Genomic DNA, 144,179 nt, shown 5'->3' with positions numbered 1-144,179 from the left:
TGTCAAAAATGAGTTGGCCATACGTTTGTGGGTCTAGTTCTGGGGTTTCTATTCGATTCCATTGGTCTATGTGTCTGTTTTTATGCCAATACCATGCTGTCTTGATGATGACAGCTTTGTAGTAGAGGGTAAAGTCTGGGATTGTGATGCCTCCTGCTTTGGTCTTCTTCTTCAAAATTACTTTGGCTATTCGGGGCCTTTTGTGGTTCCATATGAATTTTAGGATTGCTTGTTCTAGTTTCAAGAAGAATGCTGGTGCAATTTTGATTGGGATTGCATTGAATGTGTAGATAGCTTTGGGTAGTATTGACATTTTGACAATATTTATTCTTCCAATCCATGAGCAGGGAATGTCTTTCCATTTCTTTATATCTTCTTCAATTACCTGCATAAGCTTTCTATAGTTTTCAGCATACAGATCTTTTACATCTTTGGTTAGATTTATTCCTAGGTATTTTATGCTTCTTGGTGCAATTGTGAATGGGATCAGCTTCTTTATTTGTCTTTCTGTTGCTTCATTATTAGTGTATAAGAATGCAACTGATTTCTGTACATTGATTTTGTATCCTGCAACTTTGCTGAATTCATGTATCAGTTCTAGCAGACTTTTGGTGGAGTCTATCGGATTTTCCATGTATAATATCATGTCATCTGCAAAAAGCGAAAGCTTGACTTCATCTTTGCCAATTTTGATGCCTTTGATTTCCTTTTGTTGTCTGATTGCTGATGCTAGAACTTCCAGCACTATATTAAACAATAGTGGTGAGAGTGGGCATCCCTGTCGTGTTCCTGATCTCAGGGAAAAAGCTCTCAGTTTTTCCCCATTGAGGATGATGTTAGCTGTGGGCTTTTCATAAATGGCTTTTATGATCTTTAAGTATGTTCCTTCTATCCCGACTTTCTCAAGGGTTTTTATTAAGAAAGGGTGCTGGATTTTGTCAAAGGCCTTTTCTGCATCGATTGACAGGATCATATGGTTCTTCTCTTTCTTTTTGTTAATGTGATGTATCACGTTGATCGATTTGCGAATGTTGAACCAGCCCTGCATCCCAGGAATGAATCCCACTTGATCATGGTGAATAATTCTTTTTATATGCCGTTGAATTCGATTTGCTAGTATCTTATTGAGAATTTTTGCATCCATATTCATCAGAGATATTGGCCTGTAGTTCTCTTTTTTTACTGGGTCTCTGTCTGGTTTAGGAATCAAAGTAACACTGGCTTCATAGAATGAGTCTGGAAGTTTTCCTTCCCTTTCTATTTCTTGGAATAGCTTGAGAAGGATAGGTATTATCTCTGCTTTAAACGTCTGGTAGAACTCCCCTGGGAAGCCATCTGGTCCTGGACTCTTATTTGTTGGGAGATTTTTGATAACCGATTCAATTTCTTCGCTGGTTATGGGTCTGTTCAAGCTTTCTATTTCCTCCTGATTGAGTTTTGGAAGAGTGTGGGTGTTTAGGAATTTGTCCATTTCTTCCAGGTTGTCCAATTTGTTGGCATATAATTTTTCATAGTATTCCCTGATAATTGTTTGTATCTCTGAGGGATTGGTTGTAATAATTCCATTTTCATTCATGATTTTATCTATTTGGGTCATCTCCCTTTTCTTTTTGAGAAGCCTGGCTAGAGGTTTGTCAATTTTGTTTATTTTTTCAAAAAACCAACTCTTGGTTTCATTGATCTGCTGTACAGTTTTTTTAGATTCTATATTGTTTATTTCTACTCTGATCTTTATTATTTCTCTTCTTCTGCTGGGTTTAGGCTGCCTTTGCTGTTCTGCTTCTAGTTCCTTTAGGTGTGCTGTTAGATTTTGTATTTGGGATTTTTCTTGTTTCTTGAGATAGGCCTGGATTGCAATGTATTTTCCTCTCAGGACTGCCTTCGCTGCGTCCCAAAGCGTTTGGATTGTTGTATTTTCATTTTCGTTTGTTTCCATATATTTTTTAATTTCTTCTCTAATTGCCTGGTTGACCCACTCATTTGTTAGTAGGGTGTTCTTTAACCTCCATGCTTTTGGAGGTTTTCCAGACTTTTTCCTGTGGTTGATTTCAAGCTTCATAGCATTGTGGTCTGAAAGTATGCATGGTATAATTTCAATTCTTGTAAACTTATGAAGGGCTGTTTTGTGACCCAGTATATGATCTATCTTGGAGAATGTTCCATGTGCACTCGAGAAGAAAGTATATTCTGTTGCTTTGGGATGCAGAGTTCTAAATATATCTGTCAAGTCCATCTGATCCAATGTATCATTCAGGGCCCTTGTTTCTTTATTGACCGTGTGTCTAGATGATCTATCCATTTCTGTAAGTGGGGTGTTAAAGTCCCCTGCAATGACCACATTCTTATCAATAAGGTTGCTTATGTTTATGAGTAACTGTTTTATATATCTGGGGGCTCCGGTATTTGGCGCATAGACATTTATAATTGTTAGCTCTTCCTGATGGATAGACCCTGTAATTATTATATAATGCCCTTCTTCATCTCTTGTTACAGCCTTTAATTTAAAGTCTAGTTTGTCTGATATAAGTATGGCTACTCCAGCTTTCTTTTGGCTTCCAGTAGCATGATACATAGTTCTCCATCCCCTCACTCTCAATCTAAAGGTGTCCTCAGATCTCAAATGAGTCTCTTGTAGACAGCAAATAGATGGGTCTTGTTTTTTTATCCATTCTGATACCCTATGTCTTTTGGTTGGCGCATTTAATCCATTTACATTCAGTGTTATTATAGAAAGATACGGGTTTAGAGTCATTGTGATGTCTGTATGTTTTATGCTTGTAGTGATGTCTCTGGTACTTTGTCTCACAGGATTCCCCCTTAGGATCTCTTGTAGGGCTGGTTTGGTGGTGGCAAATTCCTTTAGTTTTTGTTTGTTTGGGAAGACCTTTATCTCTCCTTCTAATCTAAATGACAGACTTGCTGGATAAAGGATTCTCGGCTGCATATTTTTTCTGTTTAGCACACTGAAGATATCGTGCCAAGCCTTTCTGGCCTGCCAAGTTTCAAAGGAGAGATCAGTCACGAGTCTTATAGATCTCCCTTTATATGTGAGAGCACTTTTATCCCTTGCTGCTTTCAGAATTTTCTCTTTATCCTTGTATTTTGCCAGTTTCACTATGATATGTCGTGCAGAAGATCGATTCAAGTTACGTCTGAAGGGAGTTCTCTGTGCCTCTTGGATTTCAATGCCTTTTTCCTTCCCCAGTTCAGGGAAGTTCTCAGCTATAATTTCTTCAAGTACCCCTTCAGCACCTTTCCCTCTCTCTTCCTCCTCTGGGATACCAATTATGCGTATATTATTTCTTTTTAGTGTATCACGTAGTTCTCTAATTTTCCCCTCATACTCCTGGATTTTTTTATCTCTCTTTCTTTCAGCTTCCTCTTTCTCCATAACTTTATCTTCTAGTTCACCTATTCTCTCCTCTGCCTCTTCAATCCGAGCCATCGTGGTTTCCATTTTGTTTTGCATTTCATTTAAAGCGTTTTTCAGCTCCTCATGACTGTTCCTTAGTCCCTTGATCTCTGTGGCAAGAGATTCTCTGCTGTCCTGTATACTGTTTTCAAGCCCAGCGATTAATTTTATGACTATTATTCTAAATTCACTTTCTGTTATATTATTTAAATCCTTTTTGATCAGTTCATTAGCTGTTGTTATTTCCTGGAGATTCTTCTGAGGGGAATTCTTCCGTTTGGTCATTTTGGATAGTCCCTGGAGTGGTGAGGACCTGCAGGGCACTTCCCCCGTGCTGTGGTGTATAACTGGAGTTGGTGGGCGGGGCCGCAGTCCGACCTGCTGTCTGCCCCCAGCCCACTGCTGGGGCCACAGTCAGACTGGTGTGTGCCTTCTCTTCCCCTCTCCTAGGGGCGGGATTCACTGTGGGGTGGTGTGGCCCGTCTGGTCTACTTGCACACTGCCAGGCTTGTGGTGCTGGGGAGCTGGCGTATTAGCTGGGGTGGGTAGGCAAGGTGCACGGGGGCGGGAGGGGCAGGCTTAGCTCGCTTCTCCTTAGGTGATCCACTTCAGGAGGGGCCCTGTGGCAGCGGGAGGGAGTCAGATCCGCTGCCGGAGGTTTGGCTCCGCAGAAGCACAGAGTTGGGTGTTTGCGCGGAGCGAGCAAGTTCCCTGGCAGGAACTGGTTCTCTTTGGGATTTTGGCTGGGGGATGGGCGGGGGAGATGGCGCTGGCAAGCGCCTTTGTTCCCCGCCAAGCTGAGCTCTGCCGTCCGGGGGCTCAGCAGCTCTCCCTCCCTTTGTCCTCCAGCCTTCCCGCTTTCTGAGCAGAGCTGTTAACTTATGACCTCCCAGACGCTAAGTTGCGCTTGCTGTCGGAACACAATCCGTCCGGCCCCTCCGCTTTTGCCAGCCAGCCTTGGGGGCTCTGCTTGGCCGGCGAGCCGCCCCTCCGCCCCGGCTGCCTCCCGCCAGTCCGTGGAGCGCGCACCGCCTCGCCGCCCTTCCTACCCTCTTCCGTGGGCCTCTCGTCTGCGCTTGGCTCCGGAGACTCCGTTCTGCTAATCCTCTGGCGGTTTTCTGGGTTCTTTAGGCAGGTGTAGGTGGAATCTAAGTGATCAGCAGCACGCGCGGTGAGCCCAGCGTCCTCCTACGCCGCCATCTTCCGGAACCTTGACTCACTAAGTATTAATTTCTTAATATTTTAGCTTAGGTTACTATTCTTTTTCATGAGGAAATGCTTGGAATCTTTTCATTATTTGTCATTTAATAATAAAATAATAAAAAGTAGAATTTTTCAAACTTATGGATTATTTTCTTTTCCTTTCTCTGTTCTGTGTTTTGTCCTATTTATTCAAAGAGTTTAGTAAACTTTTCCTACCAGTCCCTGTCTCTAATCCTTGTTCCTACCTCTAAGGACACGATTTGGAATTTTTAATCCAGATATTATTACATTATTTTGCTATTGGAGAGCTTCTCCTCTGAAAATTTTAACTTTAAAACTATGTTTTATAACAAGATTTAAGACAAATTCTCTCTCTCTTTTGTTGTTGTTGTCATAAACACTGGTTTTAGGAGTTTTTACTGAGCTTTCTAAGCCATAAATTTCTTATTCATAAAGAGATGCAACTACTTTCACATGGGAAGGTGACACATGGAAAGAGGCAGGGAAGAATGAGAACCTTGGTAGGGTACTCATCCTGGGTTCTTGTTTTTGAGTCACACTGTGCCCTTGCCCTTTCAGAAGTTGGGTTTATCAACAGAATTCTGAGAACCAAAAAATGTCATTATTTCTAATTTATGTAGTGTTTTTGACAGTTGCAATAAAAAAAAGCCTGAGAAATGCCATTAACACATTTTCTGAATGTATACATATCTTAGAATGTCTTTCTGTCCCCTCACAAGCAACAACTTAACCATGTATAATATTGTCACCACCTAATTTCTTTAACATCCCATGTGTTGTGCTTATCTTGGACATAGTTTTGTAAAGGAGAAGTTAATATCAATTCTTTTTTTATTCATTTAAGTAAGCTATATGTTTTTTACCTGGATGTACATAACATTTTTCTCTTTTATCAATGAATTTAAATTTTTTTCCTCAAGTACTGATTAGTGAGCATTTCCATAAATTGATTTTATCTAGAACAGAATGAATCTTTTAAACTTACATGCATATCCATTTCTTTTTTCTGGAAATGTCCCATTATATACTTGTCTATTTTTCCTATTGAAGTTACTCTAAATCTTCCTTCCAGAGTTAATGTTTATTTTTGTTTGACTTTACTGTGCTTTAAAAAATGGCCCCTAGCCTCAGTAATTTATTTACAAAACAAGCATTTATATCTTGTTTACGTTTTATGTCACTTATGTTACAATTTATATATTTTTTATTCTGTGATCTAGGTTGATCAAAAAGGAGTAGCTCCTTTTTGGAGTTTGCCATTCCTGTGGCAGAAGGAATAGTAAGGGAGATGGCAGAAACATGGAGTATTGTCCAGAAGTTCATCTTGGAAGTTACATACTATTATTTCCACCATGTTTTCTTAGCCCAAGCAACCCATGACCAAATTTGAAAATACAGAAGCATACTCCACTCCAGGAAGGCACTGTAAGCCATGTTGATTTGGGTAGAAATATATTATCTTCTTACAGGGCAGGGAGCACCTTATTGTAAACAGTAGTAAAATCAATGACAACATCTATGCTACTGTTGTCTATCCCCCAATTTTATTAGCTTTTTTTTAAGTCACATACATTATTTTGCTTTTTTCCTCCACATACATGAAAACTGGTCAATTGTATCCTTTAGTTTACTGATCCAGAGTTCTATGGCACTAATTTTCCTTTTACCATCATTAACAGGGGTCCGGTTGTTTTAATTTCCTTGTAAACTATCTTCTCATTTACTTCAATTACTATTTTTCTTCTTCATCATATTCTATTCTTCTTTTATAGAGGCCATATACTCTTAAAATCTGCTTTAGATAAAAATAGTCACAATTTTTTTTTCTCTTTCCTTTGTATTTTCTCACTGTTAAACAGGGTGAGATTTGTCCATACTCAATAATTGCCAACACACAGAATATAACTCTTTCTTCTCCTTGTTTTAACCTCTGGGTTATGTGCCAAAACCTCTTCATAAATCAGTTGGAGAGGACATTGATATAAACATTTTAATACTAAATTTCTGTGATGTATTCACCTGTTTTGTAGTTATTTTTGCTTCTTGTCTTCTCTTAATGGTCATCTACTCTTTGGGCTCCTAAGATTCAGGGTTCTCATGAATTATATTCCTTTTTCCACCTATAGAATACTGCTTTGGGGGACGACAGCTGTCAGATTACACATTGCCATTTTAAAGTTCTCATTGATTATTCTTGATCATTTATTCTGTAAATATGAAGTATCCCCTTGGTTTCAAGAAGATAGTATGGGAGGAGTAAAAGAAAAGAGGAAAGATTGGTGATATTTATAGGGCAAGAAGATCAGCATTTCTTCTCAGAGTAGTTTCTTATGAGTAGGAGGAAGCCCCAGAACCTCCACACACGATTGTGCCCTGCATAAGGATGGCCAGTGATGAACATTGGCAGGAACTGAAATTCATCCCTCTCCATCAACCAAGCCATATGCTCTTCATCAGCCTGAAGAAGGGGTGCCTTTTGGCTGCTTGCACAACAATGTTACATGTGCTAAAAGCAGCCCAGGTTTTTTTTTTTTTTCTGTTTATGCACTTAATACAAATAGGGTCCTAAATATATAGTCTTTTGTGTCTGGCTTCTTTCAATATTATTTTTTTAATCTTCATTCATATTGTATGTAGTTTTGGTTTATTCTTTCTCAGTGCCAAGTGGTATTTATGCAATTTATCTATTCTATTATTGTTCATTTGAATAGTTTTCAGTTTGGAACATATAAGTATTTTTGCTATGACAATTAGAGTAGATGTTTCAAGGGAATATATTTTGTTATTGTTAAATATATTCTTAGGGGTACAATTGCTATATTATTATGTATGTGTTATATTGTTATATAGTCTTATGTATATATAGTTTTAGTAGTATGAGCATCTAATTTTCTAAATTGTTGGGGCACCTGGATAACTCAGTTGGTTAAATGTCAAGCTCTTGATTTTAGCTCAGGTCATGATCTGAGGGTTCTGTTGGTGAGATCTAGCCTCTGGTCCAGCACTGCATTGACAGTGCTTGAGATTCTCCCTTTCTGTTTTCCTCTGCCCCTCCCCACCTCCAGCTCACTTGTGCGCATGTGCTTACTCGCTTTCTCAAAAATGAATAAATAAACTTAAAAAAAAAGTGTTTTACTAGCTGACACTCCCACCATCTGTGCATTGGGGTTCTGGTTATTTCGTATTTTTGCCATTGCCTAATACTTCTATGTTCTTCTTTTTTCCTTCTGATGGGTATGCAGTGGGTTTTTATTAGGATTTAATTATCAAATCCCTAATACTTACCATATGTATTAACATGTTGAGCACCTTTTAACATATATATTAAACTTTTGGATATGCTCTTTTATTAAGTGTTAATCTCTGCCCATTTTTCTATTGAATTATCTTGTTTTCTTATTGGTAGGGGTTCTTAATACAGGCTTTTGTTGAATATTTGTTTTATGAAAATGTTTCATGATTTGCAGATTTTTTTATCACTCTCTGAAAGGTGGTTTTTGATAACAGAAATTCTTAATTTTAATCTAATACAGCTTATTAAGTTTTTCTTTTGTGATTACTACCTTGGAGTCCTATTTAAAAAATATTTGCATTACCAAGTTCACAAAGATTCCTTTTTAATAAAAACTTTATTATTTTACCTTTCACTTTTAGATATGAATTTTGAACTGGTTATTTTTATATGGTAAGCGTCCAGACACATTTTTCTTACAGATGCCCAATTTGATCCTAGGTCCTCTATTGAAAAGTTCATCTTTTGCTCACTGTAATATAGTATCACCTTTCTCATAAGTTCTAGGCAAATTGTAAAGTTGAAAAGCATTTTTTAAAATGACATAATGTGTAATAAGTGCTCAGTATGAACCACATTTTAAATGGCTTTTCTTTTTCTGGAGTTAAAGTATTTTACAAACTTCTTACTTATTCTTATTCAACTTAGTAAGAAGCAGTCCTGATACTTCCTTGGGTGATCTGCTGATTTTTATTAAGCTTTCTTGCCATGTGCAAATGACAAACATTAAAAAAAATGAAGTAAAAGATATTCTTCTGCTCATCACGACCTCTACTCACTACAGTGGTAATGCACTCATTAATAGACCTTTTATACAGTCAGAGAAATTTCTATCTCCAAGTAACCTTAGAAATGTATTGATTTTAATATAAGAAAAGTTTAGTCCCAGAAAAATGAAGTGGCTTGTCACAGTACTGGTTAGAGAAGGAGACTGGAGTTTAAACCCAAAAAATTCTGGGGCACCTGGGTAGCTCAGGTGGTTAAGCATCCAACTCTTGATTTCTGCTCAGGTCATGACCTCAGGCTTGTGAATTCAAGCCCTGCCTCATGCTCTGTGCTGGCAGCATTGTTCTTGCTTGGTATTCTCTCTCCCCCTCTCACTGCCTCTCCCCTGCTCCTGCTCTCTCTCTCTCCCTCTCTAAAAAAACAAACATACTCTAAAAATCCAGAAATCTTGGGTCTTTTCTAGAGACTCATATTTTTTAAAAAAACAAATAAAAGAAAAACCTGACTTACCTAATAATTTTTGAAAACCTCACAACTCAACAAAAACATAATTTCACTAGCTTCTTTGCTCTCCATATGACTGGAGATCACTGTGTCTCTGAATTTTGAGCTTAAGACAATGGAAGGCCTATTGCCAGGTTCCTGAGGATACTTGTTATGGGCTGAATGTTTGTGTCCCCCCCCCAATTCACAAGTTAAAATCCTAATCCCCAAAGATGATGGTATTAAGAGGTGTGGGACCTTTGGGAGGTTCTTAAATCATGGGAGCAGAGCCCTCTTGAGTGCTATTAGAGAGGGGCAGTAGGGGGATGGATTAAATGGGTGATGGGGATTAAGGAGTTCACTTGCTGTGATGAACACCAGGTGTTGTTTGGAACTGTTGAATCACTATAGTGAACACCTGAAACTAATATTATACTATATGTTAGGTAACTGGAATTTACATTAAGGAAGGAAGGAGGGAGGGAAGGAAGGAGGGAGGGAAGGAAGGAGGGAGGGAAGGAAGGAGGGAGGGAAGGAAGGAAGGAGGGAAGGAAGGGAGGGAGGGAGGGAGGAAGGAAGGAAGGAAGGAAGGAAGGAAGGAAGGAAGGAAGGAAGGAAGGAAGGAAGAAAGAAAGAAAAGTGCTGAAAGACCTTTGGCTGTGTGAGAACTGAGAGAAGGCACTGGCTGTGAACCAGAAAGAGAGCCTTTACTGAAACGTGACTATGCCAATGCATTGATCTCAGACTTCCACCCTCCAGAACTGTGAGAAATAAGGTTTCGTTGTTTGTAAGTTACTCAGTCTGTGGAATCTTGTTATAGCAGCCTGAACAGACTAAGACAATACTTAACCTCTTGGTGACATATCAAGGAAGCAACAGAGAGTGGAAACGAGAGGCCCCGCCTGTGTGAATTCTTGCTGATATTTAGACTAATGACTCTAAGCTAGCATTCACTGTGTAGACTTTGGAAAATTATAAAACAATTTTTGAAGAAAACCAAATTTCGTTCTCAATGTATCTGTATCTGTATATATGTGTGATAGGGTATTTCTAGTTTCTGTACATTGTATAATCTTTCATGTATTTTTCTTGATCTTTTTAGTTGGACTTTATATAAATTTTTAAAAAAATACAAAATAAGTCTAATTGAGAGCCATTCCATTTTTTTTTTTTATCCAGAGGTCAATATATAATGTAGCCACACATTTCCTTTTTTTGAAAATTGAGTCATTTGCTTCTTTCTGGTTGTCCTGCATTTTTCTCTTCCTGCATAATTAAAATATTTATGGCAGTGACTCTGAGATCATATTTGTACATTTCTACGGCTCCCTAGTGTATAAATCTTCTGTTTCGAGACTTGGGTTAATTTAAAGTAACTAGGGAGTGTCTCAGACCATTTACATATTACCTCAAGCAGTAATATCTTTTTTCATATTGTTCTAGATTTTTAGCTTGAAAGTCATTTTCTTTCCTACAAAAGATGGAATTCAAGGAATGTTTGAATATTCTTCCTTCTTTTATTTGTTATAATTTTCACTAAGCAGTATGTCCAGTTTTTCTTCTCATCTCTACAAGTAACTTTAGAAGTGTATAGATTTTTTTTTTTATTTTAAAATTGGTGTCGTAATGGACTCAAGAACACATGGATGTGAATCTTAATTCTGTTTTGTTTATTGGTTTGAGTGACTTTCTTAGCTTTTAGAAGTTTTCTTCATCTGTAATTCTGAAAAAAAATAAATATAACCATTTAAGGTTTGTTAAGCACTTAAGGAACATACAATGTAAATAGAAAACATTTAGCATAGTGTCTGGCATATAGTATATAAAACACATTGTTAATTTCATTAAGTCACAAATTCATTTTTTTCAGTGTTTTCTTGGAGTCATCATCACAGAGTAATTGAGAGTGACTGTGTCTGAGTTGTGTCTCTGGGAAACACAGACCGTGAACTGGATTTAGGAATGCAGAAGTTTAATTAGGGAGGGAGGGGGTGTGCAGGAAGAGGCTTCAGAATGCAATCCAGATCTGTCTTCTGTGAAAAGAGAAGAAAGTCTTAAACTGATATAGAATTCTGTCACATTCTCATCTGGCCAGAGGAGTTTTGGAGCAAAATTACCCATAGAGCAGACTCACAATAGGTAGAAATGCCAGACTCCAGCATCTCTGCCATGCTCCTCATTGGCTGGGGAAAGCCTGGGAAGAGTGTAACATTGGTTCAAAAATTTAGATATGGTAATGAGGCACTGTCAGCCAACTGTGTTTCTTGCGGCCAAACAGCCAACTTTCTTGGAGGGAAATCTAAGCGATGCCTCTCAAGCTGCCCCATAGGTTTCTGGAACATGCTACCTGTGTTCATTCAAATATGTCCCCTTCACTTACTAAATGGGGGGTTGTAAGGTACTTAACCATTCTGCTCTTGGTTTCTTTATCTGTAAAAAGAAGAAAGTGATGGTAGCTATCATAACATTATTGTGAAGGTTAAATTAAATAACATATAGAGTATTTTAAATAGCATCTGAAGTGCTCAATAAATACTTGCCATTATTACCGTCATATTCTTACATATTTTGCTACTTTGATTTACTCTTGCCTACATACTTCCTTCTTGCATTTTGTGTGCATATTGTTTTTAAAAAACAGGTTTTGGGCACCTGGGGGGCTCAGCTGATTAAGCATGCGACTTCAGCTCAGGTCATGATCTCATGGTTCTGGGGTTCAAGCCCCTCATCAGGCTCTGTGCTGACAGCTCAGAGCCTAGAACCTGCTTCAGAGTCCGTGTCCCCCTCTCTCTGCCCCACCCCTGCTTGTGTTCTGTCTCTCTCTGTCTTTCAAAAATGAATAAACATTTAAAAATAACATTTAAAAAAACCAGGTTTTGCTGTGAACTTAAAATTGCTCTTAAAATCATCATAAAATAACTTTTCAGAGAGTCCCCTGAGTGAATATTCATTGTTTATATGCTTTTCCTTCTCTGATTTCTTCTTGTTCATTGTTATCAGTCCAGGTAATTGCACATATTAATATTTCATTTAATAATCCCATTTGGTATAGGTAAGAAGAGAGTCTACATGAGATTTTCATGTCAAAAGCTTGCAGAGTCGATGTACTAGTTCCACAGTATGAACAAAATAAGTTTCTTTGAGAGAAAATCATAAGCACTATGTGCTATATCCTTCCCAGATAAAAAGGAGCTATTTTATATCCATCAAAGTTGAAATAAGGTTTAGTTTAGTGGACCAGAAAAATATTACCTGTTTTGACACAAATACAATAGAACAATTCCAAAGAAATCCAATTTTGAACAGCATTGCACGCAAGGATTAGAAAGTTTCAGAAGATTTGGATTTTCTGAATGCTTTTTGTTGTTTGAGGTGCTCTCCTAAGATTAACTGAGCATATTATGTAAGGATGAACCAGCTTTATCGTTGTGCTTTTTCAATCTCTTCGAAAATGAAAATTTAATCACAAGCCATCATATTCACAGATTCTCATCCATTCCAAGGATCTAAGGCTTTTTTTTTTAAGTTGTAGTATATTTTATTTCTTAAATCATTATAAAAAATGTCTACGTTGTGAGATTTAAAACTATTCTGAAGGTTTTTTTTATTTTTATTTTTATTTTTTTATGTAGTTGATACTAGTAAAGTGATATGCCATTGTGAGCCCTGGATTGACAAGGCAGCCCCATAAAAAGCTTTGGTTCCCGATTAAATTGTCTTTTAAATAATAACACATAAAATCTCAACAAAGGTCTAAGGTTTTAGATGTATCATCCTCTTAAGAAGATATTCCTTGACAGCTGTCCCAAGGCCACTACTAGTATTCTTACATAATGATATAAACTAAAAACTATAAACCATGGGTGCAGAAAAGAAATTGGATTATTTCGGCTGGCTTAAATGATCATGTCTTTTTTAATGATGTTTTTAAAAATCATGTAATAGTGATAGCATGACATATAGAGAATGTAAGTAATGGATCTGAGTTCTCTTTTCATATTTTAATCACCACTTTTCAAACATTGCCTTAGCAATCATGTATTCACTGTAAATACTTATTGAGTAACTACTTTGTGGCTGGCCTACTTCTAGGTACAGTGATATAGAAGTGAACAATTGACCTAAGATTTATTCCCCAGCTTAAGATTCTCCATTATAATTAAGAATTCTTACATTACCTGCAAGGCTAAATCAATACACAAGTCTTTACATCTATGAGCTTAAGTCATACAAGATCCCCTGAGCTTATTCCCCTGTAAACCCACACTGTTCTACTGCCCTTCTCTTTGTCTTTGAACCTGTCAAACTTTTTCCTGCCTCAGGCCATTTGCACTAGTAGTTATTGTTATCTGGTATGCCCTTCCTTAAGATCCTATGGTTTCTTCTCATTATTCAGATCTCTGTCAAAAGTGCAACTTCATAGGCCTAAATAAAATGGCTCTCAACCCCACTCTCCAATCACTATCCTTTAATACTGTTTTTTTAATCTAAAATAAGAATTATTGGAAGTTATCTTACTTATTTTTAAAAATATGCTGATTTTTACAAATCGTTCATGCCCTTTCTGATATTGTGACTCCATTTGACAGCCATTTCCCAATCTTTTGCCGTTTCTCCGAGAACCTACCATGTGTTGTTCCTGGATGACTTTGCTCTTTGTTCTATTATAGCACTGAGTACTCTCTGTGTTATAGTGCTCTTTGTACTTGACTGCCCCTAGCACTAATATGTGCTTCACGTCCATATATACAGCTCCTGCAGCAATGCAGTAAACTGTGATTTCTGGGGAAAAGAAAAAACTTATTGAGCAAATTAATGAATTAATTTTTACATTTGTACAATATTTACCACTTAATTACTACATGCTGTTTCAACCGTTTCACATAAATAAGGGGAAAAGGGCGTAAACTTAATATCTCTTCTTTATTAAATGTTGCAGTGTTACATTCTTTTATTTTTTTAAGTATTTATTTTTGAAAGAAGGAGAAAATGTGAGTGGGGGAGGGGGATAGAGAGAGAGAAAGAGAAAGAGAGGGAGAGAGGGAGAGAGAGGTGGGAGGTTAGAGACAGAATCCCAGGCAGGCTCCACACTATCAGCACAGAGCCTGAGGCAGGGCTTGAACCCATGAACCATGAAGTTGGATGCTTAACTGACTGAGCCACCCAGGTGCCCCAAAACAGTGTGACATTCTCACCCTAAAATTCTCAGAGTCATGTATTCTTACAAGCCACTTGTGAGTTCTAAAGTATTGAATCTTTTTCTCATTAGAGGTCTATAACATAGAAAGCAAGTACCAAGAACTATGAATGTTTGGGGTACTACCATTTGAAATTTCTGTTCTAGGTCACATAATTCCCTTAAGCTAATTATGGAGAAAATCTCTGATATTTCATAGGAAGGAACTCATTTGCATATATGTATGAGAGGATAGGAGAAGCTTTATGTACTAATATTTTAATTATTCTTTGGATGTTTTATTTCTATAACCATTTTAATATATATCCCTTCTGTAGCAAAGAGCATATTGAATTTCTTCCAACAGTGACAACATCATTGGAATTTCTTCCACCAATGATTATAGTTCTTCAGTATCCTGAAACTCAATTATTTATTAATTTCTCAAGGAGAAGTATGCTTGTTACTTATTAACATCATAATAGGTAATTCCTCCTATTCAGATAGATTTATGGAGTAAATCTTAGATAAGAAAAAACGCAACACTTAATGGCCTGATTATATGCAGAGAACAAAATATATATCTATTTGATTATGCTTATTTTCACAAGAATTCTGTTTCAGGGTACCTGGGTGGCTCAGTTACTTAAACGTCTGACTCCTGATTTCAGCTTGGGTCATGATCTCACAGTTTGTGAGACTGAGCCCTGCATCAGGCTCTGCGCTGACAGCCTGGATCCTGCTTGGGATTCTCTCCCCCCCACCTCTCTCCCTCAAAATAAACATAAAAAAAATAATTCTGTTTCAAAATGGAATTTAAGTCCCCAAATACTCATAAGAAAACAAAATAAAATAGATCACCAATTAATGTAGCTATAATGTGTGCCACTGAGGTAACTTCCTCATATATCACTAGAATCAACCAGAATAAAGACACTCTTGCTAGACTCATACAAAGAGAAATAATTCAGCTTTTATATTCAAATATTATTCTTCCATATGTGGTTAATATACATATCAATGACAGGAACATCAGAAACTTTATTGGATAACTAAACTGGGTCAAGTATTAATTTAAAGGCATTACTTAATTCTCCAATAACCTTAGATCTAGAATCAAGTTTTTAAAAAATATTAAACTAATTCCTCATAAAATGATACCTTTCATTACTTTATTTCAGAATGTTGTTTTATATAACATATAACATATTTCTCTAGAGTTATGTTCTCAAGAGTATAGTAATTTTTATGATCTGGAAAAAGGTATGGGTTGGCATTGCTTTTGCTTTCTATTTTATTGAAGCATTCCAGTCAACTTGAACTGAAATTAATGCGAGAGAGAAATAAGCATAGTTCAATGTAAATTTCCATGCCCCACGGTCTGTGGTGTTCTTTGTAGAAATCTAGGGTGAAATGGCAGTGATTTCCACTCTAAAATTTTTTTCCAACATTCTTTTCAATGCCTTTGATAGTGCGTGCAAAGAGGTATTGCAGTCGCTGGCAGCCACACTTGCCCAAATACTCACGATGATTACACTTTATGTATATTTATATGTTGAGGATTTTACACACTGAGATAGTCAGGAATTCATGTCCACATTCTTCCAGTGCAAAAAAAAAATGTGCAAACCACATGCCAATTGACTATGTGTAATACCTCAACTTGGTCAGCACTGCTTTAAAAGAAAGATGAACTCAGGAGCATACTGGAAAAAGAGAAAGTGTGGCCTAGAAGAAAGGAATAAAAGAGAAAAATGGTAGATGGGCTAGATTTTTATCTTGGAGTCCTACAACAAATTTAGGTTGATTTTCTTATTACCTTCTCCATTTCCCCACACATGTATCATACTCAGTCCATATTGTTTTCCAAATCATTTTATTTTTATTAATCTTTTACAACCAGTACAGTAATTAATTCCAGAAACAGGCTTTTTGGCTTCCTGACTTCACATTAGCAAAGATAGTCCTTTAGGACTGAAAGTAATGATCTCTGGCATGCCATGTGTACAGTTTTAATTTTAAATTAGTAAAATGTTTGGCAGAAATATAAATTTAGGGACAAGTGAGGGTGTACAATGAATGAGATAACAGTTCCATTTTTCCCACACACAAGTGAAACTAGTTGCCATGAGGACAGGTAGGATGTGGCCATGCTTCCCTACCATGGTGAGGGAATTTCTCTCCCACAGTGCATCCTGGGAAGTGATCTTGTTTTATAAACCCTCCAAAGGCTTATGATTATGACAAGAGCCATGTTGGAAAAAAATAAGCAACTGACCATGCTGTAACCATAATGCTTTTCCTATTCCATGTCTATATACTGAAGATGATCCCTCTGTAACACGTGCATTTTCCCCATAGTGAGCTCCACTCAGCTGATGTGTCAACTTATGGTCTAAAATGCAAGTATATCTGTTGGGTAAACTATGGCCCTAATTACAGAAGCATGAGGGATGAAACTGATTTGTGTTAACAGTTATTATGTTCACCCTTCTACAACCCTATGCCCTAGATTTTAATGTAATTTTTAATAAATAAGGACTCCCAAACTTGGACCTTTGCTGTTACTCCCATTAGAACTTTTAACCCATTAACCTTTAACCTTTCCCATTAACCTGTTTTTTTTAGAACATGGACCTTTAAAGTGAGCAATAAAATGGCTTTTTCTAGAATAATTCATGTGCTTTATACTCATGAGAATATGCCATACAAATGTAGGGGATTGAAAGTTCCCCACATTTTTTGGGATGAATACTTGATTCAAAATGAGACTTTCTCATGAGGAATCAAAATGGAGGCTTTATTTCTCTTCCTTTCTGGAGGCCAAGAAGTAATAATTGTATTATATATTTTTCAAGTTTTTATTTAAATTCTAGTTAGTTAACATATAGTGTGATATTGGTTTCAGGAGTAGATTCAGTGATTCATCATTTACATACAACATCCAGTGCTCAACACAACAAGTGCTGTCCTTAGAACTAACTCATCACTCATTAACCCATGCCCTGCTTACCTCCCCTCTATCAACCCTCAGTTTGTTCTCTATAGTTGGGAGGTTTGCTCTCTTATGGTTTGCTTCCCTCTCTCTTTTTCTTTTTCCCTTCCCCTATGTTCATTCATCTGTTTTGTTTCTTAAATTCCACATATAAGTGAAATGATATGGTATTTGCCTTTCTCTGACTGACTTATGGAAATAATAATTTTAAAACATTGTGTTGTATTCAAAACAAAAGAGGATGATAGGTTGATTTAAGTAACTAAACAAACTTAAGGACAGCAACAACAGAACAAGAGCAATCATTGTGCTCTTTTGTGATTAGAACAGAGATTATTTAATATACCTCCTCCCTTCAAAGATCTGCATTTGAAAGTAATCATCAGTTTAGCCAGAATGATATTTTGCTTTTCTACTTGTATTACTGACATTTTAATATTCTCCCCCCCATTTCTCCTTTAGAAACTGTCATCTCAAAAGAATGATTTAAACACTGATGCATTTAGATAATACAATGTACATGATTGAGAAAATTTTAAATACTATAATTTAAGACACTTAAGGCCACAGTTATTTTCATATTAGTTACACCCTCATGCTAGTATAATTCTAATCTAAATTTCTGGCTCGACATGTTTGATTCTGTGGGCATAATCTCAGGTGTCCAAAGCCTTAGGTACTTTTCCATTTCATTTTATTTTTAGCCTTTGTTTGATTTCAATAATGTAATTATTGAAACAATTAGGAAAAAAGCACAGTGAGCAAACTTTCAAAACCTAAAATTCTATGAATCTGTAAAAATCACCATGCCACTGACCAAATTTAGAAGCTATCAAATAAGCTTAAATCAGGTCATTTTGATCTAGACTATTTTTATCCTCAGAGAAATAAAGAGGCAACTTTTCTGCCAATGAGCAGTTTTTAAAATATTTTTAAAGAGATTTTATTTTTAAGTAATCTGTGCATCCAACGTAGAGCTCAAACTCACAACCCCAAGATCAAGAGTTGCATGCTCTACTGACTGAACCAGCCAGGTGCCTCTTTAAAAAAATGAATAAATAAGATTTTATTTTTAATTCATGCCATTAAGTAGTTTAAAAAAATGTAAAAACTCCTTTTTCACAGATTGATTATCCCCTTCCCATCTCACCTGTTGGTCACCTGTCACATTAGTGAGAGCATGCATACCTTCTCTTAGGAACATAGCAAAAGTTACAGCTTTTCTTCCCAGCACAGGTGAAGCAATGAAAGTGAGGAAATTTGGAAGCCTTGTAAAGATCAATGAGAAATAAACGCGAAGTTACTTTGCAAAGTATAAATTACTATTTACATATAAATACGGCCATTCTTTGCCCCATTACTATTATTATTGGTGCCGTTACTGCTGCTACTACTACGACTATAGTTAATAGTTGGATTTTACAAAGGCTGAAAGAATCTCAAAGATCCTATTCATCCATGAGAGGAGGTGAACTGCCATCAGTTGATAATAGGCCTTGTCACAGAGATCCATATCTGAATTGTGGCTCAAGATTCAACATCTATGTTATCTGAGCCAAATTACCTTAATTATCTGTGCCTCAGTTTCCTTCTCTGTAAAGTGGGAATACAAATTGTATCTGACCTTCAATTAAAAAAAATGTATCTGAGTAATTCCACTTCGGGTCATGATGGAGTAAATGGTACTAGACTTTTCTTCTGTGTAAATTACCAGATAAATATGTACAAATAACCTGTATGTCTGTTTCCAGACATTAGGCTATACCCAGAGCCGACTGCCCTTAAAGAGAAGAAAAAACATGCTAAGACCTACAATTGTTTCAGCTTTCTGCCTGGATGTGTATTCCAGACTGGGGAGCAGGGAGAGAGAATTTATATAAGGGTAGCATTTTTGCTCAGTTGAGGAGTTAGCAAGCAGAAATCAGTGAAGCCTAAGCAGCTGGAAGTTTTAGGGTGGAACTGTAAGGGGAGGAAGCAACACAAGAAAAGGCACTAAAATTTACAGAGGGGTTCCGTTGGTCTTTAACTATGGAACTGTCACATGTGATCAGACTCCATGAGGCCATCACAGAATAATCACTGGAACAGGACAACTTCTGGGAGCTATTTGCTGAAAGATCACCAAATGAAATTTTTAAAGGAGCTGAATATATTCGAGGTCTGACCAGCCAGAGCAGAGTATCTTACAGAACATTCAGTAGAGAATCTACTATACAGTTAAAAAAAAAAAAAAAAAAAACCTTTAAGCAATTTAGTCTGTATTGGTTATCTTCACTGAGTCCTTCTTGTTCCCGTTTCATTTTCTAAACTTTGAGGTGAGGATGAGGGTAAATTTTACTAAAAGAGAGGTGGAGATGTGACCCTCTTCTTACAAAAGGAAAAAGGAATAAGAGAGAGATAAAAAAAAAAATAAACATGAGACACATACACATGAATCCAAAGGAAAAGGGACAAATGTCATAAAAATAAGAGTTCTGAATCACTTTAATACTCATGACAAAAACTCTTACCTCTCAATGCCATGACCTAATAATATTCTTCACTATGACCTCCATCAGCGCTGCTTTTTCTTGGGGGTAGAATACAGAGGGCTTCAATTCAGCTAGAGAGGCTGAAGTTTTCCATTAGTATCATGACCTGAACTCCAGTGATAGCAACATGGAAAAGGAAATAAATTGAGAGATGCTGCAGAGGGATAAATACAGGATTTTCAGTGATTAAAATGAGAGAAAACGGTGGCACCATAAATAGGATATGGGCCATGTATATAATAGACAAGGATACAAGAAGTATGCAATGCCTTGAACATATGGAGACAAGTCTAATTTTGTGTATACAGAATTGGGCTGGTGTATCACTGAGGTGAAGCTGTGCAGCTGATAACAGAACAAGGAGACATATTTTATATGAGCTGTTGGAAATAAATATATAGATTTCAAAGTGATCTGTTTGGAGGTGACTATAGACTTTTAGAAAATAATTAAGGAAGAAGTTGACATTAAGGGAAATAAAATAAGTTTAGATAAAATGTGAAATAAATGGAAGATGAGCCAGCCAACATAGATGAAGGGTGAGAACACAGATGAAGTGAGAAGTGAGATTACCAGTGTTCAATGGGTAAATTAGCTTGCTAGGGCTGTATGATATTGCGATTATAGGAAGAAATATATGTTTACTTTTTGACATCCTTCCAGCACAGAGCTCCTAAAACCATTAGGATTTCCTAAGGAATGGAAACAATAAACATGTTTCTGTTGTCAATGAAGTGACTTTTGCAACAAACCTAAGGATGAGGGCTGGTTTCCAGGAGAGCCAACCTGTGATTATAGACTGTTGAAACTTTCAGTTCCATTCCACCCTTAAACAAACATACTGGGAAGAGAGGGGCTGGAGATTGAGTCCAGTCACTAACAGCTGATGATTTAATCAAGCATGCCTATATAATAAAACCTCCATAAGAACCTAAAAGGGTGGGATTTGGAGGGTTTCTGGTGGGTGAACATGAGATCAGAGGAGAGTGGCAAAGCATGGGAGCTCCACATCCTTTTCCCAAGCCTTGCTCTATGCATCTCTTCCATCTGTCTGTTCCTGAGATCTATTGCTTTATAATAATCTGGTGATCTAGTAAGTAAAGTCTTTCTCTAAGTTCTGTGAGCTTGCCTAGCAAATTAACCTGAGGAGAGGGTCTTGGAAATCTCTAATCTGTAGTCAGAAACCCAGATGATAACATGGGCTTACAATTGGCATCTGAGAGGAGCATGGGGGAGGAGGGCAGTCTTGCAGAACTGAGCCCTTACCCTGTGGAATATGATGCTAGCTTTAGGTAGATAGTTGTCAGAACTGAGTTGAATAGGGCACCCAGCTGTTGTCAGAAAATTATTGGTGGTATGGGGAATCAACACACACACACACACACACACACACACACACACACACGCACACACACACACACGTGCACACACACAATAACTGAGTGTAGAACCCTTTTGCTGCCATAACAAAATACCATAGACTGTGCAGCTTAAACAAAAGAAATATATTTTCTTACCATTCCGGAGGCTAATTGTCCAAGATCAGGATGTCAACAAGTTCGAATTCTTATGAGACTGCTCTCCTTGGTTTGCAGGTAGCTGCCATTAACTGTGCCATGCAGGGTTTTTTCTCTGTAAAGAAAGATCCCCAGTGTGTCTCTGTAGGTCATAAGAGCCCTCTATTATAAGATCACCAGTCAGGTTGGATTAGGGTCAACCCTAACAGCCTCATTTTTACTTAATTACCTCTTTAAAGGACCTATCTTCAAAGATAGCTACATTCTGAGGTGCTGGGGGCTAGGACTCAACATATAAACTTTGAGGAAATACAATTAGCCCATAACAATGAGAGAGAAAGAAAAGGATTTCAAGATATCTACAATAAACTGGAAACTGTCTAAAACTAAACTATCTACTGAAAGATATCTATGATAAACTATAGAGTGAGGATAGAGAGATTACAAAATATAAGCTGTGGAATTCATAAACAAAATAGTATGAAAGGGATAGAAGACAGAATGTAAAGGATTAGGATTGAGTGTTTGAATGGGCATTGAAGACAGATATTGCAATTTGAGGGTATAACAAGAATGGAAGGACCATTTTTTCAAGTGCAAAGATCTGTGCACTTTCAGTTGAATGGAAAAAGTTGACGATACATGATGTAATAGATATGGTTGATGGAAAAAAAATTGTGAAGGACGTTGGAAGGAAATAGATTAGAAGGAAAAGGTGTTAGGGGGATTTAATTTGCAAGATTTTTTTTAAGTCATGGAGAGAGAAGTTGAATATGCCCATTGGTTTCAACCTTCATTAAAGTAGGTAGCTAGGCCATCTTGAAAAAATGGAAAGTGTTTGTCCTTCTCTGACTGACTGATTTTACTTAGCAACTTGTGTGATGTATCTAAAATGGTCAAACACAAGGAAGCAGAGAGTAGAATACTGGTCATGAGGGGTTAGGGGAGTAGGAAATGGGAAGTTTCTATTCAAATGGTATAGAGTTGCCATTATATGAGATGATTATATTCTAGAGATCTGCTATCCAACATTGTTCCTATAGTTACAATACTGTATTGTACATTTAAAAATTTAAGAGGGGGGATTTCATGTTAAGTGCTCTCACCACAATAGAAAAAATAAAAGTGATGCAGCTCCAGCTTACTAGTAATGCAAACACATAGGAAATGATGGAGAAAAAAGAAGTTAATGTAATAGTGGCATTGAGTAGGTTTAAGAGGAAGCAACAAATGAGAGGTTGAAGATAGGTAATTGTATTTAAAGATGTGTTTGGTGGAATGCTGGAGAGATAATAGGAATGGAACGTTCTTGTGCTTCAAGAAGAAACAATGCTAACACTAGGTTTCAAGGATTTGTCAAATAAAGAAAAGTAGTTTAATTTCACTGAAGAATGGGTGGGAGATGAGCTAATATCAGGCAGCTGACATTAACAAAAGTAATCTTTTTTTCCCCCTGTCACTCTTAGTGGCCCTGCTCACATAATAAACCACATTAAGAGCTAAGGGGTTATTTTAATTCTGTAACAATGCCTCATCTTTGAATTATCTGGGTGGTTTTCATTATAAACTTTTGTTGCAAATTTTAATAGGCTGAATATACACAGCCTTAGGAAAGCTAATTTGTTTCGAAGGAATTCTTTAATAGCTATTACAAAAACTAAGAAAAAAATAGACCTTAAAAAAAGGATTAAAGTTGATTTATCTATGTCTCAGAAAATGCAAGCTAACTGAAAATACAACATGCCTCAATGCATGGAAATTGTTGTCATAAAAATAAATTATCTCAGTGGATATGCATTCAGAAAGTGGTAAATAATGCTGTTCACTCATAAGAACACATTTTAAACTGGAAAAAATTATAGACATCTCCCATTAAGAAAGATAGCCTCTTATGTTCTTGTAATATAGACACACTAAATGGTATAAAATCACAGCACAGTCAGCAAGTCTGAAAACTCATGAGGTCATGTCTACATAATGATAGTAGTAGGATCCAGGTTCAAAAATTATATCGTGCCCATGTTGCCTGTTCTCATTCCACTACAAGATAATGTAACTAAAATAGATAAGCGGATTTTTTATCTATGGTTTCATAGGATTCAGAAAAAGTTGGTACATAATCACACTCACAAGGAGATAAATTTGGCAGAGTAACATATTCACTTCCATTGCAGTTCAAAGGAATAAAAAGAGTGCATTGACCTCTTATTCTTTCTATTTGATCTGCTCTTCCTGAAAAGCCTCCAACCCCAGTGGACTACTGAAGGAAGGAAAACTAAATTTACCTAATCCAGTAATCTTAGTTTGAGTCGATAATGTCAAACGATCCTTTTTTTTTTGGGGGGGGGGAAGGGAAGGGGGGGAGTAAAAGCTGGGGAGGGGCAGAGAGAGGGGAACATAGGATATGAGGCAGGCTCTGCATTGACAGGTTGACAGCAGCAAGCCCAATGTGGGGCTCAAACTCCAGAACTGCGAGATCATGACCTGAGCCAAAGTCAGACGCTCAATTGACTGAGCCACTCAGGTGGCCCACAAATGACTCTTTAATTCCATTTCTTTGGAATAAAAGGTTTTCTTTCAGATGTCTATCTCTTACCTTTTGAGAGAAGGTGACCATTTATGAATTCTCATGTCAGGCAGAAGAGACTCAGGTTGTAAACCCACATGTGGTATGTAGGAGTGCTGACAATACTGACTCCATCTTGTTCATATCCCAGCAATGACCTCCTTTTGGGCTAAGTGTTCCAGACCCCTTGGAGGTTAATGTATGCCTGACCAGAATGCAGGTAGGCTTGTTCTGATTTTCCCTAAAGTTTAGATAACTAAGAGATAACAGATTCTTTCTCTTTGGCACACAGATGATACCACGTTAGATAACTACCCTTTGACCTTATCATAATGCCCCTTGCTCTATAAAATCTGGGCATTTTTTTCTTCTTCCAGATTTTTATTTAAAGTTAGTTAATATATATTGTAATATCAGTTTCAGGAGTAGAATTTAATGATTCATCACTTGTATATAATACCCAGTGCTCATCGTAACAAGTGCCCTCCTTAATACCCATCACCAATTTAGCCCACCCCCTTCTCCATCAACCCTCAGTTTGTTCTCTATCAATAAGAGCCTCTTATGGCTTGCTTCTTTCTTTTTTTTCCCTTCCCATAAATTCCTAAATTCCACATTTGGGTATTAAGGTACAAACGTTGTGTTGCATAGTTGTGTTTTGCCTGGATTATTGTCCACCCAACTCCCCCATTAGTAAGTTACTCTGAACAAAACTCTGTAAATGGCATGGTGTGGCTTGATTCATTTTTTGGTCCCAGAGTGACTTTGCAGTCTGGAGGATACTTTACTGTCCCTCCTCCACCTTCTAAGAATGCTCCATGCCTCTTCTATGATCTTGGCTGTGGGGAGTATTGAACTGGTCAGCTCTCTGTTCTGGTTAAGTATGACTAATCATATGTTACTCTATTTGTGTTGTTCTGGCAGCCACTTCTTGACTATGGCTACAGATACTTGTCCTATGTCTCAAATTTCCAATCTATTAATAGCTCTGTCATGAAACTGCAAGTTTGACAGGATGCCTACTGTCCCACTTTGCACATCTACTTTTCCTCTCAGGGTGTATCTGTAGGCCCAGAGCCATAGCACAACAAATAAAGGCTTAGAGGAACATATTCATGCACATCTTCAAGCCTATCCACATGCCTCTGGACATCACCATTGGCACATTGGATCCAGAGCATTTTACTAGGGATTTGCAAATGCCATCACAATTTCCATAGAATTATGCCACTTGCCACTACATTTCCAAATTCTAACCTACAAATATGGATGTTTCTCAAAACCCTCACCTTAAAGCTTTGGTACTCAGTGATAAAGAAGAAAGGAGTTTTGACATTGAAACTACCTTATTTACCTTAGGAGAGCAAGACTTATGACCTAATCATCATAAACAGATGGGAGTGTCTTCTCTGCAATATGAAAGAAAATATATGACTAGAGTCTGTTAGGCTTATCTCTTCATATACTAAAAAGATTTAGAAAATCCTATCTCTGGAAAAGCTTAGATATCTAGGTAATTGTATTTCATGAAAATACTATTTCTAGCATTATAAACCGAGTACAGCATTAACTCTTAAGCTCCCTTTTCATTCCTGCTCCATCAACTGTCACTCTCCACATACACACTGAAAAGGATGCCTTACTTCTGATGGACTAGTGAGACCATCACAAACCCATTAAATAAAAAAAAGGTGCCTTAATATATTTCAAAATATCATATTCCTTATATTTAAAAAGGAAACTGTAGAATAATGCTAGAATTTATTTGAATTTGGAATCTATTATCTACCAGTTTCCTCCAGGCTTTCCACTAACTTCCTTTGAAATGAGAGAACCAAGAGAGCAGGGCTTATATTTTATTATTTCCCTATTATCCACACATTCCTCAGGCCAAATCAGAAATGGATTCCCTTATGTAAACATGAGTTATCCTTGAGAACCCATAACTCTGAGATGATCCAGTATCTGATGAAAAAACAAAATTATAATACTCCATTTTTCGATGTGTGGTAGGATTCTATTAATGTCTGCTTATTGATTGTCTACCTGGTTACTGTAAGAAGTATTAGTTTCTTGCTGGCTGTTAGAGGCCTCCATTCCTCACCATATGGGCCATAGGAAAGCTTTAGTGTTCTCCTGACATGGAGATAGCTGCATACCTTTTATGATCTGGTCTTGGAACTGTGAGACTGGCTGTGCTTTTCACTTTCACCATATTCTATTTGTCAGAAGCAAGTTATTAAATCCAGCCCACTTTTAATATGGGGGGAATTAAGCTTTACCTCTTGAAAGGACTGTAAGATAAATCGTAGATGTATTTTAAAATCACAACATCCTCCTACAGAGAACTTCTTTTCTACCATAATAATACATCTGACTTTCCTGGACCCAGAGGTCTGTAACCAGATCAGGCCAATAACTTCCATCCACTGGACAATTATGGTACAGAGTCTATTATCTTTTACTCTCCAACCCAAAAGCTATAGATACACTTACCTGTCATAATCCCCTCACCAACATACTCTCTGCTCTCCAGATCTGTATATTTGTCCACCAGATTCCTGAAATACATTTCTACATAATTTCCTCATCTTACTATATGTTCTTAGTCTTTGCATATAAAAATCATAATATATCTCTGAATTCTAGCTCAAATGCTACCTCATGTTAAAGTTTTCTTTATTAAGAATATCTTGCTCCCCTTCCCATCCTCTTACATTCTTTCAGTTCATCTTTTGATTTAATCATTGCTGAGGCAAGCAGCTTTGTACAGATGTGACCAGACAGCACCTCCCATTAGCTGTACCAGTGATCTTTTTGCTTTCTGTCCCGAGCTTCTCTGTAACAGGACACGTGTGGGAACCATATGGGCACTTATATGCAACCTGGGAGTGTGGGAGAGTTAATGTCCCAGTGGGCGACTATTTATAGAGTAGAAAGAGAATTGCTGTTATTAAGTTCTGACCTCTTTTGTCCTTAGGCAGTTCTGGAACACACCTCCATGGTTCCATAGAAGGTCCAGGGAGAATCAAGCCAAGATGCTGTTAGTAGTGACCTATTGAAGAATATACCCTGGAGTTGTTTTTTTTTCTCCTCCCCTATATCCCTCAGCCTCATCTGCCACTCCTTTTCCCTGCAGCTATTTCTAAAAATAATCTACCTGCCTACTAGCAATATTCTCTGTCTCTGATTCCAGGTCAATAGCTTGAGGAAGACATTCTCCCTAATCATGATTAAAAGCAATCACTTCTTTCTTGTTTATCACAGTAGGTCTTCTATGTTGTCTTTATTATGCCTCCTTGTACTTGGCTGTACAATTTTTTAAAGTGAAAACTGTGCTATTTATCTTCTTGGCCATGATGCCTACCCCAGAGTTTTTCACATCATGGGTTTTCAATCATTTCTTTTTTTTTAATGTTTATTTATTTTTGAAGGAGAGAGAGACAGAGTAAGTGGGGGAGGGGCAGAGAGAGAGAGAGAGAGAGAGAGAGAGAGAGAGACAGACATAGAATCTGAAGCAGGCTCCAGGCTGTGTCAGCACAGAGCCTGATGCAGGGCTTGAGCTCACGAACCTCAGTATCATGACCTGAGTTGAGGTCGGATGATTAACCTATTGAGCCACCCAGATGCCCCTTTCAATCATTTCTTGAATACAAACATAACTTTTAAGCTCCTAAAAAGTAGATGACATAGTGATTACATATGCATGTTGTCTGCAAAACCAGATAAGTAACATCTCTGTGAAATGTGGACTATAACATTTGGTCAATGAGACAAATCAATTTCAACTGGTTTAAATTTTCAAAACAGATGCAAACTCTGCCAATTTGGATTTTGTGAGGCATCTCTTTTAGCAAATTATAGCTATAGATTTATGGGGAACTTTCATCAATTTTAAGGACTGAATAAAGCCCAAGCATCTTGAGAGGATCATCTGAGGCTATGTTGTATGATATCAGGAAAAAGAAAATAACTTACAGAATAGTCAGATTAATATAAGACAAAAAGCATTACATTAACATAAAAAACAGCCCTAACATTTCCCTTTGCCTTTATTTCATAATGTTCTGCAGCATTGAGGGAGACTAGCAAAACATCCTTCTTATCTATTTGGTTGGTAAGTTTCCCAAATCTTCACAAAGTCAACATATTTCATTTTAAAGAGTTACAAAGTATAACTGTTGTCCCCATTCCTACTTGACTTTCTTAAAATTAATTTCCCACACACAACAGCCAAAATATTTTTGAAAATCCCTATCAGATCATGTCATCACCCTGCTTAAAATATGAGATGTTAGGATTAATCTGCCTTCTTACCCTGAATTACATAGCCCTGTATCTTATGACTCTTACCCGCTTCTCCAACTTTTCTTACCACTTTCACTCTTGATTACAGTGCTCAGTACACAGTCCAACACTCAACATTCAAATTTTTTTTTCATGTTGAGGTCTTCACCCTACTTCCCTCTATCTGAAATGTTTTTTTTTTTTAATGTGAGTCCTTATTACCCTTCAGTATCAGTTCAATGTTACCTTCTTAAGATAATTCTCCCCTAATAATCCTATCTAATGAAACCATATGTGAACATTTCTTTCATAGCACCTTTTATAATTCAACATTAAATTATATGTTTGCTTGTTTATTATTATTTTTTTCTTATCTCGCTCTTCCCCCATTAGGTCCATGAAAACAGGGACCTTGTCTTTTGCATGCATTATTATATCTCTAGTGATCTGTCCATAGCAGGTGGTATTCAATAGATCTCTATTGAATAAATGAGTGAGAACATTATATAGCATGGTGGGAAGAGCATAGGGCCTTAGAGTCAGATTGACTGGTTTTGGATATCAACCCCACTGCCCACTAGCTATATACCATGAGCAATTTAGTTGATCTCATTTTGCCTCAGTAAAATAGAAATGATGAAAAGCCAATCTCTACATTATTGTGGAGATTAAATGCCTAGAACACAGTTAAGCATAAAACATACTCAATATTGACATTAGCTTTATCAGGGTGGGAAGCAACATGGTCTTATTTAAAGAGAAGGAAACTGCCTGTATGTCCACCACTCATTTTCAAAATTAGGAACCCTAATATTTAGGGGAAAGGAGACTGGTAGCGGACTTTGTTCCCTTCATGTAGAAAGGGAAAATTTAAAACTTTTCCATTAGCATATCCCTGAAAAAACAGGCCACAAGCATGGGGTGACTTAGCCACAGCTAGGAAAATTGTCTAGGGGGCAGTGATTGTTTTTCATAGAGTACTACACATAATGACATGAAAGATTCTCAGAATGGGCAAAGTGGGTAAATGCTAGAATTTCCTGTGATTAACTTATGAAAAGATTGAATAATTTTCCAAAAGAGGCTTTATACAGATGAAAAACACTATTTTGAACTAGGAGAAATGGATAAGCTAAACTTAAGGTCTATTTTTTGTTCTTTATTCCAGTCTTTTGAAACTAGGGTTAGATAGTAAGATGAAATCAGTAATAGGGAATAAAATTACAAATTCTGTGAATTTGACTTATAGTGTATACCTTTTGAAATTCCAGACACACACATACACACTCATTTAAAATGGTTTTGAATAATATTTTAAAACATACTATGAAAAAAATTTCATCAATTATGCCATGTCTGACGCCAGGGAAAAAGTCCTTGAACTTGAGTGTGCAAAAGAATTGGCATGGTGATGTTATACATTACAGATATTCAGTCTTTAACTCCAAAGAGTCTGATTCAGTAGGGTTGGGCAGGCCTAGAGATATGCATTTAAAAAACTCTTAGATGACCAGTCATGTGGCAGTCTGCATGAGGAATAAACTTAAATAAAGTTTGGTGCCATATATATATATATATATATATATATATATATATATATATAATATAAAATACTTTAGGGAATGCAAACTCTATATAATTAAAAAGGTTAGGGGAAAAAAAGTCTTACACAGAAATGAAGACAAAATTTCATATATTCTTCTACTCTTCCTAATTATTTCATTTCCAAATAGCTTAAATTATACCTGAAGTCAAATACAAGGTGTGCCAACTGCTGACAAGTACCCTTAATTTTATACCCTTAAATGCTGATAATCAAGGGCAAATGCATTCCCATTGGAGTCTCAAGTGGCTTGAGCCAATATGTCATTTAAAAAAGAATTTTCTTCCCACTGTCTGGTTCCATCTATGTATTACATTCAGTGACAGGCAAAACTAATCCATGCTGTTAAAGGTCATGATTGTAGTTGCCATTGGGGGAAGAGGAGTGGTAGGGACTGGGGATAGAGGACTGGGGGAAAATGAGAAGGTTTTGATGGTGCTGGTGATATTCTATTTCATGATCTGGGAGGTAGATATACAAGAGTTTAAACAACAGTGAGCTATATACATAGGACATGTACCTTTTGAAATAACTTTTTGTAAAAAAAAATTAAGTTAAAAAAATAAAATGTTTTTGTTGTTGTTTTCGAATACTTTTAGATTTACAGAAACATTGTAAAGATAGTCCTGAGAATTTCCATATACCTCACACTCAGTTTCCCTTATTATTAACATCTTAAATTTGCCACAGTTTATTCAGATTTTCTGTTCCAGGATTCTAATCCAGGATTCCACACTGCATTTAGACATCATGTCTCCTTAGCTGTGATGGTGTATCATCAATTTTTGATGACCCTGACAGTTTTGAGAATATAGTCAGGTATTTTGCAGACTATCCCTCAATTAGGATTTGTCTGATATTTTTCTCATTATTAGACTGGAGTTATGGGTTTGTGGCATTCTCATCACATCATATCTGGAGTACATACTATCAACATGACTTAACACCATTGATGTTAACGTTCATCACCTGTCTAAGGTAGTTATTGTCAGATCTCTTCACTGTAAAGTTACTGTTTTTTCTTCTTCCTTTCTGCACTTTGCTCTATGGATGGAAATCACTTATGCAGCCCACACTCAATGTGTAGGAAGTTATGCTCTACCTACTTGAGGTTAGGATACCTACATAAATTATTTGGAATTCTTCAACACAGGAGAATTTTTCTGTTTCCTCCTCTTTATTTGTTTATTCTTGTAGTTATATTAATATGATCTAATAAATATTTATATTTTACTTTGGATTGAACTAATACTGCTTCATTATTTGTTCAAATTTTACCAGCCTTGGTCACTGGGAACCATTTTAATTCCTGAGTTCCTGAGTCCTTTTGATGTATGCACACACAGTGCCTTTTTGTTTTGTTTTTGTTGTATTTGTTCGTTTTGGCAAACATTCCCTTCCTTTCAGGCACTACAAAATGCTCCAGGCTCCTCCTACACATTTCCTACTTCAGGCCTAGAATCAGCCATTTCTTCAAGGAGCAACTGGCTCTTTTTATTTTTTTATTTTTATTTTATTTTATTTTTTTTAATTTTTTTTTTTCAACATTTATTTTTGGGACAGAGAGAGACAGAGCATGAACGGGGGAAGGGGCAGAGAGAGAGGGAGACACAGAATCGGAAACAGGCTCCAGGCTCTGAGCCGTCAGCCCAGAGCCTGACGCGGGGCTCGAACTCACGGACCGCGAGATGGTGACCTGGCTGAAGTCGGACACTTAACCGACTGCGCCACCCAGGCGCCCCACTGGCTCTTTTTATTGGAGAATGATAAAACCAAGATCTGAGTACTGAGTGTGATCACTGCCACTAGAATGTTGTTGATTCTATGCCCTCTCAGCTGACAGATCAAGAAAATATGTGTGTATATACTAGCTCATGTATGTTTAAATATCTATACATATCTCTATATGTCATCACCTGCTTCTATATTAAGCTGAATATAAATTTACACAAACTCTACTCCATCACCCCATGAATCCTTCTAGTTCTTCTTCTCTGTAGCCCCCCACTCCAACAACAAGAAACCTGGCATGCAACCCATTAATTTAATTGTTCAGTTGCAGTAGACATGTAAAACATTAGCAAAATTGTCAACCAGTTATTCTGTGCAAAACAGTTTTATCAACCAGGGTATAGTACTTACAAGCAGTTTCTTCTGCGTTTAGTCTTACAGACTCCACACATCTTCCAAATTACTTCAGTCAGCACCTTTCACTCCCTCCCCTTTAGTGAAGTTGTTTCACATTCATTTACTCTTGTATTCTGTCCTGTGGTATATTTTTAAATATTTGAATTGGCTTTTTAAAAGTTTACATACCTAAAGGTTCATTCTTTGTGCTGGAAAGTTCTATGGGTTCTGACAAATACATAGTTGCATATAACCATCATTACAGTATCATACTGAACAGTTTTGCCTGCTCCTAACATTCCCATTCCCTCTAAGCCATCCTTCCCCCACAACCACTGAACTCCTGGAAGCCACTGATCTGCTAGTAGTCCTGACGGTTTTGCCCTTTCTAGAATGTTATATAATTGAAAGTATATGTATGTAGCCTTTCAGACTGGCTTCTTTTCTTTAGTAATATGCATTTTAGATCCATCCCTGTGTTTGTGTGGCTTGATACTTTGTTTCTTTTTATTGAGTAGTATTCTGTTGTATGGATGTAAATGAGCTCGTTTATCAACTTACCTATTAGAGGACATCTTGGTTGCTTCCAGCCTTTGGTGATTATGAATGAAGCTGCTATAAAAAACTTGTGTGTGGGTTTTGCGTGGATGTATGTTTTTAAATTATTTGGGCAAATATCTAAGAGTTGTATTGCCGAATCCCAAGTGAAGATTAAGTTTGGCTTTGAAAGAAACTGCCAGTGTCTTCCAAAGTAGATGTACCACTTTGCATTCCTTCCAGAAATGAATGAGTTTCTGTTGCTTTATATCCTCACCAACATTTGGAAATGTCAGTTGTTTGGATTTTAGCCATTCTAATATGTGTATAGCAGTATCTCCTTATGGTTTTAATTTGTATGTCCCTAATGACCTGTGATATTGAGTATCTTTTCAAGTGCTTATTTGTTATCATTATATCTTCTTTGATGAGGTATTTATTCAGTTCTTGTGCTCATTATTTACTGATTTAATTTATTTTTGTGCTTGAAGAGTTCTTCGTATATTTTTGGTAGGTTCTTTATCCTATATATGTTTTGCATATATTTTCTCCTAGTCTGTAACTTGTCTTTCATTCTCTTAATAGTATGCTTTGCAAAAGTTTTTAATTGCATTAAAGACTAACTTACCACGTTTTTGTCTTTTATAGATCACGCTTTAAGTGTTACATCAAAAACTGATCACCAAATTTAAGGTCACCTAGGTTTTCTCATATATTCTGGCAGTTTTAAATTGTTTCATTTTACATTTGGTATATGCATTTTATATGTAAGACATACATCAGTGAAGAACTCTTTTTGTTTTTGTTATTATTTTTGTCAAGATGAATCTTCTATTCCAAGATATTTTTGCCAAGTGTTCACCCACTGGCCTGAGCTCGATTAAAGAAAAGTTGTCTCCTGAAGTGGCCTGGCCTCAGTTAGATAGGCCAACACTTTGGTAACCACTCCCCCACATGCCATAGCTCTAGTGGCTACCAAGATCAAGCTCTACCTTGGTGCTATGGTATGTAGTGTTCTAGTGTGTTCCTCACTTTCCATGCTTCCAGGTGTAGATAGCTCTGGATCTTGGGTGAACTTGAAGTCTCCTGAAATTTGAATTGGTTGAATTCAAAAGGTTGAATTTTTGAGAACGTATTATGGAGAGGAAGGGCAGAAGGTAGTGGTGGGTTGTACCTGGCATCCTCTTATATCCTTAGTTGCCATGTTTGATGTTGGATCCTGTAATGTGTTTTATGCTAAAGAAAAGACACAGTAACCCGACTTGATTATATAAACTAAAATTACTTTGTTCTTGTGCAAGTCTTATTTCAGTAACTGATACCGGGAGGTCAGATTGATAGCTCTTTGCAAACCATAGCACAGTTATCAGAAATGCAGGCGGGTGGGCATGGCTGACATTTTAAGAACTAGATTCATTATACAGCTAATTCTAAGGTTGAAGTACTCTCCCTTGGGTTGGAATTCAGTTTTTGTTAATTAAAAATCCATTTATCTAAATTGTGTTAGGTCTCCCACAAATCTAAAATGTGAACACCTGCAAGAGATATTGACATTCTAAAGCCCCGACTGCATAAGGATGGGGCGGTTATTTTTCATTGTCAGAAATGCCCTTTTTTCCAGATCTCTCTATGAGGAAAATAAGTATATGGTAGAGAAAAAAAATGAAGACCAGCATTATCCTCTGAGAAGATGGATACTTTTTTAGAGGAAGGGAATGTCACTATATTGATCAATCCTTATTCTGAATTATTTTGCAGTAGATATTTAGAAGCAGTAGAACATTATGATAAATGAAAGCTCTGATACCAGACTACATGGTCTTGTATCCCAGCTCCAAAAATGATTGAATAGGGGAGACTGGGCGCTCAGTCACTTAATCCTCCAACTTTGGCTCAGGTCATGATCTCATGGCTCCTGAGTTCAAGCCCCCATAGGACTGGGCTCTGTGCTGACAGCTCAGAGCCTGGTGTCTGTTTCAGATTCTGTGTTTCCATTTCTCTCTCATCTCTCCCCCATTCACATTCTGTCACACACATGCTCTCAAAAATAAATAAACAGGGGTGCCTGGGTGGCGCAGTGGGTTAAGCGTCCGACTTCAGCCAGGTCACGATCTCGCGGTCCGTGAGTTCGAGCCCCGCGTCAGGCTCTGGGCTGATGGCTCGGAGCCTGGAGCCTGTTTCCGCTTCTGTGTCTCCCTCTCTCTCTGCCCCTCCCCGTTCATGCTCTGTCTCTCTCTGTCCCAAAAATAAATAAAAAACATTGAAAAAAAAATAAATAAATAAACATTAAAAAATTTTAATGACTGAATAGTTGATCTTGCACAAGTTTCTTAATCTCAGTTTCCTAATGTATGCAGTACATAATGATAGTGACTCTATACTCGCAGGGATATATTCTGGTTTAATTTAGTGCTGTTTTGGTCAGGGATGAAGTTCTTTCCTCAGCCCTATTTCCATTAGAATCTTCAAATTTCCTACCATTTTTTCAAGAAGGAGCTTACAAGCATCCAAACTGTGGAAAATCAGATTCTTTGCCCTTGATAGATTGGTGAGGGTAGGGGAAATTCATGACCCATCACAGTTTCATCTTAGAAGTGTCTCCAAACCATCCAGTCTCTCCTTTACATTTTACATGTAACATCATTTTTTCCTCTCATTTCCACAGGCTATTTCGTCTACGAAAAAGTCTTTTTCTGGAAAGAAAACATGTTTTCCCTATATATTGGCAATTTCTTTCAATCTTTCTTTTCCCTTTAGTATAAGATACACAGAAGGAAAATAGCCCCTGGGTTACAAATGCCAGAGAAGAGGTTAGAGAAGTCGGGAAGATAGCTATATTAATTAATACTTCAGGATATAATTCCACCATACATAGAACACCCAAAGCCTCATGCCTGATACTAGTAAGGGACTAATAACAGACTTGTTATTATCTAATCATAATCAACACTATAATGATGACTGTCTTAGTTCAGGCTGCTATAACAAAATGCCACAGATTGAGTAGCTTATAAACAATAGAAATTTAGTGTCAGGTGGGGGCCCTCTTCCAGAGCACAGACTTTTTGTTGTGTCATCACTTGGTGGAAGGGGCAAAGGAGCTCTCTGAGGACTCTTGTATAAGAACACTATCCCATTCAGGAAGGTTCCACCCACATGATCTAAGCAACTCCCAGTGTCCCCACTTCCTAATACCATCATTTGGGGGCTTTAGATTTTTAATACACACACACACACACACACACACACACACACACACACACACAGAAATGACCCAGAAAGTTTTCCTGATGTGTTTGGAAAAGTTTGGAAAAGATTATAAATAAGAATGGCTGACGAGAGAGTTAAAAAAAAGAAAGAAAGAAAGAAACTGTCCTGACCACTTCAAATAGCAACCAAACCAACAATAGAGAACAAAAAGAGAGTGATCCAAGGGATGAAAGGAATCAGAATTGCCCTAAATGCTTTCTTGGACTAACTTGTACTTCACTCTAAATAGCAGCACCTTGATCTCAGATCCAGGGAAAACAGAGTCAGTCCTGTGTGGGGACCCACATATGTATTGGCAAGTGCCAATTGAACATTGTTCAGTAAACAGCAAGATGGGCAACACATTGCTCTCGTATCAGTCTGGACTTGGGTACTGGTCTCTCCAGAGCCTCAGGTGGTGCTAAAGCAGGACTCCCTGCAGGGCCCAGTCTGGGTGACCCCCTAATATTTTCCTTTTCTTTTCAGTACAAATGGTTTCCAAGTCACTTGGAATAAAAAAAAATTAATAAATAGGAAACTTGCCATTAGCAAGAAATAATGATGTAATTAGAAGATTGATCCCAATATAAAGACTTAATCAATTTGAGAAGTCATTTTTTATTTCTTAAGCTGTACTTGGGTCAGTTTTACATGTTGTGTTCAGAAGCTAGAATTACTCCTGTTCCTAAAATCATCAAGCATATTTATTTTCTTTCCATTTCTATGATCCTCTAGGATATTCTCTGAAGCTACTCTGTGGCTAAAGTGACTTAATCATTACTTTTTATTTGTTTTCACTAAACATTCAGATTTTTAGCACTGAACCTCAGCTTGACTTTTACATAATAATAGCCTATTTGCATATGCTTTACATGTTAATTGTTGTGCTGCTAATCTCTTTGCTATAATTAAAGTTAGCACTTCATTATAAAATCCTATTTTCTAAGTTTTATAGCATGACAGTAAATATTTCCTGAAGCTAATATTAACCTACCCACTTATTTGCAGCTTCTTTTTATGTATTGAGATATGTGTGTGTGTATGTGAGTGTGTATGTGTGTGTGTTTTCCCAAGTGTGGGAATGGTAAAAGCTTGGAAAGTTTCGCATTTTTGTTTTATTTTCATTTCTTAGCCTGAAGTTAAAGTTTACTCGAGTTTCATGATTGAACATTTCCATTAATAGTCGTTTTATCATTGCTACATTAGTTTGGGTTGCATATATATGATGCAACATTTCCTATATCAAAACATTTTGTATTAAATCAATCCTACCATCTTATGATTCGTGGGGGTTCTGAATAATCTAAGTATACGAGTGTCTTCTTGTAATGGAAATAGATTCTACCAGAACTTTGCTAAGCGCTAACACCACTATTGAGTCAGCTGGTCTTATTAAGTTTAGACACTTGAGGAAAACCTCAAAGTACAGATATCATTTACTTTTCATCTACATTCCAAAACATGCAGCCACATCTATTTCCTCCTCTAAATCCATCTTTAAGTAACTGTGAAGAAATACTCTGAAAAGAACGTGTGACAATATGGATTGGTTGTCAGGCAGTCAAAGCTTTATCTGGAAGTTTGACCAGGGACATGTCTCTTAACTTCTCTGGTATTTGGTTCAAAATATGAGGGTTTTGTTGAGATAATTTCTAGGCTCTACATGCTTTAAAATTCTGAGATTCTGAGAACTGAAAATTATAGAAGGCTTATGTTCAAATCTCAAATCTACTGTGATAAACTTTATTGTTCAGTTAATCTCCCTAGAGTTAAGCTTCTCATCTATGAAACAAGACAAAGAAAGTATCTGATATCTGTAGGCCTTTTCAAGTATAACCTTAAGGATCACAGATTACTAGTGCAGCAAAATAAAGAATGAAACCACAAATAAGGGCATGTTGAATGTATGTATTATGTTCTACTTCTTGCTAAAATCCCATTAAATGACACCAAAAGAATGTTTATAAGTTTTGGAGATTTGAAGATTGGGAGAGAAAATTTTATAAGAAAATGACAAGTACAGTGAGAATGGGAGGAGACCCAATAGCAACCAAATTTGGGAGCTGGAAAGTTGAAGCAAAAAGAGGAACAGACTTGGTGCACCCAAGAAAACAGGAGCCAATGGTAGGGAAAGCAGAACAACAACCCTTCAAAAGGCTCCAGAATTCACTTTACTAGTTACTTCTGGAAACAGGGCAGAAACTAGGGTTATACAAGGCTGACTGAAGATCCCTTTAAGGTATTGGTAGACCTCCACATATCCATCTCAGTTTTGCAACTGAGCAATGGCTCTTATTGGCACTCTTTCTGGATTAAGTCAAACTGAGGATTCTTGAACTAGGAGAGAGCAGACCAAATTGAAAGAGTCCATACAGAAAAGAAGGAGTAAATTGAAGTGTACATACTACATAAGTCTTCAAACCTTCTCCTTCACTTATCCCATAGAATGCCAGCAGCCAGGTCAGGAGACAGAAAAAAAAAATCTCCAAGTATTCTGAATCAATCAGTCAAGAGGAAAGACCCAATGACATTGACAGAAAATGCTTCAATAAAGAAATAGTCCAGATGAACAACCCACATTAAAACTACACTCAATACAACTTTACCTAGATGTTCCTATCACTGTTTTATTGTCTACACTAAAATGTAAATGGACAGCCAAAGGTAATTGTGCATTTTAGACATGCATTTAATATGAAAGACAAGGCCAAAGGTGCAAAAAAACAGTATAGGAGGGTAACGTGGGAGAACCATTTTTTAAGTGTTTTTTTTTTTAAATGTTTTCTTTATTTTTGAGAGAGAGAGAGAGAGAGGGAGAGAGAGAGAGAGAGAGAGCTTGAGTAGGGGAGGGGCAGAGAGCAAGGAAAACACAGAATCAGAAGCAGACTCCAGGCTCTGAGCTGTCAGCACAGAGCCCTCTGTGGGGCTCAAACTCACAAACCGTGAGATCATGACCTGAGCTGAGGTCAGACGCTTAACCCACTGAACCACCCAGGCAGGGGGAGCCATTTTTTTTAAAGCAAGGTGACAAAGAATTACCAAAAAGATTTGGAAAGATGAGGAGGAAGTGTAGGGATGGAGGGATGAAGAGTAGGAGGAGAAGAAGGAAGAGCCACTCTGTGGATAACTGATGCAGTAAACTGAGCCAAATTTCAACCAACCAATTTTGACCCAGAAAGAAAACTTTGTAAGTTATTCATCAATTAACTTCTTTCTTTAATATGAAGAAATCAAGAGGCAAATTCAGGCTTTATTCAAAGAAACTCCTAAAATGAGAACTTAACAATGACCTCTTATCTAAAAGTCTCTTTTAGCCGTGTTTGTTTGCATTCATTGCCTCAATTTTCTACTCAGTTTTCCTAGCTGAATTCTGACTGTAGTGACAGAAACATGCTGAATGTTTTCTTCTTGCTTGTTTTAGAACTGATTCAGAGGGAAGTCCCGAACAACCCTTTCACATCTCTAGAGGTCCTCTGGGGGACCTACAAGGGCAATCCCAGAGGCTAGAGCCACAGGTACACTGGGGGAACCACTGATTTGCTCCTGTCATTCTCAGCACATTGCAGTAGAGGTCTGTGTTAGAGTATGAAGTGGAAGGGATTGAGGCAGATCTATCTGAAACAGTCACCAGGTAGAAAGGAGGAACTCTCAATGGTCTGGGACCCCTGTGGAGAGCTCATGGCTGTGCTCATGAAAGGAAATCCACATGTACATTGATCCATATGTTTGATCTTCTTTCCTCTGGCATTATCCAAGGAAAACCAGGAGCCCCAGCTCAGTTCAGCACTTTCTGTGCTTAATCCATCATAGGAGCCCACTTGGTATGTGCAATTCACAAGCTGAATTGCCTACTTTTCTCTCAACTTTGTCTGTGTCCAGTTTCCATGTTTTAAGCCAGTGCTTGGCCAGGCCCAGGAGCTCCCAGCTAAGAGAAGAGGCTATGCTGTGTGAAGTAGATTTGAGAGCAGTGCAAGAGGCAGAACACAGCTCTTCTAACATATTTTGTAGAGAAAGAAACCAATATGCTTCCTGTGTTTGTTTCTCTGTTACCCCTTCTTTATTAGAATGCAGGAAGATAATTATTCTGAAAACACCAATTTTTAATTTGAGAGGTATTTACTTTGTATCTTTAGGTGTGGAAATAATATTTAACTATATAGTATGCCCATGGTATCTCTTCTTGTTACAATATTCCCTACCTACTTCACAGAGGTGAAAGACATTGTCACACTTCAGTGAAGGATCCTTCATAAACTGCAAGTGTTAGTTTGAGAAAGCTGACATTTGAGAAGTCATGCTGTGTTTCCATGGAAACTACTTGCAGTTTTAAGAAAAACTCTTAGAGCCAGATTTTAATCTCAAATGCAAGAAGCACAGAACCACATATTCTAAATGGAGAAGAGGAATGGAGTGATAGAAGAAATGCTAATTTGAAGGCACAGAGTGACAGGGTTTTTGTTTGTATGTTTGATTGTTTTCAAATTTAAAACCTCATCCAAAAGTCATATTTGTTGTATGTACATAGTTTACTAATAGTGCATCCGTGTTTATTTTTGTCAGAGGTCCAAGTGCATTGAAATGAAGCATTTTTAGTATGAGACTCTCCTCTTCAATTTTGGAGGGAATTTGAGAAAGCTGTTTAAACGGAAGAACTCTATGGACGAATACTTTTGCAGTCATGCACGATGAGGCTATGAAAGTTTGGCACAGACTCATCTCTGGAAATATAGCATCATTCTTAGGCACTAAATGACAAATTGGCTATGTGTTAAAAATTTATTATGAGGATGGGCAGGTGTGTGAGAAGCATGTTGAATAAAGACTCAGAAGAAAGGAGTAGGATTCTTTTATAATACTTATAATGAAAAAGATGGGAAAAAGGAAAAGCTTTGTGATGGTCTCAAAAACATACAGAGGTATGTTGGCACATTTAAAAAGTAAGTTGGAAGGAGATATGAGGCATTGCTAGCTAAGACAAAATGTCTTTCAAAAGTTTTGAACGCTCTTTTGAATGTTTTTGCCATCTGTGAAAGATCAAAGCTAACTAGAGGATTACTGATTAGGTAATGAATGTTATAAAATGTCCTAAATAATTCTTTTTTTCTCAGTGAAATTTGCAGAAAAGATTCAGTTAATGAGAATTTCTTAAAAGCCTAGACAATAAAGACTGCTATGAGAGTTGAACAAGGAAAATGGAGACAAGATCCCCTATTTCCCAGAAAGAAGAAAAATGAATCTATCACAAATGTGATAAGATCATCAAAACCACATAAATAGCTACAAATAAATTGTAGCACTATGCAATGAATCTATGGCATGACAGAAAATTCTTCATCACGATATAAAAATTTTAATGAAAGACAGACTTTTCTATAATTTAACAAATGGTGATATTTTGATACCTTAATTTTTACGATTTGCTGCTCTGTTCACGCTTCACCTTCGCCTCAGGAACTTGTGTGCACTGCAATACAGCAGCGAGTAAACAAAGAGGACGTACCAGGACATGGAGCCTGAATTCCAGAAAGGATCACAGACTGTAAAAACAGCTGTATAATATTGTCTTTTGGTAAAAGATCCTTGAAGAAAAGTGACATAGTACAAGGGAATAGAGAGTGATATGCCTGCTATTTTAAATAGTATAGTCAGGGAAAAATTTGAGACTTTTGGACAGAAGCAAAAATGAAATGACGGTTGCAGGGAGCCTTACAAATATCTTGGGGAGGATCATTCTGAAGAGGAAACAGAGGGACAAAAGAAAGGAGGAGCCTGAGGAACACACCTGGATAGAGTGCTGTAGAGAAGGCAAAAAAGTCTTTGTGGCTGGGGTGGAGTGAGCAAAGAATAACGAAGGAAAGATGATCAGGACTGAAGCAGGGGCTAGATCATGCAGGCTTGGGCACCTCCTGCAAATACTTCGGATTTTATTCCTACTGTTGAGGAGAGTCATTGGATAGTTTTATGAAATATCATAATGTATAATTTAACATATTAAAAAGAATCACTCATGGGCATCTGGGTGGCTCAGTCAGTTAAGTGTCCAACTCTTGACTTCGGCTCAGGACAATGGGGAGCCTGCTTAGGATTCTCTGTCTCCCCCTTTCTCTGTCCCTCTCCCACTTATATGCTCGCCCTCCCCCCTATTTCTCTCTCAAAAATAAACTTAAAAAAAATCACTTAGCTACTAAGAAGGAGATAGACTATATGTTTCCAAAAATAGAAACACGATGAGAAGTTACAGTCAGGGAAGAAAAGGTGGTGGCTACAACCAAACTAGTCCTAGTTAGTGAATGGAGTGAGAAACTTTCATATTTGGGACACATTTTAAAAGCAGAACTGGCATATGCTCCACAAAGTAATGGATGTAGGATGTGAAGTAAAGATTGATTCTAAGCATTTTGGTATGAGGAACAGAAAGTATGCTGATGCCACTTGCTGGGAAAGCAAATGTTGGTGGGATGTAGGAAATCAAATTCAGTTTTTTAAAAGTTAAATTTAAATTACTTATTAGAAACCCAAGTTCAGATTAGCTATATAAGCCTAGACATTTGGATGAAAAGTCAGGGCTTATACACACACTTTTGGAAGTTATATCCTATAGATATAGTTTTGGAAGTTACTTGCATATCCGTGGCACTAGACAAAGTTGCCTAGAAAGAGAATGTCGATAAAAAAGAGAAGATAAGCAAGGACAGAGCCCAGAGCCTTGTAACCTTCAGTGGTTACAAAAGGCAGGAGCATGCAGCAATGTTGACTGAAAAAGAACTTCGAATGTTAATTTTTTTTAATGTTTATTTTTGAAAGAGAGAGGGAGACAGAGCGTGAGCAGACAAGGGGCAGAGAGAGAGGGAGACATAGAATCCGAAGCGGGCTCCAGGCTCTGAGCTGTCAGCACAGACACAAACACAGAGCAGTGAACGTTAGAAGGAAAACCTAAAGTGGGTGATGTCACCAAACTAAGGGAAGAAAGTTCTTCAAGGAGGATGAAATGATGAACTGAACTCACTGCTGGGAGTTTGAATAAGATGGAGACTGAGAATTACCTTCTAAATTTGGCAATTTGGAGGTCATTAGAGACCCTAATAAGAGCACTTTTAGTGGAGCGATAGGAAAGAAAGATTTAACTGGATCCGAAAGAGAAAAGCAGGAGAAGTAGAGAGTATAAACAACTCTCCAGAGATATTTGCTGTATAAAGGAATAGAGAGCTGTAACTGGTGGGAGATAAAGTCAAGGGAAGATTTTGTTGTTGTTTTATGATGGGGATATTACACATTCTTGTATACAAATGAGAACTCTCCAATAGACAAAAATTGATGATGAAGAGGGAGGAAATAATTCTAGAAACAGAGTCTTTGATGTGAAGAGAGGTAATTGTATTAAATGCACAATTCAAAAGATGGCATTAGGAACACAGAAAGTCTATACATTATAATAGAAGAGACAGTTGAATAATGAAGAACAAACTGTAGATATATTGGAATACTTGATGGATGTAGAAATTCTCTTCTGATGGCCTCTATTTCCTCAGTGAGTTCTAGAGATCATAGATAAAGAGTTTGGGGGATTCAGGGGTGTGTTAGTTGCATATTTCTGTGTAACAATAATATCACAAACGTAACAGCTGAAAACATTGCAGATTTATCATCTTCCAATTTCTGTGAGTCAAAAGTCTAAGCATGGTTTGTCTGGTCCTCTGAAAGGCTGCAGTGAAGGTGTCAGCCAAAGCTATGTTCTCAACACTTGACTAGGGATGGATTCACTTCCAAACTCATGTCGTTGTTGGCAGGATTCAGATACTTGCAGACTGATGGATTAAGGGTCTTAGTTTCTTGCTGCTGTCAGCTGATTACTCTCAGTTTTTTGTCATGAGACCTTTCAAGTAAAACTACTTGCTTCATCAAAACCAGCAAGCGATAGATTCTTCTAGCAAAGCAGAAATTTCAATCTCAGATCATAACCACGGATGTGACATCTAGTCACTTTTGCATATTTTATTAGTTAGAAGCAAGTCCCAGCACCCCCCACCCCCAACCCACACACAAAAGGAAGAAATTACACAAATACTTGAGCACCAGAAAGGTGGGATAACTGAGGTTGTCTTAGAGTCTGTAGGCCACAGGAAAGAATGGGAGCTTGAGTCAGATTAAAATAATGTTTAGTGCCATGTGAAGGTAAATTGATAAAGGATATGAAGTTTGGACTTTTTGTCAGGGAACTAAGATAAACAAGAATATAGGACACAATAGCTATTTGTATTGATGGTATCTTATGGGGATATGAATGATTAAGTCTAATTACAGACCCATCTTGGAACTGGTTCAAGATAAGTTTGAGATGATTGGAGGATGGGAAGTCACAGTCAGACTGAAAGTAAAGCCTAACTCTGTCATTTCCCCGCCCCTCACCACTTCCCAATCCAATGGAGAGCAGTGCAGGAGCTAGTGGAAGGGGTTCTTTCCAGGAGCAGTTAGCCTTCAGTATGTCATTATAGCACAATTAGGCACATAAACTATAGAGTTGAACAGGAAAGGTTTAATCCTGGTCCTAATCTGTTAGCTCTGCAACCCTGTGTAGGTTACTGTGCAACATTTTCCTCAACTAATGGCACATAACTCCAGGAGTTGTGTGCTATTATTATTTGCATTTTACGGATGAGGAAACTAAAACTGGAGCTAAAGTTATAGCTCCTTCGCCCTACAAGGATGTTTTGAAGGTTAATGAAACCACCAACCTAAAACATAGTAGATATTCAAAAACTATTAGTCGTAAATATCATCCTCATCTATGACGAATCAATGCGCTCTAATCAAAATATATGTAGGGAGTGATGCAAGTTCAACTATTATATAATTGAGGGTTTGTAATTTATGAAAAACGTGATGACCATCTCCACTAAAACTTACTTTGAAGTCTACACAGTTCAAGACAGATTATAACATGTAAACATCACTTTGGAATTTAGATTTAAAAAGTGAAGAGAGAATTTTAAAATGTATATCATCATATACTTTGTATCCCAATAGTTCTACCTGTTAAAAAACCTGGTCTGAAGAAATGTTATTTGGAGCAGTTAGATTTTTTGTAGAAAGGAAGTAAAGAAACTGGCAAGGAAATAAAGAAGGAAGGGAGGGGGAAGGAAGGGGGAAATATAGAAAGCAAGGAAGAAATGAAGATAAAAGGAAAAAAACAAAAACAAAAAAAAGAAAGAAAAAGAAAAAGATACCCTAGAGAAATTTTTAAAAATATGAAAATGAAAGATTTAAGCTTATTTCCAAGTTGATTATCAAGTTTTTCGTGAAAGTATCACTATAAATTGTTGGCTCACTTGAAGCTAGTTAGGTAAAATAGGTTTCTCAAGTTCATAGTTGGAAATATTTTATTTCTTAGAGCATAGTAATTACCATTAAGAAAGCATGATGCTTAATGATGCTTATAAATGGTGAATAAAAATACATTTCTCTGGAGCTGTTGGAAATCAGTGCACAGTAAAGAAGATATATTTCAGTTTAGGATCCTTGGATTAATGCCTACAAAAGTTAAAAAGTCAAAAGGACTGAAATGTTGCAAGGCAACATTAAAGAAAATCAATATTTTCTCAGCTATCTTAATAATATACGATGCCATAATGCTGAGCAACAAAAGAACAGTTGTCAGTTAGTGAAAGATACCTTATTTAAAGAAAAGTTTTGTGTGCTTCACCAATGATAGATTACTGAGATCAATCTGCATGGTGTTACAATCACATCTGTAGAATGACAGATATTATTTGAATAAAGTGAATATTTGAAAATGTGGATAAAAGGAAACCATTGTGCATTGATGATAGGGATGTAAATTGCTGCAGCAACTATGCAAAATAGCATGGAGGTTTCTCAAAAAATTGAAAATAGAACTACCATACTATCCAGCAATTCCACTTCTGGCTATTGATTTGAAGAAAACAAAAATACTAATTCAGAAAGATATATGTACCCTATGTTCATTGCAGTATAATTTACAATAGACAAGATATGGATATATCTATAGTCCATATAGATAACGATAGAAAGAAAATGTAATACACACACACACACACACACACACACACACGAATATTACTCAGCCATAAAAAACAATGACATCTTGCCATTTGTTATGATATGAACCTAGAGGGTATTATGCTAAATGAAATAAGTCAGAAAAAGACAAATACTATATGATTTCACTTTCATGTGGAATCTAAAAAAGCGAAATGAACAAATGAAATAAAACAAAACCAGGCCACATAGATATAGGAAATAAACTGATGTTTGGAGAGGATGAAGAATGGGTGGAAGAGCTGAAAGGGATTAAAATGTACAAACTTCCAGTTATAAAATAAATATCTAAAGCATAGAGAATATGGTCAATAATATTATAATAATTTTATATGATAACAGATGGTAACTAGACCTAAGCTCCATAATTTTCTAAAGTATTTAAATTACCTCCATTAAACCAAAGTAAGAACACTTGAAACTAATGTCATATTGTATATCAGCTATATGTCAATAAAAGTAAAATTAAAATGAAATAAAATAGAATAAAGCCATGTTTAAGTGAATCCAGGTCTTAATCATAACAGTATGGAATTTTAAGTTTATGAACACTTAGGTAATGTAATAAGTACAGATAAAGAAAATTTAGTAAATATATCTGAAAATAAGTTATTCAATGTGATTTCATACAATTTTCAAATACTGTAATAACCATGAAAATTTCCAAATATGAGTCTGTGGCAGCTGGCATTGAGAAAAAAATAGAAAATAATGTGTTCTCATTTATTAGGCATCTCTGCACAAATATATTTTATTTTTTAATGTTCTCAATTTTATAAATTATGGAATGAAACTTTACAGAAACAGCTAATTTCGTGTGGACTTTAATGATAAAACAACACAAACTTAAGCAAATTATCTGCGGTATGGTTTTGTTATTCAGTCCTCCTTACTAGCAAATTAATTTAATATTCATCAATACAGTCCCCTTTTAATATAGGCAGAAAATATTGGGTTATATTGTAAATGTAGTGTATTAAGAAAGAATGTCCCTATTGAAGCTAAACAAGACATGCTTACTTGAGGCAGCAAAATCAACATACTTAATTTAAATAATATGTTTTTTCTTCTATGTAAAAATATATAATGGTTATATAAATATATCATGCATAATTTACATATTAAGCTTAAAGTGGTTTTATAAGAGAAATATTCATAAGAAAAAGTTCAAGAGGCTGCAGCATATAGAAAATTCTATATCAATTGGTGTTGGATGGTATTAGATTTTGTTAGCAAATAAAATAAATCTGAAGTTCTCTCAAAACTGTCAGTTTTTATAGGGCTATTTATGCATTCTCAAAAATATTTGTCACTCTTCCTCATACAAATTAACATGTTTTTTGTAAAAAATATTTTGCTACCACTCGGAGCTAAAGCATTTTAAAAGTATCACATTTACATGTCTCAACTGTTTTTGTTTGCTTGACTAAGTTGCACTCCTGGAGAGAACACCCACTAACTCATCCAAGCAGTTGTCTCCAGCTCTACTTGACTCAGTGGTTCAGCCACACTAGGGGAAATACTTGATTCCCATAAGAAGTTGTTCATAATTGTATATGCTTAGAAATAACCGCTCCACTCAGGGGTTAGTAGCTAACAGGTAATAAACCACTGGTCTGTTTTACCCATTGGTCCTTAGTATCTTGTTCACCTTAATTAAACCAAAGTTAGATGATTTTAGGACTCAAATTATACCCTTTATAGAAAATCCAGTCCACAACAAATAAGGTTTATTTATGTATTTATTTATTTTGGAGAGAGAGCATGTACATGTGTGTGCAAGCTAGCACAGTGTGGGAGGGGCAGAGACAGAGAGAGAATTCCAAGCAGGCTCCATGCTGTCAGCGCAGAGCCTAATGTGGGGCTGGATCTCAAAACAGTGAGATCATGACCTGCGCCAAAATCAAGAGTCAGACATTCAACTGAATGAGCCATCCAGGTGCCCCCATCGCAAATAAAGTTTTTATGTATTCGTTAGTGATTTCTTAGAACATATGGGAAACATTTCAAAAATTATATATCATAAAACCCATTTCCCCAAAAAGATCATACAATGGAATTTGGCTGCTGCTGGTTCAATTACCAGGTGTAAACTTGGCCAAATTAGTAATTGCTTTCTCCCTTCATTAAAAAATTGGAGACAATAACAGAATCGATTTCACAATATATGTGATATGCTTAAGACCATGCTTATCTCATAGTAAGAACTCAGAAAATCATTAACATATTTTCTTGGTTTGCCCAAATGTTGGGTTCTTAGACTTTAAAATTTAAGAGTGACTCCTCTGTGAATGTTTCCTTAGCCTTTCAGAGAGGATGGACTCACTCTTTGTAATGTCTTTTCCATATCTACCTCTACATTGAGATTTACAATACTATATGCAATTGTATCGATCATGACTCTTTCAGTTCCATGAATTAAATCTAACTAAAATTAGCTTAATCCAAAAGAAAGGTTTACTGGCTAATGGAATGGAGCCAAAAGGCAGATGTAGTTTAGGGTAGAATTTGAGGGGTCCAGATATGTTATCAAGACTCTTTTTCTCCACCTCTTGCTTTTTGCTTCCTCCTGTATATTCGATTTTTCTCAGACAGATTTCCATGTGGGGGGAAAAAAATGTATCTAGGGAGTGCTCCAAGCCTATAATATTAGAGATCAACTGAGCTTGGTTCACATGTCTAGCCCTGGAGCAATCACTGTTGCAAATGGAGTAGATTCATTTGGTAGTTTCTACCATATGTCCAATCTAAAGGTTCTGGGATTAATAATCCCACCAGGACCACATAGAATAGGGAAAGGTTGTTCCTCAAATACAGACTTTTTATCATAAAAACTTAAGGGACACTGGGCAAGCAGAAACAATGATTACCTTGTGAAGAAATTATTCTTTTGTTTCTAGCCTGTGAACTACTTGTGCATGGAGATATTACCTTCATTTTAATTCCTTATTATCTAAAAGTAAGTATGCTATAAACTTGTGTTACATGAAAATAGTAGGTGTAATCTAAAATAAAATAGAATCGTCAAAGAAGGACTCACTGGAAAGTCCTCACTGATATTTCAGCAAAGACCTAAAGAAGGTGAGGGACCACCATGGTATACTTGTCAAGCCTAAGAAACTAACACAGACTGCTTCAGACTTTGTTCAGAGTTCAACAGTTGTTCCCTTCATGTCCTTTTACTGTTGCAGGGTCCAGTCCCAGAAACCACTGAATTTAGTTGCCATGTTGCCTTTGTTTCTGCTGGCCTATGACAGTCAGCCTTTCCTTGTTGCATGATCTTGACAGTTTTGTGGAATTCTGGTTAGGTATTTTGCAGAAGGTCCCTCAATTTGCGTGTGTCTGATTTTTTTTTCTCATGACTAGACTGGGGCTATTGTTTCTTGGAGATGATACCACAGAGGTGGTATGTTTTGTGAAGCCAGACGAAACTAGATCCTGTTTGACGATGAAATGAGTCAGTAGAGAAGGGGGAGATTTAATGATTTCTGAGTAAGAGAGTACCACTGTCAGTTTTGTGCCTTTGATCACAAAGGGGAAGTAAGGTTTAGAACCCAGAGGGAGAAAATGGACTTAGATGAAATAAGGATGGTTTATTCATAATTAAGAGAAAGGCTGACAGAGTTTATGAGCCCAGATGTGTGCAGGAGAATGCATGTGGTGGTGGCGGCTTATGCACATTTTCTTTTGACTGTGTATTTATTTTCTATTTCTATGTAACAAATTATTAAAAATTTAGCAGTTTAAAACAACAAATATTTTATTATCTCACAGTTTCCTTGAGTCAGCATACCTGGCACGGCTTACCTGGATTCTCAGCTTAGGGTCTTATAAGGTGTCAGCTGGTGCTGAGGAAAATGTAATGCTGAGTCGTCTTCTCAGCTCATGCAGTTATTGGGGGGCTTCATTTCTTTGAAGCTGGAGATTCATGGTGGTTTGCTTCTTGTCAGTAAGACAGTGTCTCTAATGTATTGTCTCTAACCTCTGGCCTTTTTTAAAAAGCATTCAACTGATTAGGCAGCCAAACAAGAATTATATACCTTTTGATTAACTTAAGGTCAACTGATTAGTTATCCCAATTACATCTTCAAAATCATTTCACCTTTGCCATATAATTGCAGAAATGCTAACATGTTAACTTTGATGTAGTCTGTTGGAAATAAATGAGTATAGATTATAGATCCTACTCACACTTATGGGGAGGGGATTATATAAAGGAATGGCTCATTGGGCATCATCTTCAATTTCTTCTACTTTCTTAGTTAAGTAGGAAGCAAGATCACAAATTGGACAGAGAAGGTAGTGGAGGTTTCAGGAAGTGGGAAAAGGGCTGACCTATATCTAAGAATGTGTACCTTTTGACTAAACAACCTCCTCAAGATTTTTCCAGCATGTGGCTTCCTAGGATAACTGTTTATCCAACCCAATCATCATACTTTATCAATTGCTAAATATACTGTATGGTATCTGTGGGACTTTGTCACAGTAAGAAAGAATTCACTCTACTGTCTTACTTAAAATTGAAAGATCTATGAGGAATTATGATTAATGGATAGATGAGGTTAATATTCAACACATGGTTTTCTAAATCATAATATTGATTGAAAAGCATGTCAATATTTACTTTTTAAAAATTTCTGGTGCATGTTATGTTTTAATAGCTGTGTTAAATTTAGCAAAACATTTAGTGAGAAGAGCACAGGGATTATGCAAATACCTCAGAAGCTATGACTATCTCAAACATTATACTGTTAGAGTAAATGACTGATTATAAATCTGTTTAATTGGGACACTTATAGAATTTCTGCCACTAATGTGTTTAATCAACAAAATAGCTTTACTTTTATGTAAGCAATGGAGTTTTTTGTTTATTGTTTTTGTTTGCATTACAGAGCTTTCCTGAAATTGACTTTGTATGAAAGGGTCAGAAAAAACAACAAAATAAAATTTGTGAGATACAACTACAATTTTATTTATTTATTTCTTAAATGTTTATTTATCTTGAGAGAGAGAATGTGTGAGCATGAGCAGTGGAGGAAGAGAGAGAGAGAGAGGGAGAGAGAGAATCCTAAGCACGGTCCACACCAGACACAGAGCCTGATGTGGGGGCTCAGTCCCATGAACCATAAGATCATGACATGAGCCAAAATCAAGAGTCGGACATTTAACTGACTAAGCCAGCCAGGTAGCCCGCAACTACAATTTTATTTTTAAAGTTTTAATTAGTGATTATAAAAATAAATTATATATACCAATATTATTTGGTTTAACCATCAATTCATGGAACACATCTACAATTTTCTTGCCAGTAACTAAGAGGACAAGAATAATAATAAGGAATGTTCATGAGAAGAAACCTTTGTGTAACACATTGTTTTGTATATGCAAAGCTTCATATAAATCTGTCTTCAGTTCAACAAGTATTTAATTTGCACCTAATCTGTGTCACACTGGGAGTGTAAAGATGGAAAAGACACACTCCCTGAGGTTTCAGATTTATGAGGAATGCTACATTTCATTAAATTTAGTGCTGGGTCCATGACAGCCTTTTAAAAAAACTAAATATCTATTATGTTCTTTTTCTGTGTATGACATATTTATATTCTTAAAAAAAAGTGAAACCAAAGATATTCCCCACCCCCAATGTGCTTATTTTAGAAAGATATCACCCATGAAGCTTATCTCAATACAAAGTAGTAAGTGCTAGGATAGAAGTGTAGTTGGAATATCTAACCTATGTGAGTAGGGAAAGTGTTGGCAAATAGTTCTAGGTAAGTTGGCCCTATAGTAGAATGACATAGTTTGTTCAGACCCATCTCTACTCAAGTGGCTGTAGGACATTGACAAATTTTGTAATATAGTATCAATTATAAAATAAAGCTACCTCAGAATGTTAGATGATTATCACATGAAATAAAATGTACAAAACTTTAATACAGTGTTTGACACACATTAGATACTTGTTAGAAATGTCTATTTCCTTTCTACCTATGCTTTCCTGTTCCATTCTTTTTTTTTTTTAATATTTTTTTTAACGTTTATTTATTTTTGAGACAGAGAGAGAGACAGAGCATGAATGGGGGAGGGGCAGAGAGAGAGGGAGACACAGCATCCGAAACAGGCTCCAGGCTCTGCGCGGTCAACACAGAGCCCGACGCGGGGCTCGAACTCACGGACAGCGAGATCATGACCTGAGCCGAAGTCAGCCGCCCAACCGACTGAGCCACCCAGGCGCCCCTCCTGTTCCATTCTTAACCTCTTTCAAGTAGGAGTAAATAATTGAGGAACAATGAAAAAGACATCATACACACACACACACACACGCACACACACACATATCTTCATGGGATTATGAAATAGCAAGTTGTGTTTGACAATCCCTCTAAAAGTAAAATATTGTAGCAAAAAGTTTGAGGGAAAAAATGACCCAGGAGGATGAGACTCTTCCTATAAACATTGAAGAGTAATGAGACATCTTACATACCTTCTGAAGTTTGTGCTTTATTCTGTAGGAAATTGGCAGTCACTTAAAAGATTCGAAGCAAGAGAATGACCTAGACTCTGGGTCTATAGAGTGATTTGAATTAGATACTGCTCCAAGTATATAAACTAGTTGAGAAGATCTAATAGGCTAAGCGAAAACATGATGATGTCTTAGGTATGATCAGAGATTATACAGATGGAGAATAGCATAAATATTTAGGAAATATCTAGGGGAAAAAGGTAGCAGTACTTAATGGCTGATGTGGTTTAGGGCACTGAGAGAGTGTGGTAAGGCGCAGAAGGACCACATTTCTGGTTGTGTGGTATGAATGACAATGGCATGATTTGAGATTGGGAAAAGAAATTGAGGATCGAAGATGAGAAATTCTGCTAGTGGAAGTGACATTGTTGGTCATAGTGTAAAGATATGTCTAGCTATATAAGAAATTGCCAAACGGTTTTTGAAAATTGGTGAAGTATTTTACACTGGCACCACAAAAGGATGATTGCTTTAGCATTCTAAGTCTTCTTAAATTTTTGTCATTTGTATGAATGTGTAGTAGTACCACATCATAGGCTTCAAAATACTAATATACAGAAAATTAACCTGTTTCTTTTGTGTGTATGTGTTTGTTGAGTGGAAAGCAGTTGTATAGCCCCGTGAATTTTGACAAATGTATAGCGTTGAGCAATCAACAATTATTTTGTGCTCCTCCTTTGTAATCAAGTCCCTGTCCCCAACACCTAAACCATGGTGACCACCAATGTATTCTGCCTGTAGAATTTTGCCTTTTCGAGAATATCATATAAGTAGAATCATAATGTATACAAATGCTTCTCTTGCTATCAAAAGTTTGCTTTATGCCATTTTTGTTTCAGGAAAGAGCTACGATAGCATCTCTTTTTGCTAACTGAAAGAAATCCGAAGAGGATTTTCGCTTTTGTGAAACGGCAATCGTTTCTTTGCTTTACATGATTTTAGCTCATAAAAGATTTCATAGGAATGTTTTGCTTTCAGGTAAATGGGGAAAGCCTGTAAGTGGCAGCTGACGTCTTTCACTTAGCATAATGCATTTCAGATTTATCCACATGGTTGCATGTATCAGTGTTTTGTTGTTTTTTAATGCTTAGTAAAAATGAATGTACCAGAGTTCATTTATCCTTTCGCTCACTGACAGACATTTGAATTGTTCTTGAGTATAAAAATTACAGGAATGTCCAGCATTTATGAATATTACCATGTTTCAGTACTATTTTAGCACTTTATTTGTATTAACACATTTAATATCTACAACAATATTATTTGAAAGGCAGACATGAGAGTAATAAAATCCAGAGTGGATGACAGATATTAATTTTAAGGTTTGTATGATTTTATCAAATTGTTTTTTTTTCCAGCTACCATTTATGTCTTTATTATAGATATGCAGACCTTGTTTCTCTCTCTCTCTCTCTCTTCTTTTTTTTTTTTTTTTTGATTTTGATGCTATTGATAACATAAAAATAATTTTAGTTCCAGATAGCGGTCTTAGTTTTTCTTCAGCCCAATGCCTCCATTTTAAAGATATAGAAACCGGGCAGATGAGTTATCAGTAACCATTTTGGTCTCCTTTTTTGTAAATGAATGGTGATCTATGGCTAATGTACAACCAATTCAGCAAATGTCAATTTTTTTCTGTATAAAATCCTATATAATTTCATTTTCCCTTCTGGAACTAATATATATTTGACTCAGCCTTTTATTTTGATTATTTATCAGAAAGTTTCTGTTATGAATATAGCTGATTAGGCATGAGGAATCAAAAAACATAAACTGCATCACCTAAAACATAATGCTTTGTTAAAAATTTTAAGTATCTTGAAAGCAGGTAGCTACTGTTTTATTCATGTATAGTCCCCTTCACCAGTTTCTGGCAAAACTTCAAGAAATTTTAATTAACAAATAACTCAAAAAATTATGGGAAGAATTGCTTGAAGGATACATGGACTATCCACTTTTTGAGATAAATGGATGGATAGGTATTAAATGCTTTCAGTGACTGTGCTTTAGCATGATACTGAAATCACATATGTAAAGACATTTATAAGAAAAAGCCCTATGAAATTTGGTCTTGACATATTATAAGGAGAGTGTTGATAAAAATATTGCTCATTAGGGGTGCCTGGGTGGCTCAGTTGGTTGAGCATCTGACTTCGGCTCAGGTCATGATCTCCTGGTCTGTGAGTTTGAGCCCTGTGTTGGGCTCTGTGCTGACAGCTTAGAGCCTGGAGCCTGCTTCCGATTCTGTGTCTCCCCCTCTCTCTGCCCCTCCACCACTCGTGCTCTGTATCTCTCAAAAAGTAAACAAACATAAAAAATTTTAAAAAAGTATATTGTTCATATTATAGTATCCTCTTTATAAGAACCCTCCAAAAGAAATTCCTCTTTCAATACTAAGCTCTCTCTCTCTCTCTATATATATACTTTATATATATACACACACATATATGTGTACATATATGTATATGTACACATATGTATGTATACATATACATATATGTATATACATACACATACACACAATTATATATATGCAATTGAAATATAGTTGACATACAATTTATGTTAGTTTCAGGTGTACAACATAGTGATTTGACAAATCTATACATTATGCTATATTTACCATGAGTGTAACTATCATCTTTTCACTATACAACACTATTATATCATTGATATACTCCCTGTGCTGTACCTTTCATCCCTGTGCCTTCTCTATTCCATAACTGGAAGTCTATATCTCCAACCCATTCTCATTTAGCCATTTTGCTCATTCCCCCACTCCTCTCCCTTCTGGCAACCATCAATTCGTTCTATTTATGGATCTGTTTCTGCTTTATTTATTCATTTTTGTTTTTTAAATTCCACATTTGAGTGAAATTAAGGTATTTGTCTTTGTCTGACTTCACTTAGCATAATACCCTCTAGGTCCAGCCATGTTGTTGCAAATGGTAAGATTTTATTCTCTTTATGGGTAATACTCCATTATATATATTTACCACATCTTCTTTACTCATTCATCTATAGATGGACACTTTGCTTCCTTATTTGGTGACTGCTGAATAAACATAGGGGTGCATATATCTTTTCAAAATAGTATTTTCATTTTCTGTGGGTAAATAGGTAGGGAAATGACTGGAACATATGTATTTCAACTTGTAATTTTTCAAGGAACTTCCACAGTGGCCGCACTCATTTACATTGCCACCAACAGTGCATGAGCGTTCCTTTTTCTCTGCATCCTTGCCAACACTTCCTGTTTTTTTTCAATTTTAGTCCTTTGGTTAGGTGTAAGATGGTATCTCATTGTGGTTTTGATTTGTATCTCCTAATGGTTAGTGATGTTGATGGGTCTACTGGTCATCTGTAGATCTTCTTTGGGAGAACATATACAGGTCTTTTGCCCATGTTTTTATCAGATTTTTCTGATGTTGAGTTATAGAGGTTTTTTATATATTTTGGATGTTAACCGCTTATTGGATTTTTTTTGCAAATAGCTTCTGCCACTCAGTAGGCTGCCTTTTCATTTTGCTGATGGTTTCCTGTGTTGTGCAGAAGCTTTGTATTTTGGTGTAGTCCAATAGTTTGTTAATTTAGTTTAATAGTTTAATTTTCAGGCAATAGTCCTTTCCTAAGGAGACATACCTACAATTACATTTCTAGAGTTGAGGTCAAAGAGATTACTTCCTATTTTCTTCTAGTTTTATGGTTTTAGGTCTCACAGTTAGGTCTTTCCTTAATCCATTTTATTTTTTGTATTGTGTAAGATAGTGATCCAGTTTCATTCTTTTGCATGTAGCTGTCCAGTTTTTCCAGCACCTTTATTGAGGAGACTTTTTTTCCCATTGTATTCTTGCCTCCTTTGTCATAATTGACCATATAAGCATGGGTTTATTTCTAATCTCTCTATTCTATTTATCAATGTTTCAAGTTTTGTGCCAGTGACATAGTGTTTTGATTACTACAGCTTTGTGTAGTATATCTTGAAATCTGGGAAAGTTTTGTTCTTCTTTTCCACGATTGATTTTGCTACTTGGGGCTTTATGTGGTCCCATATATATCTTAGTGTCATTCTGGTTCTATGAAAAATACTCTAGGTATTTTGATAGAGATTGCAGCAAACCTATAGATTCCTTTGGATAGTAAGAACATTTTAGCAATATTAATCCAATCCATGAGCATGGTATATCTTTCCACTTGTTTGTGTCATCTTCAATTTTTTCATTGGTGTTTTAGAGTTTTCAGAGTACAGATCTTTCACCACTTGGGTTAAGTTTACTCCTAGGTATTTTTCTGATGCAATTTAAATGGGATTGTTTTCTGAATGTCTCTTTCTTTTGTCATTTGCATATACAAAGACAACAGATTTTCTATATATTAGGTTTGTATCCTGCACCTTTAGTGAATTCACTTTTTATTTCTAATAGTTTTTTGGTGGAGTTTATGGTTTTGTCCTATATCATGTCATCTGCAAATAGTTTTATTTCTTTCTTACCAGTTTAGATGCCTTTTCTTTTTTATTGTCTCATTGTTGTGGTTAGAACTTACAGTACTAATTTGAGTAAATGTGGTGAGAGTGGACATCTTTTTTTTTTAATGTTTATTTATTAAAAAAATTTAATGTTTATTTTTGAAACAGAGAGAGACAGCATGAATGGGGAGGGTCAGAGAGAGAGGGAGACACAGAATCTTAAATAGGCTCAGGCTCTGAGCTGCCAGCACAGAGCCCGACACGGGCTCAAACTCATGAACCGTGAGATCATGACCTGAGCCAAAGTCAGACGCTTAACCGACTGAGCCGCCCAGGGGCCCCTGTTTATTTATTTTTTGAGAGAGAGAGTGTGAGCAGGGGAGGGGCAGAGAGAGAGGAAGACACAGAATCCAAAGCAGGCTCCAGGCTCTGAGCTGTCAGCACACAGCCTGACATGGGGCTTGAACTCACAAACCATGAGATCAAGACCTGAGCTGAAGTTGGAGGCTTAACTGAGTAAGCCAGCCAGGCGCCCTGAGATTGGACATCCTTAAGATAGCTCTACTTTTCCTGAGAAATTTATTTGTATTTTATGCTACGGACATTACCCAATATGTGGATGATTAGATGCTTTACCATATTGGGTACTCAAAAGCTTAAAGTTAAATTTGTAACCACCAGTATAGCAGTGTATTTACATTAATACTGTTTTCCTTTCAATGCTAGCTTCATGTATATTCCTATTCTTGCTCCATTTCAATGGAGACTTTTTGTCACATGTTACATATTCTAACAAATCACTAGTGTCCTTTTTGAAACAAAACAGGAAATAACGAAACTAAAAGGCAAACTTTGGAATGGGAGAAGATATTTGCAAATGACAAATGATGATGAAGGGTTAGTATCCAAAATCTATTTAAAAAAAAAAAAAAACTTAACAAACTCAACACCCAAAAACCAAATAATCCACTTAAGAAATGGGCACAAAACCTGAATAGACATTTTTTCAAAGTAGACACACAGATGACCAAAAGACATGTGAAAAAATGCTCAACATCATTCATCAGTTTTTTCATTTTTTAAAAAAAAATTTTTTTTTGAGAGAGAGTGTGAGCAAGGGAGGAGCAGACAGAGAGGGAGACACAGAATCTGCTGTCAGCACAGAGCCCGACGCAGGGCTCAAACTCACGAACTGCGAGATCGTGACCTGAGCCAAAGTCTGACGCTCAACTGACTGAGCCACCCAGGTGCCCCACTGATACAAATCAAAACCTCAAAAGATGTCACCTCACACCTATAAGAATGGTTAAAATTAACAACACAAGAAACAACGGGTGTTGGTGAGGATGAAGAAAAAGGAGAATCCTCTTGCACTGTTGGGTGGTTGATGGGAAAGCAAACTGGTACAGTCACGAAAAAAGTATGGAGCTTCCACAAAAAGTTAAAAAATAAAACTACCCTATGATCCAACAATAGTACTATTAGATATTTACCTAAAAGATACAAAAATACTAATTTGAAGGGACACATGCACCTTGATGTTTTGAGCAGTATTATCAACATTAGTCAAATTTTGGAAGGAGCCTAAATGTCCATTAACTGATGGATGAATAAAGAAGTTGAATACACATGTGCACACACACACACGGAATATTACTCAGCCATCAAAATAATGAAATCTTGCCAGTTGCAATGACATGGATGGAACTAGAATATTTTATGCCAAGCAAAATAAGTCTGAGAAAGGCAAATCCCATATGATTTCACTCATGTGGAATTTAAGAAAACAGATGAACATGGGGGGGGGGGCAGTTGGAAAGAGAGGCAAACCATAAAACAAGACTTTAAGTATAAAGAACAAACAGGGTTGCTGGAGGGGAGAAAGGAGGGGGTTGAACTAAATCAGTGATGGGTGTTAAGGAGGGCACTTGTGAGAAGCACTGTATTATATGTAAGTGATAAATCACTAAATTCTCCTGAAAGTAATATTACATTATATGTAAACTAGAATTTAAATAAAAACTTAAAACGAACAGGAAGTTGAGAATAAGAAATGTTGAATGGCAGGCATCAAAAAGTCAGAAGTGGGGGCTATAATTAAATGCAATTACTTATAGTGGTTTTTTTTTTTTTCTATTTATTTTTGAAGTTTCATACATAGATCCATACCTAACAAACAATAGAATAAAGCCTTCCAGGACCCTTCTCAGTAAATAAAATTCACATCAGCTATTCAAAAATCAAGTTAGGTTAAATAGAGAAGACTGGCAAAGAGATACACATCTAACTCATTTTGAGGTGCTTTATTTCTGATCTTGCACTAGATAAGATCTGGGAAAAGCTATCATATAATCAGAACCCTCAAGGATTCACTTTCCCTGAGTTTTGTTGTATACCTGGAATTTATCCAATAATCATCACAATAATTTGACAGATGAAATCCTCTTAAGTGTAATAAAACATTATGACAAATATTCTCAATAGTTTTACATTCTTTATATCAGAGGTCACATATTAGTGACCCCCAACCAATATTTTTAAAATCATCTGTGATATTTGCCAACGTTATAATTAGAAAAACTTAAACACACATGGACATAGTACCTAATTCTTCATTTTAGTGATGCCTAACTACAAAATGAACACTGACAGAGCTGATTAGCAGCTATTCCTTTTAGGAGTGGTCCACAGTTCCTAGGATTCTCTCTCCAGGGTCTTAGACCTGATGCATTTTATTTATATTACCTGACAGGTTCCTGTAGGTTTTTACACTTTTGACACGAGGTATAATGGCCATTTGAGAAATTTATTTTTCTGAAATTTTTTGCATGGTTGATATACATTAGTTTCAGGTATACAACATAGTGATTCAACAACTCTATGCATTATGCTGTGCTCCCCATAAATGTAGTTACTACCTGTCACATGCAACACTATTATAGTACTATTGACTATATTCCTTATAACTTTTATTTTAAATTGTGTTGACAAGGTGAACTTTACCTTGGAGAGGAAAGGAGGTGCTTCTTTTCTGGCAGTAAGAAACATATAATATTTTATATTAACTACTCAAGCTCAATACCAAATATGTAGTCAACCACGTATGCTAGCACTGTATATGTATATTCTTTTTAAAATCTCATGTTTCATTGTTCAGATTAAAAAAACGTTAATGTTTATTTTTGAGAGAGAGAGCAAGTGGGGGAGGGTCAGAGAGAAAGGGAGAATCCAAAGCAGGCTCCAGGCTCTGAGCTGTCAGCACAGAACCCAATGCAGGGCTCGAACTCATGAACTGTGAGATCATGACCTGAGCCAAAGTTGGACACTTAACTGACTGAGCCACTCAGGCCCCCCCTTTTTGCAGAAAAAAATGTTATGTTTTTCAAAGAGTACACATATTTTAAAAAAAGGAAATATTACCTACACCCTATATAAGAATGACTCAAGTGAAAATAGTGAAATACTATACATTAAAAGAATATTTGGAGATTAAGTCTTTAGCTGAAAATACATAATACTCATGACAAATAAAACAGAATTTGAGCTCACTTATTCATAAAGTGATTATCATTCAACATTTTTACAAGATGGCTAAAAAGTCGAGTATTTTCAAGACACATGTACTTTAATTAAAATGAATATAACACCAATTTCCAAGAATTTAGCAGATTTACAGTTAACTTTTTACATGAAACCAAAGATTAGATTGCTCTACTTTAATATTAATGGCTTAATAGTGTGCCACATGGCTAATGAATCTAAGTAAAAAACAATATATAGAATGGCAGTCTTCAAAATAAACTTACTACATACAAAAAAGTTCTGGTACACTACATTTAAACATATAAATTTCTAAACTTTATTGCATTTATTACAATTGAATTTCTTCTAAATTTTTTTGTATTTTCAAAATCAGGGTAAAGATTGCATTACATTAGATATTATCAAAAGAGTGAGTGTCTTCATAATGGCTTTTATAAAACTGATTCAAACATACTTTTATGCATGAATATAATTGTAATGTATTTTAAATGTGATTGAATAGCTAAAGAGTGTCACTTTATGTTGTTTACAATCTTTTCTTGGATTTTTAACCAATTCTTTCAAGTCAAAAACACAGAGCATGAGGATACAATCATATACCATAAGTTGAATTGTGTATAGAATTATAGTACACTATTGTTTTATGTCATGAGATATGTATTTCATGGGTATTTTCTGAAAGTCTCTTTATGGTTAAATTCATGGTTAAATTTTTTTACAATTTAATATATAAGATGCTTTTAAATGGGATCTAGAACACTAAGAATAAAAAGTGCTACTCTTTTAATTTCAGTAAATTTTAGATGTATGATCATTTGCTTACTAGTTTTTAAATTCTTTTGATATCCTAAATTATGTAAAACCAACAAAAACTAATTGCATTGAAAAATGTTCCTCTCTCCACGGATAATTGAAATGTAACAGCACTACTACTAAGTTCTTTAGACTAAGGATAAGTGAGTATTTGTAATTAAGCCAATGTAGTACCTGAATTCTCAATGATAATTTTACAGTAAGCATACAATAACATTTAGATTTTACGTGGACATGTAACAAAGTCAGTATAAAATTCAATTTGGAGTTTATTTTTAAACAGAGAACATGTGAGCCAAAAAAACGTTTCTGCCTGTGGCTAGGTCCATTTTTCATTTTGAACTTGTAGATATTTATGAAAGTAACTGGACTTTTTCTGGTAATAAATAAAGTATTGCTTCTACACTATGGGACATGAGGGTGTTTGACCTTAATCCAAAATTTAGGTACAGAGTTTTAAGAGCTGTTTCTGTAGGGACCATAGAGTTCACACATGTCATCGTGTTTAAACTAACTGATTAGTTTGAAAAAGTGCATGGTTATAAACTTGGTAGACTTTCTGGTAGCTTGTTAGGGTAAGACCAATTTCATAAGAGTTAGAACATGAGTATGCCCAAAGAATAAAAAAAAAATAAAACATCTGCCAAATAAAAAAAACATGTTTAGCAAATTTACATTTAAAATGTATATGCAGTTAAAGATAGACTTTGTGAGTGTTGCATATTTCAAACAGAAAATAAAGAGTGCTGAATGAATACTACTTTCATCTGTTAATCATCAGAAACTAAATATTTCATTAAGTAGAAATATTTTTATATATATTATTTCATGTACGCTTTTATTAAATGAAAGTTAATATAACAAAATAGTCTTTTTAATTTCAAAACAAAAAAGTTAACGTACAACTTAAACACTAATAACAGCAGTTTTTGACAATATTAGTCCTTAAGGGGACAATAAAACAAAGATTTTCTATACAGTCAAAACAGACTGATTAAACCATAAAAGAATTATGATTCATGCATTGCATATATTACACTGTTTATTGAATATACACCTATATAGTTTAGGCAATCAGTTCTTTGCTCTCATTTACTTGTGATTTTAATGATATAAACTGTGTTGTAAGTCAAATGATGAAGGCAGCTGTAATGAATACCTGAGGAAGGGTTTTGAGAGCATTTTTGAGAATTATTGGAGATGATTCCTCCTAATTTTTTTTAACAGGTGAAAAGACACACGATGTTCATATAAATTCTTAAACCATTATATCAGATTCCAAACATTGTTCCCTTGAGAATAACTTTCCGCACTGAAGACAGAATCTGTTTTATCTTACTTTGGAGTCTGATTGTTACTGGCTGGATGGGGTCAAGTTCAGAGGTAAAGCATGCTGTTGATTATCTAGGTCTGCAATGAGAGCAAAATAGGAAGTGATGGTATTTGTGTTGAGGATTTGCTGACCTTGTTTTTATCCACTTTCCCTTAATCAGAACCATTTCACAAAACTTTTCTGTCACAGTAGGTTCAAATATATAGTACAAGCAATGTCAAAAACTCCTCTGTAGTATTCTTCAAAATTTAATACAGTGTGATTATTAGGCATGATGTATTTAGAATTCATCCCTAGGATAGCATACAGTGGCTAACTGGATAGAAGAAAAAAAAATCCACAGGTTCTATCTGTATGAGTGGTTCTATGAAGATGCTTGCTTACATCATTATAGTGATTTATTCTTGTCATTTTTTGAGAAAGTGGATTACTATTATTGTACTAATTTCCCATCATCTGATCATTCTGAGAAATGGCAAATTAAGTTATAAGTTTAACACGAATCTTGCCTCTTTTCAAAGAAATTTTACTTCAAAATCACTGATTGAAAATAAATTTCATCACCTAATGGACTATTTTATGATAAATTGTTAATTTATTGTTAATTCTACTGTTAATTCTACTGTTGTTAATTTATTTCTGTATGAGTATCTCTAAACCCTGAAGATTTATATGTATTTTTGATTATACTGCCCAGTTGCTTCTCTTTAATAAATAATATTCATGTAAGCATATATTTTTTTACTATATTTCTAATTACAAATATTAACTATAAGAACTGGAGAATGACATATACTCTATTATTAAAGAGATTCATTGTTGGGGCACCTGGGTGGCTCAGTTGGTTAAGTGTTCGACTTTGGCTCAGGTCATGATCTCATGGTTTGTGAGTTTGAGCCCTGTGTCAGGCTCTGTGCCAATAGCTCAGAGCCTGGAGCCTGCTTCAGATTCTGTAGTCTCCTCCTCTCTCTGCCCCTCCCCTGCTCATGCTCTCTCAATAATAAATAAACATTAAAAAAAAATATTCATTATTAGCATACAGGTAGATTAATTTGTCACAATATGACAAACAACTGATCACAAGCATTAAACGTGATAGGTACCATGAATGTATGATGTTTTTACACATGGGGATATTATTACATACAATAAAGTATTTTAAATGAGATTATTTCAATCATTAAATTGGTAAAAGTAAAATGTAGGAATGGATTTAAGATATAAAAATATTTTCACTTCCATGGCCTTAAAATGCTAAGTAAATTTTCTCTATTTTGGTAAAAATAGCTAAAAACAAGAAGGAAATCCGATGACAGGTAAGAAAAAAAAATTGATACTAACAGTTGGTCTCTGATTAACATTGAATTTTAAAAACATGAATAACAATTGTGAACTATGTTTTCTTAATAACTGATAAGCAATTGTTAACTTTTATGAAACAACTTTCCACAGCTTCTAAAATCTGTAATTCATCGATGTGAAGCAGACACATTAGACGGACAAAACACCAAGCGTGCTATGGTTTATCAAAATTCCTCAAAGGATGATGCAGGCTTTCCTCACACAATAGGATTCACAGTAAGACTGATGTTATGATTACATTCCCTTAAGTATTTTTATTGGAGACTTTAGTGTTCAAACTCTGGATGACTGAATCACTGAAAAAATTCTACATGAAACATGTACACTATTGTTTAAGCCTTATTTTCCTCAGTAGACATACCAAATATGCACACAATCTATTTCTTTGGGCCCAGAATACAAGTTTGATGTAACTGTGCACTAATTATGTAACACGAGCACAAAGTAGGATTTTAACTGCAAATTCAGAACATTGTGCACCTTTCTCATTTTTTCAGTGCAGCATTGTGAAGGGTGGCAATGATGACATTACCATTTTTAAAAAAGAACAAATTCTTTTTATTAAGTGTATCAGTGTATACTGATCGACAGTTATTCCTAAAACAAAAAAAAATATTTATTGATTTCTAGAATTATAAATGCATTAAGAAAGAGGCAGCTCATGATCGAATGCATAAGCAGCTCTTTCCTTACTGTATTTTTCAGACCACTTGCGAGTTAGTTCTAGATAAAGACTTGGTTTATGAGGCCGGTAATCTAGGTATACCGTATTACTGGTTCTTTTGGGAACAGCTTTTTCAATCTGAGTTCCTTCGTGCCACTCATTAAAAGAGGTGATGGAAATTACACTGGGGTGGGCATGGAGTGCGGCACCCAGGGCAGTTTCATAGTACTTCCCACTGATTCGGTTCCGAGTATTTTGAGCGTTCCACGGACGGATGCTGGTGTCTATGTATCCTGGGCCCACACTTGGGATAAACAGTAGGTTGAACTGATCACAAAAAAATTTTAGCCCTGCCCAGTTCTCATAGGATGAGCCGTAAGTAAAGCCGTTTGTGGCAAAATATGTGTAAATTCCATCAAAACCACCTTGTAGAATATCATACCTATGTTTGCTTTCTACTAGAAGTGCAATGAACAGTCCATCATAAGGAGAATTGCGAATGCTTTGAGACCCTGTGGTGGTTAACAGATTGGCCCATTTTTCAGGCTTTGTGATATAGGAATCATAGATATAAAACATAGGAAGGGCATTGCCAGTCTTAGTCTTGTACCTATAAAAGGCTGGATGATTTCCATACCTAAAATACAAAAATATGTAAAAATGAAATGAATATCTGCAACTCATTTTCCATAGACCATAACTGTTTCTATATTGAAAATGAAGGTAATGCATGCAGTTTAATAAGCACATTGTTCACTTTCTTTGAGGGGGAATCAGTTGTATTGTGGGTAATGATTAAAAAAGTATTTTCAATTTTGCAGATTAGAAAAATGAGATACTGGATACATCAAGACATTACCTAACAACAAATTATATTGAGGTTTACAAATAATGACCAATACCATAAAAAGCCCATTTTCTATATGAATATGTCAACTGCTTCCTACTAATCAATGTCTCCCTGTTGCTGACGAGTTTCTTTTTAAGAGTATATAGTATCTGTCACAGTTCTCATCAGTAAAATCCTTGAACAAAATTAATAAATGTTTCCTTATAATCAGATTAAATATAAATATTAGATGTGAGTCCACTGATAGAGAAGCAGTTCATGTTTCATAATTAGACAAAACTTAATATTTGTGGTTTAATAACATCAATTTAAAATATTTTATATCACTTATATGAGAAATCATAAACAGCTTAATAAACACAAACAGTAAAGTGAACAATCTATTTACACAGAAAGTGAATTATAAGGAATTTCATAAATATTCCTCAAAATGATTAGTTTTAATGTATCAGATCATAACTCATTCAAATCTCTCAAATACATTTAAATTTACTCTTCTTATAACTGTAATTATCACTGGCTCATAAAAAATAAACACAGAAGAAACTCACTTGTCTATAATATATTTGACATTTTTGTACATGTTTTGATCATCCCGATTGCTATATGGCTCGATGTGAAAAGTGACCTAAAACAAAAAATTGATTAGAGAAATTACTTATAATGTAAAAAAGGTTATTAAAACGTGGAATATACTTTCATTAAGATAACGTTTATGTTCAATAAGTAGTCAACAGAGAATTCTAATGGAGAAAGCTCTTAGTCAATGTTGTTACTGTGAAATAATATGCTCAACAGTTTATACTTTGTACCTCCATTCTCATGACTCTCTAAAGTAGTTACTAAGTGAGTCAGACACTTGGAGTCAAAATGGGCAATCTGAATTCAGAACCCAAATGTTCGACCAAATCCAATACTTCTTCCTATATTTCTTATAAAGAATAGGGATAGGGGCGCCTGGGTGGCGCAGTCGGTTAAGCATCCGACTTCAGCCAGGTCACGATCTCGCGGTCTGTGAGTTCGAGCCCCGCGTCAGGCTCTGGGCTGATGGCTCGGAACCTGGAGCCTGTTTCCGATTCTGTGTCTCCCTCTCTCTCTGCCCCTCCCCCGTTTGTGCTCTGTCTCTCTCTGTCCCCAAAATAAATAAAAAACGTTGAAAAAAAATTAAAAAAAAAAAATAAAGAATAGGGATATATTCTACATCCAGACATAGGTTTCTTTAAAAGAACATGGTCCAGAAAAATCTGGATGGATTCTGTTCCCAGGTATGACCAACTAAGTTTACATTTAAATGGAGTCAATAGCAAATATCTTTTTTTTTTAAAATTTTTTGTAACGTTTATTTTTTTGAGAGAGCAAGAGACAGAGTGTGAGTGGGGGAGGGGCAGAGAGAGAGGGAGACACAGAATCCGAAGCAGGCTCCAGGCTCTGAGCTGTCAGTACAGAGCCCAACATGGGGCTCGAACTCACAAGCTGTGAGATCATGACCTGAGCCGAAGTCACATGCTTAACTGACTGAGCCACCCAGGCGCCCCAATAGCAAATATCTTTTTAAAGTTTATTTATTTTGAGAGACAGAGTGGGAGAGAGAATCCCAGGCAGTCTCCACGCCGTCAGTGCAGAGCCCCACAAGGGTGTCAAACTCATAAACCATGAGATCATGACTTGAGCAGAGATCAAGGGTCGGATGCTTAACTGACTGAGTCACCCAAGCATCCTAATAGCAGGTATCTTTAAATGACAACGTCTTCTGTCATTAAAACAATATTTCACAAAATAATCTACATATGTGTACTATTACTCAAAGGATTTATTCCAAAATTACTGGAAAAATAATATGTGCTAGTACTATGAATGCTTGTTGATAATGCTTTATAGATAGATCTCAACCATAATTGTAGAAAGCAGTAACCAAAAGTATTTTTTAAATACTGTGCACAGAACAATCATTTTGTAAACTGAAAAACATTACTTATATACAAATTTAAAAAAACTAATTATGGCGAGCAAAACGATTTTGAATGCTACTTCCAACTAGTACTTAAGATGTGACTATCAAATAATGTGAAAATTTTCACTTTCATTACTGATTTTACTGACTTATCAGTAGTCATTAAACATCTTTATGACAATCGAATAACATCAAAATGTTTATCTTAACTTTAGGGTTTGGTCTCTATGAAGCATGCATGTAATTAGAAACTTCTAGGGGGTGTCTGGGTGGGTTGGCCAGTTGAGCATCCAACTCTTGATTTTGGCTCAGGCTATGATCCCAGGGTGATGGGGTCAAGCCACACATTGGGCTCCATGCTGAGTGAGCATGGGGTCTGCTTGAGCTTCTCGCTCTCTATGTAAAAATAAAAATAAATTTCTATGCTACTGCAATATAAAGTGCCTTTGTTTTCAATTACCCAATTAAAGTAAACTGAATTTTACATAAATCAGTGCTAACAGTTGTCACAGAAGTTTAAAATCAGATAGCATTTAAGGAAAATATTCCCTACATTGTATAATATTATCGAGACTTCATTTTATTAATAGGAAGTTTTATCATTAAGATCAAATTCAATTCTGTGTGTTGTAAGTATTGCTAGGATAGTCATAGTTTTCAGTAGCTCTGGTGTTTGCTTTTTAACTTCAATGAAAGCAGATTGGTAAGGATATAGGTATTCTCATGTAATGTTACCTTGGGTAATTCTCCCTTTAGATGGAATGTTGTATTTTCTAAGTTTTCATTTTATAAATAAAGGGTACCATATTAAGCAAACAGCCTATGTCAGATACAAATGACATCCTTCCTTCTTTTGTAAAGTATAGCTCAATATATTTACAGTAATTAAAAAGGCCATTATTGATAAATATATAATATTTTCATTTTCCCTCATATATTTCAAACTTTTTAATTATAATATCACTTTGTAGGTTTAATGATGTAACCTAGTTACTATTTCTCATTCAATGGAAAAATCCTATTAGACCAATGCTAAAATAACCTTATAAATGATAGAATACTATAAATAAAATCAAATGCAATGCTTTAGATTATGGAGTAAGAATCATGAATGTTTCTTCATTTCAGGCTTCTACTTCTGACCTCTCCAGCTCTTCTCCACCCTGCAGCCAAAGTGAACATTCTAAAGTGAACATCTGACAGTCCTGGTGAGGTCAGCAACATGCTGGCATAAAATGTTTCTCCTACTTATCCCCCTTTTTAATCAAAAGATTTGACATTCATACATAAACCAAAGCACCCTCATGGGTGTTTTCAGACCTATTACCTTACTCCAAAGAACCTGGCAGGAGTCTCACCCACCAGTGCAGCCAGTAAGAGACAAACCAACCTCTGTAAGAGCTGGGGAACCAGAGAAGGTAGCCAAACTGCCTAGACCCCTCTTGCCACTATGGGACAAAAATCGGGTGAGTGCAGATCTGAACAGGCACTCACACATCAGAGAGAGAACATGCTCCTGAGTCTAGACTTCCCTAAGGCAGACTCTAGCACACTACCCTAAAGGGAAAAATATAGGAGTTTGGTTGCAGAAGAAGCAGTAAGAGAAACGTTCCAGGCTAAGAAAACACTGAAGGGTGCTGATTTATCTGGTGGCAGTGACCTCTCCTGCAAGGGAAAAGAAATCAGTGACTGCCTACTTATGGCAACTAGAGAAATCCATTTTCTGCCTCAGCACATGGAGTACTAAGGTGGGAGCTCTATAACTGGAAGTTGGGAGGATACTGGAAAAGAAGCAGGTAAGAATTTCAAATGGTGTGAGAAGGACTGTGCTTAACAAGAAGTACCACTCCTGGGATCATCCTACTGGGTCTGTGGGAGCACCCAGTGCTAAACCCACACCTCCCCTCGAGGTCTGTTAGTTCCTTGTGCAGGATTCTCAAGTGCCACCGTGAGAGTAGTCTCTAGTAGACAGAGAGCACAAACTTGAGCTATAGTGCCACCTTCTAGAAAACAAAAGAAACGCTTGTAGTCTGGTAAATTATAAGAACCAGAGAAAACCTAAAAGCTTTAGAAAACTGCCCCAAAGGAGGAACAAGATGACAAGAAGGTTTCTTCAAAAACACAGAGGAAAAATACAGTAACAATACTATAGAACATAATACCCCATCTGAAGACAGTAAGCAGAATTAAGGAGGTATCTTCTACTTCAAATGTGAAAGCACCAATAAATATCTACAAAGGTTATGAAAATTCAACAAAATAGGGCATTACTAAGAGAAAATTATATTCTTCAGCAATCAAGCTTGCAGGCACAGCATATTCTGATATAACCAATAAAGAATTTAAGATAGCTATAATGAAGAAACTCAACAAGTTCTAAGAAAATTCAGAAAGACAATTCAATGAAGTCAGGAATTAAAAATACAAACAAAATGAGTTTTCTTTTCTTTTTTTTTTTTTTTTACCAAAGAGAATGAAATTATAGAAACAGAACGAATTCTGGAACTGATAATTCAATAAAACAGAGAGCATATATAACAAGGCCCATCACATGGAAGAAAGAATAATTGACACGGAGAATAAGAATTTTGAAATAACACAAAAGAGAGAAATTAGAGTTAAAAAAAAGTGAAGAAAGCCTATGTGAGTGGTGATTATCCATAAAGAAGGCAAATATCAGAATAAATCAGGATTTCAGAAGAAGAGATAGAGAAGGGGGCAGAGGTTATAAATAAATTTTTAAAAAGCTGAGAACTTCCCAAACCTGAGGAAAGTTATGTATGTCCAAGTCTACCAACTAATAGATCACCCTTTTATCTCAATACCCAATGACCTTCTATAAGACATAACTTTCACAAATAATAAAGAATATTAAAGACATCCAATTAAAAAAAAAATGTAACTTATGTAGGAATTCCCATTAGGCTATCAGTGTATTTCTCTGCAGAACATCTACTGGCCAGGAGAGAGCATGCGACACATTTGAAGTGTTGAAAGACAAAAAATTGTCAGCCAAGAATATTTAATCTGGCAAAGTTCCCCTTCAGATATGAAGAGGAAATAAAGGCTTTCCCAGACCAACGAAATAAAGTTCACCACCACTAAATCTGCCTTGCAAGCAACCTGATAAAGAGTTCTTCAAGCTAAAACGAAGACATGCTAATAAGCCACATAAAAACATTCAAAAGTACACAACACACTAGGTAAAAGTAAAAATATACCTTAGAAAACTGTAAGTCTATATTAGGATGGTGTGTCAACTCTTCAACTACAGTATAAAAGTCAGAGGAAAAGTAGGAAAAATAAATACAGCAACAATAAATTGTTAAAAAAATAGGAGGTCAATTGGAACATCAATAATAAGACAAAACCCACAGCAAATTGACAAAGGAGGAAACAGAACATACCACCATGAAAAATAACCAATTTACAAAGGTAGGCAGAAAGAGAGGTAAAAAGAAATAATGGAAATATAAAAGCTATTAATGGTTAAGAACTTACTAAAAAATCACTCTAAACATAAGTGGTTTGAATTCACCAATCAAAAGGCACTCTGGCAGGCTGGATAAAAACTAAGACCCAAGTATTTGGTACCAACAATGGATACATTTCAGCTTTAAGGATGCATGTAAAACTTGAAGAGATGGAAAAGATACTCCATGCAAGTGGAATTGCAGTAGAACATCAAATTTCAGAATATAAATTCAAAGAGGGCTGAAAAATTAAGCAAAAATCGTTAATTTTTTTATAGCAATGTTTCCATGTGCTGTGGCAATAATGCTGTATTTTAAAAGTATTTTTGTGTTTCTTCTGGTAATACTTTCCCCTAAAATATCAACAGATATAATTTATTGTACTTATGCTAATTATGGTTAACTTTCCTCCTTACAAAATTGTCTCTGTGAGTGTTAAATATTTTTGTTTCTTTGTAGTTTTACTTGATAATTTATTTGATATAAATGTTAACTCTAGTAGGGAAAGAAAATAAAAAACGGTTCCAATTCAAGATAGTGACATAGAAAGAAGATCCTACACTCACCTAACATGGACACACTATATCTATAGGTATATCTATGGAATAATTTCCTCTGGGGGGAAAAAAAAACAACCCTAAAACCTGGCAGCATGAGCTCTTCACATCTGGCAAACATGGGAAAAACCATATCAAAGTGTATAGGAAAGACTGAGACAATCTTACGATAAACCCACCCCCGATCCATAATCAGAAGGGGATTCAAAAGTTGGAGCTTCTCCCAGAGAAGCAAAGTGTTTGATCCCACATTGAGTATCCCACTTTTAAGACTGCCACCTGACAGAGGAGTCCCCAAAATATCTGGCTTTGAAGACCAACAGGGTTCATACCCACCAGACTGATGGTTCTTAAAAGGTTCATGTGTCGACTCACCTGCCCCAGGGCCCAGCACAGAAACAGTTCTTTGAAAGGTGCCCAGACTTTATGTCAAAGAGACTCATTTGCTAATGTTAAAGCATTGATCTGAGAGGCAGGGGCCTACGGGAATACTCTCAGGGGAAGAAGGCCGGTGGGTGAATTCTTCCTGATCTCTCTCTCTGTTGTGCTCTAGAACACCAGTATCTCCTAAAGGAGAGCTTTTACCCATGTCTGGTATCCCGGTTTTTATGTCTGGTGACCCAGTTTTTGTGTCTGCCACTCAGGAAACACCCCTTGATCACCTGGCTCTCAAGAACAAGGAGCTTATCATCTTAAGGGACCCAGGAACACAACAATCAGAGAGGCAGTTCTTGGCAGACTGGCACTCCCCTGGGAGAGTATTGATAGCAGACTAAAACCCAGTCCCAAATGGAGACAGAGGGCTATGTGCTCGTCCAGGAGCTCTAACCAGAGGGTTTGACCTAAGGCTTCTGATTTGGCACATTTATAGATATCCAGAGAATTGCTTAGTGGATGCAGTATTTATGTTCTCCATCTGCCTTGCTTAAACTTGCCCTTATCTTCAAGAAAGGAACTTAAGTTCTTGGCTGGTGCCTTGATTTGTACAGCTGCTTCCAGGGGACACCTCTACATCACCTGGCTCTGCTGGCCAGTGGAGTTAATGCTCACAAATCCCACAGGACTGCAACCCACAGAAAAATAATTCTTAAACAGATATCACCTCTTTGGCATAGCAACAGGTAACAACTAGGAGCTCAGTCTTTTTGTAAAAGGGGCCTAATAGTTTGTCATCATTGCAATCTGAGAGGCAGGCTTCTAATTAAACACATTTACGGGCTGACTGTAAACCTTTCCTGGGCCCTCAGAGGGCCAGGCACCATCTCTGCTTCTTCCTCTGCTGCACTTCAGAGCATCAGCATCTCTTAGAGGGGGCCTCTTACATGTGTCTGGTGCAGCTGCAAACAAGAGGATAACTCTTGAATGCCTGGCTCTGGTAGCAGCAGTGCTGGAGTTCTGGAGTCTCCCAGAAATGCACTAACCAGAGACTTGGTGGCACAGCACACAGCAGACTGAAACACAGCCCCATTCTGTCAAAAAAAAAAAAAAGGGACTTGCTTGTCCTGGAGCTTCGGCCTTAGGGAAAGATTTCAGGTTTGGCACACATCTGGAGCATACAGAAGTGCTTTCAGGGAATGTAGGCCAGAGGATGTGGTCTTTGCGCTCTCCCTCTGCTTCACAGCTTGTGGAGTCTCCCAGAAAGGAGCTAATAAACTTGTCTGGTGCTACAATTTTCACAACTGCCATGCAGGCAACACATCCAGATTGCCTGGCTCTGGTGGGTCTCACGTCTGTGGTCCCACTGGACTGTATTTATTTGTATTCTTTAAAAAGCTACTGCCTGGGGCGCCTGGGTGGCTCAGTCGGTTAAGCGGCTGACTTCGGTTCAGGTCATGATCTCGCCATCCCTGAGTTCAGGCCTTGCATCGGCCCTGTGCTGACAACTCAGAGCCTGGAGCCTGTTTCAGATTCTGTGTCTCCCTCTCTCTGACCCTCCCCCGTTCATGCTCTGTCTCAAAAAAAAATAAACGTTTAAAAAATTTTTTTTTTTTTTTTTAAATTTTTTTTTCAACGTTTTTTATTTATTTTTGGGACAGAGAGAGACAGAGCATGAACGGGGGAGGGGCAGAGAGAGAGGGAGACACAGAATCGGAAACAGGCTCCAGGCTCCGAGCCATCAGCCCAGAGCCTGACGCGGGGCTCGAACTCACGGACCGCGAGATCGTGACCTGGCTGAAGTCGGACGCTTAACCGACTGCGCCACCCAGGCGCCCCAAAAAAAATTTTTTTTAAAAGCTACTGCCTAACTAAGGCTCTGGTTTATCAGCCTGAATCTAGGTGCTGATGGAGGCTCTCCCTTGCTTTGTGTAACTATTTGGAATACCCCAACTACAGGGATCTATTAAAAATAAAATACAGGGTGCCTGAGTGGCTCAGTTGGTTGAGCATCCGACTTTGGCTCAGGTCATGATCTCACGGTTTGTTAAGTTTGAATCCCACATTGGGCTTGGGCTCACTGCTGTCAGTGTAGAGCCTGCTTCAGATCATCTGTCCCTCTCTCCCTCTCTCTCTAAAAAATAAACATTAAAAATAATCTTTTGTGTTTGTCCAAGCATCTTAACAGACAGCCAAAAGCTAGGGCAGGGTTGAGTTTTAAGGTTCGGCTCCTGTATAAGGCCAACCATTCAAGATGGGAGAGATGGTTGTTTCATCTAACGCATAGAAACCAACAGAGAGTCAAATAAAATGGAGATAGTAACTTACCTGATAAAGAGCTGAAATTAATAATCTTAAATATGGTCACAAAACTCAGAAGAATGGATAAAAAAGTGAAAACTTCAACAAAGGGATAATATTAGAAAGTACCAAATGAAAGTCAGTGCTAAAGAATTAAATAGCTGAACTGAAAAATACACAAGAGGGATTAAATAGCATGAAACAGAAGAAAGGTTCAGTGAACTCGAACACAGGGCATAGGAACTCACCAACCAGAACAGCAAAAAATAAGTAAGTAAATAAGTAAATAAATTAATTAATTAAAAAGAATGGAAAAATAGTGAACCTAAATTAAGGGATTTTTATAGGATAACATCAAGTAAACATTTGCATGACAAGGGGTCCCAGAAGGAGAAGAGAGTGAGAGAAATGGAGATGTAATGTAGAACATAGTGACTACAGTTCCTAATACTGCACTGCATATTTGAAATTTACTAAGAGATTAGACCTTAAAATTTTTATCACAAGAAAATTTTATAATCATGTGTGGTGGTAGATGTTAACTGGACTTAGTGTGGTGATTATTCCACAATATATATAATATAAAATCTTTACACTGTACACCTGAAACTAATATAATGTTACATGTCAATTATACCCCATTAAAAAACAAAAGGAAATCAAAGAATGTCTCAACACAAATGAAAATGGAAACACAACACACCCAAACCAACGGAATGCTCAAAACTAGTTCAGAGACAAGTTTATAGATGATAGATGCACATATTAAAAAATGAAAATGAGAAAGGTCGTATATAAACAGCCTAACTTTATACCTCAAGAAACTGGAAAAAGAACAAATTAAGCTTAAAGTTAGCAGAAGGAAGGAAATAATAAAGATCAAATAATAAAGATCAAATGGAAACCAGAAAAGCAATAGAAAAGAGTAACAAAACTAAGGGCTGTTTTTTTGTGAAGATTAACAAAATTTACAACTCTTAAGTGAGAATGAGAGAGAAGACTCAAAAAAGAAATTACAACAGACACTATGAAAATAAATAGGTTAAGAGACTACTATGAATAATTATATGCCAACAAATTAGATAACCTAGAAGAACTGGATAATTTCCTAAAGACACAGAAAAAGAAAATCTAAGCACACATAAAGAGATTGAATCAGTTATCAAAAGCTTCCTGATTCATGAAACCCCATGACCAGATGTCTTACTTAACTGGGAATTCTACCAAATATTTAAAGAGTTAATGCTAATACTTTTCACTTTTTTCCAAAAAATAGAAGAGCAGGAAACACTTCTAAACTGATTGTATGAGGCCAGCATTACCCTGATGCCAAAGCTAGATAATGATGCTACTACATGGGTAGAAAACTATAGACCTTCTGAAAAGACAGGCACAAGTTCTCAACAAATATTAGCAAACTGAATTCAAGAACTCATTAAAAAAATTATATACCATGACCAAGTAGAAATTATCACTGGGAATCAAGATGGTTCAACATACTTAAATCAATGAGATACATCACATTAACAGAATGAAAGATAAAGATCATATGATGATCATCTCAATAGATGCAGAAAAAGCACTTAAAAAAATACAACATCCTTTCATCATAAAACCCTCAACAAATTTGATATAGAAGGATCATACCTAACAATGCTCTAGACTGTGGATCAGGTTCAGGTCTGCTCTGTGTGCCTTACCATTCAGGGTCCTAGGCACAAAGAGCACCTGGTGCATGCTGTTCTCATTGAAGAGAAAAGAACACGACCATGGACAATGCTTATGCTCAGATATGGTATACATTATGTTTCTTCACATCTCATCAGCCATCAGCCAACGTAAGCCATGAGGCCAAGCCCAACATCAGTGGGGCAAGAGGTACCCTTACTCTTTTCCACGGAGGGGAAAGGAAACAGGAATATTGGCCAAACAATGACACAAATCTACCAAAACATGTCTTACTCAAGTACCGTTTCACTGCTATGTTCATGAAGATATAGGAGGGCATGGGCCACCTGGGTGGCTCAGTCAGTTAAGTGACTTTAGCTCAGGTCATGACCTCACGGTTCATGAATTTTAACCCTGAATCAGGCTCTGTGCTGACAGCTCAGAGCCTGGAGCCTGCTTTGGATTCTGTGTCTTCCTCTCTCTCTGCCCCTCCCCCTTTCACCTTCCCTCCTTCTCTCTCTAAAATAAATAAACATTAAAGACAATTTAAAAAACTAAAGATCAGAGCTGGATTTTTTTCTACCCTGTCTTTGCTCTCCTATACCTTAAAAAAAAATTTTTTAACGTTTATTTTTGAGAGAGAGACAGAGCATGAGCGGGGGAGGGAGGGGGGGGGCAGAGAGAGAGAGAGAGAGAGAGAGAGAGAGAGAGAGAGAGAGAGAGAGAGAGAGAGAGAGAGAGAGAAAGACAGAATCCAAAGCAGGCTTCAGGCTCTGAGCTGTCAGCACAGAGCTCAATGTGGGGTTCAAACATGAACCATGAGGTCATGACCTGAGCTAAAGTCAGAGGCTTAACTGACTGAGCTACCCAGGCACCCCTGATTTTTACAGTTTTTACAAAACCAACCTACTCAGTGACAGTTAAAAGTGATATAGCTCTTATTCCACTGAATACGCTGACAAATATATGAGAGAGCAGATATCTCTCTTTGAAAACTCATGATTTATATTTTAGTTTTACTCATTTACTTTGCCCCCCCCTTGAAGAAATTAATCCACATTTGCCAAAGATAATGCAAAACAAGTAACTACAGTGTCAAACATTTTTATTATTCTTGCTTGTTTGACTTAAAACTCATTAACCTAAAATGACTCTTGGTTGAAGTTAATAAAAATTGCAATTACTAAGTACTTAGTGACTAATACTAGTTATACTATTATGTAATGAAAACTAATGAGCTATGACAAAAGCTTAACTATGAGACAAACTCATTTTTGAGCACTCTTTCCTAAACCAAAAAAAAAAAAAAAAAAAAGAGAGAATAAAGGAAAAACATTTTCAGCTCAGAAAGTAGCAAAAGAGGAGTAAAATAAACCCAAGCAAAGAATGAGAAAAATATCAATCAAGGTTGAATACAATTAATACATTAAAATTACTGGAATATTTTAGGAATGCCTGGGTGGCTCAGTCAGTTAAGTGACTAACTCTTGATTTCAGCTTGGGTCATGATCTGGTTCTTAGGATTAAACCCCACATAGGACTTTGCACTGATAGTGCAGAGCCTGGATGGGATTCTGTCCCTCTCGCTCTTTCTACTCCTCCCCCACTTACGTGTTCTCTCTCTAAATAAACACTAAAAAAAATTGAATATTTTAAAAATAAAATTGATAAATTGAAGAGCTGCTTTCTTAGGGGTAAGGGACTAATACTAACTCTATACTAATCAAATTGGAGAAAAGGGGAGATTACTTCCTGGGGCTGAAAATTAGCAAGCAAAAAAAGTTTTTACTAATAAACCCATTTATTTTACCCTTAAAGCTTCAGGTGTGGTGACAAATGTGCATTGTGGGCCCCAGTTTATTAGAACAGAACTCAGAGAATTACTCCTCCTTTGTATCATATTGCCTTAAAATTTTAATTTTAGTAAATTACTGTCATTATTTAAGCATTAACTTTTGTTTGAACTAGAAAGCAAAGTATCCATTCTTTATAAGAACAGGATATATTACACTTTATCTATTTACAAAAATATCCTTTCAACAATACTACAGAAATCACACAAAAATCCAATAAATCAAACCATCTTATGGTTTCATGTCATTTCATGACATCTTATGATGTCATTTTAAAATGAGGAAGATAAGCCAAGAAGATGAAGTAAGTAACATAAAACTCCAGAGCTAAGAACCGCAGTCTCATGGTTCCTGGTCTACTTTTTTAAAGCACTGCATTAATTGCTCCCCACATACAAGTCAAAAAAATTGTCCTAAAAAGTTTGTAAAATATTAGACTCTCTGGTTCCAAATTTTTCTGATCATCAGATATAAAATTTGAGACACATATTTGCAAACAACATGATATTCTATTAAAAAACATGAAAGACCACCAAAAAAATTGCTAGAATACATGAACTCAGCAAAGTTGCAAGACATAAAATCAATGTACAGAAATCTCTTGCATTTCTATATGCCAACAACGAAGCAGCAGAAAAAGAAATCAAGAAATCATTCCCGGGGCGCCTGGGTGGCGCAGTCGGTTAAGCGTCCGACTTCAGCCAGGTCACGATCTCGCGGTCCGTGAGTTCGAGCCCCGCGTCAGGCTCTGGGCTGATGGCTCGGAGCCTGGAGCCTGTTTCCGATTCTGTGTCTCCCTCTCTCTCTGCCCCTCCCCCGTTCATGCTCTGTCTCTCTCTGTCCCAAAAATAAATAAAAAACGTTGAAAAAAAAATTAAAAAAAAAAAAAAAGAAATCATTCCCATTTGCAATTGCACAAAAAAACATAAGATAACTAGGAATAAACCTAACCAAAGAGGTAAAAGATTTATACTCTGAAAACTATAGAAGACTTATGAAAGAAATTAAAGAGGACACAAAGGAATGGAAAAACTTTCTACGCTCATGGATTAGAACATTGTTAAAATGTCTACACTACTCAAAGCAATCTAAACATTTAATACAATCCCTGTCAAAATACCACCAGCATATTTTGCAGAGCTAGAACAAACAATCCTAAAATTTGTATGGAACCACAAAAGACCTTGAATAGCCAAAGCAATCCTGAAAAATAAAAATAAAACTGGAGGCATCATCATTCTGGATTTCTAGCTGTATTACAAATCTGTAGTCCTTGAGACAGTATGGTACTGGCACAAAAACAGACACACAGATCAATGGAACAGAACAGAACCTCCAAAATGGACCCACAACTATATGGTCAACTATACCCAACGGAAAAAAATGGTACTGGGAAAGCTGGATACTAACATACACAAGAATGAAACAGGACTACTTTCTTACACAATACACAAAAATAAATTCAAATGGATGAAAGACTTAAATGTGAGACAGGAAACAATCAAAATCCTCGAGGAAAACCCAGATAGGAACCTCTTTGACCTCCACTGCAACAAATTCTTACTGGACACGTTGCTGAAGGCAAGGGAAACAAAAGCAAACATGAACTATGGAGACTTCATCAAGATAAAAAGCTTCTGCACAGTGAGGGAAACAATCAACAAAACTAAAAGGCAGGCTACAAAATGGGAGAAAAGAGGGGAAGGGCCGACATGGTAGGGAAACAGGGGGATCCGAAGTTCCCTTATCTCACAAACAAACCAGTGCTGAAGCTAAAGGACTTTGAACTCTGAGAGTCTGGGAGGAAGAGACAGTTGTGCTTCCAGGCACCCACTGGGACAATCGGATGGGCCATAGGTGCATGACTGCAAACCCGGAGAGAGAAAACGAAGGAGGGGAGGGATCCCCTTCTGCGGAGAGACAAAGGGAAGAGCAAGAGTGGCTGAGGAAGCTTAGGGCTGTATCTGGACAAGAAAAAAACAAAACCAAACAAAACAAAAACATGGATCAGGAAGGAGAAAGAGCCAATCTCTACCTGAGAGGCTTTCTCCAGACAGGGGACTGGGGCTGGTGCACCTGGGGAAGAGGGGAGCCAGCCCCAGGCTCAGTGGCTAGGTCAGGGGTGCAGTCCTCAGTAGGAGAAAGCAATCCTCTCCCTGGAGTGCTGTGGGACAGGGCAGGTCCCCCTGCACCCGCAGCTGGGGACCACATATTGGGTGGCGCACAGCTGTGCTTCCCCAGTAACAGGGCACACGGACAGGAGTTTGAATCCCAGCCAAGCACTGGGGCTTGAGAGTCGGTGGAGCAGGACAAACTGACTCGTTTTTGCCTGTGGCACTGTGAGGACGGCTCGAACAAAGTGGTTTGGCTCACTGGGTCCATGGAGGAGAGACAGGGGTGTCACTATTTTTCTCCCCATCACCAACAAGGGGGGACTTCAGCAAAGGGCCAGTGGGGCCCACAGAGGAGGCGGGACCCGCCTACACCAAACCACACCCCTCTGCGCCTGCTAACTGCGTATCTACTGGAGCAGGATTGATACTGATGAACCAGACGGCCTCTTCTCCAGACCAGTGCTGTTGCATTGCCTGATTTAATTCTCGGACATTTATTATATAGATATATTCTTCCTTCCTTTTCTCCTTCTTATCTCTTCCCTCCTCTACTCTGGTTACTCTAAATATGTCTTTAAACAAACCAAAACCAATCTATTCTCTTGATACATGTTCTATACCTCCTTCTTTATTCTCCTTTCTCTCTCTCTGGATTAAACCATATAGTTTCTCTGTCTGGGTAACTATTTTCTTTTTCTTTTTCCAAGTGTCGTCTTTATTTTCCTTTCTCTCTCTCTCTGGATTAAGCCATATAGTTTCTCTGGTCAATTCTTATTCTTTCTTTTTCCCTACCCCTGTCATTTCTCTCTTTGTATGGGATAAGGCCTCTTCCATCAGCACCACCTCCACCCTGTTTACTGGTAGCTGGTGTTTCTGGTTTTTTGTTTTTGGGTTGTGTGTTCAAGTGTTTTTGTTTTCTGTTTGTTTTTGTTTGTTTTCCTTTCCAGGGCTACTTCAAGGAACAAATCAAAGCACATCTAGTGAAGGGTTCAAAATATCACTAAGAGCAGGGAGACAAAGTAGCCAAACTCACAACAATAGAGAGCAAGTAGCACTCTCCAAAAAAACACCTCCTATAGGGCCAGGCCCTGGACAATGTATGAACCCCCTTTAATATAGCAGTGCTTGCAGGTATAGGACACATACAAAGCTTAAAACACATAAGGGACAGAAAACTAGCCAAAATGACAAAATGGAAGAATTCTCCTCAAAAGAAATTCCAGGAAGAAATGGCAGCTAAAGAATTGCTCAAAACAGATATAAACAATATGACTGAACAAGAATTTAGAATAATAGTCATAAGATTAATTGCTGGTACTTGAAAAAAACCTAGAAGACAGCAGAGAATCTATTGCTGCAGAGATCAAAGAACTAAAAAATAGTCATGATGTATTAAAAAAAATCTGTAATGAGGTGCAAAATAAACTAGAGACGGCAAAAACCAGAATTGAAGAGGCAGAGGGGAGAACAGTAAAATTATGGAAAAAGATGAAGCTGAGAAAAAGATGAAAAAAATTCTGGATCACAAGGGGAGAATTAGAGAACTAAGTGACTCAATGAAACAGAACAACATCCATATCGCAGGAGTTCCAGAAGAAGAAGAAGAAGAAGAAGAGAGAGAGAAGGGGGCCTAAGATGTGCTTAAACAAATCATAGCTGAGAACTTCCCCAATCTGGGGAAGCAAACAGATGTTGAAATCCAAGAGGCACAGAGAACTCCCTTCAGACGTAATTTGAATTGATCTTTTGCAAGACATATCAGAGTGAAACTGGCAAAATACAAAGATAAAGAGAGAACTCTGAAAGCAGCTGGGGATAAATGGGCCTTAACCTGTAAGGATAGACAGACACATAAGGGTAGTAGCAGATCTATCTACTGAAAATTGACAGAAAGGAGTGGCAGGAAATTTTCAAAGTGATGAATAAGAAAAATATGCAGCCAAGAATCCTTTACCCAGCAAGCCTGTCATTCAGAATAGAAGGACAGATAAAGGTTTTCCCAAACAAACAAAAACTGAAGGAATTCATCAGGACTAAACCAGCCATACAAGAGATCCTAAGGGAGACTCTGTGAGTACTGCAAAGACCACAAAGGACCAGAGACACCACTACAAGCATGAAACCTACAGATAACATGATGACTCTAAACACATATTTTTCATTAATAACACTGAATGTAAATGGACTAAATGTTCCAATCAAAAGACATAGGGTATCAGAATGCATAAAAAAACAAGACCCATTCTATTCTCTGTCTATAAGAGACTTATTTTAGACCTGAGGGCACCTTCAGATTGAAAGTGAGGCGATGTAGAACTATCAAGAAAGCTGGAGTAGCCAAACTTATATCAGACAAACTGGACTTTAAATTGAAGGCTGTAACAAGAGATGAAGAAAGGCACAGTCTATCCATCAAGAAGAGCTAACAATTAGAAATGTTTATGCACCGAATTCAGTAACACTCAAATATATAAAACAATGAATCACAAACCTAAGCAATCTTATTGGTAATAATGTGGGAATGTGGTAATTGCAGGGGACTTTAATACTCCACTTACAACAATGGACAGATCATCTAGACAGAAAATCAATAAGAAACCATGGTCGTGAATGATACACTGGAGCAGATGGACTTGACAGATAAATTTAGAACTTTTCATCCAACAGCAGCAGAATAAACATTCTCCTTGAGTGCACATGGAACATTCTCCAAGATAGATCACATACTGGTTCACAAAACAGCCCTCAATAAATACAAAAGAACTGATATCATACCATGCACTTTCAGATCACAATGCTATGAAACCTGAAATCAACCACGGGAAAAAGTTTGGAAAACCTCCAAACGCATGGAGGTTAAAGGACATCCTACTAAAGAATGAATGGGTCAACCAGGCAATTAAAGAAGGAATTAAAAAAATATATGGAAACAAATGAAAATGAAAACACAACAATCCAAACCCTTTGGGATGCAGCAAAAGTAGTCCTAAGAGGAAAATACATTGCAATCCAGGCCTACCTCAAGAAACAAGAAAAATCCCAAATATAAAATCTAACAGCACACCAGAAGGAACTAGAAGCAGGACAACAAAAAAACCCCAAACCCAGCAGAAGAAGGGAAATAATAAAGGTCAGAGCAGAAATAAACAATATAGAATCCAAAAATAAAAATAAAAATAAAAATAAAACAGTAGAACAGATCAATGAAACTGAGAGTTGGTTTTTTGAAGAAATAAACAAAATTGATAACCCCTAGCCAGACTTCTCAAAAAGAGAAGACCCAAATAGATAAAATCACAAATGAAAATGGATTTATCACAGCCAATCCCTCAGAAATACAAGAAATTATCAGAGAATACTTTGAAAAATTATATGCCAACAAACAGGACAACCTGGAAGAAATGGACAAATTCCAAGACACCCACACACTACCAAAACTCAAACAGGAAGAAAGAGAAAATTTGAACAGACCCCAAACTAATGAAGAAATTGAATCAGTTATCAAAAATCTCCCAACAAATAAGGGCCCTGGATCAGATGGCTTCCCTGGAAAATTCTACCAGACATTTAAAGCAGAGTTAGTACCCATCCATCTCAAATTGTTCCACAAAATAAAAATGGAAGAAAAACAGCATTACCTTGATGCCTAAACCAGACAGAGACACCACGAAAAAGGAGAACTCCAGGCCAATATCCCTGATGAATATAGATACAAAAATTCTCAACAAGATACTAGCGAATCAAATTCAACAGCATATAAAAAGAATTATTCACCATGACCAAGTGGGATTCATTCCTGAGCTGCAGGGCTGGTTCAATATTTGCAAATCAATCAATGTGATACATCAGATTAAGAAAGGATAAGAACCATATGATGCTGTCAATAGATGCAGAAAAAGCATTTGACAAAATACAACATCCTTTCTTAATAAAAACCATCAAGAAAGGAACATACTTAACATCATAAAAGCCATGTATGAAAAGCCCACAGCTAATATCATCCTCAATGGGGAAAAACAGAGCTTTCCCCCTGAGATCAGGAACATAACAGTGATGTCCACTCTCACCACTGTTGTTTAACATAGTGTTGGAAGTTCTAGCATCAGCAATCAGACAACAAAAGGAAATAAAAGGCATCAAAATTGGCAAAGAAGTCAAATTTTCACTTTTTGCAGACAACACAATACTCTACATGGAAAACCCCAAAGACTCCACCAAAAGACTCCTAGAACTGATACATGAATTCAGTAAAGTTGCAGGGTACAAAATCAATGTACAGAAATCGGTTGCATTTTTATACACCAATAATGAAGCAACGGAAAGAGAAATAAACAATCCCATTTACAACTGAGCCAAGAACCATAAAATACTTAGGAATAAACCTAACCAAAGATGTAAAAGACCTGTATGCTGAAAACTATAGGAAGTTCATGAACATGAAGGAAACTGAAGAAGACACAAAGAAATGGAAAAACATTCCATGCTCCTGGATTGGAAGAATAAATATTGTAAGTATTTGTTAATAATATATTTGTATATTAATATTTGTTATTATATTTGTATATTAATATGTGTTAATATTGTTAATATTTGTCAACACTACCCAAAGCAATCGACACATTCAATGCAATCCCAATCAAAATTGCACAGGCATTCTTCTCAAAGCTAGAATGAACAATCCTAAAATTTGTATAGAACCAGAAAAGACCCCAAATAGCCAAAGTAGTATTGAAGAAGAAAACCAAAGTAGGAGGCATCACAATCCCAGACTTTAGCCTCTACTACAAAGCTGTAATCATCAACACAGTATGGTATTGGCACAAAAATAGACATATAGACCAATGTAACAGAACCCAGAATTGGACCCACAAATGTATGGCCAACTAATCTCTGACAAAGCAGGAAAGAGCATCCGATGGAAAAAAGACAGTGTCTTTAGCAAATGGTGCTGGGAGAACTGGACAGCAACATTCAGAAAAATGAAACTAGCCCACCTTCTTACACCATGCACAAAAATAAACTCAAAATGGATGAAAGACCTAAATGTGAGTTAGGAAACCATGAAAACCCTAGAGGAGAAAGCAGGCTACCTCTTTGATGTCAGCCGCAGCAATTTCTTGTTCGATATATCTCCAAAGGCAAGAGAATTAAATGAAAAAATGAACTACTGGGACCTCATCAAAGTTTCTGCACTGCAAAGGAAATCATCAACAAAACTAAAAGGTAACAAACAGAATGGGAAATGATATTTTCAAATGACATATCAGATAAAGGGCTAGTATCCAAAATCTATAAAGAACTTAACCAAACTCCACACCTGAAAAACAAATAATCCAGCAAAGAAATGGGCAGAATTCTAAAGACATCCAGACGGCCAACAGACACATGAAAAGATGCTCAATGTCACTCATCATCGGGAAACACAAATGAAAGCCATACTGATATACCACCTCACACCAGTCAGAGTGGCTAAAATGAACAAATCAGGTAACTATAGATGCTGGCGAGGATGTGCAAAAACAGGAACCCTCTTGCACTGTTGGTGGGAATGTAAACTGGTGCAGCCGTTCTGGAAAATAGTGTGGAGGTTCCTCAAAAGATTAAAAATAGAGCCACCCTATAACCCAGCAATAGCAATACTAGGAATTTACCCAAGGGATACAGGAGTGATGATGCATAAGGGCCTGTGTACCCCAATGTTTACAGCAGCACTTTGAACAACAGCCAAATTATGGAAAGAGCCTAAATGTCCATCAACTGATGAATGGATAAAGAAGATGTGGTTTATATATTCAATGGAATACTATTTGGCAATGAGAAAGAATGAAATCTGGCCATTTGCAGCAACGTGGATGGAACTGGAAGGTTTTATGCTGAGTGAAATAAGTCAGTCAGAGGATAGATATATTTTCACTCATATGTGGGTCTTGAGAAACTGAACAGAAGACTATGGGGGAAGGGAAGGGGGAAAAAAAAAGATACAAACAGAGAGGGAGGGAGGCAAACCACAAGAGACTATTAAATACAGAGAACAAACTACGGGTGAATGCGGAATGGGGGAGAGGGAAAATGGGTGATGGGCACTGAGGAGGGCACTTGTTGGGATGAGCACTGGGTGCTGTATGTAAGCCAATTTGACAATAAATTATATTCATTAAAAAATAGAAGATATTTGCAAATGACATATCTAATAAAGGGTTAGTATCCAAAATATATAAAGAACTTATCAAACTCAAAATAACGTAGAAGACATGAACAGACACTTTTCCAAAGAAGACATCCAGATGGCTAACAGACACATGAAAAGATACTCAATATCAGTCATCATCAGGGAAATACATATCAAAACCATGGTAAGATACCACCTGGCACATGTCAGAATAGCTAAAATTAACAACACAAGAAACAACTGGTGTTGGTGAGGATGCAAAGAAAGGAGAACCCTCTTGCACTGTTGGCAGGAATGCAAACTGGTGAGGCCACTCTGAGGAAGAGCATGGAGGTTCCTCAAGAAACTAAAAACAGAACTACCCTACAATCCAGCAATGGCACTATAGGTATTTATGCAAAAGATACAAAAGTACAGATTCAAAGGGGTACATGCACCCCAATGTTCATATAGCAGCATTATCAACAATAGCCAACAACAGAGAAAGCCCAAATGTCCATCAACTTATGAATGGATAAAAAAGATGTGGTATACATACACAATGGAATATCACTCATTCATCAAAAAGAATGAAATCTTGCCATTTTCAATAATGTAGATCGAGCTAGAGTGTATTATGCCAAATGAAATATGTCAATCAGAGAAAGTCAAATACCATATGATTTCACTCATATGTGGAATTTAAGTAATGAAACAGGTGAGCATATGGGAAAGGGGGGAAGAGGAGGGAGGGAAACAAACCACAAGAGACTCTTAATGATAGAGAACAAACTATGGCTTGACAGAGGGAAAAGGTTGGTAGTTGGGCTAGATGGGTGATAGGTACTAAGGGCACCTGTTGTGATGAGCACTGGGTGTTGTGTGTAAGTGATGAATCACTGAATTCTACTCCTGAAACCAATATTGCACAGTATGTTAACTAAAATTTAAATTAAAAAAAAAAACTGTAAAATAATAAAAAAAATCTGATGCAGAAAGACTAAGTATGTTGGCAATTAGACATCTTTGCCACATTCACCTAAACAATAAGCTTTAAACAGGAGAAATCCAAACCTATCCCCATTCATCAGAACACCCTCAGTGTACCTTTAAACTCTGAAAGTACAATCTAAAAAGCCAGCTTTCTTGGGTTGTGAAGTCCCCTTCCCTCTCGTGTCCCAGGATTATAATATCTATAGTTATAGGGAAAGAACAGTGGCCCTTGGACCTGTTTTGTAGAAGATAAATCATATCACTTATCCAGTTTCAGACTTGGTGCCAGAATTTGCAAGGTCTGTATATTTGCAGATTTCAAGTGCCAATGAAAGCTAACTGAATGGTACAGGGGACATGGCAAATGCAGCTCTTCCCAGTCACCTAATTTAGGAGATGCTGCCTTAAGAGCTTTAGGGTTATAAAGTAGGAGAAGGCTTTATGGACAGGAATTAAAAACAAACAAAAAAAGACAGAAAAAAGAATTTGCCTATCTAGTTGCTCCTGCCTGTTTCCCTAGAGTTCCAGTTCTACTCCACAATAAACTACTAAATCCTTAAGCTGTGAAAGAAGTATTAAAACTAAGTTTCCTCTTTTTATTTGGAAATAATTTACCTGTACCAGACAAACCAGCTGCATTTAATTAGGATATATAAACTGGAAGAAGTTTCAGAGCAAATAAAAACCCTCAGTGATTTTTAAGAGTGGTAACAACCTGAAAATTCAGAGTAACTAGTCTCTAGTGAAAAGATACTGATTCACATTTTCATCAAGATTTGCTACCACACTGCCTTAGAAAAACAAGAATAAATCTGAAGAAAAATGAACAACCTGAGAAGAATTATTAGACATGAAAATTACTGCTTAAGGACAACAGTGGAGTGAATAATGCAAAAAACTAAACCAGTATCAGGAAGACAAGATTATTAAAAACATTCCTTTTATACTTCATTCTAAATGATTCTTCAATTATATACTAGAATTCCACATAAAGTGCTTTGTTTTTGGACTGTTTCATTTCATTGATCTCTTTCTGTATAGTAATGCTAATGCCATACTTCTAATATCTTTCATTTTATAGTACATTTTGTTATGTGGAAAAACAAGTTTTTCCCTTCGTTAATAAACATTTTTTTAAGTCTTACTTTTTTCTAACATAGTTATAAACTTTAGGATTAGGTGGTTAAGTTCTATAAAATCTCATCAAAATTTTTCATTTGGATTGCACTAAATTTACAAATTAATTATATTAATATATAAAATACAAATGTTTGAAAGAATGGCCACTTGGCAATTTTGACTCTTCACAATAAATTCATGTTCTCCAGGGGTGCCTGGGTAGCTCAGTCAGTTAGGGGTCTGACTTCGGCCCGGGTCATGATCCCACACTTCGTGGGTTCAAGCCTTGCATCAGGCTCTGTGCCAATAGCTCAGAGCCTGGAGCCTGCTTCAGATTTTGTGTCTCCCTCTCTCTCTGTCCCTTCCATGCTTGCACTCTGTCTCTCTGTCTCCCATGAAATAAATACTAAAAAAAAAAAAAAATTAATTCATGTTTCTCCATTTATTCAAGTCTTTTATATCCTTTCATAAAATGCCAAAGATTTCTTTGTATATTTACTGCTATGCTATTTTCAATGTACATTTTTTCCATTCTTTTCCCTATAATACAAGAATCCTCTTGACTTGTATATTCTTTGGGTTTGGCCACCTTATTGAACTCTTTACACATAATAGTTTTTAGATAGTTTTCATGAGTTTTACAGGTATTTTCCACTTGTAAAGAATGGTAATTTTATTTGGAACACTTTTAGTTAATTAAAATGATTTGTTCAGAATTCAATCACTATTAAATAATACTGACGATAGAAGGCATTCTTGATTGATCTTGGCTTAATGAACATGTTTTACCATTGTTTTTCCATTAAATGTTTGATACAGGTTAGTAGAAGACCTCATTTATCAAGTTAAAAAACTTGCATTAGAAGATTTATTACTGAGTTTTTATGTAGTCAAAATTTCAGTATCTGTTATGACATATTTTATCTCCAGTAAACTTTATTTACTTAACATTCATATAGCGCTTACTCTGTGCCAGACACTGAGCACTTTTCATATATTACTTCATGTAATCTTTCCAACCACTCTGCAGATTTTTTTTTTTTTTAACGTTTATTTATTTTTGAGACAGAGAGAGACAGGGCATGAACGGGGGAGGGTCAGAGAAGAGAGAGGGAGACACAGGATCTGAAGCAGGCTCCAGGCTCTGAGCTGTCAGCACAGAGCCCGACGCGGGGCTCGAACTCACGAACCGCAAGATCATGACCTGAGCCGAAGTCGGACGCTTAACCGACTGAGCCACCCAGGCGCCCCCAGATTTTCTTTTTCCATTTGAAAGATGAGAGAACTCAGGCATAAGTGTTACATAGTTCTTATGTGGTTGAGTCAGGATTGAATGCAGAGATTTGAATTCAGATTTCATACTCTTGAAACCATTCTTTAGCTTCTTGCTAATGAACACTTCTTATCTGCATTTTTGCTTTAGGAATTTTGCATATATTTTCATTAGCGAGATCAGTCTATAAATCTTTCTCAAGCTGTACTTGTTTAGTTGGTCTACCAGTAGATAAATCCATAGAAGAAGTCAAAGTGATAGTCACTTCTAAGATTAGGTCAAGAAAACACTGGACTCTGTCTCAGATCATTCACTAAGGGGAAACTAGCTGCCATGTGTTAAGGGGACTCAGGTAACTCTGTGGGAAGGCTTACGTGATGAAGAACCAAAACTCCCATTCCAATAGCTGAAAGGAACTGAGGCCTGTCAACCTTTACATAAGAAGCTTGGAAGTGGACCATACAGCCTTCAGATAACTGCAGCACCAGCAAAGAAACTGACTACAACCTCTTGGGAGACCCTGAACCAGAGACCCACCAGGTTCAGCCACTTCCAGATTCTCAACTTTTAGAAAATGTGTGAGATAATACATGTTTGTTCCTTTAAACTGCAGAATTTTACGGCAATTTGTTATGTAGCAATAGATAATGGGTTAACTCTCCACTGTATTTTAGTATCATAAGAATCAGCTGTTTCTCAAAGGTTGACTAGAAGTAATGGGTGAAATCTGATGCTATGTAAAGATATGCTCAATAAACTTTTAGATTTTTTTCAATGATACAAGTTAATTCAGAATGAACTATCACAAAGAGAAATTAAGAAAATCCCATTTACAACTGCATCAAAAATAATAAAATACCTAAAAATAAATTTAACCAAGAAGGTAAAAGATCTGGACACTGAATAGAAGACATTGAGAGAAACTGAGGAAGACACAAATGGAGAGATACTCCATGTTTATAAACTGAAAGAACTAATATTGTTAAAACATGCATACTATACAAAGCAATTTATAGATTAAATCCCATCCCTAGGAATATTCCAATGGCATTTTCAACAGAAATGGAACAAATAGTCCTAAAATTTGTATGGAACCACAAGAGAACCAAAACAGAGGACGAAAAAGGAACCTCGAAGTATCAAGGTCCCTAATTTCAAATTGTATTACAAAGCTACAATAATCAAAACAATGTGGTTGGTACTGGCAAGATCAAAACCAGAGATATAAATCAATGGAACAAACAGAACAGAAAGCTTCCTCCCCCCAAACCCACACAGATATGGCCAATTAACCTTCAACAAAGGAGACAAGAACACACAATGGAGAAAGGCCAGTCTCTTCAATAAATGGTGTTGGAAACACTAGACAGCTACATGCAAAAAACTGAAACTGAACCCCTACTTTACACTATACAAAAAATTAACCAAAAACGGATTAAAATCTTATAAATTTAGAAACTGGAAGGTAACATAGGTGGCAAGGTCCTTGACACAGAGCTTAGCGATGATTTTTTTTTGGATTTGACACCAAAAGCAAAGGCAACAAAAGCAAAAACAAACAAGTGGGACTACAGCAAACTAAAAAGGTTCTGCACAGCAAAGTGAAAGGCAACCTAGCAACTGGGAGAAAATATTTGCATATCATGTATCTGATAGGGAGTTAATATCCAATATAAATTTTAAAAACACACAATCCAATTAAAGTTATTAAGATTTTTTCTAAGATATCCAGACAGCCAATAGGTACATGAAAAGGTGCTCATCACCACTACTTAACGGGGAAATGCAAATGAAACCACAAAGAGGTATATCTTTTACCTGTTAGAATGGCTATTATCAAAAAGATAGGAAATAACAAGTAATGTAGAGGATGTGGAGAAAAGGGAACCCTTGTGCACTGTTGGTGGGAATATAAATTGATTCAGCTGCTATGGAAAACACTATGGAAGTTCTTTAAAAAAATTAAACATAAAACTACCATATGACCCAGCAATTTCCTTTCTGGTATTTATCCAAAGGAAACAAAAACAAGTTTGAAAAAATACTTATGCTTATTTCATCATTACAAGCATATCAGAGACATTATAGGTTTGGTTCCAGACTAGTTCAATAAAGTGAATATTGCAAAAAAGTGACTCAAATGAATTTTTTGGCTTCCCAGTGCATAAAAAAGTTATGCTTACACTACATACAGTGTAGTCTGTTACATTTGCAACAGCATTATGTCTAAAAAAGACAATGTGTCTTAATTAAAAAATACTTTACTGCTAAAAAGTGCTAGCCATCATTTCATCTTCCAGCAAGTCATAACCACTCATCACAGATTACCTTAATAAATATAATGCAAAAGTTTGAAATATTGCAAGAATTACCAAAATGTGGCAAAGAACATGAAGTAAGCAAATACTGTTGGAAAATGGTGCTGATATTCAGCACCAAAAAGTTGGTTGAATATTATTCAGCCACAAAAAGAAGGAAATCTTGCCATCTGCTACAACATGGATGGACCTTGAGGACATTATGCTATGTGAATTAAGTCTATCAGAGAAAGACAAATACCCTATGATCGCACTTAAATGTGGAATCTTAAAAACAAAACAAAACAACCTCATCGATACAGAGAACAAATGTGTGGTTGGCCTGAGGTGGCTGTGAGGAGGGGTGAAATGGGTGAAGATGGTTAAAAGGTACAAACTTCTAGTCACAAAATAAAAAAGACCTAGGTATATAATGTACAGCACGGTGACTATAATTAATGTTGTATTACATATTTGAAAGCTGCTAAGAGAAAAGATCTTAAAAATTCTTATCACAAGAAAAAATAATTTCTAATTGTGTGGTAATAAATGTTAACTAGACTTATTTTGATGATCACTTCACAAAATAAACACATCAAATCATTATATGCTGAACACCTGAAATTAATATGTCAATTTTATCTCAATAACAAATAAATTAAATACCTTCAGATTATATTTATGAGCTTTATCCAAAATAGTTGGTACCAAATCATCAGTATTTTCTCCATTTTCATCATTTGTACCAGGTGGGTACCAAGATAGGGCTAGTACACCTAATAGAAAAAACCAAAAAGAAAAATAAATACAGGAACAGGACTGACTGGAGGTATTCCAAACAGATTTTTCTTAAAAGGCAGAACAAAGACCAAATTGTCAACAATAAAAAAGAAACATATTCCCATATAAGTTATTATTTTGTTACTTAAATATTACCTATGGCTATTTAATTACTTTGTATAGTCATATTTATGAACTCTATCAGGTATGGATATATTTAATAAGTTTTACTTTACAGAATGTAGGTTTACAGAAAAATTGCACTGAAAGTACAGTTTTCATACATTCTCCTCCACACCCCCACTCCAACCCACATATGGTTCCTGTTATTAATACCTTGCATTACTGTGGTATGTTTGTTACACATAATGAACCAATATTGATACCTCATTATTAATCAAAGTCTACCTTTTGTGTTGTACAGTTCTATGGCTTCTGACAAAAGCATATTTGCCCACTGTTACAGTGTCATACAGAATAGTTTTACTGACCTCAGAATCCTCTGACATCCCTCTATTCATCCCTCCTCTCTCAATCCCCTGAACAATAACTGATCTTTTTAGTATCTCTATTGCTGTCTTTTCCAGGATGTTACATAGGTAGAATCATACAGTAACTTCTTCAGACTGGCTTTTGAAATTTAGTCATACATACATAACTAAGGTTCATTCATGTCTTTTTGTGGATTTATAAATCATTCTTTTTTAAAAAAAAATTTTTTTAACGTTTATTTATTTTTGAGACAGAGAGAGACAGAGCATGAATGGGGGAGGGTCACAGAGAGAGGGAGACACAGAATCTGAAACAGGCTCCAGGCTCTGAGTGGTCAGCACAGAGCCCGACGCGGGGCTTGAACTCACAGACCGCGAGATCATGACCTGAGCCGAAGTCGGACACTTAACCGACCGAGCCACCCAGGCGCCCCTAAATCATTCTTTTTTATTGCCACATACTATCTCATTGTATGAATGTGCCAGTTTATCCATTCAACTACTAGAGGATACCATGGATGCTTATTTGCAGAAATTACGAACATTCAAGAAAAAAATTACAGTTTCTTCCTGTAGTACTTACTTTTGAAATGATAAGTTACAAAATAAGTTTTAGAAACATAAGCCTGCAAAAAAAAAAAATCACTCACTTTGATGGAATAGTTGAAGTAATTCAAACCCACATTAATATATAAAGCTATAACAGGCCATTAGAAAAATGCTACTAATTTCTAAATTAATCAACATACTCTTTAAGGCATGAAGAGAAATACAATGGTACCAAAAGAGAAGCATGTGGAAATGCAGAAACTGCAAGGTTAGAAACCGGCAGAGAACTAAATTATAAGATTTAAACTTTATAGCAGACATGCCATGTACAGAGCAGCCCCATCTAGGGAAACAAAACAGAACTTTCATTAACATTTCCAAAAGAAGAAGAAGAAAAAGAAGAAGTCGTCGTCTATGTCCTCTATCCACTCTGAAAACAAGAATAGCTATAGAACACAAGAGGTAGAAAAAAGAACCTATAATAGGCTTTAGGAAAGCTTATGGCTAGTTACAAAGGGAGTCTATTATATAGAGGGAAATGATGGTAAGAAAATGGTCTGGAAACAATTGATCAAACATTTAAGTTGCCTACTAGCCTAGTTTATAAAAAGAAAAAAAAAAACACCACTAATGAAGAGTCACAATTAAAAAAGTTTCAACACGGGACCTATGAAAAAATCCTGCAAAAAATAAGAAAACAAGCATGAGACAAAATAATAAAGGAAGAATATATAAAAGATTATCCATGAAGCCTAGGAAAATTTTAAGCACAGCATTCTCCCATGAAATTCAAATCAAAAGATTCCTGTTCCTAGCAATAAAGATTAGGTTACATAGACCAACATTTCCAATGACAAACAATTATTAAACAAAATACGGATTACAAAAAAAAAAAAAAAAAACACAACTTCTCAAAGCCAAAGAGCTGGAGAATAAGGAATTATCTGTCCAAACTGAGGCAAAAACACAAAGAAGAGAAGTATCTGAGCAAGAACTTGGTCTGCTCAAAACATAATTGGCAGAAGTAAACTAACCCTCAAAACCAGTGGATTAAGTACCAGGTTGACAAGCTTGGGAAGTCCTCTAGCTTTAAATTTAAAGTGACTAGTATTTTCTACTGTACTGAATAGCATAGATAAAGAACATTTTCATTCTTACAGAAAGTTCTACCGGACAGCATTCCTAGATTTCTGATCCTCCTAATACCTGACCATCTCATTCTTGTCTGCTGAGTTTTCTTCCTCCCTATCCTCACTCAAGTTCTACTCTAAGGCTTGAGAAGAATGTTCTTTGTTCCTCCTCGTTACTCTGCTTCAGCTTTTTTATTCTGTCAAATTATCATTTCCACATGTCTAATTCTATACCCTTACTGTGCTCCACAGTCTAATTTATCTTTGCAGCATATCTTTTGGACTGTATCCCTCATGAGCTCTGAACACAAGTAATAGTCTGGGAAATAAGCCAATCATGGTCTTCCTCACAAGGAGAGTTGAGCCACTTAAAATGGTAATGAACCTTCACAGCAACCAGAAAATTTTCTGTAACACACATAACCTAAGTATCATTTATAAATAAGATTACTGAGTATTTCTACTGTATAGTGAAAAGGGATATTCTTTGAGGTCTATTCTTAGCACACTAGCATTTTATTAAATGCAGATCATGTCATATTGATCATGGTGTCCCTCCATAGCACTTATTACAGGGTCTTCAATATAAATGGTGCCCAACCATTTATTTTATGAAGTAAAATGATGAATCTAAACAGGGTAATAGTTAAGAAGATATGAAATCGGACAGACCTGGAGATTCAAGTTCTCATTCTCTTATTTGATAGGTGTTTATCTTTAATTAATTTTATTTAAGTTTCCATACTTGTAAAATGGGGATAAGCTCAGTTCATTCCCTAAAAGTGTTTTTAAAAATAGAAAATGCCTTACAAAGAATAAGACCCCCAAAAGTGATTATAAAAACAATAATAAAAAGACAATGGCAAGTAAATTAGGATACATTTAACTCCACAGAACTTATGATAGCTTCTCTTCGATATAGAGAACTTACTGTTTCTTTCAAACATATTAAACACTCCTTCAAACTAAAGATTTAGCAGAAACAAAGGCAAGCCCAGTTTCAGACATAAACACTATTATCACTATATAGGATGACCCATGTTCAACAAAAAGTATAAGGCATACAAAAAAGAAAAAAAAAAAAATAACTGTCAAGAGGCAAAGAAGTCAACAGAACCAAACTATATATGAAACAGATACTGAAATCATTAAATAAGCAATGTAAAATTACTATGATCAAAACATTAAAAGATCTAATGGGAAAGACAGCTACCATACGTGAATCAGCTGGGAAATATGCCAGAAATGAAAATTCTAAGAATCAAATAGAAGTACAGGGAAGACAGCAGAGTAGGATGATCCCAGGTTCACCTCCTCCCATGGTCACAGCTCTGAGACTATAGCGAACTCTAAGTAACTAACTCTGAAAATGACCTAAAGACTGGCAGAAAGACCTTTCACAGTCAATCATAGACAGGAGGCTATGTCAAAAAGGACAGGAGAGGTGGACACATGGTTGGGAACCAACCACCCAGGTGAGATTAACCACAGAAAGGATTTACACCACAAGCAAAGAGGAAGGAGAGGATTAGACCCCACACTAGGCACCAGAAGTACTGGGATATGCACTAGGAAAACCTATGGGGCTGAACTTTAGAAGCTTTTAATATCACCAAGATTTAACTCCACATACTTTACAAATCAACTGGGCTTAACTCCAAGAGAGTCAGATAGCAATAGGAAACTGAGTTCCGCCTTTTTTTTTTTTTTTTTTTTTTAATTTTTTTTTTCAACGTTTTTTATTTATTTTTGGGACAGAGAGAGACAGAGCATGAACGGGGGAGGGGCAGAGAGAGAGGGAGACACAGAAGCGGAAACAGGCTCCAGGCTCCGAGCCATCAGCCCAGAGCCTGACGCGGGGCTCGAACTCACGGACCGCGAGATCGTGACCTGGCTGAAGTCGGACGCTTAACCGACTGCGCCACCCAGGCGCCCCTGAGTTCCGCCTTTAAAAAGACAGCATAGTGCTCACTTCAGCAGCACATATACTAAAAAGCCAGCATAATAAATGACTCAACCAAAGACACAGCACAATAGTAGCAGTTTGAAAAGTGCCTGGGGTATACGTGAAGGAGAATCACTAATCTCGGAACACATGCTAAAGGAGTGGGAATGATCAGAAGACTTCTCCAAAAACAAAAGTACTAGGGGGTGCCATTTCTCTTCCCCTCCCCCATCCTAGATAGCTGGACATTTGAAGGAGCCAGTACTAATGTTCTACCTATCTTTCTAGCACTGTGTGCTTTGTCCCCACATTCCCATGCAGACCTGCCAATCCAACCCTCCTGCCTTGGCAGGCATCACAACAAAGTGGTTCCTGCCCCACCATAACCTGAAAGCAGCCCCAGCAGGGAACCGCACAACTACAAAGTGACTCCTGCCCTGGGGAGAGGCCAAGTAATCTCACACACCAGCATGCCCACAATTCCAGCAGCAAAGCCTCTTCACTGAGCAGAAAGAAGTTTTGCTGTTTGGTATCCCATAGCTGTGGCAGACAGGCTAAGAGCAGACAGCCTGACTGCTGACCCTGCCCACCTACAAGCCTGCAGAGGCCTCAGACTTCTCAACTGCACTGGGACCAAACCCTGTCTAGTGTGCCCACAGCAGGCAAAGTCAGTCACTGCAGCTGATTGGGGCAAAGGTAAATGAGGTTCAGGCACAACAGTAGGGTGCACACAGCCTGCAAAAGAAACACCACAGGAGCACCTGTTTCTGGTGACCAGGAGGGACTGAGCTACAGGGTATCACAGGACCTCTTCTATAGAAGGCCACTATTTTTAAGATCAGGAGATGTAGCTGACCTCCATAATATATGGACACAGAGAGTCAAGCAAAATGAGATGACAGAGAAAGATGTCCCAAATGAAAGAAAAAGACAAAAATCACAGCAAAAGTGTTCAATGAAACTGAGATAAGCAAAAATGCCTGATAAAAAAAATTCAAAGTAATGGTCATAAATATAGTCACTGGAAGGGCAACTGGGTGGCTCAGTCAGTTAAGTGTCTGACCTCATCTCAGGTCATGATTCTCACAGTTCATAAGTTCAAGTCCCACGTCGGGCTCTGTGCTGACAGCTCAGATCCTGGAGTCTGCTTTGGATTCTATGTCTCCCTCTCTCTGCCCCTCCCCTGCTTATGCGCTCGCTCTCTCTCTCTCTCTCTCTCTCTCTCTCTCTCTCTCTCAAAAATAAATAAATATTTACAAAAATTTAAAGATAGTCACTGGACTTACAAACAGAGTGGATGAATTCAGAGCTTTTACAAAAATACACGTATAAATCAAAAGAACCAGTCAGAGATTAAAAACAAACACCTCAATAGTTGAAATAAAAAATAATTAACAGCAGATTAAAAAGACACAGAAAAACAGATCAGTGATCTGGAAGACAGGGTAATGGGAAGCAACCAAGCTGAACAGCAAAGAGAAAAAAGATTAATAAAAAGCAGTAAGACTAGGTTAAGGAAACTCATCATCAAGCGTAATAATGTCCACATTATAGAGATAACAGAGAAAGGAGAGAGAGAAAGGAAGAGAAAATTTACTTGAAAAAAATCAAGCTGAAAATTTCCCTAATCTGGGGAAATAGACATCAGTTTCAGAAAGCACACACAGTGCATAACAAGATGAGTCCAAGACACATACGTAAAATGGCAAAAAGTAACAATAGAGAATTTTTAATTCAGCAAGCAAAACAAAACAATTACATACAAAGGAAACTCCATAACCCCAACAGGTGATTTCTCAGCAGAAACTGTTCAGGCCAAAAAGAAGTGGCATGATCTATTCAAAGGAATGAAATGGGAAAACAAAACAAAACAAAACAAAACAAAAAACAAAAACAAAAAAAAACTTGCAACCAAGAATAATCTACTCAGCAAAGTTATCATTCAGAATAGAAAAAGAAGTTCTTTCCTAAACAAAAACTAAAGGAGTTCATCACCACTAAACCAGCCTTACATGATAATGGGAATTCTTCAAATGGAAAGAAGACGCCATAACAAGTAGGAAAATTAATAAAGAAAAAATTTCATAGGCAAAAGCACATATATAATAAAGGTAGGAGATGAATCACTTATAAAGCCGATACGGTGGTTAAGACACAAAAATTGATTTTACATCAATTATATTTACAAAAATCATTCAAAACATACACAAAATAAAAAGATAAAATATAACACCATATGTATAAAACAAAGGGCGAATAATAATTTAGTGCTTTAGAATGTATTCAAACTTAAGCAACGATTAACACAACTGCATACATGTTATATATGATCCAATGGAAACCACAAATCAAAAACCTATAATGCCCCCCCACACAAACACATACACAAAGAATCCAATCCAAGCCTACCACTAAAGAAAGCCATCAAACCAAATGAAGACAGAGAAAAACTATACCAAAAAAATTAACAAAATGGCAATAGGTACATACATATCATTACTTTAGAACAAGACTCACCTATATTCTGCCCACAAGAGCTTCACTTCAGACCTAAAGACACATACACCCTGAAAGTGAAGAAGAGCTGAAAAAACATATACCATCCAGAAAACAAAACAAAAAGAGCTGGGATAGCAATACTAATATGAAATAAAAACAAAACAACATGAACAACAAAACCAAAAAACAAAAAACACTTTAAAACAAAGACTGTGGCCAGAGACAATTAAGGGCATTACATAATGATAAAGGGACCAATCCAACAAGAAGATATAACAATTGTAGATATCTACACAACCAAAGCACCTAAATATATAAATCAAATATTAACAGACAGAAATGGAGAAATTGACAGTATTACAATGGTAGAGGTCTTTAACACCCCACTTACATCAATGGATAGAAAATCCAAACAGAAATCAACAATGAAAAAGTAGCTCTGAATTGACACATTAGACCAGTTGTGAATTAACAGATATATACAGAATATTCTATCCAAAAACGTAAGAATATCCATTCTTTTCAAATGTACATGCAACATTCTCCAAGACAGATGACACATTAGGCCACAAACAAGTCTCAATAATAGTATAAAACTAGTAGTCAGTTATAAGAAAAAAATCTGGAAAGAACACAAATGTATGGAGGTCTAACAACAGGCTACTAAACAGGGAAGGAGTCAACCTTGAAATCAAAGAGGAAATCAAAAAACACATTGAGACAAATGAAAATACCATTCCAAATCTTTGGGACAGAGCAAAAGTAGTTCTAAGAGAGAAGGTTATGGCAATACAGGTCTATCTCAAGAAACAAAAATCTCAAATAACCAAAACCACACCTAAAAGAGCTAGAAAAAGAACAAATGAAGCCCAAAGCTAGTAGAAGAAATAATAAAGTTTAGAGCAGAAATAAATAAAAAAGAAAAAAAAACAGGAAAAAAAAAAGATCAAAGAAACAAACTGGTCCCTTGAAAAGATAAACAAAACTTATAAACTTTTAGCTAGACTCATCAAGAAAAAAAAGAGGCCTCAAAAAAATAAAATCAGAAATGAAGGAGAAAGAACAACCAACACCAAAAAAGAGTAAAGCATTATAGAGAACAGAATGAAAAATTATGTATCAACAAATTGGGATAACCCAGAAGAAATGGATTAATTTCTAGAAACATATAATCTGCCAAAACTGAATCAGGAAAAAACAGAAGATTTGAACAGGCCAATGACTAGTAATAAAATTGCACTGGTTATGAAAAAAAAACCCATCAAATGTTCAAATGAGATCTACAGGTGAATACTATCAAACATTTAAACAGTTATTACTTATTCTTCTCAAACTATTCCCAAAAAAACAGAAGAAGGAAAACTTCTAAAATTCATTCTATAAGTCCAGCATTACCCTGATACCAAAATAAGACAAAGACATCTCACAAAAAGAAAACTGGAGGCTAGTATCTCTGATGAACATAGATGCAAAATCCTCAACAAAATACTAGCAAATAGAATTCAACAATATATTAGAAAGATTATTCACCACTATCAAGTAGGATTTGCTCTAGGGATGCAAGGATGTTTCAATATGTGCAAAACAAAGTTTTTCCTCTATCAGGAATAAAACAAGATGTCTACTCTCACCACTTTTATTAAATATAGTACTGAAGTCCTGGCTGCAGTAATCAGAAAAGAAATAAAAGGTATTGAAATTGTTAAGGAAGAAGCTGTCACTATTTGCAGATGATGTGATACTATATATAGAAAACCATAAGGACTACACCAAAAAACTACTAGGAACTGATAAATGAATCCAATCAAGTTGCAAGATATAAAATTAATATACAGAAATCTGTTGCATGAATTACAAAGTAGCAGAAAGACAAATTAACAATTTCATTTGCAATCACACCCAAAATAATAAAATATCTATAAACTTAACTAAGGAGGTAAATGACTTACGCTCTGAAAACTCTAAAACATTCATGAAAAAAATTAAAAAGAACATAAATAAATGGAAAAATGTTCCATGCTCATGGTTTGGAAGAATTAATATTGTTGAAATGTCCTATTAATATTGTTGAAATGTCCTAAAGCAATTTACAGACTCAATGCAATCTCTTATCAAAATACCTACAGAATTTGTCACAGAACTACAATATATAATCCTAAAACTTATACAGAACCACAAGACCTCAATGAGCCAAAGCAATCTTAAAGAACAAAGTTGAAGGTATCACAATCCCAGATTTCAAAGTATACTACACAAAGCTGTAATAATGAAAACAGCATGGTATTAACCAAAAAATAAGATGCATACAAGAATCGAGGACCCAGAACTAAACCCATGCTTATATGGTCAATTAGTCTATAACAAAGGAGGCTAGGATATACAATGGGTAAAAGACAATCTCTTCAATAAACTGCACTGGTACAGCTAGAGAGCTACATGCAAAGAAATGAAACTGTACCACTTTCTCACAGTATACAAAAAAAAGAAACTCAAAATGGATTAAAAACCTACATGTGAGACCTGAAATTGTATCTCACAATATGTTTATTGCAGCATTATTTATAATAGCCAAAAATCCCTAAAAGAAAATAGTAATAATCTCTTTGACATGGGCCTTACCAAAATTTTTCTAGTTAGGTCTCCTTTGGCAAGGGAAACAAAAGCAAAAATAAACTATTGGGAGTATACCAAAACAACAAGTTTTTGCACAGTGAAGGAAACCATGAACAAAATGAAAAGGCAACCTACTGATAGGAGAAGACATGTGTAAATCATGCATCATATAAGGGTTTAATATTCAAACTACAAATAACTTTTACATCTCAATACCAGAACCAACAACAACACAAAAAAAACCTGACAAAAAAATAATTTAGTTAAAAAATGGGAAGAAGACTTGAGTAGATATCTTTTCCAAAGAAGACACACAGATGGCCAAAATATGAAAAGATGTTCAACACCACTAATGATCAGGGAATTGCAAGTTTAAACCATGAGATATCACTTTACTATCGTGAGAACGGCTAGAATCAAAGACAGGAAGTACAAGTCTTGGCATGGATGTGGAAACAAAAGAATTCTTGTTCACTGTTGGTGGGGCTGTAAATTGATGCAGCCACTGTGGAAAACAGTATGGAAGTTCCTTAAAAAATTAAAAAAAGAAATACCTAATGATCCAGTAATTCTACTACTGGGTATTTACCCACAGAAAATGAAAACTCTAATTCAAAAAGACATATGCACCCTATGTTTATTGCAGCATTATTTACAATAGCCAAAATATGGAGGCACACCAAATGTCCATCAACAGATGAATCACTAAAGAATATATGGTGTATACATATGTATACAAACACAATGTAATATTATTCAGCTATACAAAGAATGAGGTATTGCCATTTGCAACAACATGGATGGACCTAGAGGGTATTATATTAAGTGAAATAAGTCAGGCAGACAAATACCATAAAATTTCACTTATATGTGGAACCTAAAAAATAAATGAACAAAGAGAAACAAACCCCAAAATATAGAGGACTGGTGGTTGCCTGAAGGGAGGGATGTGGGGGGAATGGGTGAAATAGATAAAGGAGATTAAGTACAAATTTACAGTTAAGAAATAACTAAGTCACAGAGATGAAAGGTATAGTATGGAGAAAATCATCAATAATATAGTAATAACATTGTAAGATGACAGATGGTGACTACAGTTATAGTAGCACTGAGTAATATATAAGATTTGTTGAACCAGTATGTTGTACACATGAAACTAATACACCACTGGATGTTAATTACACTTCAATAAAAAGAAGAATCAAATAGAAATACTGGAAATGAAAAACATGTTAAAAGATGAGGAATATCTTCAACAAACTCATGAAAGGACTGAACAGAGCTGAGGAAAGGGTCAATTTCCAGTCACATAAAATTACATTAAAATATAATATGACTAAAGTAAAACACACATGTAACTGAAAACTCAGAAGAGGTAGAAGGTATATATATGTCAAAATAATTGCTAATTATGCAAAGTTGATGACAGACACAAAACAACAAATTCAAGAAGCTCAGAGAATACCAAGCAGAATAAATACCAAAACCAACAGATACACACGTTTAAACTACTAAAATTCATAAACAAAGAAAAAACATTTTAAAATCAGTGCAAAAAGGAAACATACAGGACGTAAAGATATAAAAAGTTTTGTAAAACTTACAGTATACTTCTCCTCAGAAACCATGATAGAAGACAATGGAGCAGCATTTTTAAAGTTCCAAAAGAAAACATAAACCTACAAAACTCTTCCTGCTGACAATTCTATAGCAAAGGAGACATTCAAAACAAAGGATATAAACAATACTTGAAAGATTAATATTGGTTCCTTAATTACTTTATAAGAGGAATGATTGCTTAAAATTGTCATCAACAAGCTATTGTCCATGAGCCAAATCTTGCCCTCTGTAAGTCTTGTATACATCTGTCTACATATGGCAACTTTTACACGATAATGGCAGAGTTGAGTGGTTGTAAAGAGGTAATATGGGCCACAAAACCAAAAATATTGCTGGTCCTTTACAGAAGATGTTAACTAATATCTGGTCTACAAGAAAAAGAACAGTAATGTACACCATTTTATATACTAGAATGACAACAATAGCAAAAGATATGGGAGGAAAAAACCAGGAATATATGTGGAGAGGTCCTTCTGCTACATATGAAGTATATATTATTTGCAAGTACCCGGATCATATAAAGGTATATTTGGTAAATCTTATGTCAACAACTAAAGAGATGAGAAGTAACAATAAGCAAATGTGGAGTACATGGAATCATAAAAAATGTTCAACTAACCCAAAAGAATACGGAAAAAAACAAAACAAAACAGGAGAACAAAGAAATTGAGTAAATAGGAAGTGGCTAATAAAGCAGATTTCAATCAATATAATCATAAAAATAATCACACTGAGTGCAAACAGTCTAAGCACACTATTTTAAGGACAAAATTTTCAAATTGGATTTAAAAGAAAAAAAAAATCAAGACCTGACAAAAGAATGATTTCCTTGCACACACACAACAGATAGGTTAAAAGTAAAATAATGAAAAAAGATTCACCATGCAAACACTAATCAAAGAGAGCTGGAATTGTTTATATTAACATCAAAGTTGATTTCAGAACAAAGAATATTAACCAGCACTAAAGAGAGATACTTCATAATAATAAAGGACTCTGTCTAAATGATATAATAGTCCTAAATGTTTGTGTACCTAACAAAAGACCTTCAAAATATAGAAAGCAAAAAATGGCAGACCTGAAAGGGGAAATAAATAAATCTACAATTATACCTGAAGACACATCAACACTGCTTTATCAATAATTGATAGAACAGGTAGATAATTGGCAAGGATACAGAAGACTTGAATACTATCAAGAACTTTAACTGACATTTATAAGACAATCCAACAGCAGCACAACAACCTTTTTCAGATAATGAAACCAACTGTTCATTTACTGAAAGGATCAATAATATTAAATATTAATTAGATATATTGACCAAGAAAAAAAGGAGAAAAATATTAGCAAAAGTATGGATGAAAGAGGTAAAACATACAGAACATACAGACTCCGTACACTTTAAAATCCTAATAAAGGGATAACACAAGCAACTCTGCTCATAAAACTGACAAATATGATGACATTGACCAGTTATTTACGAAATATAAGGACCAAAACTCACTCAAGAAGAAATAAATGAACATAGGGGAAGTGAAGGAAAATAAGATAAAAAGAGAGGGAGGCAAACCATTAAGACTCTTTAATAAAGAGAACTGAGGGTTGCTGAATGGGGATGTGTGGGGAGATGGGCAAAATGGGTGATGGGCATTAAGGAAGGCACTTGTTGAAATGAGCATTGGGGGGGGCGCCTGGGTGGCGCAGTCGGTTAGGCGTCCGACTTCGGCCAGGTCACGATCTCGCGGTCCGTGAGTTCGAGCCCCGCGTCAGGCTCTGGGCTGATGGCTCGGAGCCTGGAGCCTGTTTCCGATTCTGTGTCTCCCTCTCTCTCTGCCCCTCCCCCGTTCATGCTCTGCCTCTCTCTGTCCCAAAAATAAATTAAAAAAAAAAAAAAATTAAAATAAATGAAATGAGCATTGGGTATTATATGTAAGTGTTGAATCACTCAGCTCTATTCCTGAAATCAATCAATAAAAATAAAAATGTTCTTGGAAGAAAAAAGGGGGGGGGGAACACCTGGCAAAGCTAAGCAGGCTAGCTTTATTTGCTTGGCTTTTAAAATATTCTTCTGCTGAAACCCTGAATTGACCATTGTTTTACTTATTTGTAATCAAACATGACTGGTTGAACCATGTTCTGCTAGCACAGCTTCAAAAAAATAAAAAAAATAAAAAAAAAAAAAGGAAAGAAAAAAGGTAGTAAAGATCAGAACATGCCATCCCAAAATATGCCGCTCTGGCATATTGACTATTTTGAGCTGAAGGTACTTGAGAAACTGCAGATGCAGAAGGGCTCTCTGACTTTCCCCTTTCTACCTAAAAGCAGGTTGATCATAAATTTCCCATGAGAAAGTTGCCGTCCCTGTACCAGAAAGAGAGTATCTTATCTCCTGAGACTGGGAGTCAACCCTGCAATGGACCTGCAAAAACAAACCTACTAAAATAACCCTTGAACTTCTATTAGTTTCCCTCCTACACTTCCTGTTCACTGTCCCACAGTCTACTGCCCTGAGCCCAAACCCCTTTGTCTGGTCACATCCCCACAATTTATTGTTCTCTGTGTAAAAAGGTCCATAAACTTTTAAGCCTACCATCTTCTTCAGGTCTTCATTTCTCTTCTGAGGACTTTCATAGAAGCATTGAAAATATTAAATAAATATGTATGCTTTTTTTCTGCTAAAAAAAACTGATGACCTGAATAGTCCTAATAATGAAACTGAATTTATAATTAAATAATGAAACCACCAAGGCAAGATAGTTTTACTGATAAATTCTATCAAATACATAATAGGAAATAATGCCAACTCTACTCAATCTCTTCCAGAAAAAAAAAAAAAAAAAAAAAGAGGGAGGTTTTCTTAAATCATTTTATGAGGCCAGCACTACTTTAATAACAAAAAGACAAAAGACATCTCAAGAAAAGAAAAACTACAGATCAGTATACCAGCTGAACATGGATACAAAATCTTTCTTAAAAGATTAGCAAATAGAATTTAGTAATATATGAACAAAATAATAAGCCATCAACAAATGGAGTTTATTCCAGTAATGAAAAATAACAGTCGGTATCTGAAAATAAATCAACATAAGTCACCCTATTAGAGACTAAATGATTAAACAACCAATAGATAAAAGAAGAAATCATGAGGGAAATGTTTCTAAACATTTAGAAATGACTAAAACAAAAACATGACATACCAAAATTTATGGCATATGGATAAAATAGTGCTAAGGGAGTAAACTGACAGCTATAAATGCTTTACATTAAAAAAAAGAAAAGAATGATCTCATCAACCTAACTTTATAACTTAAGGAACTAGAACAAGAAGAAAAAAACTAATCCTAAGGCTTGCAGAAAGAAGGAAATAATAAAGATTAGAGCAGAGATAAATAAAATAGGCAATTAAAAAACAACAGAAAAATCAATGAAAATAAAGGTTGGCCCTTTGAAGAAATGAACAAAACTAATAAACCTTTAGCAAGATGGACTAAGAAAAAAGAAGATACAAATTACTAAAATCAGAAATGAAAGTGGGGACATTACTAATAATTTCTACAAAAGTAATGATTATCAGAGAGTACTATGAACAAATACATGGCAAAATACTGGATACCCAGGTTGAAGTGTACAAATTCTAGAAGCCCAGGGGCACCTGGAGTGGCTCAGTGAGTAAAGTGACTGACTTCAGATTAGATCATGATCTTGCAGCCTGTGAGTTCAAGCCCCGCCTCAGGGTCTGTGCTGACTGCTCAGATCCAGGACCCTGCTTCAGATTCTGTGTATCCCTCTCCTTATCCCTCTCTCCCACGCACACTGTGTGTCTCTCTCTCAAAAATAAATATTAAAAAAAATTTAAAAAAAAATCTAGACGCCCAAATGCTACCAAGATAAATTATGAAGAAATAAACAGAATAGACTTATAACTAGTAAGGAAAATGAATAAGTAATCAAGAACCTCCCAAAAAAGAAAAGCCCTAGACCCAATGGCTTTGTAAGTGAATTCTATCAAATACATAAAGAATTAAACCAATTCTTCTCAAACTATTCCAAAAAATTAAGGAAGAGGGAATACTTTCTAACTCATTGTAAGGTCAGCATTACCTTAATACCAAACCAGACAAAGACACAAAAAAACTAGAGCACTATCGCAAATGAACACTGATGTAAAAATGCTCAACAAAATACAGATGGTACCAGACATAGGATGGTTCAAGTTAAGATATTTCATCTTTAAGATGGTGTGAAAGTGATAGGCATTCAGTAGAAACCATACTTTGAATTTTGATATTTTCCCAGGCTAGCAATACGTGGTAACATACTTTCTTTTGATGATGGGCAGCAGTAGTGAGCTGCAGCTCCTAGTCAGCCAGGCAATCATAAAGGTAAAAAACCAATACATTTACAATGTATATGTAATATACAATGTACACTTGCAATACAGTATTCAGTTAGTTACATAGACTTCTAACACTTTAGTATAAAATAGGCTTCCTATAAGATGATTTTGCCCAACTGTTGGCTAATTTAAGTGTCCTGAGCACATTTAAGGTAAGCTAGAATAAGCTACAATGTTTGGTAGGTGAGGTGTATTAAATGCATTTTCGGCTCATGATATTTTCAACTTACTATGGGTTTATCAGGAAATAAACCCGTTCTAAGATGAGGAAGATCTGTCATTACCAAACAAATACAGTAGCATAGTAAAAGGATTACACACAATGATTAAGTGGAGTTTACTCCTGGAATGCGACGATGATATAATATGTGGAAATCGTATGCACATTAACAGATGAAGGGGGAAAAATGATCTCAGTTGATATAGAAAAAGCATCTGACAAAATTCGACTCTTCATGATAAAAATACTCAAAAACTTAGAAGGAAATTACCACAACACAACAAAAACTACACCCCCCCCACACACACACCCCACAGTGCCAACAGTGAGATTTAAAGATTTTCCTAGAAAATCAAGACAGGATGGCCCTTATACCACTTCTATTTAACATAGCATTGAAAGATCTAGACAGAGCAATTAAGAAAGGAAAGGAAAAGACATCCAAGTTGGAAAGAAGTAAAATTATCTGTTTGCAAATGAAGTGATCTTATGTATAGAAAACTTTCAAGGTTGTACTAAAAAGAAAAAAGAATAAGTAATTTCAGCAAAGTAGCAGGACATAAAGTCAACATACAAAAATTGGTTGCATTTCTATACTAACAATGAAAAATCTGAAAAGGATATTGCAAAAATAATTCCAATAGCATCAAAAGGAATAAAATATTTAGGAATTAACTAAGGAGGTGACAGATTTGTACAATGAGAAACACAAAATATTGCTAAAAGAAATCAAGGGCCACAAGGAAAGACACGGAGAAAAAATGTAACCTAAAATGGAAACACCATTAGGCTATTAGTGGATTTGTCTGCAGAAACTCTACATGGCAGTGGAGAATGGAATGACATATTCAAAGAGCTTAAAGATAAAAATGGCCAGCCAAGAACATCTCCAACAGTTATCCCTTAAATATGATGGACAAGTAAAGGTTTTCTCAAACAAAATCGGAAGGAGCTCACCATCACTAGATCTGTCTTGCAAGAAATACTGAAAGGAGTTCTTCAAGCTGAAATGAAAACAGGCTAATCAGCCTCATAAAAACATATGAAAGCACACAAAATGCTGGTAAAGCTGAAAATTATACAGTCAGATGTAGAAAACTCTAACTCTGTATTAGAATGATGTATTAATACTCAACTATAGTACCAAGGCTAACAGAAAGCTGGAAAACTATAGCTACTATAAATTAACAAATACACAACAAAAAGTAGATAAACTGTAATACCAATATAAAAAGTAGGAAAGAAAGGATAGAGAAATTTACAGGCAATCAGTGATAAGTTACTCTCAGCCTAAAATGTACGTGTTTGTAAGATGTTTTATGTAAGCCCAAGAGTAACCACAAGAGAAAAACCTAGAGCAGATTCACAAAAGAGAAAAAAAAGGTGGAAACTAACATACCACCATGGAAAATAATTTATAAAGGTAGGCAGAAACAGAAAAATAAAACCAGAAAGCAATTAACAAGATGTCACTAGTAAGTCCTTACATATTAATAATTGCTCTAAATGTAAATGAATGGAGTTCACCAATCAAAAGGCATGCAAGTAGCTAGATGGATAAAAAATAAGATCCAGTTATGCGGTGCCAATTAAGAGATCCACTTCAGCTTTAAGGATGCACAGAAGACTCCAAGTAAAAGGATAAAAAGATATTCTATACAAGTGGAAACCAAACAGAAGTAGGGATAGCCATACTTGTATCAAAACAGTTAGAAAATTTGGAAATATGTAGAATCTAAACAAACTCCTGAACAACCAATAAGCGAAAGAATAAATCAAAAAGGGAATCAAAGAATATCTTGAAACAAATGAAAACAGAAACAAAACATACCAAAACCACTGAGATGCCGCAAAAACAGTTGAGACAGAAATTTATGGCAACATATGCATACATTAAGAACTAAGAAAGATTGCAAATAAACATCATAACCTTATACCTCAAAGAAGTAGAATAAACAGAACAAACCAAGACCGCAGTTAGTAGAAGGAAGGAAATAATAAAGTTCAAAGTGGAAAAGACCAGAAAAATAGAAAAAAAAAAATCAACAAAACAAAGAGCTATTTTCTTTGAAAAATAAACAAAACTAACAACCCTTTAGCGAGTACTTATGACAGAAAAGACTCGAATAAATAAAATCAGAAATGGATGAGTAGAAAGTGCAATTGACTACAGAAATACATAGACTCATAAGAGACTACTATAAACATGTACATGCCAGCAAATTATAAAACCCAGAAGAAATGAGTAAATTCCTACAATCCCATAACCTTCCAAAACTGAACCAGGAAGAAATAGAGTCTGAACAGAATGATAACATGTAAGGAGAATGAATCAGTAATCAAAAACCTCCCAACACAGAAATATCCAGACCAGATGGTTTCCCTGGTAAATTTTTGCAAACATTTAAAGAAGAATTAAAGCCAATTATTCTCAAACTCTTCCATAAAGTTGGAGAGAAGGAAACACTTAAAAAGTTATTTAATGAGGTAAACAATACTCTGATGACAAAGTCAGATAAGGATCCTACAAGAATAAAAAACTACAGACCAATGTCCCTGATGGACACAGATGCAACAATTCTAAACAAAATATTAGCAAACCAAATTCAAGAATTCATTGAAAGGATTATATCATGACCATGTGGGATTTACCCCTAGGATTCAAGGATGGTCCAACAATATATGAATCAATAAATGTGATACGCCAGATTAATAGAATGAAAAATAAAAATCATATGATCATCTCAAAAGATGTAACAAAAAAACACATTTGACAAAATACAACATTCTTTCATGATAAAATTCCTCAATAGATTGAGTACATAAAGAACATACCTCAATATAATAAAAGTAATATACAACAAACACACAGGTAACAGCATACTCAATGGAAAAAATGGAAAGCTGTTTCTGTAAGATCAAGAACAATACAAAGGTGCCCATTGTCACCACTCTTATTCAACATACTGTGAGTCTTACCTAGGACAGTCAGGCAGGACAAAGAAAAAGCATCCAAATAGGAAAGGAAGAATTAAAATTGTTGCTATTTGCAGATGATGTGACATTATATACTGAAATAAAAAAATGGTTGGGTCTAATCAATGAATACAATAAAATTAAAGGATATAAAATCACAACACAGATATTAGTTGTTTTCCATACACTAACCATAATGCATCTGAAAAAAATTAAAAAAAAAAACTATCCCATTCACACTAGCAACACAAATAATAAAATACCTAGGAAGAAATTTAATCAAGTAAGAGATCTATGAAAACTACAAGGCTTTTCTAAATGACATAAAAAAATTGGAAGGATATCCCATGTCAAGGATTTGAAGTTAATATTGTTAAAAGGTCCATGCTACCAAAGCCATTTATAGATTCAACATAATCACTATCAAAATTCCTATGGCATTTTTTAAATTTGTTTTTTATTTTTTAATTAAAAAATTTTTTTTAATCTTTTTTTATTTTTTAAGAGACAGAGTGCAAGTAGAGGAGGGACAGAGGGAGACACAGAATCCAAAGCAGGCTCCATGCTCTGGGCTGTCAGCACAGAGCCCAAAACAGGGACGGAACTCATGAAACATGAGTTTATGACCTGAGCTGAAGTCAGACCCTTAACTGACTGAGCCACCCAGGTGCCCCAGCATTTCTCACAATAGAAAAATCAATCCTCAAATTTGTATGGAACCACAAAAGATCCCTTTATAGCCAAAGCAATGATGATAAAGAAAATCAAAAGTGGAACCATCATACTTACTGATTTCAAAGTATACTACGAAGCTATACTAATTAAATAATACAACCCTGGCCTAAAAACAGGTACTTAGGTCAACAGAACAAAATACAGTACCCAGAATTAAACTCCCACATATACTGTCAACTAATAAATGATAAGGGATCTAAGAACAGTCAATAGGGAAAGGATAGCTTTTCAATAAATGATGCTGGGAAAACTCAATAAACACGTGCAAAGAAAATTGAACCCCTACTTACACCACCCACAAAAATCACCTAGAAATGGATCAGACTTAAACATTTGGATAGGATATCCAAAGCACAAATGTAAAACAAAACAAAACAAAACAAAACAAAAGTGGGACTACATCAAACTTAAAAGCTTCTACACTGCAGAAGCAAGAATTAAGAAATTAAGAAAATGAAGAAATTAAGAAAATGAAAACGCAAACTAATTATTCGTAAATAAAAGGCAAATGGATAATGGGTTAATATCCAAAATATACATAGAATTCCTAGAACTCAGTAACAAACAAACAAACAAACAAAAAACCCACAAAGAATCCAATTAGAAAATGGGCAAAGGAACTGAAGAGGTACTTTTCCAAAGAAGACATGCCAATAGATACATGAAAGGTGCTCAACATCACTAATACAAGTCAAAACCACAATGAGATATCATTTCACACTTGTAACAATAGCTATTATCAAGAAAACAAGAGATAACAAGTGTTGGCACTGTTGGTGGGAATGAAATTGGTTCAGCCACGATGGAGAACTGCATAGTTTCCCCCAAAAAGTTAAGAACAGAACTACCGTATGATCCAGTAATCACAATTCTGTGTATAAATCAAAAGGAATTTAAAATTATCAAAGATATACACTGTATACTGCAGCATTAACACAATAGCCAAACTGTGTCCATCAACAAGTGAACGGACAAAGACATGGTGACATACACATACAAATATATAAAGTGTGATAGATCACATTTTATTTACATTCATATCACATTCATATACTTAAAACAGAATTATTCATATACACATATATGTGTGTGTATATAAATAAAACAATACTCTTCAGCCACAAGAAAAAGGGAAATCCTGCCATTTGCAGCAACATGGATGGATCTTGAGGACATTATGTTAAGATAAGACAAATACTGCCAGATACCTCCTATATGTGAAAGGTAAACAAAACAAAACAAATGAAGAAACAGTAAAATGGTACTTGCCAGGGGCTCAGGAGTGGACGAATGGAAGAGATGTTGTTCAGGGTACATGCTTGCAACTATTACATGAATAAGACATGGGGATCTCATACGCATACAGTGATTACAGACACCAAAACTGTATTAAAGACATTAAACTTGCTAACAGACTAGATCTTAATTTTTTCCACCACTAGAAGAAATGATAATTACGAGATGTGATAGAAAGGTTTGCTAATGCCTCAATGGTAATCGTATGAAAACACGTATATCAAATCAATGTGCTATGTATCTTTAACTTACGGCATGTTAAATGTCAATAATATTTCAATAACAAAGACTATAATTCAAGATAAGAAAATAATTTAACTGATAAGAAAATAATTTATTTACAGATGGATTATGATGCCACTTTTATTACTATCAAATGATTTTTTCCCAGAAAATCTACCAAAGAAAAAAAGCATTTGCACCAATAGTGAAACTGTGAACATTTATAACTAAGATTAATTGTATTGACTTTTGTTTTGAAACTATTCATGTTCACACATATTACGTAGTAGTAAAATAATATACGGGGAAAAAAAGTCTTCATAAACTTAAGATAGGCATAAAACTAAATATAAACTGAAAGTTTTCTTCCTAATCACAATTAAATTATAACATACAAAGTATGTCATTTATATATTATTTCTTTATACGAAAAGTATCTGGGGGGAAAAAACACTCATTGCATACTGTTCAGTTTGCACGAAAAAAACCTTGAAACTTCCACGGATATCAATTTTTTGTCAAGAACTACTAGTATAGTCATAAACAAATCAACGTTGTAATAACAAAAAAGCCTCAAATGTGATATAAATTCTTTGCACAAAATAGTTAAAAAGTCATTTGCAAGATCCTCTCCACAAAAGTAAATTGTAAATAGAGATAGCAGTCAATGCTGTCTGAATTTACCAATCCTATTTTATGTCATATTTTATATCCTAGAACACAGAAACTGGAGCTGGCCAGAAAGCCAGATTTTTTAAATCCAGTTGGAAAAAAAAATCAATTACAGAAGAAAGTCATCTTGCACACAGTTGATGCAGATTCACAGAATTCTACATTGTTTTGCTCATGAAAAAGCCTTGCACATCTCCATATACGTTTCAGCTCAATAATAAGTTTGTGCCTTTTGTACAGCTATAAAAATGTGAAAACACTCAATCTGTTCTTGTGGTCCCAGTGCTATGGAGACTGGGAAGACACAGGAAACATAACAGAGAAGTTTTGTTTTTTGTTTTTGTCTTTTTTTAAGGGTAGATTAACAAATTGAAGAATTCTCAGGCATCCCATTTTAATTTTTTCTTATGAATTACTTGTGAGATAATCTGACTCTATGTAAATGTATACAACTGGAGTGCCAGAAGTAAGAGGGAAGAAAAAGCTGCAGGGAAAAAACAATACAAATAACTACAGACTTCTTATCAGTTAAGTTAAAGTGTATATTGTAAATTTTAAAGCAATCATACAATAAATAAAATGAAGGGACATCTAGTAAGTCAGAAGAGAAAATAAAATGGAATAAACATATTTTATACAAAAGAAGGCAGAAAAAGAGGAAAAAGGAACAAAACAGATGGAATAGACATAAAAAACAGCAAAGAAAGCATAATTAACCATATCATTATTACATGAAATAGAAATAAACACAGAAAGTTAAAAAGAGATTGTTAGGCTAGTTTTAAAAAACAGAAAAACAAGACCAAATTGTATACTACATGTCTAAAATTTGAAACAGTACAAATGTCCATCAAGATGAACGCAGAAACAAACTGCCACAATCATACAATGGAATACTACTCAGCAATAATGACTCAACTACTGATACAGTTAACAGCATGAGTAAATTTCAAAATGATGTCCTAGGCAAAAGTTCACACACACACGCACACACACGCACGCACATGTGCACACTGGCTGATTCTATTTCATGGAGTCATACGTAGAACATTCACAATTATTCTACAGTGATAGAAATTAGATTTAGTTTCCTGGGGAGGAATGTGGGTGTGCATAAGGGAAGCATGACAAAAGTTTCTGGGCTATAGAATATTTTACTTCATGTTGGGGTAATATTTAAACAGGTGTATACCTTAGAGAAATATCACTGAGCTATATACATAAAGTGGGAGAATTCATTGCCATCTTATGTTAACCATAATTTAATAAAATTAAGAATGTTAAGTTAGGAATCAAAACTATATCCATAAATGTTCCAAAAGTTAGAAATTAAACACAGTTTAGAGTAGTGTTAAAAGGTGGTTTATCAGATGTTTAAGAACATATGTATGTATACACAGCTTAATTTAGAATCCATGTTTAAAATTATAATTAACAACAATGTGAAGACTAATCAGTAACTTAAATATTCTACAAAAAATTATTTATACATACACACAATCACATGCCTAAACACACACACATAAAGTAATTACCAATTGAAGCTGAGTACATTTGTTTCATGTGAGTTTCAATGACAGAAGGATCCCGAGAGCTGTAAATTCCCAACTCAGGGTAAAAGCTGGAGCCAATGTCATCCGGGGGATTATGTTTCCCTTGTGGATAATTCTTGGTTATTCTAGGGTCCCAATGCTTCAGGATTGGATGGTTCCAATGTATGTATTTACCATCAAATTGCGGATTTCCATACCAACTGTAATAAAAGACATGCAAATAATAATTCAGAGGTCGCAGCTCTTCCAGGTAAGGTTCAGAGGCTTTGGAAGGTTTCAGAGTGATTTCAACACTTTTTAAATTCTTGATATTTGTTTCACTGTTGATTTTGTCATTGTTTTGGGAATCAAGGTTTTTCCCTAAGTGAGTTTGTTGATGAAGTTCTGGAAGAAGTTCAAGTCCAAAAGGATCTCCAAAAGTAGCTTTATTTGGTCTCAGCATTTTTAAACCCATCATCAGGGAGAAAATAAACAGAATAAAAAGTGACAAAATGATGCAAGTCCTTCTTCGAAATTTTGCCATGATGACATACTTTAAACTCCAAAATGGTAAGTGTTTAGCTGTAATTTATTGAAAAGTGGTAATTAGTAAGTAGTATTGACAATATTACCCAATGTATTCAAAATGAAAACAAAAATCTGTAAAGTTCATTACATTGAAAGATTTTAAAAGTTCATCATATTAGTTGTATAATCAAAAACTGAGATCTACAAAGTAATCTATATATGGCTAGATTAAATAGCAGTATTTATTTGGAAATATCACAATTACATTTTATGTTTTTATGTTTAAGTATGTATATACATATATGTATAGGTATGTGTGTATATGTACATAGGTATATACACACATATATGAATAAAATATCTTTATGTACAAATTTCTGGCTTGGGGAAAAGCTGACACTGATTTATAAAATACGACTTTCTATGATAAATCATGCTGTTGTTATTCCAAAGAATTAAGTTCATAACAACTAATCCTGATAGAAAAGACAGACAAGTAAAACATAATCAGCAAGTAATTCTGTCTCACACATACACAAATACTTTCTATAAACTGTTACTTCCATTATGCATATATGCAAGAATTACTAACATGAGCAAGCATATTTCTTTTAGGGCTAAAATCAGTCTTCTCAAAGTAAAGTTTAATTGTGAAATATAACACACCTAAAGATTAATATAAAAGACATACATCTAGGTTGAAACATATAAACATTCAAAACGGAAGCTGCCAGCTTAAAAATTCATCTCTACCTTTTGTGCCCCTTGCCAATCACCAGCCCTGCCCCTTCTCCTTAACAACAACCACTTGCCTTTTGTATTTACCATCCCCTCACCTTTATTTGTAGGTTTTCTAAAACATACATGTATCTAACCAATATTCATTTTGTTTTGCCCATTTCAAAATTTTACTTAAGTAGATATGGTAATATCCATATGTACATATACACAAATAGAGAATATGCATATTAATCTTACACAAATATATGTGTATGCCTTCCATATACTTAGATATACTATAAATATGTATAATTACATATATAATTAGATGTACAGAAGTTACACAAAAATATTGAGAAACTTTATTAAACCTTCTCTGACACTTTACGTGGTATCCTACCTCTTTTCCATCCCTATGTTCTAATTTGCATCAGTTCTTCCTCTCATAAAAAAGTCATGAAAATGGAAAGGCATAGGTAGATAGGTCTGGAGATTTTGTTTTACAACTATAATAATCCACTGGTTTCATGAAAATGTTTTCGTGTCAAATATTCTCCTTCTTAAACTTTTGGAAGTAAAAAGTTAACACTTTCTCTATTGTTCCTAAGACTAATTTAGGGACACCCCCCCCAAGTTATAATATTTTAATATTATTACATGGATACACTATGACCACACCAACAAGCTGGACTCATTAACGTAGATCATGTAACCAATTAACACTAGACATAAACTAAAACAAGCATTATTAAAGTAGAAATAGTTGACTTTTAGATGAGAAACAGGTGAATCCTTACTGTTGTTCAAGGAACAAAAATATGTTTCATTTGGTTGGAATATCAAAACAAATTCTAGACTCAGTTTAATTGAGCAACTAAATTGTGTAAAAAATAGTATGCTAAGCGCCACATGAAACAGATTGATTAGTAAGACACAGTTCTTATGTTCAAGATGCTTGGAGTCCCCCAAGGAAGGCAGAAGACACGTACGCAAATAAACTATAACTCAAAGAAGAAAAGTGCTAAAAGAGAAGGGAAAGGCATATATAAAGCAATAAAATACGATATAAATTAAGGAGTTGAAAAAAAAACTCTATGAAAAAAAATTTAAAATCTTAGAAGAAGGAGTACAATATGCATAGGCTGGTGGAAAAGAGAAGGAAAAAAAAAAAAAAAAAAGAATGTCCCTAGTGTCAGAGAAAGGATGTGCCCAAAGATATACCTGACATGAAAGACACATTGTGAAACACAAAGGCCTCTGTAGGCTGCAGCCAGTAAAAGATAAGGAGGAAAAATAAAGCTATAGTGCTATGTTGGAACCATACTACACCAAAGAAAGAAAACTTTTCTGGTAAACAAGGGACCACTAAAGGCTTGTAAACAAAATATTGGCATAATAAGAGTTCAGATTAGAAGAATGGAGCCCTTATAAAAAAATAATGTTCAAGGCATCAAACTCCACCATTTTCTGAATCTAATAATCTCCCATTCACTGATCATTTTAACAACTTACTCCTTTCCTACTTCTATTACTATTTTTAGTGACTCCACCAATATGGATGATCCAGTCCCGTAGTTTAGCCGCCCCAACTCTTTGCCTCACTTCTAAAGATCTGTTCTTTGTTTCACTCCACTTCACTAACTCAGGTGTCATACTCCTACTCTTGATCCTGACATTGTCAAACATTTATTACTACAAAATCTTTATTTTTTTTTCCCCATTTCCAAACATAACCTTCCGTGCCTTGAGCCCCTCTAGTTTAGTATTCTCATTCTGGCAATTCCTTGACCTTATTGAGATGTCCAGTCCACTGAGTCCACTGCTTTTTTGCTATATTTCCTTTTCTTCATGTTTTGTCTCTAGTGACAGTTTATAGTCCATTGTCCAACATTATAATTCCTCACTTCTCTCCTTTCTTAATACATACTGGTAAAACCCCAAATAAATGATGTGTGCCTTGACCTTGATCCAGAACCACAGAATTATACTGGACAAAACACACAACCATGTTGACTTTTCACTATGAATTCATACTCAAGATGCTTAACAATCCTGTCACTAAACTCCAGTATGTTCACTTTTCTAACCTCAGAATTACTTTATTCATTTTTGTTTTTCATCAAACCTACGGCTACATCACCAACTTCCTTTATTATCTTCAGATATCTATGTCTTATCCAGCTGACCCTTGAACAATGCGGGTTTGAACTATGCAGGTTCATTAATATGTGCATTTTTCAATAAATATAGTGCAGTACTAAAAATGCATTTTCTCTTGTGATTTTAATACCATTTTTTTCTCTAGCTTACATTATTGTAAGAATACAAATATAATATAAAGGACATATATAAATAACATATGTTAATGAACTGTGTGTGTTATCAGGAAGGTTTCCAGTCAACAGTAGGTAATTAGTAAAGTTTTTGAGAGTCCAGAGTTACAGGAAGATTTCCAACTGCATAGGAGTCAGCACCCCTAACCTCCAGTGTTCAAGGGTCAACAGTACTTCATAGAGGAAACAAAAACAATTTTACACAAACTCCCTTATCTTCCCATTAAGAAATTAACTTTAATATCAACTTGTTTTTATTGTCAGCAAAGGTTTCCAATTTTAATATTTGTTGTTTCACTCCTTTGATTTTCTTCTATAGAAAGCCCTATTACTTTTATTGAATTTTGCTCAACTTTTACAACTGTATTATCTCTTCAATTTTTAAGTTTCTGTACCCTTTACCTTTCATAGGGCATTATCTATTGTGTTTGTCTTGTAGTCTTCATTTATAAAATTTGCTCATTTTTCACTTTTCATAGTCATAATTTGCTTATTCATCCAAATCTCATATAGCTATTTTAATTATTTCTATTAAAATATTAGGTTATGGTTGTCATATATTTTATGAACATGTCTCTCTGGCATGCTTTCAGTATCTACAAGTATGTTCACTTCTTTGCTTATAAGGACTTTGTATGGGACCTGACTGATCTTTTTCTATTGACAAATATTACATGAAATAATTTTCTCTCAATTTTTGGAAGTGAATGCTTTATCATGATAGTTTTTCCAGATTCATGCTCTATAGAACTTAAGCTGTTTTTGGGAAATCTTACAATGGCTTTGAATGTCTTTCTGAGATCAGTTGGGTTCTTCTCCATTCCCACATTTATCTGGCATTTTTTATTTCCTTGGCTTGTATGCTATTATTACCCTGCTCAATTTGAAAGCTATTTCCAGAAGTTACTCTTCAATATGGGGTTTTGTCCTGAAAACCAATATGTTGTAGCCCCTTCAGATGTTAGGCTTCAAAGTCTCCCTCCCCCGTTGCAGCTACTATTCTCAAAGTGGTCTGTCACTCTTTCAATTAATATCTATTGTTAGAAATGTTCCTGTCTTCAGTTCAAGCAGATGCACTACTGCTTCCCTCTGTTTCCTCCTGCACAGAGGTAGAAAACAAGTCTTATAGTTATTAGAGAGCTGTCCCCTTCCACTCATACTGTGAGTCCATGGGGGATAACTTGTCTTTCAGTTTTGTTACAGATTATTTGTTTTGGTTTTACTATTTACTGGTCTGCTTTTATGATTTCAGGATAATTTAAACATTATACCAAAGCTGTTGCCATCACTCCTCAACTCTGCACTTTCCTTAAAATGTGTTAATACCATAACTCTATTGCTAATTACATCTTTAGCAGTATCTTAGAAGTTCTGTATTCTGTACTTTTATGACCACTGAATTCAAAATATATTCAAATTTCCATTATTTCTCCCATGAGAACTTATTTATAGATGTATTATATTTGGGAGATTTCCTAGTTTTTTGTTGTTGTTGTTGTTGTTGTTGTTGTTGATTTATAGTGTGAATCCAATGAAAACATCGCCTGCATGATTTCAGTCCTTTGAAATATGTGGAGACTTGCTTTAGGGCTCAGCCTATGATCAATCTCATTAAGTGTCCCATATACATCAGGAAAGCATATTCTGCAGCTAGTGGTTACAAGATCTACGTACCAAATATGCTATCTTGTTTATATCGTTCATATCATCAGTATTAAAAATCCCCTATATTTATATCTACATGTTTATATTATATAATTTTAATTGATGGTATTATGTAGAGACAAATTTGAGACTGCTAGATTTTCCTGAAATATTAAATCTTATTTTATATGAAATGTTCCTTTTCTTCTCTGATAGAGTACAGTGTAAGACAAAACCTAATATTAATATAGCTACAACAGATTTCATTTGGTTGACATTGAACAGAGTATCATTTTCATCATTTTACTGTCACCTCAAATGGTTATTTTTGAAATAAGACACTTATTATTATTGCTGTTTTTAACCTGAGAGTCTTTGTCTAATAGTTGTAGTATACACTACATTTACAGTTCTATAAATATGGATATTTAAATCTAATTCTTGCCCTTGTTTTTCCTTTTGGCCTTCTTACAAGCTCCATTTTCTCTCTTCCTTCCCCCCCCCCCCCTTATCTTTTTAATGGTTTCATTTTTCTCTATTATGCATTCTCGGTGCAATTAAGAGCATGCATTCTTCTCAAAAACTGGTATGAATTAGAACTTTACTATTTCTCAAACAATAAAAGCACACTTAGAAGACTTTAGTTCCTTTATCCCTGCCCCAACTTTGAGCTCCTATTTTGGTGTATTTTTTTTTTTTTTACACATATCTTAAACCCCACCAGATATCATTTTTTTTTAATATTTATTTTGAGAGGGGGGAGGGGTAGAGACAGAGGGAGAGAGAGAATCCCAAGCAGGCACCATGCTGTCAGCACAGAGCCAGCTGGGGGGGGCCCAATCTCACAAACTTCAAGATTGTGACCAGAGTCGAAATCAAGAGTCCAGGGCTTAACTGACTGACTCACCTAGGCACCCCTAGGATATCATTTTATACGGTCAACATTATTGCATTTACCCTTTTCTTTCCTCTTTAGTTCCTCTTGCATTCGCCTACTTCCATTCAAACTAATTTTCCTCATGGTGAAAAAACAATTCCCTTTAACAGGGCTTTTAGTATTAGTCTGCTGCTCATAAATTCTATATTCGTTTGTTTGAAAATATATGTTACCTTCAACTTAACATGTATACATAGACTTCTATATTGGCAATTATTTTCTTTCAGCACAAACTATTATCTTCTGCTTTTGTTTCTGTTGAAAACTCAACCACTATTTTTTTTTCTCTTTGATTTTAAGGATTTTTAAAGGTATTTTCTTTTTTCTCTGGTTTCTTTTAATATTTTTCTCTTTTTCTTTGGTTTTCAGCAGTTTCCCTATGGAATAATACACATGGAATATGGTTTTCTTAATACTTATCCTGCTTTTGGTCCAAAGTGCTTCTTCAATCTGGGGTTAATAGCATTCCTTAGCCTTGTAAAATTCTTGACCACAATCTCTTCAAATATTGCTTTTGCTCCATTATTGCCTTCTTGCTCATTTTGGAATACATTACACATGTTAGAATTCTATATCCTATGTGTTTATAACATTTTTTTAAACTTTCCCTCCATATCTCTCCATGTCTCTGTACTTCTGAAATATCTTCTAGTTTCCTATTTCTCTTCAGCTGTCATTTCTTAATTTCAGTTATAATTTTACTCTTAGAATTTCCATTTGACTCTTTTCAAAGGTATCAGGTTTCTGCTAAAATTTTCCTTCTCTAATTCCTTGAACATGTTAATCCCATTTATTAAAGTCCACCTCTAATAACCTGAATTGGACCTTAGGGATTCTGTTTCTATTGCCCGTCTTTTGTTGTTTTGTTTTGTTCTTGCTTAGTACCTGGACAGTCACAGTCTTTCTGTAAGGCGGGTTAATTTATTATTGAATGCCAGCCCTTGTGTATGAAATGTGAAGAGGAAGATTATCTGAATCTACTAAGAGCAAAATCTTCAAAACTGGGTTTAAGTCCTTGTAAATATTTGGACTATTCGTAATTAATCCTTATTCCTTTACACATATGGTACTGAAATTAAAGGCATGGGTTTTATCAAGATCCTTCAACTTTCTATTTTCTACTTATGTTTAGTTTCTCTGCTACTTTCAAATGAGGGATTTTGAATAACCCTTCCTATCTCCCCCACAATCTCCCAAAGAATAATGCATGACGTAGGGCTCAGAGCCATTGAAATAAGTAATTCCACCTGAATTTCCTTATAACCTGAGCGTAATGAAATGCTTTAGAAGGGACTCAAAATTCAGATTCAATAGAAGTCATAGTTAATTTGTCTTTTCATTAACTATAGCTTTTAAAATATGCATATCAGAAAATACGGTCAACAAAGGACAACTGACAAACTGAAAATACCAAGATATTCTACCTCATTCAAAATTTTTAAAAATGCAAATTAAGGGCGCCTGGGTGGTTCAGTGGTTAAGCATCTGACTCTTGATTTTTGCTCAAGTCATGAACTCTCATGGTTGTTAGATCAAGCCCTGCATCAGGCTCTGCGCTGATGGTGTAGAGCCTGCTTGGGATTCTTTCTCTTTCTCTCTCTGCCCCTGCCCCATGTGTGCTTACACACTCCCAATCTTGCTCTCTCAAAATAAAATTTTAAAAATGCAAATTAAAACTACACACACAAAAAAACCGTTTCTTATCTAGGAGACTGGCAAAACAAACACACAAATATATGCTGTTGGTAAAACTGTGGGAAAACAAGCACTTCCAAACACTGCTAGTGAATGCAAATTGGTACAGCCTTTTTGTGAATTTGGCACTAACAAAATTACATATACATTTACCTTTGGACTCAGTCCTACTTCATGGAAATTACCTTAAAAATACACAACATACACAAAAAATACAAAACCACATGAACAGTACATAAATCCATATACAGCACCATTTGTAACTGTAAATGCTGGGGTGTTCAGCTAAATGAGGAAGAGATCTTGGAAATGACATAAACTGATTTTCTGGATATATTCTTAAGTGAAAAAAGGAAAATGCAAATAAGGAAATATACACTTTTCAAGTGAGCAAAGAAACAGAATAAACATTAGATAATGATGTGGATTATGTATGGGGGTAAGGAGAAACAGGACAGAATAAAGGGGGATGAGAATGGGTAGAAGGATTGGAGGATGGAAGTGACTTCTCTTTTTGTATAGTTCTTTTTTGAGCCATGTTATATTTCACATACTCTAACAAATATAAAATGTTAAACTCCAGTTAGTAAGCTGTTTTTGCATTGGTACAGGTTAGCAATTCTTAACACTTAATGTGTATTCTACAAGTAAGCCAACAAACAATATATGCTGGAACCTGGGGCCCAGGTTTTTCACTGACAAAAAAGTTGAGTTATGTATAAAGTGAAGGCTAGAAAGAAACTTGTGTTACCAGACAGTAATTAGCAGTATTAGTATGGATGTGTGTTTTTTATCAGTAAATGGGCGAAGTGTGTATATACACATTAACATAACCACATTATTTCCTAGTTCTGTCCACTGGCAGTCTAGGACCAAAGAAACCCCAGCAGCAATGAACACATCTGATGCTAAGATTTTTGGTTTTTAAATATTCCTTCTCTACTTAGAAGCAGCAGTAGTTACCTTGGAGAAATGTGGATTCCCAGACTGTGGCTGAGAAAGTACAAAATGAGCCTTGATCATCTTACCAGAAAGTAAAGTACTCAAGAAGTGTTGGGGATATGTCCATTCGACACAAAAGCCAGACTGAGGGGCAATCACTGCCTAAATCCAGGACAATTTCAGCACCAAAATAAGGAATAAGTAATAAATGATAGGTATTAAAATAAGAATTCATGAATCCATGCTGATATTTTTAGTTTTTTTTTTTATTTTCATACTGATGTTTAAAATGCAAAAATAAATAAAAGGATTAGAGAAGACTCATATTAGAATGCCAACTAATAAACTTAAAAAAATTTGTTTTACATTTATTTTTTGAGAGACATAGAGAGACAGAGTACAAGTTGGGAAGGGGCAGAGAGAGAAGGAGACACAGAATCCAAAGTAGGTTCCAAGCTCCGAGGTGTCAGTACAGAGCCCCACGCGGGGCTCCAACTCATGAACCGTGAGATCATGACCTGAGCAGAAGTTGGACGCTTAACTGACTGAGCCACCCAGGCGCCCCCGCAACTAATAAATTTAGATAGAATAATGGAATACCACTATTTGGCAACCACCATAATAACAACTATTATTAGGCAAAATCATCAACAGATTTTAAATGAGGAAATAAAAGTTTGATGAGAAACAGGATATCCATATATTGGCAAAGTATCTCTCCAAAAGACACCTAATTAACTACAAAGGGAACAACAGTAACTCAGTGCAAAACCTAGCAGACACCACCTTAAACGAGTGATCAAAATGAACTTCATCAGTTAATTCTGGTTAGGTAGATATAAGTTTCCTGAGAGGATGCCCTAAGAAGGAAACAATCACTGCTATGGTACTCCTGTCAAAATTTAATTTGGATCTAATCATGAGGAAACATCAGACATTAGACACACACATATCCATACATTACATACATATATACACCTATGTACACACATGCATGTTACACGTAATGTATATAATTATGTACAACATAATACAGAAGTGTGTACATGCGTATAATGATAAAGCAAATACAGTTAAGATATTACCATTTGGTGAAATGCAAGAGAAGTATATAGGGATTTGTTGTACTGAAATTTACAAATTATCAAGATAACTGATAATAAAAAATCCTTCCCTTAAAGATAGTGAGAAATCTGACAAGCAATGAAGTAGAAAAAACAATTATGAACATAATATCTCAATACTAAAGATATACCAAGGAGAAAATAATGATTACCTCTGGGTGATAATAGTGATATTTTCTTACTCTACCTTCTAAAATTAGAACTTAATACTTCCTAAGAAAGAAAATTTTAGGAAATAATGGTAATGAATATTGCTAAGTCACAGAGAATGGGAGCAATAACTACAGCATTAATTAGTAAGACATTGGTTTTTCAGAGACTGACCAGTTGAGTGGTGAAGTAGGTAGAAGAGTCAGGATATGTAACAGGAAACTGATCTTGCCATCTAAAACCAAAGTCCAAATCAGCTAGGTTGATCCCCTTGTGGGACCCTCACTAAATCATTTAATCTCTTTTTAAAGAAAGAACACATTAGGTGTGTTTTCTGACAAAGTAGTTCTGTGTCTTATGCAAGATGATGTTTGCAAAAGAAGTGGAAGAGGGTAATATTTTACCAATTGGATTTAAGAATAAGTGCAAAATTGGGGCGCCTGGGTGGCTCAGTTGGTTAAGCGTCCGACTTCGGCTCAGGTCATGATCCCACAGTTCATGAGCTGGAGTCCCGTGTGGGGCTCTGTACTGACAGCTCAGAGCCTGGAGCCTGCTTGGGATTCTGTGTGTCCCTCTCTCTCTCTGCCCATCCCCCACTCACGCTCTGTTTCTCTCTCAAAAATAAACATTTAAAAAAAAAATAAGTGCAAAATGAATATAAAAAAAAAACACAGTTCTGAACAACTCTGAAACTTTTGTACATTTGTTAGATTCATTTCTCAGATTCGTTTCTCAGATCTACAGAAGAACACAAAACATAAAACGTCCATTTATGGAAGTTGCCTGGTTGATTCCCCACCTTTGCCTGTAAATGTAATTTTAAGTTGGTCCCTCTCTTTTCACATTACTTATTTCACTCATTTAAATGTTCATTTATTACATCATTATAGATGGTTCTTCCCAACCTCCACATCACAATTAACAGTAAGTCACCTCAAACAAAAGGCAGATCACTGTGATTAAAAGCAAGTATCCCCCAGCTGTTTTGTTTTTTGTTTTTGTTTTTCAGCTATTTCACTCATCAAATGACCTGATCTTTCTGTGCTTCTTTTCTTATCTATACAATGTTATTACCTCATTCACAGATTTGTAGGCATGAAATAAGTTGGTATTATAAAACTTCTAGAATAATTTCCTGTTTAGAGTGATGGTGATGAGGATGATGATGATGATGATCAAAGACGGGCATCTAGCAAGCAATTAATAACTAACACATAGTTAATTCTCTCTAAAGGTCCATTCTCTACAGGACTAACTTTTAAAATGCTACTCCTCCTTCAAGACAATGCTGAAATGTTGCCTCTTCTTGACACCTTCCCTAATGATTCCACAGTGAAAAGTACTCATTTTCTCAAATATTCTATTGTTACAGCAATACCTACTTTTTAAAGTGGCATTTATGTGTTGTATTATGCTATTTACATATATTGTATCCACTAGATTGCTTTTAAGTTCCAAAAATGGAATCCTTCTCTTTACACTGCAGTAGAGCCCCATATATCTTATACACAGCCAGTGACCATTAAGTGTTTAGCTTAAACAACTTAATGTCAGGCCCTTCTGTTTTTGACATTGATATATATTTGGGCAGTATGTGTATAAATAGATTCTACTGACTATACAGATAGTGGACTTTTTTATAGTCTATATTGAACATATTACATAGGAAGAAACCTAGATCCAATAATTTTAAAAATCCATTTTAATAAATTGCCAAGTTCAAGATAGCAAAACCACAATGACCCTTGAGATGCCCAGGGTCTAATTATCTAGCAAGGAAAGAGTGGAGAACTACTTATATTGCTTCAACAAAGGCAAGAAATTTCACAAGTCTCCTGAGAAAATAATAAAATCACAACTGAAGATGTATGGACACCCAAACCAGGAATCTACTCAAGGTATTGGGGTATTGGCTATTGAAGACTGAAAAGGACAGTTTACATTACATAATACACAGAAGTTATACCTAATAATATCTTTTAGAAACTCTATCATTTGTACTTTTGTGTCTTATGCTTTTCATCTTCTAGAAATTCTAGGTTTTGTCTTAGAGGTCTAGTGAGGCCTAATAGACACAGAACAATGTGATATCAACTATTATTTCAAAAAGTGCTGTCAATCCAGTTAGAAACACCTTTTAATTACCCTATTACTAAATTATACAGACTTATAGTGCTTTTTTCTTTTTAGTATTGTTTTCTAATTTCATTTTCTAAGAAGCTATTGTAAATAAAAAATAATACTAGACAACACACCTGGAACTTTCAAAACAAGTTTCTATACCAACGCTTCCTTACCCCAGTTTTAATGAAACACACCTGCTGGTTAACAGAAATTCAGTTAAGCATAATTTCATCCCTCCACTTTAACCTTCACAATGACCTAGGAAGTAAAACTTTTTTAACGCCATTTTACAGATGACACAGTAGAGGTACAAACCAATTGGTAACTTTTCAGTCTGTGGGCTAGTGAAGAGCTAAGTAACATGTCCGAGGTGAAGCAACTAGCAAGAAACAGGACAAATTTAGCTCTAGAATTCAAGCTCTAGCCTTCTATTCCACCATCCTACAACATACTAGACAAATTAAGTTTAAAAATTTTTTGTGACACAGATGAAAACTGCCAACATGTGGTCAAGTTTTCATTTAAATAGTATGGTCTTAGCGGTGCCTGGGTGGCTAAGTGGGCTAAGCTCCCACTCTTGGTTTCAGCTCAGGTCATGAGGTCATGTTTCTGAAGGTTCCAGCCAGAGTCCAGTTGTCATAGCAAAGCCTGCTTGGGATTCTCCCCCCCTCTCTCTCTGCACCTTCCTGGCTCACTCACTCTCTAATAAACTTTAAAAATAAATAAATAAATAAGTAGTATGGTCTTAGAAAACAAGATTATCTGCTACCTACTCATAAATTGCAGCTCAAATTTAATCTGAAGACCGTTTACTTTCTGATCATACACTTACTGTTCACCACGTGACTAACAGCAACATCTCTGGTAATGTTTTATGCACAGATAGAGCCTGAAAATACACAAAATTCACAGCACTACACCGGTTTTAGGAGTTTACATATAGCTCAAGAAGGAGAAAATAACGTATTGTCGTGAAAGTGACCAGTAAGCAATGTGGCAATATTACCAATACCTAGATTTGATTTTATTTTTTTCTCCTAAACTGTCTAAAATACTTGAACATAAACCCATTCCAGTCCTATTCGTCTTTTTTAACATCATATCCTATTATCCTCCCTTACTGGTCTTTAAACACTTCGAGGTTTTCCCTTAACACTTATCCAGAGGGTCTTACAATAATACAACTAAAACTGTCGTAAACGCCTGAATTTCAATTTGCTTCTTTAGAAAATGTAACAAGACATAGTCCGGCATAGCTGCATCCTGAAACTTAACAAAAGATAATAATAGTCTACGAAGACAGAGCCAAAAGTGTTTTAACAAGCAAATGGAAAAACCACCGCTGCGGTGGCCCAAAGGCTCCAGGAGGTTGGTGGCCGCGACCTTCCGCCAACACCCGGAGCCCGGTAGGCCTCGATCCCCCCACTCTCCCCGCAGGCTCAAGGCTTAGCTGAAGTTTGCATACAAAAGGACCGGGCCTAGAACAGCTTCCGTCACTCCCGGAATTCCCAACTTGCTGGGGGAGAGAAGGGAAAACAGAGGCGACGGGAGGTTCCTCTCCGAAGAAGTGGCGGACACAAGGCCGGCAGGATCGGGAAACAGCAGGCAATAAAAGAAGGCAATAAAACTAACCCAGACACAAAGAAGGGCTAAGAGTGACAAGAGTGAGTTGCCCCGGGGGGGTCCCGAAGCACGCAGCGCGACACCTCTCGCTCGCCGGAGGGGCGCGGGGTCAAAGGCCACCCGCAGAAGCTGCGAGCACATTGGCTGGCGGAAGAGCGCGCAGGCGCCCGGGGTAGGTCCCGTACCCGCCGCAGCCGCATCTGCGGGGCCCTGAATTTCCAGCTACTCACCAGGGAATCCGGCCACCAGCAGACGATCCAGCCAGAGCCGTGAGGGTAGAGAGAAGAGGGAGAGCGGGTGCAGAGAGCCCGCGGCCTCCAGTCAGCGCGCACAACCAGCCCCGCCTCCCCAAAGACGCGCGCTAAGCGTTCCTGCAACCCCGGGGGGGCGGGGCTTTGACGCCGGGCTCCGCGAGCCAGCAGGGTGCAGGCTTCCCCCGCAGGGGCTCCTCTTATCCGTCAGGGCCTGAGGGGCGTGGACGAATGAGGGGAGAGCTTTTCTGGGCGTTCTGTGCGGGTGGAGAAAAGGGGTGGAGCGGGTTCTAGCCGAACTCCCAACCTCCCCCTACAACTAGAGATGACCCACCCCTCTCTTAAAAACAGGTCTTCTGAGGTTTCTCTTGGAAAGTCTCACTGATCCACTGATCGAGGGCATCTGGTCTTGATGTGGCCTTCCAAAGTTGCATTAACTGATGTACACCGGTTGTTTTCATGCTCTTTAAATTAAGGAACCGTTTTTTGTCTTTTTTTTAAAAAACTAGAACTTTTCTTAAAGGCCCTAAGTAGAGAATCAAAGATGACATTTAATTTGCAAATATATTGTATAAAGTCACATTTGTTCTGAAGTAGAGAAATGATTGAAAACAATGAGGCAGGTGTGAAGAACAAGTGCTTTGGAGACAGGTTGCAGCTGAAGGTTTCCATCTTACATCAGCCTCAGAAGCCAAGAGAATTCCGTATTTTGTTTGGTGACATGGTAACAAGGAAATCCTGACTCACAGTCTAGAACTTGATGATGTGAACAATTTTGTAAGGGCTGCCTTTAAAGTCAGACTAGATTTTTTAAAAGGAATGTTCATTGTGAAATATGCATATATGAGTGTATCCCGTATGTGCACATTTTAAAGAATAATAAAAAGAATACCCTGCTACTCACTACAGAGCTGAAGATGCAGAATACCAGTATTTCTGAGACCTCGGAAGTCCCTTTCCATCTCCCACCCAGACAAAAATAAACATTATGCTAAATATTGTATTACTTATTTCCTTGCATTTTTGAATATAGTTTTATATGTATAATTCCCTAAAAATATAGTTATCCTGGTGATGTAGATTTTATAATGAATCATACAGCATTTTCCCCCTCTAACTTCTTTTTTCACTACACATTTGGGTTTTGAGATTCATCTATACACAGATACATTTCACATGGACTAGACTGGCACATGATTATCCATAACACCTGTTATTTTTAGAGTTTAAAACTTTTTGCCTGGTAATATCCTCTTTTAATTTGCTCTTTCAGTTTACATTAACCCCTTGCCAATGAAGTTGTGCAGCTTATAAATGCTTAGTGGCTATTTGGGTTTCTGTGGAATGCCTGTTCTCAATTTTGACTCACTTTTTATAGGCTTGTTGCTTTTGAAAATTAATTTGTTAAAAAAATTAATTTGTAGATAATCTTTATATATTTTTAAAGCTTAAATACTTCTCTGTTGTTAGTTATATGTGTTTCAAATAGCTTCTCTCAGTTTGTGGATTGTATGTTAACTTTCTATGGTCTCTTTTGATGAACAAAAGCTCTATATTTTAAGGTACTGCTAGCTGATAACAAATTTGTACATTATAATTTCATGCTTTTTGCTTTCTTGTTTACAAGAGGCTTCCCAACCTTAGACCATGAGATATACTCTTTTGTTTTCTACATTTTTGAAGTTCAATTATGAAATATTTTCAGACACAGAAAAATACAGATAATAACATAGTGAACACCCATGCACTCTACATAATGAAAATTTTTTCAAGCCCCTCTTTCTTATGATCCTTCTTTAAAATTGCCTTAGCTACTCTTGGCTCTTTGCTCTCTCATATAAACTTTAGGATGAGTCCATTAAGATCCATAAAAAACCCTATTTGGATTTTGATTGGAATGGAATTGACTTTATAGAGTAACTTAGCAAAAAATATCTTATCAGTGAACATGGGACAATTATCCATTTATTCAGGTCTTTTATACCCTGTAATGCTTTGTATTTTATTAAAGTTTTAAACAACTTTCATTACACAGGGTCTTAGATTTTCTTCCTAAAATTGGAGCTATCCTTCTTTAAATTACATTTTCTAATTGGCTATTAATAGTTTATAAAAAGGGCACCAATTTTTGTACATTGGTCTCATATCCATAAAATTTTGCTGAATTTTTTGTGTTTGCTTTGTTACTTTGTTACCTCTCTGGATATTTTATGTAAATAACCATGTCATGTATAAATAAGGGTAATTCTTTTCCTTCTTTTTCATTTCTTAAACCACTTATTCATTTTTCTTTTCTTTTGTATTAACAGGACCTTCAGTACAATATTTTAAACTTTTTTTTTTTTTTTTTTTAGGGGAGAGACAGAAGAAGAGAAAGAAACTATCCCAAGCAGGCTCCTCATTGTTAGTACAGAGCCTGATGTGGGTCTCAAACTCACGAACCCAACCATGAGATAATGACCTGAGCCGAAATCAAGAGTCAGATGCTTAACCAACTGAGCCACCCAGATGTCCCATACAACGGTAGTGGAAATAATGATAGCATCTTTATCTTGTCCCTGACTTTACTGAAGTGTTTCTAAAATTTTATCATGAAATAATGCTTGCTATGGGCTTTTGGTAGATACTTTATCAGGTTTATTAAGGTTTCTATTTATAGTTACTAATTTTTTAAATCAAGAATGGTTATTTTATTGATTTTTTCTTCATGTTTTGAAATAATTATTCCCTCCTCTAATATTTTTATGGGAGTTATTATATTAATAAATAATCTGATGTTGAATAAAAGAAAGGTTATTTTATTTTATAAATATATCCAATGCATACCTACTTAAAAATGGTTTGATTATGCCTGCCACCATAAATAAATTAGGGTAAATAGATTCTCATTGCATCACTTTTTCTACCCATCAGTTTCAATGTATAACAATATTTATAAATTGGATTGGGATCACAGCTAATGCCCATCCTATAAGTCTTACTGTTCTATTGGCCCCTTATCCCTTGCTAATGGCAAGAAATGTTGGAATATCACTTATAGAGACAATGTTATCCTTTTTTTTCACACCACTTTTTTTTTCAAAATATTTTTGTGTAGATTACTTACTTATTGGGAGGTATGGTAACAATATTTTGTCGTAATGATCACATATATATTTTTACGTGATAAATCTTGAATTTCTCAAATATAGGATGGCTATAATTCCTGCCAAGTTCAATTGTCTATTTTTCATATATACTTTAACTAAAAAAAGTAGCACTGGAAAATATGCCATTCATTTAAAGATGGATTCCCAGAAGGAAAAACATGAGAGCTGCATGTAAATTGATTTTGTGTAGTAAAGAGACATTTTAAATGTATTGCATCAGGGTGGTCGGGAAAAATGGGGAGAAAAGAATCCAAATTTTCCTTATCAAATTCTTGTTGAGAACTATTCTAACACATTAAACTAATAGTAGCTTTTGGCTTCTCTGAATTACTATTTATTATTATAATAGTCTCTACCTGACAAGATCCTCGGGGTTGATCTTATCTTGCTACTAGTGAAACAGCATCCATTTCTCTTTTGGCATTAGCAGTAAAGATCCTTCTCCTTATTTCCCAGGCTTGTGCAAACTTGTATACCTACAGTCATCCTTTTCCCTGTCTCAATTTCAGTGAGCCTCAGAAATACACAAAATATACAGTGTGTGAGGAGGTATACCAGTTAAGACACGCTTTAGTTGCATAAAACAGAATACTAAAATAACAGTTCACATTTGTAAAACAGAGAAAATATTTCATAAAACTGAACTAAATAGCCTGCTTGGAGTGTACATTGTGGGCACTGTGGTTCTGACTATCCCAGACCCTATGTGGTAATTTCTAAGGTGTTAAGGAGGTCAATATCCTGCATACATGTAACACATTACTGGCTCCCTGAATGAGAAGCTCTTCCCTAGCTAATTAAATTCACTTCACCACAACACATCACCACATAAGGAGTCTTCAGGGAACTGGGGCTCCAGCAAGTATGCTGATGGGATGATAGAAGACACAATGCATGCTCCTGTGGCTTGTGGATAGCGTGAGAAGTCATCCATTAAGGGAGAGGACTAAGTTTGGACAATCTCCTTATCAGTGCTGTATAAGTCTTCCATAGACTAGGATTATTACTCAGTTCTGCATCTTGTAATTTTATCTTATAGCCTAGCGCATGTCTTTCTAGTTGTTTTTTTCTGTTGAAGTAATGGGGGATATGGAAAGAGGTGAGACATCAATGTCCTTTTGACCATGAGAAAGAAGTTTTGACATGTCTCTTTTATGTTTGGCTAGTGAATGCACACCACTTCATGCTTTAAACTCTATATTCTGTTTTATTACAGTCACAAGAGGACTATCAGAATTGTAGTAATAGAATTTAAATCCAGATCTGTATATTCCAGGAAGAAGGGCTTTCTGAGAGTGCAAGTTGATTAAGTGCATAACGGCAGCTGGGTCAAGTTGTAACTAGTGGGGCAGCATTTCTCACCGGTCTTTCTGCTTTCATATGTAGACTTTCCACTCCCCTCTTTTCTGTACTATGTTATTTCATGGTAAACTCATAAATTTATCATTAACCATAACTAGCAAATAGGTATGTGGCCTTAAAACAGAGAATGCTGCCCTCAGGGCTGACACTCTCTTACTTTGATTTACTAGGATTCTAAGTTGCTTTAGAATTTCTACTTGTATCAATTTTTAAAATTGATAAATTGGTGGCAATAATTAGCAAGAGAGAGAGAGAGAGAGTTATCTAAGTGTTTAAATTGAAACAAGAAAGGAATTTGTATCCTGAAATTTGGGAAAAGGGAATTTGAATCCCTTACTGCACTATAAAAGACTACTGTCTCCTTGACAGCATGGATTTTGCCCTTTTTATATGTCCAGAGCCACAATAGTTATTGACATATAACAAGAATACAACAAATAATTTATTTGGGGGATAAAAGAATAAAAGACTAAGAGGTTACTTACTCATTATTATTTAATCCTACTTTCTGAGATATACTGTTTGCTCTAGTCCTAGAACTGTCTTTACTGTGTATCACCTGAATACTTGATGTCTTTTTTCCCCTCCAGTCCTTGAAGTTTCATTAGAATCTGCTAGATGTATTATGTCATTTTATCCCTTTGTTCATCACTCCACTTACCTGACATTTCTTCTCAGTTCTTGTCCACATCCTCTCTTCTCAATGTTAGATTTCTTTTTTGCAAGCAAGAGAAACTGAATCTGGCAAACTAAAGCACAAATAGAGTACAGCAGGAAGGTAAAGACAGGAAATTGGGCAATGGGTGGGAACCCAGAAGCACTGGACTATTGGGAGCACAGCCTCACAAAACAGTACAGATTAAGGCACTGATGTTTTCAAGTGCGCACTGACCTCTCAGTATCATTGACACCACCATGAAGAATTTCTCAATTCTGCCTGCATTATTTGCCTTATTTATTCAAGATTCAGGTCTTTGTTTGGAAAAATCTGATTAGCTAAGCCTAGGCTATATGTCTGTATCTTCTCAGCTTCCTTGAATGGAAGGCAGTTCTTTTGACTTCCTTAATGGGAAGTGGGGCACAAGACACACACTATAGTATTCCTCCAAAACCAGAAGGATTTTTGGATCCTAATAAACAAACAAATGCAATTAATCCCAAAACAAAAAGTTCAATTATTTATTATGCTATGCTTCAATGTTCATGTAAAGTCTACCTTCTCCATGACTATTGTGTCACACTGAATGGTCCATTTTTAATCTCTATTACATTTATAGGCAGTACTATGAAACACACCAATAATTTATTAATTAAATTGTCATGCCATTATTTACATCACATTTTGCTTTATAAAGGTTTAACTAGGATCTTGACACCATTTGGGATGCAAAGGATATAACTTCCAAGAAGTCTCCTGAATAGAAGACCAAAGCCTCCACCAGCTGATGGCAGCAGGCACTTCAGAGATCTAAACTCTTATCCATCACCCTAGTGCTCTAATATTTCACCAAGTGCATCCTGAGATCTTGAGTACCTACCGGTCTTGACAACAAAGAATCCAGTCTAACTCTATCTCACATAAATTCCTGAATTGTGACACAGGTCAAAGAAGAAACTGGCCTTGAAAGGTCATGTCTGTAACTCAGAGCTGTGTCAATTCCCTGGCTTTGTAGCGGCCACAGGGGCTAAGGTGCCTTCTTTACTCATTAGTAGAGGTTCTTCTAGGATTGATTCACACCCCAGTATTAAACTCAACTGCTATGGTCTCAATGCTTATGTCCTTTCAAAATATGTTGAAACCAAATTCCTCAGGTGATGCTACCAGGAGGTGAGGACTTGTGGAAGTGAAGACTTTGGAGGTGCTTAGGTCATGAAAGAAGAGCCCTAATGAATGGCTATAGTGCCCTTCTAAAAGAGGATCCAGAGAGACCCCTTGCCCCTTTCTGCCATATGAGGATAAAATAAGAAGTATATGGACCCAGAAGAGGGTTTTCACCTGACCATACACGCTAATCTTGAACTTCCAGCCTCCAGAACTGTGAAAAATAAATGCTTGATGTTTATAAATCATCAGGTTATCATATTTTGTTATAACATCCCTAAACAGACTAAGAAACCAATTAAATAGGCTAAGTCCTTTTGATAAAAGCTCTTTTCATTTCTGATTTCAGCACTTGACCAGGTCATGGCACTCCAAGTGATGGAGATGGGAGAGTTCCAGTGTCATTACCTTCCATACAGAGGTAGCAGAACATTCACTTCTGGTCGATTGGTGCTGCTGAATTGAATGCAATACTGACTGGGTATGGGCCATCTCTGCTGGCAAGACGCTATTCCAAATGGCAGTTGAGACAGATGCATGTCTTTAGTTGAAAGCTGGGTCAACAAAGGGGTAACAGCACTTCCTGAGTGGGGAAACTACTCCATATAGCTTGGTACAGAGCCTCAGTGTTTTAAGGGAAGGAGTTTCATGTGTTGTGATTGAGCATTAGTTATATACCCTAACTAGCAAATCCCCAAATGTTGTACTACTTATAGTCCAGGTTTTTCAGAGTTCTTTTCTAAGGCATTAGGGTTTGGGTTTTTCTTTACCTTTCCAGGATACCACAGACTCCTAAACCACATCGACCTAACCTTTCTTCTGCCAGAAAACCACAATCTCCTGATAAAAAAAAAAAAAAAAAGAAAAAAAAAAAAAGGAGCAGTCTGCAAAGTCACTAAAGGGAAAAAAAGGCTTGTTATTTCTTAAGATAGATGAGCCCACTCATCCTCTATTTATATAAGAGAGAACACAAGTAATTTTTCTCAGCAGTGTCTGCTGCAAGGTGATTTTCTGTGCCTGCTTATTTTAAGAAGTAGCTGGCAATTTCTCTTGCTAAAAGAGTAAAAGAAAGTACATGCATTTATTCTCTGATAAAATATTCCTCTATTAGAGAACGCAATTAAAAAGCAGGTCTGTGCCTTGTACATCTTTTCTGCCTCCCACAATGTCAAGCTCCTTGAGCACAGATGCAAAGATGTCTAATTCACTGCTGGGTCTCCAATATCCAGCATGTAGCAGGTGCATGTGGTAGGATGAGTAATGGTCCCCAAAGAGATCTAGGTCCAAATCCTCTGAACCTATGAATGTTACTTTATATGGCAAAAGAGATTTTGCAGATGTGATTAAGTAGCTTGAGATGAAGACTGTCTGTGTGGGCCCTAACTATCACCACAAGTGTCCTTTTCAGAGTCAGGGAAAGGAAAATTTGACCGAGAAGGCAATGTGGCTCCTGAGCAAAATGCCATGCTGGCAGCTTTAAAGATTGGGGAAGGAGCTGCAAGGGAAGGAAGGAAAGGAAGGCAGCTCTAGAAGCTGGAAAAGGCAAAAACAAACAAAACAAACAAAACAAAAACAAGCAAGCAAACAAAACACAAAAACAAAAAACAAAAAACAGATACTTCCCTGAGCCTTCAAAGGGAAAGTGACCAAGCCAACACCTTGATTTCAGCCCAGTGGAACTGACTTCAGAATTCTGAATTCCAGAACTGCAAGAAAATAAAATGAATGTTTTTTTAAGCTACCAAGTTTGTACTAAATTGTTCCAGCAAGCAAAGGAAACTAATACAGTGCTCAATAAATGTGTTGAATAAATAAAACAATGAACAGTGAGGATTCAGTAAATATTATATTAATTATAAGATACCCCGGTTGGTATAAAAATGGTGTGTGAGAAGAAAAACAGTAGATGTACTGTTTACTCTTCTTTTTATTGTGGACGTTAAAATGCTGTTTTGGATGTGAGAGAATTATCTGTCAAATGTACGTACAGAGTTAAAGTTAATCACGCTGATCTAACTTGGGGTTTTTATTCATCGATTCTTATTCCGGTTGTTTTGGCTGTTTTATTTTGTTGAGATTCCTCAGTATGTTAGTTTTATAATAATTGATTTTATTTGAATATGCAATTATTCACAGTTTTGGGGATGGTGGTGCCTACTGTCAGAATTCATCAGTTCAGAAGAAACATCTGCCTTCTAGGAACTCGCTGTCTAGAAGATACAGAGACACATAACATGTGGTTTATATTAATTATCCTCTTACCACTCTATGGGCTATTTCAATTATATTTGTAGATGTCTATGTTTTCTTTTTTTCTTTTTTTCTTTTTTTCTTTTTTATTTTTTAAATTTTTTTTTTTCTTTTTTTCAACGTTTTTTTTAATTTATTTTTGGGACAGAGAGAGACAAAGCATGAACGGGGCAGGGGCAGAGAGAGAGGGAGACACAGAATCGGAAACAGGCTCCAGGCTCCGAGCCATCAGCCCAGAGCCTGACGCAGGGCTCGAACTCACTGACCGCGAGATCGTGACCTGGCTGAAGTCGGACGCTTAACCGACTGCGCCACCCAGGCGCCCCTATGTTTTCTTTTTTTAAATCACTTATTCATTTATTTTTGAGAGAGAAAGTGCAAGAAGGGAAGGGGCAGAGAGAGAGAAGGAGACAGAGAATATGAAGCAGGCTCCAGGCTCCTAGCTGTCAGTGCAGAGCTGGACATGGGGCTTGAACCCACGAACCATGACATCGTGACCTGAGCTGAAATCGGACACTTAACTGATTAGCCACCCAGGCACCCCAATGTCTATACTTTCAAGAGTTTGTGCTCCTATAAGGCAGGCTTTCCTTCACTCATCTGTCTATTTTTATAGCACCTAACTCAATGCCTTTCAGATAGCAAGTCTTAAAACATGTTTTTTTAATTGAAAAGAAATTAATGGCCAGAAATCCATTCTCTATTGACTCAGTAAAAAACAAAGCACTGTGTGTGTGTGTGTGTGTGTGTGCACGCAGCACACGCATTTATTTATTCATGTGTATGATAAAAACTTGGTAGTAACATTTTTATGTTCCTGCTTCTTTCGAAGTAAGTTATTTGAGTATGATGTTTAATCATCTTTTAGAATTAAAAAAGTGCAAAAACAAAGGCAGAACTTACCAAATTACCATTTATGATCCCACAGCAAATAAAACAAATAAACATGTATTCTCTAAACACTCTCTTAATATTTCATGATTCATTAGAAAAATATAATATGCTCCCAGAAAGATTAGAAACATAGTTTTACACATATATTTTAACTGCTTTTATATGTTTAAAATTCATTTCAAAGTATAAAATATCTTTATTTTGCAACATTAACTTTTCTATTTTGTACAACTTGTTCACGAAAAGTATAGAAGAAAATATCAAACGAATTAGAAAGTACAGACTCTAAAAACTATTTTTCAACTGAGTACCAATGATATTTAGCGCATTTAAAAAAACAAGATAAAGAAATTTTTAATTGGGTTTACCAAGGAACATAATACGTTGGCTTCCCCAATATTTTTCTCCAAAATTTCCCTTTCGATTTTGATTTTCTCTTATGTGTTCAAACTCCCTGGATGATTCTTATCTTCCTAGTTCTCCCTGTGGTATTTTTGCCTCCAGGCCTGAGATTTCTATTCCCTCCAGTTCTTGCTGTGGGAAGCCCTGTGATATTTCCCACCTAAACTAATCTGCAGTTCTGAACATTCTGACTGGGGGTACCTGGCTTAGGCTCATTAGCTCTCCCTTTCATTACACCAGACTTGCATCTCCTGGTGCTTTGTTGGAGTTATGGCAACTCATAGAATTTTAGAGTGTGAGAGGATACCAGAAGTCAGCTGGACATCAGGTTTTTAGTAAAACAATCTCTTCTACAACACTCCAAACACATGGTAACTATACTTTGCTTGGAAGGCAACAGACTCCCACAAAGTCAGGACAACTTGCTGCAAATTTTCCCTCAAACAAAGTCTAAACGAAGTCTATCCATTCCGTACATTGATCCTAGGCCTTTTTTTTTTTTTAAGTTTATTTATTTTGAGAGAGGGAAAGAGAGAGATGCAGAGAGAGAGAGAGAGAGAGAGAATCCCAAACAAACTCCACACTGCCAGTGCAGAGCCCAATGTAGGGCTCAAACTCATGAACTGTGAGATCATGACCTAAGTGAAAATCAAGAGTCAGGCACCCAGATGCCCTAATCCTAGCTCTTTTTATGGAGCTGCAGAAAATACTATAATCCCTCTTCTAGAAGAAAGCCCTAAAAATAAATGAATATGTTTCTAATTTTCTTTCCAAATTTTTAGACAGGAGCATTTGACCCCTTTAAAAATCCTCTGTGACTTTGTAACAGAATAAAGAATTAAGTTGCCAGTAAAGAATATACTCTTTTTTTGGAAAGTATCCTTTTCTCATTTATCCTGAGTTGTCAGTATCTAGAGGAAAGAAAAAAATCTCTAATTCTTCACATCACCTTCTTTAAATATCAAGTTTCTGGTGAACACAATGCTGGGTGAACTAACCAGTGTAGATAGTCCCCTTCCCACACAACATAGAAATGGAATTCCGAACTGTTTGGTTTTAATATATATCAGAGCAGAGAGAGAGAGAGAGAGAGAGAGAGAGAGAATACTTCTAAGGGTCAAAAACAAAGAGAATTTGAACCCAAACAACAAAGGCAACAATATAATGAGTAATAGCAACCACCCAGTAGGCACAGACTATTTTAGAAGAGCTACTGAAAACTGTTCAAAGAAACAAGGAAAAAAGACTTAAGACTCAGGCAGATATGACTGAATTTTTAATGGATGGTGGTTACATGCATTTCATAGTTTTGAGCATATGGAAATATTTTATAACATAAAACATTAAGGATATATGTTTACTGTACTTAATAATATGAAATGCATGCACCCACAGTCTGCCACCTCCCACTCCTCAAATTGTCTGTGGATAGGACTGTTGCACTCATGCTGATTTTTACAACTTTCTTGACACCGTGTGAATGTGTGCCAAGCAATCTGAACCAGATCAGAAGAGAGTAGGTGAACAAAGATGTAGCAGCTGTTAATGTCCAAGAAATTTTTAGAAAAAAGCTGTGGTTTCTTAAAATGAGCAAAAGGGCCTACTTGGATTGATGATGCAACCACTGTGGGTATTCAGTTTCAAAACCATATGTTTATGGTAAACATTTTGCACTTTTTTCGTACTGTGCTTTATATGAAAATGAGTTTGTACAGTCATTTAAAATGTTAAATATACTTGAAACACTTCTAAAGAAAACAAAAACAACTAAGGAAAACCTCAGAGGAATCTGGGGACACTTGGTAAGCAAGTGTAGTTTTATTTAATTTACTTTTTATTTTTTAAGTTTTTAATTCTAATTCCAGTAAACAGTGTTATAATAGTTTCAAGTGTATAATATAGTAATTCAACAATTCTATACATTACTAGGTGTTTAGGATGATACTCTTAATCCCCTTCACCTAGTTTACCCATCCCCCCCACCCACCTCCCCTCTGGTAAGTATCTGTTTTCAGAGTCTGTTTGCTGGTTCCTCTCTCTCTTTTTTCTCCTTCACTCTGTTTTGTTTCTTAAATTCCACATTATGAATGAGATCACATGCTATTCGTCTTTTTCTGATTGACTTATTTCACTTAACATTATACTCTCTAGCTCCATCCATGTTGTTACAAATGGCAAGACTTCATTTTTTATGGCTGAATAATATTCCATTGTGTATATATATGTGCATATGTAAATATAAATATATATATGTATATATATATATATATATATATATATATATATATATATATACACACCACACTTTGTTTATCCCTTCATTTATTGATGAAAATTTTGGTTGTTTCCATAATTTGCAATTGTAAATAATGCTGCAATAAACATAGGGGTGCATAAATCACTTTGAATTAGTGTTTTTGTATCTTGGGGTTAAATAGTATTGCGATTACTGGATCATAGGGTGGTTCTATTTTTAACTTTTTGAGGAAACTCCATCCAGTTTCCCAGAGTGGCTGCACCAGTTTGCATTCCCACCAGCAGTTCACTAGGGTTCCTATTTCTCCACATCCTCACCAACACTTGTTTCTTGTGTTGTTGATTTTAGCGATTATGACAGGTGTGAAGTGATACATAAGGTGTGTGGTTTTGATTTGTATTTCCTTGATGATGAGTGATGTTGAGCGTCTTTTCATGTGTCTGTTGACCATTGATATGTCTTCTTAAGAGAAACATCTGGGGGCACCTGGGTGGCTCAGTCGGTTAAGCGTCCGACTTCAGCTCAGGTCACGATCTCGCGGTCCGTGAGTTCGAGCCCCCCGTCGGGCTCTGGGCTGATGGCTCAGAGCCTGGAGCCTGCTTCCGATTCTGTGTCTCCCTCTCTCTCTGCCCCTCCCCCGTTCATGCTCTGTCTCTCTCTGTCTCAAAAATAAATAAAACGTTAAAATTTTTTTTTTAAAAAAAGAGGAACATCTGTTCATGTCTTCTGTCCACTTTGTTTTAATTGGATTATTTGTTTTTTGGGTGTTAAATTATATGTTCTTTATATATTTTTAGTACTAACTCTTTATGGAATATGTCATTTGCAAATATCTTCTCCCATTCATAGGTTGTCTTTTAGTTTTGTTGATAGTTTCCATTGCTATACAGAAGCTATTTATTTTGATGCAGTCCCAATACTTTATTTTTGCTTTTATTTCCTTTGCCTCAGGAGACATATCTAGAAAGATGTTGTTAAGGCTGATGTCAGAGAAATTGTTGCCTGTACTTTCTTCTAGGGTTTTTATGGTTTAGGATCTCACATTTTTGTCTTTAATCCATTTTGAGTTTATTTTTCTGCATGGCTTAAGAAAGTGGTTTAGTTTCATTCTTTTGCAGGTAGCTGTCCAGTTTTCCCAACACCATTTGTTTAAGACACTGTCTTTTTCCCATTGCATATTATCACCTCTTTCATCAAAGATTAATTGGCCATGTATTTGTGATTTATTTCTGGGCTATCTATTCTATTACATTGATCTATGTGTCTATTTTAGTGCCAGTACCATACTGTTTTGATTACTACAGCTTTGTAATATAAGTTGAAATCTGGAATTGTGATACTTCCAATTTTGTTTTTCTTTTTCAAAATTGCTTTAGCTATTCAGGGTTTTTTTGTGGTTCCATACAAATTTTAGGATTGTTTTTTCTAGTTCTGTGAAAAATGCTTTTGGTATTTTGATAGTGGTTATATTAAATCTGTAGATTGCTTTGAGTAGTATAGACATTTTAACAATATTTGTTCTCCCAACTCATGAACATGGAATGTCTTTCCATTTCTTTGTGTTGTCTTCAATTTTGTTTCATTAACGTTCTATAGTTCTCAGAGTATAGGTCTTTCACTTCTTTGCTTAAGTTTATTCCTAAGTATTTTATTATCTTTGGTGGAATTGTACATGGGATTGCTTTCCTAATTTATCTTTCTGCTGCTTCATTATTAGTGTGCAGGAATTCAACAGATTTCTGTACATTGTTTTTATATTCTGCAACATTACTGAATTCATTTATGAGCCATAGTAGTATTGTAGTAGAGTGTTTGGGTTTTGTATATAGAGTATCATGTCATGTGCAAATAGTGAAAGTTTTACTACCTTCTTATCAGTTTGGATGCCTTTGTATTTTTTTGTTGTTTGATCGCCATGCCTTGGACTTCCAGGATTATATTAAATAAAGGTGGTGAAAGTGGACATCCTTACCTTATTCCCAATCTTAGGGGAAAAGCTGTTAGTTTTTCACCACTAAACATGATGTTAGCTGTGAGGTTTTCATATATGGGCTTTGTAATGCTAAGGTATATTTCCTCTAAATTCACTTTGTTGAAGATTTTTATCACGAATAGATGTACTTTGTCAAATGCTTTTTCTGCATCTATCAAAATGATTATAAGGTTTTTTTTAAAAAAAATTTTTTTTTTCAACGGTTTTTATTTATTTTTGGGACAGAGACAGAGCATGAACGGGGGAGGGGCAGAGAGAGAGGGAGACACAGAATCGGAAACAGGCTCCAGGCTCCGAGCCATCAGCCCAGAGCCTGACGCGGGGCTCGAACTCACGGACCGCGAGATCGTGACCTGGCTGAAGTCGGACGCCCAACCGACTGCGCCACCCAGGCGCCCCACAAAATGATTATAAGGTTTTTAATCCTTTCTCCTAGTGATGTGATATATTACATTGATTGACTTATGAATATTATTCACACTTATATCACAGGAATAAATCCCTCTTGATCATGGTGATTGAGTTTCTTTTATTATTGGATTCAGTTTCCTAGTATTTTTTTGAGGATTTTTGCATTTATATTCATCAGAAATATTGGCTTATATTTCCTCTTTTTTTTGTGGTGTCTTTATCTGCTTTGGTATCAGGGTAATACTGGCCTCATAGAATGAATTTGGGTTTTCCTTCTATTTTTTTGGAATAGTTTGAGAAGAATATTTACTCTTCTTTAAATGTTTGGTAGAATTTTCCTGTGAAGCTATCTGGTCCTGGACTTTGATTTGTTGGGAATTTTTTGATTACTGATTCAATTTCATTGCTAGTA

General features: G+C 36.0%; 1 protein-coding gene and 1 long non-coding RNA gene across 4 annotated transcripts; both read right to left on the bottom strand.

Moving 5' to 3' along the window:
- Positions 1-10,788: 10,788 nt before the first annotated feature.
- LOC131514569 (uncharacterized) lies at positions 10,789-26,949 on the bottom strand. Of its 2 annotated transcripts, none has more exons than XR_009263132.1 (8): positions 26,640-26,949; positions 21,357-21,471; positions 19,819-19,945; positions 18,459-18,576; positions 15,971-16,041; positions 13,765-13,919; positions 11,518-11,567; positions 10,789-10,860 (listed from the first exon to the last, which is right to left on the bottom strand). It is a non-coding gene; the product is annotated as an uncharacterized LOC131514569 (long non-coding RNA). The 2 variants fall into 2 exon arrangements; XR_009263131.1 differs by having other exon boundaries at positions 18,497-18,576; positions 26,640-26,947.
- Positions 26,950-64,378: 37,429 nt separating this feature from the next.
- Positions 64,379-129,446, bottom strand: MANEA (mannosidase endo-alpha). Of its 2 annotated transcripts, none has more exons than XM_058734735.1 (5): positions 129,207-129,446; positions 115,160-115,738; positions 92,147-92,256; positions 65,910-65,986; positions 64,379-65,145 (listed from the first exon to the last, which is right to left on the bottom strand). In XM_058734735.1, exons 2-5 carry the CDS (start codon positions 115,698-115,700, stop codon positions 64,488-64,490), a joined length of 1,386 nt encoding a protein of 461 aa, XP_058590718.1. In that variant the 5' UTR covers positions 115,701-115,738; positions 129,207-129,446; the 3' UTR covers positions 64,379-64,487. The 2 variants fall into 2 exon arrangements, with proteins under 2 accessions (XP_058590718.1, XP_058590719.1); XM_058734736.1 differs by lacking the exon at positions 129,207-129,446 and adding an exon at positions 128,986-129,085.
- Positions 129,447-144,179: the final 14,733 nt, after the last annotated feature.

Source organism: Neofelis nebulosa, chromosome 6 (genome assembly GCF_028018385.1).
Source record: "Neofelis nebulosa isolate mNeoNeb1 chromosome 6, mNeoNeb1.pri, whole genome shotgun sequence".
Lineage (NCBI taxonomy): Eukaryota > Metazoa > Chordata > Mammalia > Carnivora > Felidae > Neofelis > Neofelis nebulosa.
This window is presented reverse-complemented; position numbering and strand designations above follow the sequence as displayed.

Bases quoted from the DNA above. Each gene is read 5' to 3' on its own strand.
- MANEA (XM_058734735.1), bottom strand. From the start codon at position 115,700: ATGGCAAAATTTCGAAGAAGGACTTGCATCATTTTGTCACTTTTTATT. The intron at 92,257-115,159 runs GTAATTACTTTA...TTTTTCTATTAG, and splicing joins AATGTACTCAGCTTCAATTG to GTGTACTAGCCCTATCTTGG. The intron at 65,146-65,909 runs GTGAGTTTCTTC...TTTGTATTTTAG, and splicing joins GTCAAATATATTATAGACAA to GTATGGAAATCATCCAGCCT.